Raw genomic sequence first — 119,455 nt, 5'->3', positions numbered from 1 at the left:
TCATTCACAAAATACTTAATCTTTATTAAAATAATAAAGCTAGAGTCTCTCTCATCCCACTTGTATACATTGTGATAACTAACCTGTTTGCTACTGGAATGACTCACTGCAAAGCATATCTAACAATAGAGGCCTGAGATCTATCCCTATTGTTGAGAGTGCAGCCAGAGATGTATTACGATATCATGATGCGTTTAGGAATATATAGCATTTGTTATGCTGCACTTACCGATTGGCAAAGCAGATCAAGTCCCCTGCCTCTAGCAATTGCCAGTAATACAACGTGCAATAGCCTGTGCTGGTGGGTGCTAACTCTGGAGTTCAATTTGTAGTTGCTCCTCTGCACCTCTTGTTCTAAAGCACTTCACCCTCCATAGATGCTGTCTAGCAATTATTTGACCTACCAGTGAAATGGCAGCTCTCTAACATCTCAAGAAACCCACACAACTTAGCACAGAAAAAAGAAGGGAGAATTTAGGTAGCCGAGTGTAATAATCTATCTTGCAATTTGGCCAAGAATTGTAATACCCACAAGTAGTGAGGACCTCTGTGTTACATCTCATGTAAAAGACAGCACAGTGCCTTCTAACCTCATGCAGGGCTTCAGACAGAGACAAACACTTACAAGATCTCTATCAAGCATTCTTACAACTACAATACCCACCTGCTGAAGTGAAAAAAACAGATTGACAGAGCCAGCAGGGTACCCAGAAGTCACCTACTAAAGGACAGGCCCAACAAAGAAAATAACAGAACGCCACTAGCTGTCACCTTCAGCCCCCAACTAAAACCTCTCCAGAGCATCATCAAAGATCTACAACCTATCCTGAAAAATGACCCCTCACTCTTACAGATCTTGGGAGACAGATCAGTCCTCGTGTACAGACAGCCCCCCAACCTGAAGCAAATACTCGCCAGTAACCACACACCAAAAACACTAACCCAGAAACCTATCCTTGCAACAAAGCCCGATGCCAACTCTGTCCACTTATTTATTCAAGTGACACCATCATAGGACATAATCCCATTAGCCATGCCATCAGGGGCTCATTCACCTGCACATCTACCAATGTGATATATGCCATCATATGCCAGCAATGCCCCTCTGCCATGTACGCTGGCCAAATCGGACAGTCTCTGTGCAAAAGAATAAATGGACACAAATCTGACATCAGGAATCATAACATTCAAAAACTGGTAGGAGAAAACTTCAACCTCTCTTGTCACTCAGTAACAGACTTAAAGGTGGCAATTTTGCAACAGAAAAGCTTCAAAACAGACTCCAACGAGAAACTGCTGAGCTTGAATTAATATGCAAACTAGATACCATTAACTTGGGTTTGAATAGAGACTGGGAGTGGCTGTGTCATTACACATATTGAATCTATTTCCCCATGTTAAGTATCTTCACATCTTCTTGTCAACTGTCTAAATGGGCCATCTTGATTATCACTACAAAAGTTTTTTTCTCCTGCTGATAATAGCTCATCTTAATTAATTAGCCTCTTACAGTTGGTATGGCTACTTCCAGTGTTGTCTGTATATATATATATATATATATATATAATCTTTTTACTATATGTTCCATTCTATGCATCCAATGAAGTGGGCTGTAGCCCACGAAAGCTTATGCTCTAATAAATTTGTTAGTCTCTAAGGTGCCACAAGTACTGTGAGCTCGTCCTGTTCGTGGAGGAGCAGTGTCACGGCAGCCGGTCCCATGCGCCCCGTTGCCCCATCCACTCTCCCGTTGCCCCCCCTCGTGCCCCGCTCGTGTGGCAGGACAGGGTGGAGTTTTTGGGGAACATTGCGTTGGGATCAGGAAAGCAGGTTGGCTGTGGGTGCCGGCTCCTGGGTCCCGAGGAGAGACGGGTCTGCCCTGCGTGTGATGCTCTAATAAATCTGTTAGTCTCTAAGGTGCCACAAGTACTCCTTTTCTTTTTGCGGATACAGACTAACATGGCTGCTACTCTGAAACCTGTAGTAACTCAGGGTGACAGCCACTGAATTGCCAACAGGAAGCATTTAAAGTATGGCTTGGAAAGTCACCCATCCAAGTACAGAGCAAATCCAGCCTTACTGTGTAGAGTGACAGGCAGGGGCAGTAAAACTTCTGCTGGCAGCCTGAGTGGGGCTGTGATCTCTGTGTGACCCTTTCCTCCTGTACCTGTGTACAGGCCTCTTTCAGCTCTTTTACACTCAGCCTGTGCTCCGAGACAGAGCTGGAAAAGGTGAGCGAAGTGGGTGTTGCTTGCTGGCCTGCAAAGACAGCAGCCTAAGCAGCAGAGATGAAATTGGCAAAGTGTCACCCACAGTAAGGAAAAGGAAAACGGTGTGTGTGTGTGTGTGTGTCCAGGTGCTGCCCTTTGCTCCGAGCTGAGGTGTCCTGCAAAGGAAGGGGAAGGGCCAGGGAGATGGGAGGAGATGATGCCTGTGCGAACTCGTCGGTGCTCCTGGGGCAAGACACTCTTACACCTCACACCTTCCTCCTCCTCCCCCCAGCCCACCCCAGGGCCCCCTTCCTAGGGCCCCGCCTCTCTCCTCCTCCCAGCCCAGGGCCCCCTTCCTAGCTCCTGCCCCCCAGCCCGGGGCTCCACCCCCAAGCCCTCCCGCTCCCTTGCCCACCTTGTGCCGCGCGCTCCGTCCTGGGCTGGGCGGGGCCTCTCGCGTCTCCTCCTCCTCCCGCCCGCACTGTGAGGCGGGGCGGCGCGGCCCGGCCCGGCCCCTCCCGCGGCGGAGCGCTGGCTGGCTGAAGGCGGCCGGGGGGATGTGAGTAGCTGACGCGATCCAGGCCGGCCCGGGCCTTGTTCGGCAGGCGGGGCCAGGGCCGGCCCCTCCCGGCGTGGCGCGGGCCTCGCACCCTGAGTCGGGGACAGCGGTTGTGGCGCCCCCACCGCGCTGCCGGGAGGGAGGGCGCGGGCCCGGGGCTGCCGTGCCCCAGGGCTGCCGTGCCCCAGGCCTGGCAGCCCGGCCGAGGCCCGCTGCGGGCTCCATCAGGGCCCCCCATGGTCGCGGTCTCCGCCCCGTAGGCAGGTGCGGTTGACTCAGAGCCGGTCCTGGCCGGGCTGGCGGGCACCGGCCTGCATCGCCCCGGGGGGCGGAGCCTGGCGGGGACCGTCCTTGCAGGTGACGGCAGCGGGATTTGAACCAGCCCAGGAGACGCCAAGCGCCGGCTTCCTGCCGTAGGCCCCCACTCCCAACAGCCCTCTTACCTGCCCCGCCCTAGGGAGACGCTCCCTTGCTGCTCCCCTCCCAGCTTCCTCTGCACCCGCCTTTCACCCCTGGACCACTCCAGGCATCTTGTTTCTGCAGCACCCATCGCTCCAGAGTCTCTCTCTTTCCCCTCCCAAGTCAGTTTCCTCCACTTGTCCAACATCCGCTTCTTTTCTCTGACCTGCTTCACGGTTTTATACCACAGTCTCTTGCACAGCTCCTGGGGGAACAGCCTTTTTGTGTTGCTCTGCTTTTATCCATGGGCTATCTATTATTGTAGCTCATCTGACCATCCAGCTTTCCTCCCATCTCATAATCTCTTTTTCCCTTAGCTGTTATTCTTGACATTATTTTAATAGATGTAGTCAACGTGAAATCCACTCAGTTCTAAAAATGAGTTAAAAGTAGTTTCAGATACTACAGCTGCTCCTGAGGAGCTGTTCATAAATTAAGTAATACATTTTTGGTGATTTTCAAGACCATTTATAATACTTCCTAACACTGGAAATAAACATGCAAACTTAAGGACCCACCCACTCCTAAAGCTTTAAGTAATTTATGGAGAACCCAAGAGTACCCTTACCAATTTTTGTGGTTTTACAGCAGGATGGACTGATATCAATCACCATTTTAAATTATGATTTGAAATCAAGAAACAGGAAACTTTGATTTAAATAATTGATTTTAATTCGTTTTTCCATTTGTACTTCTCGTTTTCCTGAAGAAAGGTTGAATCTCATTGGCCAATAACCCTTAAAACAAGTTGATGTGCAGCTAAATATAGCTTTTACACTAAATTTGGTGCTTCATTTTGCTAAGTAGGAGGATACACCATATCTATACACATTTATTTAAGCAATATATATAGCTTAACATATATTTATTCAGATTCTTAATTTTTACCATTTTATTATGTTAGAAAATGAGAAATGATGCATTTATTATTTACTAGATTTATTTGTGATTTGTGCCAACCTGCAATTGGATGGAAATTGGAATACAATTAAAAAAGCACAAAACCAGCATTTTAAAATTATTTTTATTAAGTAAACCAAACTGCCTTAAATGTTTTGGATACATAAGAACAAAAAGTAAGTTAGCAAAATATGTTTTGCATTGAAAATAAATAATTTATTAATTACAGGTATTATCGTAGTTAGTGAATTGAACTGATTGTTTCTGGTCACCGTGTCCTTCAAGACTTTAGAATGAGTAGATCTCATCCTCTCACAGCTTGTTTTTATTCATAGATTGGAAGAGGAAACAAGCTTTTGTTCTTTTTAAGCTCCCAATTGGTTTTTTAACTCTGTATGAATTAATCTTTGAACTAAACGAGTTGAATAAACTGAAAAGAAAAATGTATTCTCTCTACTACTGTCAAAAGCTGGTTGTAGCACTTCAACAAACTTTGGTTCCGCGTGCTTAGCTTAGTGACTTTCACCAGTTCAGGGATTTGACTTTCTTTTAAATTTTGGCAGCAAATGTATTGTTTAATATTTTCATTATTTAATGTACATGATTTTAATAGAATATAGTAAGTTTAGCCTTAACATTAGTTTTCCATAATTTCAAATTTAAATACTTTTCTTTTAAAAATAAACAGTTAATTTAAATAAAAAAATCCATTTTTTAAAAAATGATTTTTCATCCATCCTGAATTACAGCCATATTTTCTTGAGGTTTTTGTGTGTGTTTAATTTCTCTCCATTGTTATGTGAAAAATAACCCACACAGACAAAAGGGAGAACTGATTATAAAAAAGTGGTGTCCGATTCTGGAAAGAACCCTTTCCCCCAATATTTTTCCTGTTATCTCCAGGAATTGTAGATATTAATTTTAACTATAGTAGGTAAAATATTTGTAGACTGAGGTATGATTTTAAAAAAATGTTCTTTTAATTCTGTAAGAGGTATAGTTTGTATGAAAGACAATAGAACAATCACATGATTCTGTAGTCCTGACTCAGGAAGAATTTCTTACAATCTCTGTGGAAGTTTTGTGTGAATCAAGACTACAGTTTGGACCCTAAATTTCCAGTGTGTTTTGTATTTCCATAGAGTTTTAGGTTTGGTTGAGCATCTTTCCTTACTTATATGCCTAATGTGTAGGGACAGTACATTTTGATTTGTATTTAGAAACAAAACTTTGAAACTTGAGCCCAGTACATCAAAATAAACTTTAGATTATGTCAAGTGAAAAATTGGACCTACGTTTTAAAATTTAAAATGGGTTAGTGTTTAATCAACTTGGAGAACGGTGGAACAGGTAGAAATGGAACTCAGTTTTGCCAATAATTGAATTTAGTGCTGGAATGAGTTAATGTACATAATCATTTGCATCGTCTTTGTGTGTTTTGACATATTGCTTCAGTCAGGTGCTTGGACATGAGTAGGGCCCTACCAAATTCACAGTCCATTTTGGTCAATTCCATGGCCAGGGGGTTTTAAAATTAGTCAATATCACATTTTCAGATGTTTACATCTGAAATTTCACGGTGCTGTAATATGTGTGGTTGCAAGGCAGTTGTAGGAGAGTCATAGGATTGCCACCCTGACTTCTGCCCTGCTGCTGGCAGGTCTGTTGCCTTCAGAGCTGGGCAGCCAGAGAGGGAAGCCTGCTAGCCAGGCACTCAGCTCTAAAGCCAGCGTCCTGGCCAGCAGCAATGCGAAAGTGAGGGTGGCAAAGTTTGGTGGGGTGGGTTACCATATGTTTGGTTTTTCCAGCAGTCTCCCATCCGAGTGGAGGAGATGACAGCTGGAGCCGCAGCCTCCCCCACTGCTCTTTCAGGCAGAAGCGGCTCCATCCCGCTCCCTGCCCGGCTGCCAGGGACAGCAGCCAAACATGCTGGAGGGGAGGCACAGGGAGAGAAGGACAGAGCCCCCTGTCCCTCCCTGCCCCCAGCAGGCCAATTTGGGGGGCAGTTGACACCCCCCATACCCCTCTATGCATCGCCTCTGAGACAAGGTTTTGGAACTAATTAATACATTAAACAGTAATACGTCACTAGGAACAGATGGTATTCATCTGAGAGTTCTGAAGGAATTCAAATGTGAAATTGCAGAACTATTAACTGTGGTATGTGACCTATCACTTAAATCAGCTTCAGTACCAGATGACTGGAGGATAGCTAATGTGATGCCAATTTTTAATAAAGGCTCCGGAGGTGATCCTGGCAATTACAGGCCAGTAAGCCTAACTTCAGTACCAGGCAAATTGGTTGAAACTATAGTAGAGAACAGAATTATCAGACACATAGATGAACACAATTTGTTGGGGAGGAGTCAACACGGCTTTTGTAAAAGGTAATCATGGAACACCAATCTATTAGAATTCTTTGAGGGGTCAATAAACATGTAGACAAGGGTGATCCAGTGGATATAATGTACTTGGACTTTCAGAAAGCCTTTGACAAAGTCTATCATGAAAGGCTCTTAAGCAGAGTTAAGGAGCCATGAGATAAGCGGGAAGGTCCTCTCATGGATCAGTAATTCTTTAAAAGACAGGAAATAACAAGTAGGAATAAATGGTCAGTTTTTAGAATGGAGAGAGGTAAATAGTGGTGTCCTCCAGGGATCTGTACTGGGACCAGTGCGGTTCAACATATTCATAAATGATCTGGAAAAGGAGGGAAACAGTGAGGTGGCAAAGTCTGCAGATGCAAAATTACCCAAGAGAGTTAAGTCCAGAGCTGACTTCAGAGAGTTACACAGGGATCTCACAAAACTGGGTAACTGTGTGAGAAAATGGCAGGTGAAAGTCAATGTTGATAAATACAAAGTAATACATATTGGAAAACATAATTCCAACTATACATACAGAATGATGCCGTCCAAATTAGCTATTAACACTCAGAAAAAGAATCTGTGAGTCACTGTGGATAGTTCTATGAAAACATCTGCTTAATGTGCTATGACAGAAAAAACTAATGGAATGTTAGGAACCATTGGGAAAGGGATAGCTAATAAGACAGTAAATATCATAATGCTGCTATATAAGTTCATGGTATGCCCAAACCTAGAATACTGCATGCATTTCTGATCACCCCATCTCAAAAAAAGATATACTAGAAAAGGAAAACGGTATAGCAAAGGGTAACAAAAACAAGGGTATGGAACAGCTTTCATATGTGGAGAGATTAAAAAGACTGGGACTGTTCATCTTATAAAAGAGGCAATGGGGGGGATATGTTAGCCTATAAAATCATGAATGGGATGGAGAAAGTGAATAAGGAATTTTTACTCCTTCACATAACACAAGAACCAGGGGTCACCCAAAGAAATTAATAGGCAGCAGGTTTAAAACAAAAGGAAGTACTTCTTCACACAACGCAGTCAACCTGTGGAACTTGGCCAGTGATGAAGGCAAAAGCTATAACTGGATTCAAAAATGAATTAAATATGTTCCTGGAGGATAGGTCCATCAATGACTATTAGCCAAGATGGCCATGGTTGCGACCGCATGCTCTGGGTGTCCCTATGTCTCTGACTGCCAGATGTTGGGACTGGATGATGGGATGGATCAGTTGATAATTGCCCTGTTCTGTTCATTCCCTTTAAAGCATCTGGCATTGGCCACTGTTAGAATACAAGACACTGGACTAGATGGACCGTTGGTCTGACCCAGTGTGGCTATTCTTATATTCTCAACAAGCCAGACAATGGCGCCACTGCTTAACGTTGGGTGAGGTGATTAGATTTTCCTTTACCAATCATTAGGAACAGTGATGGTTCTATTTTTTTTCCCTTAAGGCCTCACAGAACTGAGCTGTATCATGAAGTCCCACCAACATGCTGGCCTATTGTATATTCTCCGGACTACAACATCACATTTATGGGATTGGAGAAGCTACATCCGTTTGATGCAGGGAAATGGGGGAAAGTAATCAATTTCTTGAAAGGTAACATAATGACAAGGTTACACTTACTATCCAACTTTTGTTTAAGTGGTGTTAAACTGACACTTGTGCAAAGAAAATGGAACAGAAGAAGTAATTGCATGCAGGCTCTGTACACATTAACTATAGTTATTGCTAATATAGACAATAGTTGATCTGCATTACTGTCTGTCTTGCTTTTACTTTCTGGGCAAACCTAGCTTTTTTCTTTTTAAATGTATCACTTTTGTAATACTTTAATGTATGTGAAACCACAAGCTTAAATCTCAGCAAGTTTAACTTACCCGTAATGTTTCTTATGTAAATTGAGGTCCAAGCACTTTATACTGCTGAGGCTCTTGCAAGTGAGAATTTAAAAACTGAGATTCTATCTGCTCTGCTTCGACATTAAAGAAACTGTAGCAGTTTTCTTTAAAGCATGGGTTTACTCCACTGTCCTTGGCACTTTCTTCCCCACCAATATTTTGCAAAGAACTTTCCACCCCAGTTGTGGCTGCATTTCTGTGGTGCTGTGTGTGTGTAGAGTGAAACTCACATAATGGTTGTCAGTTTCACTCTGCCATTTGGTTTGAAAAACAGCAGGAAAAGTAACTAGTTGGTTAATTTCATTCTGACCCACTGCTTGGCAAAACTATGAGCAACAGCAAAAGTACAGGAGCTGCCTGTATAAAGACTCATGAAGGCAGCAATGCATTAGTAGGTTATTTTCAAATTGGAAAAGCTAGAAATATCTTTAATGGTTGCTTAGCATGCAAAATTCCAATCACTGCAGAAAGTTCCCAACTTTTCAATAACAGAGGATCAAGTGAATTTTTCAAACTGCCAAAGTACTTCACAAACTGTATATGGTAGAGAAGATCCCAAATGCATACCCATAAAACATTTATAAAAACCATATAGCTATTCTGTTTGTGCTACATATTTTAAAGAGAAATTATCGTAAAATTGTTTGAGAATCTTAAACATGTTTGTCTGTTCTGTTGGACTCTAACAGGGGACTCTTGTGCTTGTGCTGATTCAGGTGTAGAAGGCAAATGCCCTATGTTTTTAGAGTACAAAGCATCCTGGGGGTACTCGGTAAATTATTTATCCTCAGAACAGGTGCAATGCAGGATGAAAAAGTGCAAGTATACCAGATCTGCTCCATCCACATTTGTTAGAGTTCAATCCGAGTACCCATTTAATTTTTAGTCTCTCTGAGACTATCATAAAGAAGGCCAAATTAATGCCAGTTGACATACATATTCTGAGAGACTCCCTTTTGACATATACTATCAAACACTTGTCAGACACAGATGACCCCTATCCACAATAGACCACTTTAGCAACAGACTCTGTTCTGTTTTTCAAATCATAATGATGTAATGAACATTTTGACATTTAATGTACTTAGTGTTCATTGTGGTTACAAATTGGTTACTAAATGTTTTCTTTCAGTACTAAATTACAAGGTGATAAGAGGGGAACATAAATTAATAAAAGGTTGTCTTTATACAATGGAAGCAGATGCTGTTTTGCAGTTCCAGTTACTATTTATTTTAAAGCTAACCCTGAAACTAAAACTGCACGATGGCTCCAATTCTACTGAAATGAATGAAAAAATCCTTCTTATGCATTGTGATCCTTGTAAACATGTAAAATACATGACTTCCAAGGGGAAGCACTGAGTATGACTAACTGTAACTGGAGCATTTTGGTTGCTTCAATCTCTCTTTGGAATGCAAAAGCAGAAGAGAGAACATTCCACCCTGACTCTTACCACTAAAAGAGTTTTAATGACTGTCTTGCTGCATTAAATTATATATGGTGTGAATCTGACTTACTCTTGAGATTGCTGATGGAACCTAATATATTACAAATTAAGTAGCAAATGACATTTCAGGAAGAAGGAGACTAGCTGTGGCTTGCATATATCCATCCCTTACTATCTCATAATATTGTTGTGATAATTAATGTTTGAAAAGTGCATTGAGACCATCTGATAGAGGCATAAAGATTAGTGTGCCGAGAAGCACTAATATTACTGTTTACACAGATGAAAAGTTCGGTGCAGAAATGCTGTTGGGAATTTCAAATATAAGAATTAAGGTCAGAGCCTGTAAAACCTCAACACCTTTTCACCTGAGGAGTGATCTTACTTGGCCAGGTCAAAAACACCTGTCAAACACACCATGCCCAAACCAGTGGCCCACCCAGAGCCAGGCCTATTCCATTGACATTGCCACATATTCACTCCTCCGTCAGTAAAGCAACTCTGTCTCTGCACATGAATTAAATTCTTCCCCTCAGGGGCACACACATGCATGCACATTAAATGCATTCTGATATTCACCCCAGTTAATGAATTCTGGGATCTTTCCCAGTCCCCCTCTTCAATCAATGAATCCTGACTTCCATCCCCTCCGTCCACCAATGAATGAACACTCGGTCCTTCTACCTTTGTTGGGCTCCTCTGAGGTGGATGCCCTTCTGGACATGCTGGTGTTTCTTTCAGCTCCTCTGCTCCATGTGGACATGTCTGCTCTTCACTTTCCAGTTCCTCAAGGAAAAACTGATGGCCCCAGACACTTTGCTCCCCTCTCCCATTTCGTAGAAGAGAAGAGGCACTCTGTTCTCTGCATCCCCTGACTGGAAAACTGCTAGAGGCATTTTGGCTACTCTATTCTTATACTTACTTCTCCCTTCTTCAGGAAAGAAGTTGTTGCCTCCTTGGCCCTGCTCATCTAGGAAAAATTTCTACATGAGCTGGGTGAATGGGCAAGGTGGGTTTTTCAAGCCTTGGTCAGTAGGAACACAAAAGTTCTACCAGTACAGACTTGTTTGTTTTATATCATGCCAGTGGAAACAAAATCAGTCAGATTGTAGTCTTTCTGCAGCTGCATTAAGAAGGCTTTTCACAAAGTGTAGCTGCTCAGCAGACATACTCTAGTACTATATAATATAAACAATTATAGAGACAAGGTGGGTGAGGTGATATCTTTTATTGGACCAACTTTTGTTGGTGAGAGAGACAAGCTTTCGAGCTTACGCAGAGTTCTTCAGGTCTGGGAAGAGCTCAGTGTAAGCTCGAAGGCTTGTCTCTCTCACCAACAAAAGTTGGTCCAATAAAAGATATTACCTCGCCCACCATGTTTCTCTAATATCCTGGGACCAACATGGCTACAGCAACACTGCATAAACAATTATGTGATGATCACTGGTGTTATACTTCTAACAGTTGATCACCATAGATAAAGTATGCATAACTGTTTTCCACCATGTGCGTTGCTTAGCCATCCCCGATGCACTGAAATGAAGTTTGGTATACCGTCCAGAAAATGTATCCACATATGTTCCTGCTTGCGTTAAAAATATCTCATTCATATATAATATATATCCATGTACAGATATCTTGGGGTGATATTTAGGAAAGCAGTAGTTTGTACTGGTAAAACTTAATTTTATGTAAGCTACCTATAGGTCACCAAATATGGAGAGCAAGTAATTGCTTCCAGGCTTCTGCAAATTAAATATCAATAGGGGTTTGACAATGTTAAATGTACCAATTAAGCCTAAATGTTCACTTCTTATCAGAACTCCCTAAGTAATTCTTCTTCGAATTTTGGCATTTCCTGCTCTGATGATTCAGTGAATTAAATGTCAGTGCTTGACTGGAATTTGCAGTAAAATATATTAAAGAATCAAGGTGAATAATTGCTGATACTAGGACCAGAGTTTTCAAATTCTATACATGTTTAAACTATCAGTGCCCTTTGGATATTTGTTTTTTTGTTTAGCCTCATCTGTCTTCTATTTTAAAACCTTCACTGCCTACCTTTCCTTTCCAGTTTAAACAAAGAAATTAGCACTTTGAAATTATAAAGTGGTCTATGAGCATTATTAAATTCTTATAATTATTTTAGTTTTGTCCATAAACAATTTTGTTATATTATTTATATGTGATTAATAACTTGTGTAGAGTGTGTGTTTGAAGCATTTACTAGCACTTTGAATTAAAAGTCCATGTAATGCAAAGTAGGAACTCCAACACCTACAAGCCAGATTCTAAAATTGTAGGGAAAAAAATTAGAAAGTTCAACAATGCTGAATAACAATTTTTCTGCCTCCTTTTTTTCCTGCTGTTTCAGAAGAAAAACTAATTGCAGATGACTTGATTGTACAGGCACGAGAAGCTACTGAAGAAGACCTGTTGGTTGTCCACACAAGACGCTACCTGAATAAATTAAAGGTGCTGTACTTACTGGTTATCTTTGAAATAAGCTTTTTGGAATTTATTTCAAGCAGTAGATGTCCTGCCACTGGCATAATGTTGCTTCCTTCTTCCTGGTCAGTGCCTGTCATTAATGAACCAGCAAATTCCAGTTCAGCAGTTTACCCGGGCTATATTCTGGATTTGCCCTCTAACTTTTTAACTCTTTTTTCAGAGTTACTGTTTCAAAGTGAAACCTCTATTTGTCATAGTACACAGCATTTAAAAGTTCAGTGATAATTGTTGAAATTGGTATTGGAAGTCAAGTCTCTACATCAGCAGAGTTGACAAGCTGTCAGTAATCTTGAGATTATGTTGGATACAGACTAGGGTTGTGCCTATACCTTGAGGTGAAGGGCAACTGAGCAATGGTATCACTAAGACTGCTATTAACTGTATCCTACAATATTTTACTTTCTTTCCTAGAAGTAAGTGACAGAATAAATGAGATCTAAACATAATCTAGACTAGAATATTTCTGTTCTGTATTTGGGGAAAAAACTGATTATATGTATAGTCTCATCATATAGTGATGATAACACTCTTTCTATTCCACTTTTAACTCTGGAGGGTGCTAAACACAATCTATTAAAGCTAGACATTTTTAAATCAGCAGGTCCAGATAATTTGCATCCAAGAGTTTTAAAAGAGTTGGCATAGGAGCTCACTGAACCATTATTGTTGACCTTCAATAAGTCTTGGAGCAATGGGGAAGTTTCAGAAGACTGGAAAAAAGCCTATCTTGTACCAGTTTTTAAAAAGGATAGTTATAGGCTTATCAACCTGACATCAATCCCTGTCTAGATAATGGAGCGGCTGATACAGGACTTGATAATAAAGGATGAAAGGAGGACCACCATGATTAGTGCAAATCAATATTAATTAGATCCTGTCAAGCTAAATTGATGTTTTTTCTGATAAGATTACACATTTGGTTGATAAAGGTAATAGTGTTGATATAATATACTTAGACTTCTCTAAGGTGTTTGACTTTGGTACTGCACAACATTTTGATTAAAAATCGAGAACAATATAAAATTAACATGGCTCACATTAAATGGATTAAAAACTGGCGAAGTCTCAAAATATAATTGCAAACAGGGAATCATCGTGAAGCAGCTCTGTTTCCACTGGGGTCCCACAGAGATTGCATTTTTTTATCATTGACCTAAAAAAACCAAAATTTGTCACTGATAAAGTTTGCAGATGATACAAAAATTGGGGGAGTGGTAAGTAATGAAGAGGACAAGACACTGATTCAGAGTGATCTGGGTCACTTGGTAAACTGGGCGCAAGCAAACTATGCGTTTTAATATGGCTAAATGTATGCATCTGAGAAGCACGGACTCTGAAAAAGATTTGGGGGTCATAGTAGATAATCAGCTGAACATGAGCTCCCAGGGTGATGCTGTGGCTAGAAGAGCTAATGCAATCATCTAGAGAAAAAAAATCAACTGAACCAGGTTATTTGAAATTTGTTAAATAATTAAGCAATATAAGCATGTTAAGGTATATACAAATATTTATATAATACTACAAATACAGATCACCAGAATGAGTACTATGTATTTTTTTTAGTTGTTCTCAGGTTCCCTTCAATATCTTTCCCAGCTGTGGTCAGTCTAAAATTGAAATATACAGAAGACAGCTATACACTGTAATTATTTATTTATATATATATCTACTAACAAAGCAAAACTTAATGAAGTTTTCCTATAACTTCTCTGTTAGGCTTATTTGAAATGTAGATAAAAGTCTTTTATAAATGCCTCTGAGACAGAAGCATCCGCTAACATAAATCCTTCCATTTAGCTTTTCTGATTCTGAAGTTATATTCTCTTCCCTCATCTCCTTTGAAAATCTGCTTTTGCTACCTGTACAATGTTGCCCATGTATTCCATTCCCTTAGCTTCATGGTTAAAATCTTCCTCTGTGCCTTCCTCCCCTCTTGCCATGAGCATAGCCTCTCCCTTTGGCTTCCCGCGAGCTCTTCAAATTCAAGCATGTCCAATATGTCGCTTCCTCCTTTCTCACTTGACCTGTCATTGTTTATTATACGACATAAAGGACTAGGAGCATGACAGGGTCCCTCTCTTCCAAAGGGTTTAGAGTAACACCACAATTGATAACAGACATAGGGGAAATAAGGGGAGGGAAGAATGATCATAGGGTTGCTTGTTTTTTTCTATGTAGTTGTCCTGTAGGATCACTCTTGTGTTTTTTAATATTTAATTGCTTGGTGGTTTTGGAATCAGAGTTGGATTTAATTTTTTAAAAATATTAAGACATGACCAACCCACCCTGTCCTTAAACAAATGCGTTAGCCCTTTGGATTCAGCTCAAAATTGCCCTTGTTTTTTAACTGCCTAATACTGCACGCATTGAAGTCTGTGGCAAAGCTTCCATTGACAACAGTGGTGCAGGATCAAGCCCTAAAACTCTCCCTGGATTTGTCCTAGCTTTACCTTGTAGACAGTATACATGTCTGCTTACCTCACTGTTCAGTGTGCTTGCTTAGCACCAGCCTGCTGTTTGTCCCATCCTATTGTCTTGCCACTGTTGGTACAAGATGTTTCTTATGCATAGTTCCTGGCATTTGGGACAGCTTTTCTTTGGCTCTGAACTTAGACTTTCCATTTATTTTTCAAAATCCACTTGCAAATGCCTTTTAAATCCCCTTATCCATCTGCTAGAATTTTTTGTTTTAACTTAGTAACTATATTTTCTCTGTAAAGCATTTTGGAATATACTTTTATGAAAGACAATGGACAAAATAGAGTTGTATTTTCAGTATATCAGAAAAATTCATAAGCCTAAAAGCAATTGGTAATCAGGCTACTACCAGCCGCATTATAGAATAATCTTGTGTAGAATGTAGACTACCCCTCAGCATGGTAAACAAATTTACCCTAGTCATGGAAAGTGTGGGAAGAGGATTAAAGGCTCTGATGAAAGACTCAAAATATAGAAGGGAAGATGAGAGAGACTGTGGTGCTACATAGACTACAGGACTTGGTTTTCCTTTACAGCCATGTCCCCCTAAAATGTACAGAATCAAAAGCAATACTTTCATGTTAGGTTTTCCAGTCACTTAAACAAAGTGAGTTTTGCCCTTGTAGTTTGATAGCAGGAGTGAAGACTTTTTGTGGGCTGCTCTCAAAGGAGAGGGCTCAAATGTAGAATTTACCATGAATACTTCTATCACTTGGAATGGACTTAATGTAACTAGTTGGTTGTGTCTTATTCTCTTCTGCAATGTACTTAACATGTTGAAGTCATCCTACTAATTGTACTCATTTTTGTTTTTTCTTTTGCTCCAGGCAAAATGACTTTTTGGCAAATTTAAGTGAGCATAAGGAAATTAGTAACATTTGAAACACAATTAATTTCCTCCATAGCTCTAGGGTTCTAGTCTTTACAAGGGTAAATTCTATTTTATTTTAAAGTGCTATAGTAGTTAGAGTAAATGTTGAATAGAGCATTAAAATAGAATATACTATACTAGATGTTCTTCTACAAATAATAATTGCTTAATGGGTTCAGGTTTTATGTAATTTTAGGAAGGCATTTGTTTAGGGATTTCTTTGTGCCAGTCTGTTGAAAAAAGAGACTTCATACTTCAAGATACGTATGTGGCACTGGAATACAAAAGAATAGAAAGACACAAGTGTGCTCAAGGGTGAGAGAGACCTTAATTACAATCTTGCTTGCCATCTGTATTTGAAGGCTTACAATGCCAGTTGATATCTCTACATATTAATACTGAATAGAGAGTGTTCACTGACTATTCTAATTGTAAAAAGGTTATTTTTGTTGACATACCTTTCTTTGAAAATGTACTAGATCAGATGCTGTGGACAGAATGAGATAGAATGTGAATTTAGAAACTCTCCAACGGTATTTGTAAGTAGAACATAATGATCTTATATGCTGTAATTCAGAAGGAGCTGCTCTGAGTTTGCCGTCATTGCTTTTGGACAATAAAAGCAGGCTTGAAATCTCATTTTTTGAGCCCTGTGTTCATCTGCCTAGTGGCTCCCTTCCTCATGTGGTGTTGGTCGCTCATGTTGCTTCCTACTGATCTTTAAACCTCTTGACTCACCTGTTATAGTTTCACTTGGGGCTTCATGCCTTATTGATTCTGTTCTTACCAGAGCTTCTCTCAATATTGAGCCTTGGTTCCATAGGACCACCCAGCATACATTTATTAAATAATTTCTTGAGGCAAGGAAGGAGGCACCACGTGCATAGCATGGTTCTAAGTGCCATAGAGGTGTTTCTAATATATATGCAGAGGACAGCTCTACAGTCATCGATCTCAGTGGACTCTGAGGTCTCAGTGGTCATAGGTAAGGATATGTTTTAGTCATGGGTATTTTTAGTAAAAGTCAGGGACAGGTCATGGGCAGTAAACAAAAATTCACAGCCCATGACCTTGACCTGTCCATAACTTTTACTATATACCCCTAACTAAAACTTGGGCTGCGGTGTTGCGGGTCCTGGGGCGGGGTGTGGCCCAGGACTTTCAGCGGTGCTTGGGGGGAGGCAGGCGGTGGCGTATAGCCTGGGACCCGTGCTGGAGGCGGGCGGCGACCCAGGACCCCCGCTGATGCTGGAGCAGGGCGGGTGGTAGCGCACGACCCGGGGCCCCTACTGGTGCTGGGAGGTGAGAGGGTTGGCAGGGCTGGCAGGCTCCCTACCCAGCTCCGACAGGCATGTCCCAGCAGCTCCTCGGGGGAGGGGCGGCCAGCGGGACTCCACGTACTGCTCACGCCACAAACATTGGCTCCACAGTTCCTACTGGCGGGGAACCACAGCCAGTGTGTGCTGCAGGAGCGGCGCATGCGAGCGTGGGCAGCACGTGGAGCCCCCTGGCCCCTCCACCTAGGAGCTGCAGGTACATGCCAGTGGGAGCTGGGGAGCTCCCCACACCAATAAGCGCTGCCCCGCACCCCAACTCCCTGCCCCAGCCCTGATCCCCCTCCCACACACCCAAACTGTTGCTGCTGGCCACTGCAGAAGTCACAGAGATCACGGGAAGTCACAGAATTCGTGACTTCCATGACCTCTGTGACAGACATGCAGCCTTAGTCATAAGCTACAGATTCTCACCTTATACATGATTAACAATTGACCTCCTTACCTCTCTGGGATGGTGGCAATCCAGGGAGAAATTGCAATTATGAATGGACTTCAAAATTGTAGTGATCAGGGTCACTCCTGTTTTGGGTCTGAAAACCTACTTGGGAGACTACACACTCAGAGTACTTTGTCTAGGAACCATAGCTACATATAAATGTTCTGAGAGAAAGTGCAGTCCTAAATATACTAAGGACATTCGGAAGCCTAGTAGCCCAAAGGGTAATTATGATGGAAATGGATAAGCAAGTCACCCTATTTACAAACAATCAGAGGGTATCAGAACATTCCTTCTGTGCTGGGAAGCCCTGCTGGTGTTGGGAGTGAGTGCTCCTTGCCCCTAACTAGCAAGAAAGGAAAAATTAGTTACAGATTAGGTAAACTGTTTGGTAGTGGAGTCAGATGAATTGTCCCTGAGCCAGGAGGTTGTGGACTGTATCTTTCTCAAGATACTAGATATCCGTACACAATGCCCCTGAACAAAAGGTAGTGGTGTTCAACACAAAGCTGTGGAAAGAGGTTACATTATTACAGAGACAGGTTCTTTATCTATTTGTGAGGGAAGGTTGCATATGAATTCCTATTAATACTTCTGATAACAATGGCCCTGACCAGGCTCAGGATAAACAAAGATTCATTTATCTTCATAGCCCCCTACTGCCTAAAACAAATATGGTTTTCAAACATGTCTTGAACAAAGAAGGCTAGTTCCATTAGGCTAATAGTCTAGTCACATCTGAATGCACAGGATAATGGCATCTCTTCCTGTCTGTATGGCTCCTGCAGCTATAGAAATCAAGAGGCGTGACTTGTGAACTATCCCGAGTTCTCTTTGTTGCTTGGAAGGAGTTTGCTAGAAGGACTTACAGTTTGAAAGTGTAAAAGTGTTAAGATCTGGTGTGAAAAGGCCCACACAAAGTCTGCTTAACTGCCTTTTAACTCAGACAAGTGAAAGACAGATCTACAAATAGCAGATCTAAGCCCATGCTCTGATGAGCAATGAGAGCTGCTTATATTTCTGGGAATGAAGAGTGGAGTGTCAGTCATGAGAATGCTGTAGCAAAATTGAAGGTGAGATAGAGAGCCCCTGGAAAATTCCCAACTGTTGTGGGGACACAGGTAGACATTCATTGTGTTAGTAGCAGCCAAAGAGGCTGACCTAAGATCTTTTGATGGGGAGAAAACAGGCTGAAGGGCAGTTGGAGGGGAGATAAGCTAGGACTGAGGAGACAGATCAGGAAGAACTCTTGTAAATTGAATTTTTAAGTGGAATAATTTATGCTTGTTAGTATCTGTATATCTTTAACTGAAAAGTTTTCCAGAGATGTATGGGTTTGCCTTCACATCCTTTAGTAAAAGCACAGTTCTAGTTGCAAAACATGACCCTGGAGATTTTCAGACGCTTCATGGAAGGCTTTCGGACCCTGAAGCAATAAATGAATTATGAAAAATGTAGCTTTGATATTTGTATCCATCTTGCTCCAATATTTGTGTTATATAAAGAAATACTTTATCCATTTACTTCAAATCAGCACTCTGAAATTTCAAAAGGAAATAAGCAACAGTAAGCCTAAGAAATATTTGGCACCCTATAAATCTTACACTTCTGGGATGCACAAAATAGAAACAATTTACTGTTTTACAATAACATGTGTGAGTGTCAAGTACCAGAGGGGTAGCCGTGTTAGTCTGGATCTGTAAATGTATGAGTGAATACTGTAATAGAAATTACCTGTACAAAATGGATCACTCTTCTGCTTGTGTGTCAGTGGAATGCAAGGTGTTGTTCTTCTGGGAGTGTTATGACACATAGACTTTTCCACACCTTAGGCTGTAAGAGCAATTGATCAATTTATATAATTACAAATTAAGTTAAGTTTATCAAAAAACTTATTAACTTTCTGTATGTAGAAACCCAAATTGGTCATTCTTAGCCAAAAAACCCCACCAAGTCCCAGAAGCTCTGATTTCTAGTTTGATGTATGTCTTTTATGAAACACATGTTATTTACAACAGGAAATGGAGAGCAATCAATTATACAATTCAGTATAAAAATTCCATTGTCTGTGTTTGTTGTACAAACACACATTGTTTTGTTGCTATGAAATTATGACAATCTTTCAGAAACTTTTCTGTGGGTAATTTGCACATGGTATATATGCATCTGATGAAGTGAGCTGTAGCTCACGAAAGCTTATGCTCAAACAAATTTGTTAGTCTCTAAGGTGCCACAAGTACTCCTTTTCTTTTTGAGTTATTTCTCTGTGGCTCCAAATTCCTACAGATTTTTGTCTGAAAATCCCTCAGATCATGCAGCTGTGTCATTATGATGCTCACACTCTCTCTTTTTAATAAGCATGGTTGATATATCATGTTTTTTTTTCTCACCTTGACTTTTTTACATTGGTTTTTGATGTTAACTGACAAACTTTTTGTAATGGGCATTGGTTATTTACTTTTCTTAACTTTTATAAAAAGTTCTTGAAATCAGTTAATTGATTTTGACTGTTACCTAGACTCTTGGGCAAATAGCTATCATATTAAGATCGGTAGGAATTCCTGCAGAAAATATCGTTTGTAGGGTAATGAAGTGTGACTATATATATATGGAAATTCAATTAAGGAAGAAGGCTCAATTATAGATAAGTAAAACATGTACACTGAAAGGTGGTAGAAGTATTCTCTCACATTTGGCATTGGCTGGGGTTGTCATTAGTTCAGTCTAGTGTGCTTTACTACTCAGGCTTTTGCTTTGTAACTTTGGGCATCTGGCATTAGTCGCTTGGATACTTGCTTTACTGATCAGTACATAAGATACCTTTGTCAAGTAACTGGCATCTGGTGCCATAAGAATCACTGAGAAAAACTGTTCTCTATCTTAAGAATATTAATAAAATTCCATTTTTAAGAAGTAAGAGAACATTAAGGGTGAATGGTTAATCACTCAAGACAAGAAATGTCAAGATTAAAGTTCTATGCACAGTTTTAACTGTCTCTTGTACATGTACATTACGGTGGTCTTATTTACACGAGCAGATACCATTTCACAAATGCAATAAATATATACATTTTTTCTCTATAACTTCAGATAAATGTGCAACATTTTATAGTGCTGGGCATTACTTTGTGTATGCCAGAATTCAAGCTGTCTACATGAAAGATGCAAGAAGGGCTTCTGGACAACCCTGTCTCATTTACTGCACACCTTAGATGAATGTAGAAAATATTGCATAAGATGACATTGTATTATGTGAGAAATGGGCTGTAATCATGCAATTAGAGCTGTGGTTCCCAAACTTGTTCCGCCGCTTGTGCAGGGAAAGCCCCTGGTGGGCCAGGCCAGTTTGTTTACCTGCTGCGTCCACAGTTTCAGCTGATCGCGGCTCCCACTGGCTGCAGTTCGCTGCTCCAGGCCAATGGGAACTGCTGGAAGTGGCATGGGCTGAGGGACATACTGGCCGCCGCTTCCTGCAGCTCCCATTGGCCTGGAGCAGCGAACCGCGGCCAGTGGGACCCGCAATTGGCCGAACCTGCGGACGCAGCAGGTAATCAAACCAGCCTGGCCCGCCAGTGGCTTTCCCTGCACAAGCAGCAGAACAAGTTTGGGAACCACTGAATTAGAGTATACTGTAAAGTAGAAGTACAAGAGGGTAGAGTTAAGCTGCTAACTTTAACTTTACCACATCTTGACTTTTGAACGCTTACATATGCTATCTTAATCTTCTCTTCACATGCTTTTTTAATGGCATTTCCTAGGTTTCGTAAATAGAAAAAAAGAAATTCCATTACCTGAAACTGCTTTATTAGACACCACCCTAACACTCGTCTTGCGCAAAGTTCATGCTGAATTAAGCTTGTTAATAACAGAGAGGAAGAATTCATAACCATTTCATATGTTCCCCCTTTTTTGTCAAAATGCCGAATGAATGAAATTTTTTGTCAAAATGTAGAATTTTGAGAAATTTTGACAAGCTCCGATGCTTATCATGGAGACCCGCTTATTGAGCTTTCTATGATTCATTGTTTACTGCACAGCAACTGTGGCAGGGGTTTTATGGCTTCATGCTGGGCCTAATCCAGTCAGGTGTTGAGAAGATATTGGGAGATTATTTGCAACCTCAGTTCCTATAGCAGGCCGTGGAAATAGAGTGCAGTACCTCGTGCCATTATGCTCTTAAGTCTTATCCTAAAAACAAGGTTTTTCGTATATTTTCATAGTGGAACATATCATAAGAGAGTGTCTCATGGACATCACCCCTCTCATTTGCGATTATTTAACAGTACTGTAGCAATGACAACAACCATCTACATAGAAAAATAATATTTGAAAAATATTTATATATTTTTATCTGTCTTTAACACTATTTAAGCAGCTGGAAATAAGGAGAGCCTGTGTCTTGTGACCAGTGACTTCTGTGTAAGCCACCAGCAAGGGCTGTGCAGCAAACCAGTTGGACCACTGTTGGGAAATCTTTACCCATTTTAATGAGAAATGGGTCGTATGGAAGAGTCTGCAGTGAACTCATGCCCAGCATAACTTTCTTTTGCATAGAATATAGGTAAAAGGTGTTTTAAAGATTAAAAAAGCTGTGTTCAAAGTATAAAAAAGCTTGCATGAATTGCCCGCATAACACACTTAAATCAAAAGCAATTTTCACTGGAAGACTCAAAAGGCATTTCACATCAATGAAGGCAATTTCACATTCAGTTTTCAAATTTGTTCTGTTTCAGTGCTAAAACTGTCCAAAAAAATCACAAGAATTGTATATAAATTTTCTCTTTATTAAGCTTATATTTGAGATGCATAGAATAACCGCTTTAAAAGGTTGAAAAATTCATATGTAAATCCCAGGAAATTTACAATATTTACCTCACAAAAAATTGAAGAATAATAGTTGAAAGAGTCAAAAATGGTATGTTATGATGGAATGAAAATGGTAATGTAATGTAAATACTTAGGCAACCTTAACTAAAACTATTGCTACCATCCTACCTATGCAGATCTCTCCTGCAGCCTAACCTGCAAAATGAGAGGTGCAACTATGAAACGGCAAGATCTGGTGGTAGGTCTGTAGCCCTTATAAAGCAAGTAGTTCTGCAGAAGTTTTTAGCTGAAGCACTTTTTCCCCCCAGAAAAAGGTATAATATTACTTTAGTGCTTGATTTTCAGAGGAGCTGAGTGCTCACACTTCTTGTTGATTTCACTTGGAATTAAAGGTTCTCAGCACTAATGAAAATAAATTGGGCCTTTAGCTGTGTCTTCACTAGGAAAAAAACTTGTCTTAAATAATGCGAGTTAGCTAACACAAAATAAAACCCTAATGAAGACAAGGCAGTTTGTAGTTGTCACACAAGGTAATATGCAAGGTAAAGACTATGGAAGCGTACGGTTAACCTCAACCTAAGTCATGACAAAAGCAAACTGCCTTATCTTCACTAGGATTTTATGATGTGTTAGTTAACTCGAGTTAAAACACAGCTTTTTTCCTCAAGTGAAGACAAGGCCTTAGTGTCTGGTTCCTAATAAGATTCTAAATGTGTGGTTGATTGGCTTCAGACCTTTGGGTGTAAAACCTTTATCTGCTGTTTCCTTGAACTTGGTACTCTCTTCAGAAATCCACTCAAGATATGAATACCATTTTATTTTTAACATCTAAGATATTATTTTAATTGGCTTATTTTAATTAATGAGCTGTTAAAAATACTGGTTTGTAGTACTTGAATGCATAACATGAAAGATGGTATACCAAAGTTTGCTTTTGATCACTCTCATGCTGTCTGCTTTAATGTAACATCTCTCCATTGAAGTTGTTTTTCTGTTTCTGTTGTTTAGATTTAACTTTGATCTCCAAAGTCTTAGGTACCGCTTGCTGTAGATGGAAATTTTGGAAATATTTTAACCTTTTCCATTATAATAAATTGGTGTTTTATATAGGTTAAGGAACTGATCCTGCTAAAGATGGACGCCTCTATGCATGTGCTTAACTTTATACACATCTCAGTGAATGAGTAAATGAGATGATTCATACTGTTTAAAGTTAAGCAAATGAATAAGTCAAGTCTTTGCAGGATCTAGGCTTAAGTGAAGAACTCTTAAAAGCTAACATCCTGAAATGGTGGTGCATACTATTTAGTGAGTCAAACTTAATACTGTCAAGTAGTTTCATTTGTGTGTCTTCGCAGCAAAAGAAAAGCTCAAATGGTGAATGGTGTACTGGGTCTGTCTAATACATGCTTTTATTTTACCTCTCTTAAACAGCAAGGGAGTGAAATATTTAAAAATAAAACATCAACTGGATTCTTACTCTCAGAAAATTACTTACTCCCACTTCTGAGCAGAATATGGTGAATCCTTTTAAAAATTCCTGTAGCATTATCAGCACAAAGAAAAATGGGTTAGGTACGCTTTGTAACCACAGAAGAGCACATAAGAGAAAAATGAAGACACATCGAGTGCAGTGTTTGCTGTCTGTAGGAAACTTGCAGTTTGTTACTCTTATGGACACAGGACCCATTTTGACTGGAGGCAAGTTCCATAGTTACATGCAACAAGTATAGTGTATAAAGGAATGGAAATAGGATTTAAAAGTTGATGATGACTGAATGAGAATAAATGTCTACCAAAGAAATAGTTACATGTATTGATTTATAATATGTTATCTAGATAAGCTTAATGCAGAAAGTACAGTGGCTTCTAAGATTACTATATAATGTCTGTCCTTTTGTTCCATATCAGAAGAAATTAATAAAGAGCGTTGTCATGAAGACAGATATTTCTGACCGGTTGACAGTTCGGAAAATTAAATTACCTCGAGTTACCATCTATTCCAAATGTTTGAATATATTTCTCTTTAATTTTTTTATACGCATACAGAACCATATCTTGGAGGGCTTTCAAGAGGTATCCAGTAAATCATTTTGCGCTTCTGCTATGCACATAAAGTACTATGAATATAAAATATTCATTATTTAGTCATTGAATTGTGATGTCTTGCTAGAGTGACTACATTGGCTACATGTTGTATGCAAATCATTATCATTATCCGTTATTACTCTGTACTTTTCCTTTGTAATTACATTTTGATTTTTTCTGTACACTTAGTGCTTTTGTTTGTAATGTTGATGTGGTACTAAGTTATTTTTATAATAGGAAGTCTCTTCGTGATAGAATTGTGGCTTCAAAGTAGTATTAGACAGCTTGCCCCATAAGTACATGGAAACAATCTAAATTAGGTTTAATTTATTGGTATTGAAAGTTTACTGTGCTTACTCCAGTGTTGATTATGGAGTTAGACTTTCAAATTGTGGCATGCTTTTGCACTTCTAAAAAGCAGGAATTATGCTTGCAAGTACATATGCAGTATGTGATGAGTATGACACTTTCAAGTTGTGTGTGTGTGTGTGTGTGTGTAAATATGCCACACTTAGAAATTGATGCCGAGTGGGTTTAACTACAAATATTGCCACACAAGTAAAGTAGCATTGTGTGATTAGCATTCATTCTAGCTGGGCCACTTTGAAATGATGAACCTTGAGCTGAAAAACGCTATGAATTGAAAATTGTGGCTCAGTAAAGTTGTATTTCATAAAGGTGTAACTTTCACTAAGAAGTCCTCTAATCTTAATATTATTTTTCAGTTTATATGGAACACATGAACAATAAATATAAGCATTTTGATAGTGCCAATTAATAGAAATGTCCACCCCTCAATAAAAGACTGAGGCCCTGAGTAAAAAGACATCTCTGTCAAGTAGAGCTGGCCAAAACATATGATTTCCAATTTGCAGGAAATTTTGCATTTTTGAAATTTGATTTAGTTCCAAATCAGAATGAATCTAATTTTTTTAAAAAATTCTGTGAACCAGCAATCCTTCCCCTCCCTGCCTAAAACCCACACGTTTTGGAAATACTAACACAGTGTTTATATAATGAAATCTGCTCCCTAGCCAGAACAGCTGCTGAGTGAAATTGACATTCTCATCAGTTTCATGGCTGCTAATAGCAGCTGCTGGGGCTCCCATGTGTAGCTGGGTGACATTTTTTGGACGAAGTAGTTTATTCACTGGAAAATGCAGTTTCGGTCAACTCAGAACTATTGCACATTTGACCCAGTAGTTTTGGCTGAGGAAAAATTTTTCAGGATCAGCGAACTGAATGCATGTCTTTCTGTTCTCTTCATAAACTTTAGCTCGCTGGCTAAGGTACTTGCCTAGGATGTGGGAGAAGCCAGGTTTAGTTTGACTGCCCACTCTGGAGCAGGGACTTGAACTCCAATCTCCCCCTTTTCTAGGTGAGGGCCCTAACCACCAAGCTATTTTCTCTTCTAAGGTGAGTGTGTCTCAGTCTCTCCTATTGAAACTGTTCTGTGCATAAATACTTAAAAATTAATTGGGCCACAGAGAGAATGTGAGAATAAAGCATTCACTTGGAAGGTAGGAGATGTGGATTCAAGTTAATCCTCTGAATCAGGCCGAGGGAACATTTGAACCCTTTGAGGGAACATTTGAATCCTTCCTCATACAGGAGTGCCTTAATCACCAGGCTCTAGAGCAATTTCCAATTTGCTGACAAATTCCTAACATTTTTTGGAACCAAACTGAATATTGCCTCTGATTTTTTTGGTTTGCTGGCTGAACTGAAAAATCAACTATTTGCCTAGCTCTGCTCCTAAAATCTGCAGTTCCAGGCTGGGGACTCCAGGGCTTTCAGACTTCTGGGCCAGCTAGAATCATAGTGAGCTGGCTGGCCTGGGAATCTGGATGCTCTCACGTTCCTGGGCTGGGGCAGCCCTTGCAGACTGCCCTTGAGCCACAGCCCTGGGAGCCTGTCCTAGGACTTCCAGGCTCCCAGTTCTACAGCAGAGAGCTTGGAATTTCTGAGGGCAGGGCTGGCCTGAAGCTGCAGACAATGATCAAATATCTCAGAATATTTTGTATCTTATATCCCAATATCCTTTGTGTTGTTTTAGTCAGCTCCTCCATTGCAGTGAAATACATAATAATTTATTTTATGAAATTAATATATTTATAAAAAGTGTTAACTATTCTGCCAATTATGACCAGAGCCAGTGCTTACATTCAGGACATGATTCATTTGATATTTTCATATATTAAAAATATTATGTATGTGTGTATGGAAAATTTCAGATTACCCAGTGATATATATTTAGTCGGCACTATAAGAGCAGCATTTACACTTGTTATATTTACAACCAGAAGTGCTCGAAACGTAATGAGAATAATTATTTTAAAACACATAAAGCTTAGCCTATAGAAAATGTGGTCCCCATATTGTCCCAAAGGTTTGTGAGAAAAGTCTACAAAAATCAGGGGGTAAAAATCTCTGTGTTGAATTTATACAAAGAATAATAGTTACTGCTCCTTTTCAGACCGTATGGAAGATCAAGGTCCAATTAAATATTTAACACGAGAACCATTTGGGTAGGATAAAATTGAAAAATAAGTTTCACAGCTCTCCTTTACCCTTAAAACAAACATATATGCCTGTGTTAGCCATTTGCTTTTAGAAGGAGGCTTATTAAACATAGTTATCTAGAATTACAGTAACAAGGGCTGTTTGCTATGAAGCAAATTCTTTTGTTAGATTTGTGCGTAGCAGCCACAAACAAGTCTGACAAGAAATCCGTCATTCTACTGCTCAGCTCCTATAGAAAGCACATAGGAAAGCAGAATTTATCTCCTTTTCATTCCTATGTGTAGTTGCAGTGGGAAGCCTTGCATGGCGGATAAACATGATAAAATACTGCCCATTCTGCGGTGGGTGGTGTACATTGAACCAATACACAGTGCTTCAAACACTTCCTGGTCACCTACTGGAGAATTAAATGTACCTAGTAGATATGAAAGACTTGGGGAACAGCTACATCAGCAGAGGTACTGGAACTGTGTGCAGACTCAGGAAGCTAACATTGCCTTGGCATGCATTCAGAAAGTCAGCTTTTTAATTACATATTGGTCTAAAAGTCTCCCCCCCCCCCCTTTTTTTTTTAATGTAAGCTTCAGTTCAGCTGAAGTTGCTGGTACAGGTACGTTCGTTCACCAGGGCAAACGTTCCACGTGCCCAAGATTAGTGGGTTTTTTGAGCCCAGCCCATACAGATATCTTCGCCTTATAATGATAAATCCTGTCATACGTGAAAACCATTTAATCCTAAACAAATGAAAATACGTTTTGTAAAAATGCCATTTTTGGCTTTACAAATAGGATTCTGCGGACAAGTCATCCAAAACAACTTACTTATTTGTTATCAGACATGTTCCTGTGAACATTTAAAGCATATCATGTATCATAAACCTTTACATTCCCATTCATCAGCATATGGACAATGTGCCCAACCGTTTGATAGCATCGTCATCAGCCAGGTGAAGAGCCTGACTTCGACTAAGTCAACGGGTGCTTGTTAAGGCTATGCGACATAGCCTGAATTTGATGGCATCTACATCATGGGTCGTTAGAAAAACCCCATTTCAAAAGAATGGCCAAACAATTACACTGTCTTGTTTGCAGCTGGTTCAGGGATGACCCACAGGTACCTTGGCAGGTCAAAACCTGGTGGGCAGATGGTTGGGTTGGTAACATTCCCATTTATACGTGTTTTATTGTTTCATATTTAGGGTTATTAACCTGATAGTCATTCAGTATGATGAACATGTACTGTAAAACACAATTATGAAGTGGTATATTCTTTTTTTCAGTTTCTATTGCACACAGCTAATAACTGTGAGAATGAGGGGTGGGTGAAGGGCAGGATAATAAATTTTGGAAGTAACAAGAAAAGCATCTGAGCATAGAATCATAGAATATCAGCGTTGGAAGGGACCTCAGGAGGTCATCTAGTCCAACCCCGAACTTCGAATGTATTTTATTCCTTTCAAATATTACTATACTCCAAAGGGTGGGGGGTGATGGGGACATTAAAATAGTAATTAAAAGTCTTGCTGTGTGTATTGGGGGTGGGGGGGGATGTGAGCAGAACTGTGTCAAAATATGATCAAGGACACTAATTTCCTGACTCTTATAATCTTTGTGAGGAACAATTTCAATAAAATGTATATTTTCCCAGTTTTAGCTGTATCTTTCAGGACTGAAGACTTTCCTCATGATTTATGTTTATCTTATGCTAAATATCTAGTCAAGTATTCTGTTAATTAGAATAAAATGAACATATATAGCATATACGAACATTGAGAGTTCTTGGGCTTTAATTACCTGAAAGCATTCTATAACTGCCCTTAACTATGAATGCAAAGCTTTGAGTCATCTGTGTAGTCATAAGAATGCCAAGATGGAATGATTACATCATGATTCCAAATTTGTTGTTGTTATATAATACATTGATATGACTCTCTTTCGGTGCCCCATTTCTTCTTTTTCTGACCCCATTTTCCCTTTTCTTTTTTAAATGTTCATGTAAATAACTGTTTGCAGTGTTGTAGCTGTGGTCTCTTTCATGCTTTTCTCCTTAGCTGGCACTGTGCAAATGAAAGGGGTGGTATAGTAAGGCTATACTTTTCCTTGGCCAAATTACATTGTGGAGGAGATTACATATTGTATTATTACACATGGGTTACAGTGTGTTTACAGAGCTGGCCAGAAAACGTCAACATAAATTAAAGGGAGGCAAACATTTTTTGTGAAATGTTCTTAACGTTTTCCAACTGTCTGTAATGCTTGACACCAGATTTTATACTTGGCCAAATTCAGCCTAGTGCAACTCTATTTAAGATGCACTATGGGTGAAATTGGCTCTTTATATTTATAGTACCAACCAGAAGTTAAAACAGTTTTTAAATAGATTTTAGCAAGTCTTGCCACATTAAAAGATGATAGTGAAGGTAATTGTATTAATGATGGACAGCAGTTATTAACAGTTTCCGACATGGTGTATGCCATATGTTATCTTTGAAATTTATTTCAATATAAAAGTATAACAGACATTTAAGTGAACTGCTGTCAAAGTAAGCAATGCTGAATCTATATGCTTTTTATGTTTTAAACACCTTAATGCATAGCCGCTCCAATAAATGATACTTACAGTCTTCCTTTAAACTGGTTTTGGCCGTAAGCGGTCATAAGTTGAATACCAAAGGAGACTAAATAAGCATATAGGTTTTATTCTTTTGTTAAAATTCACCCACCAGTTGCAATCACACAACTGGTGAAATAAGAGAATCACAGAGGTGTACAGAATCTCTTGAAATTTCATTATGCTGAAGAGTGTGGGATCCACTCAAAATCCTTGTGCAAAGGTTTCCAATTTATTGACCTGAATACCTTTATGAAATATTGAGTAATAACTTGAAATGTAGATGTTATATATTCTTAACTTCGATTTAGGTTTTGAAATATATTTAGATGTGGTATAGCTCCTCACACTGTTAGTATGGATTCTTAGAAGTAATATCAGCAAGTTCTTCAATAGAATAGATCAAGTATTATAAATATTTTGGAAATAATTCTTCAAATCATTTTCTTAATTATTTAATACAGCATTTGCCTTAAAACATATTCCAGGAGTGTTTAATATGCAAAATAAATGTTACCTGATCTTGCATGAAAATAATCAAATTATTATGGATTGTTTAAGCTAAGAAATGCATAAAATGTTCATTAATAAGTGTTGAACTTCTTAGTTCAAATCTGTTTGACGTATTCTCTTGACCCTTAGGGTTGAGCAATGTGGTAAGCACAGCTAACTATTAATACCATGAACAAATGTTGTTTTTGTAACATTTATTAGCCTATTTAAAATTTGGACATCACTGAAAAAATAATTATTTTGTCAAACTTTGGCAGAAGAATCCAAAATCTGACTTTTGAAACATTATGTTTCTCATAAATTGCAGTTTGAGACTTGCTGGTGTCTAAAAGAAAGGAAGCTGTTCAGATTCCAATATAAATCATTGCTATTATAGACATTGCTGTTTTTGTGGAAAGAAAATGTTGTATGTTAAAGCCACATGCTTTTGTTCAGTATATAGTAACTGTGACAGAACATTAAAGTAGTAGTTTGGAGATAAGGTAAATTATTCAGAAACTAATTTGTAATTATTCTTTATTTTTTTTCTGTAGTGGTCATTTGTAGTGGCTACAATTACAGAAATTCCACCAGTTCTCTTTCTTCCCAATTTCCTTGTTCAGAGAAAGGTGCTGAAGCCTCTAAGAACCCAAACAGGAGGAACAATAATGGTAAGCTATTGATGCTTTTTTCCTACTGTCTTTCATCAATTTGAATTAATGAACTATATTTTTAAAAATTTAACCATTGCCCTTTTGTCATAGATTTTATAATTCAGAGCCGTCTGTGCTTGTGTACCAATGGATCTGTGATTGGGTGGGTTTATTAATCCTACACTGGACCAGGGCAGGAGGAGGGTTAAGGATCTGACCTAGAGACAGTGGCTAAATCCAGCATGACATTGCAATACCTAGCAGCTGTATCAAGACGAGAGGGCATGAAAAGAGAAACAACCGCTAAGAAGAGAGAGATTTTTGACCCTACTCAGGATGTCATCTGCTCTCACAATTCTTTTTTTCTGGTACTATAAGAAAAAGGATGTGCTGCTTAAAATGAGTTTCTAGTCTGAAATATAACTAGTGAGGAAGTGACAGCTTCTTACAGTTCATTTTGTGTATTCAGAAATTCATACCTGCTCATTTTAATGATTAAAATAAGGTTTTACTGCTGTGAGCACTATAGTGGGTGCACAGCTAAAATGGAGTGAGCTGTATTCTGTTTAATCATAAGAGAATTGTTTTCCAAGTTCCAATTAGTTACATCTGTTCTTCCTCACTGCAGGCAGTGGAGTTGCACAGGTGTCACTGAGGGCTTAATTTGTCCTACAGAACCTTTATTACAGATGGTGATATGCTAGATGGAAAAAACCCACTTGAGACTCTGAGCTAAGGCTGAGTTTGCAGGGCTAGTAGTTGGGAAAAACCATCTTTTTCATTGAAAACTGAACACATTTTGATACTGAAATCAGAGAGGCAACAACCATCGAACTCCTATGATATTTGTCAGAGTAGAAGCACATTTCAGAAAGCAAGCCACAGTGCTTCAAGACCATAGTGGTGTTCCCTATCTCTTTTCGCAGGAACAGACTGTAGCAGCGAGTTTATAAGTTGACCATAAATGATTTTATCTAAGTTTACAGTTGATGTGGTAGCAGATTTTCACTGCATCTCCTGCATTTTCACCCTCCCCTGCCTTTCCCAAACTAGCTGTTACAATGAAGATCCACAGAATGGTACAGAATCCCACATTGCCATTCCTGAATTATGTTAGGGTTAGCTATAGAAGTGCATTGTCTTGAGGTTCAGCAGTGTACTTCTTTTTCTTTCAGCACTAGAAATTAGAATAAAAGATCTATTGCAACTCACTAGCTGATATGAAAGGTGGAGGAGGCTGGGAAGCTTTAGGGGAAGTGTAAGGCAGCAGCAGTATTTTCACAAAACTGAGAGGTTATCTATGTTAATTGTCTATCAGTGGGATAAAAGGCACTTCGCAGCAATCAGGCTGTACACTAAAAGCAAGATGCATTTTTTTTCAAATTCTTCCGTTGGTGAATCATATAAAAGATTAATTGAAGAAGCAAATAACACATAAAAGCTTAAGGAGGGGTGGAGTAACAGAGGCCCCAAGACTGGGCAGGGGGAACCTCAGTCTGCCTAGATCCCAAGGTCGTCCTTCCTCCTTACCCCAGTGGGCGCATGGTCCAAGTGTGCAATCCTGGGTCTTGTTTACAACTGAAAGCTGGCCCTTTTAGCCTTTACCCATGCTGGACACTGGCTGCAAGTCGTGATGAATCAGTAATCTTAACAGCATTATATGAACCTCAAATCCTGTCGTTTCTATCCCAACTGAGCCTCCGAGAGGCTGCAAGGAAGGCAAAAAAGTCACCAGACCCCAAGCCACTCTGGCCCAATGGGAAAAATTCCTTTCTGATCCATAAAAACAGGCAATCCGTCTGACCCGTAACATCATAAGCAGGACAACTCCTTATCTACAACTAAGTGGACAGAGGGCGGGATAACTGACCAGAGAGTAGAGGCTTTTGAAAATCCTAGTGTAGTTTAAATAGGAGGGGGCACCCAGCAGCCAATCAGCTGCCTCCATACCCATTTGCCAAGCCAACAGCTAAGCAGAGAACTGCCATTTGGGGGGTGGCAGAGCTTCTCTTCCTGCCAGGCATGCATTTTGGGCTTCTCCCATTCCCCACTATCCAGTCATGGTTCTCCCCTGCTAAAAGCGGTAAGAGGGTATTATTTAAAGCAAAATAGGAAATTAATTTCACACTTTGTTCAAGAAGTAAATAAAATTAAAAACTTTAAAATTAATTAAAATTACTAGCTTTGGAAGATGCTGTATACCCAAAAGAAGGGTTGATAGTACCATAAGAAAGGAGACTGCACTATAAAAATGGTGTGTCCGCTAAAATTTAAAATTCATAGAGTAATGTATCTTGTCCCATGTGTTTTTTGTTTATGTGGCACAATTGTCTGTCAAGGCTTACAGCAAACAGTGGGCTTGCAGTAAGCTATATTAAGTGTTTGTTCAGATTTATGCATGTTTTAAGAATAGCAGCATATTGTTGTATGTCAAGAAGCATTCCTGGTGTGAAGGAACATAACTACTAGCGCTGTGGAAAGGACTTGCTTGGTTTTCTAAAGTGTGGTGTCTTTAGACTGGACTTTTTGACGTAATATGGGACACAAGGCCAAATTCTCCCTTTACATCCCTGAAAGGCATGTACATAGTGCCAATGAACGTGAGTGGGACCTGTGCACATGTAACCTAGGGCAAAATTTGGCTCATAGCTCTAAAGAAATGTTTGTCATTAATAGATACTCAAGAAGAAATTACCACAGCTGTCGCAGGGAAAGCTCTCTTTGATGTTAATGAACCTGGTTAGGTTCCCAGAGGAGTTTGTCATTAATATTTAATTGTGAATGTATTATTAATTAATTACTGTTGAAAAAATACTTCAAATTAGCATTTGCCAGAGGGAAGAATCTGTAGTGTTCTTAGAATTCGATAACGACATAGTGTTCAGGCTGCACAGGGCACCATGTATTTTTAGAGTCTGCATTGCAAATGCAGTAACTGTAACTGAAGGAATTTCAGAAAATAATAAAATTACGTATTCTAATGATAAACAGCCTCAAGATGGGTATTTACCTTTTTTGGTTTCTAACCTGGGCTGGATTTGACCCAGCGGCCTAGAGATGGGAAACTCTATATCCCCATTACCTGTCTTTTGATCCACTCAGCCTCATCCAAGAGTTCTCACATTGAAGTCAGAATGCTTTCCCTGTCAAGTCAAGGTAGACTTTGAACTGCCTTACACTTAACTTCTTTTTTTTTAGCCAATTTAAGTTTAAAAAAAAATGTAAGCAATATTACCCATGGCACTGTTCTGCCAGTGACCTGCTGTCTGTTTGGGTAAGTCGCTTTACCTCTCTGTGCCTCTGCTTCTACTCCCATCCTTTCTTTGTCTTTCCAGTTTACTCCCAATCCTGCCAAAACGTACACACATGCTTTAACTTTATACTTGTTGAGCTCAGCAGGCCTGCTGACAGTACTTAAAGTTAAGCATGTGTGTAAATTATTGCAGGATTGGGGCCATGGATTTGTAAAATCTTCAGGTCAGGGACAGTATCTCGTTATGTTTGTAAGAGTGTCTTGCACAATGGGGCTCTGATCTTGGTTGTGGCCCCTAGATGCGACTGCAATACAAATAATATTATAATCAGAATTATTCCCGTTTTTAATTTTTAGGGTAATTGCCAGTATCCTTTTTGTAAAAATTCCATCACAGGAAGGCAGAACTAGCGACATTATAACTACCCTATTATTTAGATGAAGTATAGATGATTGGGGGGAAGCACTATAATTTTCTACACACATGCTTATTTAATAAGATAAATCTAAATAGTGTTTGAATTCTTATTTTCAGTATTGTTTAGCATTTATTCACAAAATTTTCATGTTTTTCTTCCCAGGTTAATGCTCAAAATGTTATGTCCAGTACAGGGACTAATGATAATACTATTTGGCACTTATATAACGCTATCTTTTCAAGCACTCTATAAACATGAAAAAAATTAATTGCCTTCCCTTGTTAAAATTTCTGCTCACTAGTGCTGTAAACTGTATAAATTGCTTTCCCTAATTCTGCAAATGAAATGTCACCTTTGTTTGTCAAGAATCTCCAGTTTCCTGCCAGTTGTTGGAATCAGTCATCTAGAGGTATTCAGGAAAGAAGTAGAATGGATAGCTGGTGGGTGGGCTCAGACAACAATTTAACGTGTATGATTGTCTACTGTGAACATTCAGAAATCACTTTTGACAATATGACTTAATTAATTTTAAGCACAGAATGGCATCTTAATTAATTGTCTTTGTGAAAGATTCATTTGCTTACAGTCATTGGTATTAACCATCTAAAGCATTTTGTAAAGTTTGAATCTGTTCTCTACATAATCATGCTCAAATGTGTTGCAAAAACTGTTTGATGATTTTCAAGACTTCAAGTTAAACAGCATAATTGCTTAGCCTTTCTGATGTGACTTACATTTTCATAATGACACAAAATACTCTGACCAGTTTAAAATAGGTACCTATATACGTACACATACATTTGGCAGCAGCGTTGCTAACGTGGTGGTGAAGATGAGAATTAAATAACATTAATAGATCATGAAATCAAGTAGCAAATTGGGAAATTTAGCAAAGGAGAAAGATTTTACATAAATTTCTAACAGAGGTGAAAAAGTGGCAGAAGAGGTCCTGATTCTCCTGTGGAGATTACACCCATCCTGAAAATAAAGGTCCCATTTCCCTCTGCTCTCTGCTGTGGGTTGTGGAATAGGATGGACAGCTTCTACTACCAAGTCACCTAGGCAGTGCTGGGGCCAGTGGTACTCTCCACACTTTTGTACTGCTACAAGTTGTTGGGTTTTGATTAGGGCTGTCAAGCTATTAAAAAAATTAATCGCAATTAATTACATGATTAATCGTGCTGTTAAACAATAATAGAATACCATTTATTTAAATGTTTTTGGATGTTTTCTCATTTTCAAATATATTAATTTCAGTTACAACCCAGAATACAAAGTGTATAGTGCTCACTTTATATATATTTGCACTGTAAAAAGAAAAAAAATAGTATTTTTCAAATCACCTAATGCAAGTACTGTAGTGAAATCTCTTTATCATGAAAGTTGAACTTACAAATGTAGAATTATGTACAAAAAAATAAAACAATGTAAAACTTTAGAGCCTACAAGTCCACTCAGTCCTACTTCAGCCAGTCACTCAGGCAAACAAGTTGGTTACAGTGTGCGGGAGATAAAACTGCCCGTTTCTTGTTTTCAGTGTCACCTGAAAGTGAGAACAGGCGTTCGCATGGCACTGTTGTAGCTGGTGTCACAAGTTATTTACGTGCCAGATGGGCTAAAGATTCATATGTCCCTTCATGCTTCAACCACCATTCCAGAGAACATATGTCCTACTAATGATGGGTTCTGCTTGATAACTATCAGATTTTGGAAGGCACTTCAGATTCTTAAACCTTGGGTCGAGCGCTGTAGTTATTTGTAGAAATATCACATTGGTACCTTCTTTGTGTTTTGTCAAATCTGCTGTGAAAGTGTTCTTAAAATGAACATGTGCTGGGTCATCATTCGAGTCTGCTATAACATGAAATATATGGCAGAATGCGGGTAAAACAGAACAGGAGACATGCAATTCTCCCCCAAGGAGTTCAGTCACAAATTTAATTAACACATTATTTTTTTAACGAGCATCATCAGCGTGGAAGCATGTCCTCTGGAATGGTGGCCGAAGCATGAAGGGGCATATGAATGTTTAACATATCTGGCACGTAAATACCTTGCAACTCCGGCTACAAATGTGCCATGTGAACGCCTATTCTCACTTTCAGGTGACATTGTAAATAAGAAGCAGGCAGCAGTATCTCCTGTAAATGTAATCAAAGTTGTTTGTCTTAGCGATTGGCTGAACAAGAAGTAGGACTGAGTGACTTGTTAGGTGCTAAAGTTTTACATTGTTTTGTTTTTGAGTGTAGTATGTAACAAAAAAAAAATCTACATTTCTAAGTTACGCTTTCACGATAAAGAGATTGCATTACAGTACTTGTATTAGTTGAACTAGAAAATACTATTTCTTTATCATTTTACAGTGCTAATATTTGTAATAAAAATAATATAAAATGATCACTGTACCTTTGTATTCAGTGTTGTAATAGAAATCAATATATTTGAAAATGTAGAAAAACATCTAAAAATATTTAATACATTTCAATTGGTATTCTATGGTTTAACAGTGCGATTAATTGCAATTAATTTTTTTGATTTAATCGTGTGAGTTAACTGCGATTAATCAGCAGCCCTAGTTTTGATATCATAGGGTGTGAGGTCTGCCTTTCTTTTTAACATCAAAAAATATCTTGACCTTTTTTGACCGTGTTCTCCCAATAACTTTCCTTCTCCTCTCTGGTCTTCAACTTCTATTTCCTTTTTCCATTACACTTTAACTATATCCTGCTTTCACTGTGTTTTTCTTAAAGATTGAAGAAGAATAAATTTGAGCTTAAATGTATTGGTGTAACAGTTTCTAATGCTGTTGGACAGCCCAAAGCTGCCTTGAAAAGTGGAAAAAGTAGGCATACTATCTGGAATATTATCCTTACTTACATTATTCATAAAAGATTGCTTAACAAGGAGTGCAGAGGGAAAGTGATAAAGTCATTGTCCAAATTTTGGGATCCTGATGAGATGTGTCCTTTTATTAATATGGATAAAAGCAGCTGAGGTAGAAACAAGTGTAACTTCTTTAGTATTTATTTCCAGTGCCCAAAGTGGAAAAGGCAAATGTAGACCAGTGTGTGAAAGTGAAGACTTAACTGTATGTGAACTTTAGTTTCCTCTTTATACGATGCCATTCAAGTCTAAAATAAGCAACTTGAATATAGTGACCTGCAAATTGGTCAGTGACAAATAGGGTGAAATTCTGCCTCAGGTACATCCATGCAACCTTGTTGGTTACAATGGGAAGGCATAGGGATAGTTGAGGATAGAATTTGACCTGTAGTTTTTCAGCATTTGTGTTACAGTGGGGAGGAGGGAAAGAAAAATAATTATCTTGGCCCAGGAGTGTCAGAGGGCCCTTGCCATGCTGCTTAAAACTCTTTTTATTTCCCTAGTAATGGGTTTCCTCTGAGTGCTATACTGGCTCTCTGTCACTGCCTCTGGCTAGTCCTGCAGCACTACCTGGGAGCCTTGCACTGATCTCTGCTGTGTGATGTGAATCACGATAGACAGTTCTGATGTCATTTCATAAATGGTCTATTCGGTATTCATAAATATGGCTATCTGGAAGAGCTTTGCTCTCTTTGCAAGCTCTTGGGGCTGGGACTGTTGTGTTTGTATAATGCCTAGCATAGTGGGGCTCTTACTGCTACTGTAATACAAATAATAAATAACAATAGTGGCCATTTTTTGGTCATGATTTCCATTACACTATGTTCCAAGCCTTCTCTAGCTCTCATCATAGAAATATCATTCCAATTCTAAAAAGCATAGTGTCTGCCTGCGTCGAGCACTAAATAAAGGCCTCAACTGTCCATGTGCTCTGTCCATGCATCTGTCGAAGTGGGTATTCACCCATGAAAGCTTATGCTCCAATGCGTCTGTTAGTCTATAAGATGCCACAGAACTCTTTGCCACTTTTACAGATTCAGACTAACACGGATACCCCTGTGATACATATGCTCTTAAGAATTCAGAAATAGAAAATATGTGCCTTCTGTTGCTACCAGTGCTGTCACTAGTGTTATCATCAGGGTTACTACTCCTTCATTAGTCCTTCTTGCAGTCTGTGATGGTTTTTGACTTTGTAGGGATCTTTTTTTTTTCTTGAGAAATACCTGGGAAATGCACTGAATGAGGAGGTAGTGGAGAAGCACTGTGACTTGTGGGTCCTTCCCTTCAGTAATTCCTCCTCAAGATCTAATCTGGATAAATTGGCAGTGTTTGGGTAGTAAAATGGCCCCCCCGCCCACTGATTTCTTAAATATTAAGTAATTTTCTGGAGGTATCCAAGGACCAATTTTACTGATGGAAGAGTTCCTTGTCTCACTTTGAAGCTTTCCAGTTCCCCTTGCAAATGCAATTTTCATTCCATCATTTTGGGGAAATAATTTTATTTTATTAGAAATTGTAATATGCCCTTTAAAAATATTTGACACTTGAAGTACCTATAATTTATCACTCATCAGTGTAGTGAAAGAAAATAATGTCTGCCTTCAGAAGCAGAAATGCTCCTTTAAGACTGTCTGCTCCTTGCTCATAATATTTCACATTTTTCTTTTAAAAGTTCAAGTTTCCTAATTCCAGCATAGTGTGCCCTTTCTTTGTTGATTCTTCCCCTTCTTTGAATGACATTTGGGTACGCAAAAGAGCAATGGTCACCATTTCCCAGGTATCTGAGGAAAAGGATTGATGACGCTCAACATTGTAAATGTTACTTTGTAAAAAATCCCAGGACGCTTTGCATATTGCAGGTTTTCTCACTGGAAACCTTAAGTGTATCAATATGTTTGTAGTTATTTAGAGCTTCTACATGTGTTGTTGGGAGGATTGTTATATAAACTGGAATGATACAAAAAGGATTGAACACTATTTATTCTTACTCCTACTGTTACGTTGGAAGTTTTACCAATTTGAACAATTTTTTCTGCACTTTTTCAGTTTGGCTACTAGTGGTCCGTGTTCATCTCTGCATAGCAAAGTTAATTTTAGATGCACAATCTCAAGAAAATGAAATATAGACGTCATGTTAAAGGGTCTCTTCCAGCATGCCTTGCTCTGGTAAAACTTCCATTGACTTTAATGAACATCTCTAGAGACCTTAGAAATGCCTAAGGGGGGGGGGTACAGGATCAAAACCTAAATGCCATAGTTTACACATTCCTGAAATTCGTATTGCTTTTTTCTTAAAGGCAGGAAAGCTTGCTGTTGACAGAGGCTGGGCAATCAATGTGGGTAAGTACAAATGTAATTAAGCAAATGAAGTTTTACCAACTACTCTAAAAATAATTTATTTCCTCTCAACGTGACCTGTATACTGTTTATAACAGCCAAACCTACCTCAAATGTAAATGTCCAAAGTTAATTTTAGAGAGGTTATGTTAATTTTAGAATTTCAGAGAAGAGAAGAATAACTTTTAGAGATGAATTTGAGAAGAAAATTAATTTTAGAGAAGAGAATCTTAGTTTCGTAGTCTACTATAATCCATATTGCTGTTTTGTGATTAAACAAAACAATCAGATTCTTCTAAGAAAAGAGAACAAACAATGGAACGCTAATTTGTGGGCATAAATCCTAATCGTTTTGTTATTAACTAAATAAAGGTAGACAATATCAGTAAGTTTTCAACTCTAGGATACAGTGATTGAAGCAACAGAAGCTCTTGGAATGAGACATCTAGGAAATTAGGGAGGAAAAAATGGGATTTGGAAGAAAAATTACATGATTTATTGCAATCGGTTTTTAAATTTTCATTAAATCGTATTTTTAAAATATCAGACATGTAACATCAAATACGGCCTCAATAGCAATATACAATGAAATATAGTATGTTTTATGTATATGTTATCAACTGAAATCATAACAAAATTCAAAACCTAAAGAAAATCCATATTTATTACCAGAATAATATTTCAAATGCCATATAATAATCAAATCTCTAATTACCTTGAATTTGGTTTTATATCATTCACTGTCATCATTATCCTGTGTTAAGCGCACCATGGAAGTTTTACAGTTGCTTATTAAATAAACACCTAGTGTGAAATTCACTCCAAGGTCAACACATGGCCTGTGCACCTCTTAAGTCACTATTTTGGAGAGGAAGGATGGTCCAGTAATATTAGTACTGACTGGGGTCATAGAAGACCTTGGGCCACTGATGACATTGTATAAAACCTTGGGCACTTAGTTTCTCTGTGCCTCCATTTCCCCTCTGCAAATGGAGATAATAGCATTCTCCAACCTCACAGGGGTTTTGTGAGGAGATAACCTTATTAAAGACTGTAAGGCATTCAGATACTACAGTAATGGGGGACATATAAGTACCTAAGATAGGTAGATAGGGACTTAAGTCATGCATAGGCAATCTGGCCCTCTGCACATAGGCAAATTCCATCCCTAGTTTACAGACAAAGATGACTGTGATTTTAAAAAGATATGTTCAGGTAATAAAATTTTAATAGAAGTTTCACAAATGATTTGTTGTTAATTACTTAAATTATATATTAATTTTCCCCAAAAAAGTAAGATTTAAAAGATACGGTACTTTTTGTGAGAAAATAAAATTGTTTGAAACTTACTCAGATGAAATATTTGCTGGGAACATAGAGGATCTTAATTATGGGCATAAACGCTATGAATAAGAAAATGTTATTTGCTTCTAGTGCTCTGTTCCTCATCCTATATTGCAAGATAATCATTGTGGACATAGTTTGTATCCATACTTGCCAAATTAAGAACAACAATACAATATGGCACTTCTGAATAACCAAGTTAGCAATTTCACTGTACCCTTGTTGTACAACTAATGTACAGTATCTGTAAATTTTAGAGGAACATAGAGACCACTGACAGTCTAGTTTGGCATCCTGCCTCCAGCAGTAGCCAGTAAAGAAGGCTTCAGAAGAAGACAAAAATAAAGTGGAAAAACATTTAAAACTTAATCTCTTGAAGAATAAATTCAGAGTTTTCACTTTACCTTAATGTTTCTTCCCATCTCATTTGGAGAACACAGGTTTTTTGGAGGAATCTTACTGGGCTGTAGGAAAATTCCTTTTACTCACATATAGAGATTCCTGTACAGAAGTTCAGTGTTCCAACCTATAAATTATTGACATTTAATATACACTTAAATGATGCTAGATTAGAATTGTTGAGAGATTCGTTCTGACTGTAGCATGATTCAAAGTTCTTTTATTTCCATAACTTGCCGCAATGCAGTTTCCCTTCAGCATCCCAAATAAACAGAGACCATATCGCATTTAACTCAACTGCAGGACTTCATTGTTCTGTTTTGTCAATGTCCATTTCTGTTTCACTACAAAACTGAAATATTTAATGCAGTTGGTGAATCTACAATGTGAAAAAATAAAAGTTAATGATTTGAGAAATGCAACATGTTTTTTATGGGCACATACATTACATTGCTAACCATCAATTATCAGCACATTTGCATGCAAATCCTATCATGAGGTAAATAAATAGCAAGGGTACCCTAACTACACTATTTTGCTAAATAGATGTGCAATAATTTTGCCACAGAAGAAAAAAGAGCACTCCAGAAAGAGATGCACTACACTGAAGTCAGAAATATCCATTTCTTTAATCAAAGAATCTTTGGTCTCTCCCAGCCACAGAAATCTTTGAAACGTATCATGTTGTAGTGAGAGCTTAGTTACAGTAGGTTTGAATTTGTTGTATTTTTAACCATTTGTTTGGTGTTTTCTAGTAGGTCAAGTGGAATGACTGAGATTACTTCATTTAAAAAGAGACTTAATTGTAGTAATAATAAATTATAAAGGGTATAGTGGAAATAAATCTGGCCTTCTTTCTAACCTTTCCCAATAATAGGGCAAAAGGAGGAAGGTCAGTGACTGTAGAAGGAATAGTCAGGGTTATAATTAGCTTTTGGATTTCACAGGGGTCACAGATGTTAGATTTTTCCCCACCTTTTTTTACATTTCTGTGACATTTCTAAAAATGGTGACTCCCACGTAGTGAGTGTTTGGGCAGCCATCATGTCATATAAAAAGAAGAATCTGAGCAAATTTATACTTCCAGAGAGAGAGAGAAAAAAAAACAAATTTGTTATGTGCAAATATAAAATATTACCTCTTTCATTCTTCTGGACACATCTTTCTATTGTTTCTTAGTATAATCCTCTAGTCTACAGAGTAAACATCCAGTATGAAAAAAACAAAGGCAGACATGCTCTGTGGAAATTCAAATGAAATTATGTTTGTCAGTTATATGGGTCAGATATATGTAGCATGTTTATCAGTAAAGTGTTAAGGATTTTTACATAAAATGCATTGTATTTGTGATTAAAAATAATTAGTGCTATATGGTGAATGTTTGGTATATATGATTTTAAAGAGTAACTCTTAAGATCCATTCCTGATCTTAGTGTTGATTCAACACAACATTTTGTATCTATCCTACAATTTAATGTCCCATGGATGAAGGAAGGTCTTGGGTACATTGGCTGCGCTGACTGACAGTCAGTGACCGTTCTTGTTTTAGGCTGTTGCTGACCCATGACTTTCAGATTGAGAAGGACTTGCCCATCCCATCCCATCGCACAACCGCACAAGTTAATTGGGTACATTGTGGGGGTTTTCATTTCCCCTCCCCCCCCGTAGATAATTCATTAGGTTATTACTGTGGTAGAAGAAGGTAGTATTCTAGCATGCCTGTTGCCCTGGTTGCTGCTTCAAGTAGGTTTACCCTTTGCAATTTGATGAGTTGAATTGGCCTCCTGCTTTACTCTAAACTAGAGCACATGGCTCCGGGTGGGTGGGCCATGGATGCAAAGTGCCTTACCACAAAGTCATGGGTTCTAATGTAGTGTATAATCTCCTTTGAGCCTAGTTCTTCATATGGTTGCAAGATTTCCAGGTTCTCGGGCCAGATCACTTCAGATTGGGACACATAGTGCTTCTTTCTCTTGGGACCTGATAGGCCAAATATATAAAACATGAAGGGGTGACACTGAATGTGATATGCTACCAGGACAATGGGTTAGGGGTTTTCGATGCTTTTTTCAATTTAAAAACGTGATGGTCATTGCTTAAGTAAACAAACACTGACCTTACATTTTGCAGTGACAGTGTTTTCCATAGTATCTAGCTTTTTAGCCTAGTATTTCTTTAAAGTTACATTTTTACATTTAGGTGGTGGCTTCCATCACTGTTCAAGTGATAAAGGTGGAGGATTTTGTGCATATGCTGATATCACACTGGCTATTAAGGTAGAACATTTAAAAATAATTTTCTCTTACTGTTTGTACAAATGAAAATATTATCAACATAAATTTCTTAAATCAGTAGTCTAACTTACATCTTAATAAACAGGAGTAAACAAAACAGTCTATAGACAGGGATCAGTATTAAAGTAGTCTAGGGACTGATGCTGCAGCATTTATGCATGCATAACTGTCACTGATGGGGGCAATAATTGTGTGGAGAAGGCTGCAGAATCAGATTACTGCAGGTAAATATGACTTAATACCATTTTGTTACAATTCTTTCTTTAAAATAAAAATACTTTTAAAAGTATCATAGATTAATTGTCTTTAAATGTTCAGTGGGAACTGTCCTGGTTCTGCAGTTGGCAAACTTGACACCCACGTGGTGCTCCACTGATTTCTACCTAAGTTTGCACGGGCACAGGTATCCGCCCTCAGGATCTTACCCTTAATGCATTTTGTCTTCCTAGATAAAAAATGTTAAGTCTTCGAAAATGATCTTACAAGGGAGGGGAAAGAGTTTGAAATACTTGATTATATTTAGTATGGTATGTTCTATAAACAAAGTATATCACAATATATTTGATAGCATGCTATAAAATACTACCCGAAATAATTAAAATGTTAAGATATAAACAAATATAGTACACTATATGGTGAAGTGCCCTAACTTTTTTTTGTATGTTAGTTTACTGATTTGCAAAATCCCTTAATCTGCCCTGGGGCTCCCAACTATTCCAATGCAAATTGGAAATTATCACTCTTCCATAATTTGTACAAGTACTAAAGACATTTTTTACTATCCAGTAGTTAACAGTAGTTACTATTATGACTCAAAGAATTTTTTAAAAACGTTAATGTGCTTTCTCAGCCATATGGAATAGCAATTAATGAATTCCACTACTAGTATATAAAGTGACTTTGTAAAATAAAGTTGGATCCCTACTACAACGTTCTCCAACTTTTTAGAAAGAGAGAGGAATGCTCTTTATGCACATTCAGTCTGCATCATTATCACAAACCAGGTAATATATTTATCCTACACAATCCTTTAGAAATGTAAGCCATTGATGATGTGATAACCTGCACCACCTCTTTCAGCTCTGAACACAAGTAGAGGGAACTTTGTTTTTTTCAATTATAAGATTTGAATCTGAAAGCTAGCCTATAAATGTAAAAGAGGCAAAGGGTCCTGTGGCCCCTTAAAGACTAACAGACGTATTGGAGCATAAGCTTTCATGGGTGAATACCCACTACAAATGTAGTTCATGTATATAATGTGATGCAAATGCATGGATTCTCTTTGTGTATTGAGTCCATAAGCTTCTCAAGATAATGGTTTTCAAACCATAAAAAAACCTCTGTGTGTTTTATGTAATTATTCCTTTACATATTGTTAAGTTTCCATAATAAAGTGTTTTAAAAATATCTAGCCCTTAATTTTTATCAAATAAGAAATAGAATCATAGAATATCAGGTTTGGAAGGGACCTCAGGAGGTCATCTAGTCCAACCCCCTGCTCAGAGCAGGACCAATCTCCAGTTTTTGCCCCGATCCCTGAATGGTCCCCTCAAGGATTGAACTCACAATCCTGGGTTTAGCAGGCCAATGCTCAAACCACTGAGCTATCCCTTCCCCCAAAATCTTTCAAGGGGGCATTCGGATTTGAATACAAATATATACACTACATTCTGTTCAAAAATAAAATGTACCATGCAAGTATCAAGCTTCCATTCTAATCTCTCATCTACATTCCTAACTGTAGTTTTTTTTCTCTTTCCTCTGTACTTACCCATGATTCCAGTTTTTATTTGAAAGAGTAGAAGGAGTGTCTAAGGCCACTATTATAGATCTGGATGCTCATCAGGTGAGTGATTCACATGTTCGAAGCTGTTAAAAAAAAAAAAAAAAAGTTTTACCAAAAAGCAGAAATCCTCAAAAATACAATTTTTCTAACAACTGTATTATGGTGAAAATGTAAGTTACAGAATGCAAAGGTAACCTCTATTGGAAAGGATTTAGGAAATAAATGTGTAGCATAGTAGGCGCAAAGCACCCCACCATAACTCAATTAATTACCTGACCTTTAATTTCTTAAGTTGATATTATTATATAATTACAGAAAAAGTTTCTAAGTTCACTGACACATAAATATAGTCCCAATTTTTTTAGTAAGTTATTGGAGAGCCTGCTCTTATCTATTCATTTGTCTGCTAATCAATAGGGTGCTGGTTTCTGACAAAGTGCCATTGGGATTCAGGTTTGGTTGATGATTCCTTCAGTGCTGATTACTGTGCATCTTCTCTAGGTTATATTTAGTAATTAAATCAGTCGGGTTTTCTGATTGTTTTATAGCTTTTTCTTCATGCATAAACTATTTTTAATCCTCATCTATCTAGTTTTAAAAATTTGTTTACCTAAATATGTTCCTCTGTGATTAGCGTCTAAGATTTTTTATTTTTCTTTTTGCTCCTCAAGCTTCATGTATCATTTAGCTTTCTTGTATTACAGTGCATTAAATCAAAACTTTAATAAGAAATCCTTTTGAGCCCATTGAGTTAAGATCCATAGTAGGGGTTCTTTTTGTTGCACCCCAAGCTAAGTGTCCTGCTGCAGCCACCAACATATCAGGTTTCTTCAGACCATAATTATTGATTAACTCAGGATTTGGCTTTGGAGGATCAGTTTAGCAGTACATACTAAACCTTAGGACTGGGAAACCAGAGAGTTGTATTTTTGTACAGTGAGTAGGATTCAGAAAATTATACCAGTGTTGCCATTGCCAGGAGTTTGAAAAACATGAGTCCGGCCTCAAAATATCATTAGGGGCCTTTAAGAAAAACACCAAATATCACAAGACTTTCAATAAAATCATGAGAGTTGGCAATACTGAAAATCTAACTCTGTCACTTTCCCTGTATGTGGTAACTTAAATGGAATTTTCACTGCAAATCAGTTGTATTTTAAACAATTTTTCTAGAATTATTATTTCAGGTAAGCCAGGGAGTGGTTCCATGCTCTTTGAGGCCAAATTCAGCAGTCCATCCCTAGTCATTAATGCTCTTGAGTATGTGCTTAAGGCCCTTGACTGCAATTGGACTTAAAACTAGGGGTGTCAAGCGATTTAAAAAAAATAATCCCGATTAATGGCATCTCTCCCCTTTCCCATTTTCCTGGCCCCCAAATACTCAGTAAACCTTCATCATCTTCTCACTTGCTTCACCTATTTGGATAAAGATAAGTTTTCATTTTATGTGGAAAAATAAAGCCTCACTTTTTAAAGCAGGCACTCTTGGCCCTGGAATGCAGTGTAATCTAAAAATACTGTACTGTGAACTCAGAATGAAGCTGACAACACAGACCTGGCCAAAAAAATAAGAAATCTGACAAGCCAAATTAAAAAGGATGAATGAAGAAAACCATTGCCTACTCTATCAGTCAGCAGCCAGGGTAACCCTCCAGAGGTAATTAACTTACTCTTTAGAAAGATACCTCAATAAAGCAGTGCCATGTATTGCTACTAATTTACCTCCCCACAGATTTAGTCAGTAAAAATTAAGATAGATGTGGTCCGAATAACTGGTTATAGAAAATCATGGGATCATCACTTACTGTGTTTGATTATTAATTACTCTACACAACCCTGGTGTTTGATTATATTTTATGCTCCTTAACTGTGGTGATAAAGGTGTCTTAATAAAATGTTCGCTGTTGCAAATTTAAGCTGAGTTGTAGCTCCATCATGTGGCTAGAATGTAGAAATATTTTCTCGTCTACCTACGGTGATGCAGCCTAACAATCGTTGAGAATTGTTCAGCATCCCATAAGAAACAAGAGACTCTTAAAGATAATTATAATTAATTCAGCATTCATAATCATTGCAGCAACTTTTACAGGAGATGAGTTTGACCTTCAGTGCTTGTAATAGGAAGACTGACTTCAGGATAATGGAGTACACTATATACACACACACATACACCCCTTCTATAGAAGGAATGATTTACTGTGTGTACTGAGAGCAGCTCTCATCTCTGGTAGTAGGATTTTCAGCAAAATCCTAATAAGGGCTAAAAAGTTTTTTGTGTGGATTTGTTTTATAAACCTGATTAGTCCATACTGTAGATTGATTACCTTTACTGTTCAGCAATAAAAATTATTTATTTTAGAAAAGCTGGTAATGTACTAAAACTGCTTTTAATCAGAAATGTATACCGTATTTTAATGTGGTGTTAATCCACTTTTGAGGCAGTTTCATTGCTATGATGAAACGTAATGATCTAGAAGAATGTTATCTTCCATCATGTCTCTTATCTGCATGCTAAAATTGGCCATGAAACAAGACCAAAGATTATGTAATGTAGTTACTTTGTATTTCTGAAGGGATCTTTGAAAGGGTATCAAGGCTCCTTGTTAAAATGCTTCTCAAGAAATCTCTGACCTTATAGCTGTTGTGCCAGTGATCTGTAGATTATAGGCTACATCAGTCCCTCCCACAGTTTTCCTTTCTTTAGCAGAAGAAGTATGTGAGGTAGCAGACTAGACAAGAGTCCTCTAACTGTGCAGATCTGCCAGTGTCACGAGGAAGTTCCATAGATCTCAGGGAACCCACTGAGCCCATCAGCCTTGGGAACTTGACTCACTCCAGCACATTACTGTCATTAGTGCCCCATCTTTGTACTACCCTCTTCTTTGGGGCCTGGGAGTAGCAAAGTAGTGAGTAAGAGTTCATGCTCAGCCACCTCTAACAGGCCATATTGGTGGCACAAAAACATGCAGTGGAGCATTCGTGTACTCCCCACCACCCTTTCACATGTACTAGCCAGTTTTAGCATTGTAATGGCTTTTTTTCTCTTGGGTGTCTTCAGGACTGGGAACCACAGCAGAGATACAACTTTGCAACTGAATTTTATCAAGTTAACGTTAAATTACACAACAAAAATACTGAAAATATTATTTTCATGGATTTACTCCTATACTTTGAAATCAAATAATTCTGATTACCGTCTTGCTTTCATTCCTTACATAGACTCTGAGAAAATTTAACCTATTTTATCTTGAGAACCACTAATTAGAGATTGTTTTATGCTGTCTGATAGGAGTGCAGATGAATTCAAGGGTGTGGAAAAAGGAGGAGATGATCAGAATCTGATTTTCCCTTTAACCATTCCTCTCCCCTACCCCAAAGTCCAATATTTCAAGAGAGATTCCTGGCTTTACAATGGTAGAAGGTAGAATGTAATATGTTTCTCATTACATTTTATTGATATTTTACTTTTGCAATCTTTCGTGAAGGTTAATTAACTTTTTCAACATTTCATTGATTATCAAAAAAACCTCTGGTCTCATTTTACATATTCTCAGTAGCTGACAAGCTTCTGGAATATAGTGTGGTTAAAGCCTAGAGCTTGGTCTGATTTCTATTCTTGGCTTGGGTACAGACTTCCTTGTGACACTGAGCAAATTGGCTGCTCCGTTCCTTAGTTTTCTTGTCTGCACAGTGGAGATGAAAATACTTCTGTATCTGCAAAGGAGTATTGTAATGCTAATTTCAGTAATATTTGTGAAGCACTTGGGGAGCCTCAGATAAAGATGCAAGTATTATTATTCACAACATCAGAATAACCTTTAAGGATATAAACAAGAAAAAGTACCTAAGACATTAAACACTGTATCATTGTATTCTTAATTTCCTTAATGCTCATAGATTCTTTAATACTGTGTTTGCTTGCTAAGATCAACCTATTGAAATTTTCTTATAGGGAAATGGCCATGAGAGAGACTTCATGGATGATCATAGGGTTTATATTATGGATGTGTACAATAGATATATTTATCCAGGGGATGGATTTGCTAAACGTAAGTACTTTTCAAACTGACATGATCTTAAAGTATTTAAAATGTATTTACCACAGAACAGTTGCTCCATTCACCACTGAAATGCTGCTCACTCTGATGTGAAATACAGCAACACAAAAATATTCATGAACTTAATGTAAGAAAATTCCCTTTGAGGATGTTTGCAAAAACTTGCAGCAAGTATTTGAACTTCAATCTATCATGGTTCTGATTAGCCATGAGTCACATGTTATTGGTTCTGGTTCATTGGCTGGCTGAGATTGGACCCCTAGTGGTCAAGACGGAGGGTTAGAAGTCATTTAAGGTATGTCTACACTACGAAATAAGGTCAATTTTATAGAAGTCGATCTTTAGAAAGCTATTTTATACAGTCGATTGTGTATGTCCCACAAAGTGCATTAAGTCGGCAGAGTGCATCCTCAATACTGTGGCTAGCATCAACTCACGGAGCGGTGCACTGTGGGTAGCTATCCCACAGTCCCCGCAGTCTCCACTGCCCATTGGAATTCTGGGTTAAGCTCCCAATGCCTGATGGGGGCAAAAACATTGTTGCGGGTGGTTTTGTTGTCGTCAGTCTCCCCTCCCTCCTCCCTCAGTGAAAGCAACGGCAGACAATCGTTTTGCGCCTTTTTTCCTGGGTTACCTGTGCAGATGCCATAGCATGGCAAGCATGGAGCCCGCTCAGCTCACCGCTGCTGTTGTGAGCATTGTAAACACCTCGCACATTATCCTGCAGTATGTGCAGAACCTGGTTAGGAGATGCCAGCACGAGGATGATTGTGAGGAGGACGTGGACACAGACATTCCTGAAAGCATGGGATGTGGCAATTGGGACGTCATGGCGGGATTGGGGCAGGTTAATACAGTGGAACGCCGATTCTGGGCCCGGCAAACAAGCACAGACTGGTGGGACCGCATAATATTACAGGTATGGGATGATTCCCAGTGGCTGCAAAACTTTTGCATGCATAAGGCTACTTTCCTGGAACTTTGTGAGTTGCTTTCCCCCAGCCCTGAAGCGCAGGAATACCAGGATGAGAGCTGCCCTGACAGTTGAGAACCAAGTGGCGGTAGCCTGTGGAAGCTTGCAATGTCTGACTGCTACTGGTCAGTCAGGAATCAATTTGGAGTGGGCAAATCTACTATGGGGGCTGCTGTGATCCAAGTAGCCAATGCAATCACTGACGTTCTGTTATCAAGGGTAGTGACTCTGGGAAATGTACAGGTCATAGTGGATGGCTTTGCTGCAATGGGGTTCCCTAACTGTGGTGGGGCAATAGACGGAACACATATCCCTATCTTGGCACCGGACCACCGTGCCAACCAGTACATAAATCGCAAGGGGTACTTCTCAATGGTCCTGCAGGCACTGGTGGATCACAAGGGACGTTTCACCGACATCAATGTGGGATGGCCAGGAAAGGTGCAGGACGCTCGCATCTTTAGGAACTCTGGGCTGTTCGAACAGCTGCAAGAAGGGACTTTATTCCCAGACCATAAAATTACCATTGAGGATGTTGAAATGCCAATAGTTATCCTTGGGGACCCAGCCTACCCTTTGCTCCCATGGCTCATGAAGCCATACACAGGCAGCCTGGACAGCAGTAAGGAGCAGTTCAACTATAGGCTGAGCAAGTTCAGAATGGTGGCAGAATGTGCCTTTGGATGTTTAAAAGCTCACTGGCGGTGTTTGCTGATTAGGTTAGACCTCAGTGCAACCAATATTCCCATTGTTAGTACTGCTTGCTGTGTGCTCCATAATATCTGTAAGGGTAAGGGGGAGACGTTTATGGCGGGGTGGGAGGTTGAGGCAAATCGCCTGGTGGCTGATTTTGAGCAGCCAGACACCATGGCGATTAGAAGAGCACAGCTAGGCGTGCTGCACATCACAGAGGCATTGAAAACCAGTTTCATGACAGGCCAGGCTACGGTGTGACAGTTGTGTGTTTCTCTCCTTGATGCAAACCTGCCTCCTTTGTTGACTTTAATTCCCTGTAAGCCAACCACCTTCCCCCCTTTATTTCCTTTGCCAGCTGTGATCAAAGTCATTATTGTTTTGAAACCATGCATTCTTTCTTTCTTTCTTAATTAAAAAAAAAAAGTGAGATAACTGACAAGGTAGCCCGGGTGGGGTGTGGGAGGAGGGAAGGACAAGGCCACATTGCTCATTGTAGCCACACTGCAAATCAAAGCTGTTTGAATGACAGCCTTCTGTTGCTTGGGCCATCCTCTGGAGTGGAGTTGCTGGGTGCCTGGAGCCTCCCCCCGCACATTCTTGGGCATCTGGGTGAGGAGGATATGGAACTTGGGGAGGAGGTCAGGTGGCCATAGAATGGATACAGTGGCGGTCTGTGCTCTGTTGCCTTTCCTGCAGCTCCACCAGACGCCTGAGCATGTCCATTTGCTCCCGCATTAGCCTCAGCATTGCCTCTTGCCTCTTCTCATCACGCTCACCTAATGCTTTCCTGGCCTCTGACACTGAGTGCCTCCATGCATTCAGCTGTGCCCTATCAGTGCAGGAGGACTGCATGAGCTCGGAAAACATGTTATCGTGAGTGTGTTTTTTTTCGCCTTCTAAACTGCGATAACCTCAGGGACGGAGATGATAGGGGGAGCAAAGAAACATTTCCACCTGCAGGGGAGATAAAAAGGGAGAGTAAAATTTAAGATGATACGTTTCTGAGAAAAAAAGCGTGATTCACTGTGAAAGAATCTATCAATTCACAGCAGAGAGCATGTGTGCTTTAGGTACAGGGTCGCATTTTGCCTTTTATATTGAGTGCCTTCCGGTATGGTGACGCATCACACATAGCTGGGCAACAGAATTCAGTTTCCAGGCAGCCATGGTAGGCCAAAGGGTACGCAGGGTTGGCTTCTTCCGCTTTCATAACGTGTGGGAATGGTTTCAAGCTGCAGCACCCTCCTTTCCCATAGCAAACAATGCTGGTTGGGTTTGCCATTTAAAAGGAGGGGCTGTGGTTTTCGGGTGGATGTGCAGCACACCCTCCCCCAACTCCAGCGCATGGCTATTCTCTGGGATGATCCCTTCACTCCTCCCCCCACCGCGTGGCTATTCTCAGGGATGATCCCTTTTAGCCAAGCACAAACAGCCCAGCATGAATGGGGTCCTTTTACTGTTGCCTGACAAAAATTCACCTATTTCAACCAGGTGACCATGAATGATATCACTCTCCTGAGGCTAACACAGAAAGATAAAGTCGGACTGTCGCTTGAATGCGACCAAAACCCAGGACCATTCGCTGTCATGCTTTGTGTTGCAATGGTTCCAGACTACTTGCTACTGGCTTGGCGTGGTAAAGTGTCCTACCGTGGAGGATGTAATAAGGCAGCCCTCCCCAGAAACCTTCTGCAAAGGCTTTGAGTACCTCCAGGAGAGCTTCATGGAGATGTCCCTGGAGGATTCCCGCTCCATCCCCAGACACGTTAACAGACTTTTCCAGTAGCTGTGCTGGCCGCAAATGCATCCCAAGTCTTCAAGGCAAATCAAACATTAAACAAAATTGCTTTTAAACCCTGTACTGTAGTTACAAATGTGCACTCTCCAGAGGTGCCTTCTCTGGCTTCAGAGTCCGGGAACCTGCCCTGGGAGGGTATTGGCTCCAGGGTGATGAAAAGGTCCTGGCTGCCAAGGAGCACGGATTCACCACTTGCCTGCTGTGCATTCTCCTCCTCCTCATCCACAAAATCCTCCTCCCTGTTGTGTGAGACTCCCCACTTGCAGGTGTCCATGGACAGTGGTGGGGTAGTGGTAGGGTCCCCCCTAGAATGCCATGCAGCTGATCATAGAAGCGGCATGTCTGGGCCTCTGACCCGAAGAGACTGTTTTACTCCTTTGTCTTTTGGTAGGCTTGCCTGAGCTCCTTAATTTTCACACGGCACTGCTGTGTGTCCCTGTTGTAGCCTCTCTCCACCATGCCCTGTGCGATTTTGGCATATATATTAGCATTTCTTCTTTTTGATCGGAGTTCGGCCTGCATAGATTCTTCTCCCCATACAGCAATCACATCCAGTGTCTCCCATTCGCTCCATGCTGGAGCTCATTTCCAATTCTGGGACTGCAGGGTTACCTGTGGTGCTGAGCTCGCCACGCTGACCAAACAGGAAATGAAATTCAAAATTTCCTGGGGCTTTGCCTGTGTACCTCGCTAGTGCATTGGAGTTGAAAGTGCTGTCCAGAGCAGTCACATTGGAGCCCTGTGGAATAGCTCCCAGAGGCCAATACCATCAAACTGTGTCCGCACTACCCCAAATTCGACCCAGCATGGTCGATTTTAGCACTACTACCCTCGTCAGGGAGGAGTACAGCAGTCGATTTTAAGAGCCCTTTAGGTCGACAGAATGGGGTTGGTTGTGTAGATGCATTGCTTATAAAATCAACCTAACATGGCTAAATTCGACCTAACTCCATAGTGTAGACCAGGGCTTAGTTTGTTTTATGTTTTTTTAAAGGAGAAGTTGTAGTTACACTTCTTTCTTTTGGCCAGTCTGTGCTAAAAATGATTTATGGGTCTAGCTATACCAGCAAATCCTTCTAGTGTAGATGCAGTTTATATTGGCAAAAGTGCCTTTGCTGATACAGCTTTTACTAGTTCCATGAGCATAATAATCTGTACCGGCAAAAGCACTCGTAGCAGAATAACTATGTCTGCACTAGTGCTTTTGCTGGTAAAATCACACCCCTAAGCAACATTACTATATTGGCAAAAGTTTCGAGTGTAGACTTGGCTGTTGAGGTACATTTTATTTTTTCAAAATTTGGCTGCTTTTTAGAGTTAAAACAGTAACAGGAACAGTTTGATTTGTTCCATGTATTTTTCCCATCACATATACATAGTGCGCTATTTTTGTGTGTTCCTTCCTACATTATCACTGCTGGCCTTCTGGCCTTTCTTGTGTGAGGCTTACCTCAAAGTAATAAGTTTAGGTCAGTGTGCCTATCTTAGATGCCTACATCTGCAGACTTTATTTTTCATCCTATTTACCAAGTATACTATCCATGGGTGTGTTCTTGTCTTAAGGGCATCTGCCCTAATTTCAGTCTGAAAGGAAGTACGTTGTACTGCCACTGATTTGAGATTTCTTCTGCCTGGGTCATTATTCAGTGTCCTAAGGGCATCTGCTTTTTGACATATGTTCCACTGGATTGAGGCATGTGCATACACTGAAGAGAAACAATAACAATAATCATTAGACATTGGCAAAACAGAGTGATATTTCAGCCATACTTGTAAAGTGGCAGCAACTAGATGTGAAGAGACAGGTTTACCATTAGCATCATGGGTTTGTTACCACAGAAAGCTGCTGCAGAGGTATTTAATTAAAATATATAATTTAACCTAAACATGTAGGCACTAGGCACACGTCTTTTGAGGCCATAGGTGAGGCACCTGTCCAAATAGGCTTCGGCTGCTGCTGATGCTAGATGCTGTAGAATCTAGGGATAAAACATTATTTCATGGTTGTTCTAACATAGATGATGCCACCCTGGCATTTGTCTATGAAATCTCACAAGGGCAAACATTTTGCAGATGAGAAGTTTCATGCCATGCCAGCAGTCTAATATACAGGAAAAGCTGGATGGGCAACATATTGAGGGCACAAAAATGCACAAAACCAATTGGGAGAAATAAGTGAAATTATTCATGTTACTTTTTGTTAACTCTACTTAACAGGTCTATGTGACATAGGTTTGGACCTATCATAAGGCAGATACACCCTGTCAGCCCCTAAGAGTGGTATGGCCCCAGGACCTGAGTCACTGAGGCAGACCTGGGCTCACAAACCGGGTAGAATTCGTGGGGGAAGCAAAAGTGGATGGGAATCTGGGAGGCAGTGACCATGAGTTGGTTGAGTTCAGGATCCTGACGCAGGGAAGAAAGGTAAGCAGCAGGATACGGACCCTGGACTTCAGGAAAGCAGACTTCGACTCCCTCAGGGAACGGATGGCCAGGATCCCCTGGGGGACTAACTTGAAGGGGAAAGGAGTCCAGGAGAGCTGGCTGTATTTCAAGGAATCCCTGTTGAGGTTACAGGGACAAACCATCCCAATGAGTCGAAAGAATAGTAAATATGGCAGGCGACCAGCTTGGCTTAATGGTGAAATCCTAGTGGATCTTAAACATAAAAAAGAAGCTTACAAGAAGTGGAAGGTTGGACATATGACCAGGGAAGAGTATAAAAATATTGCTCGGGCATGTAGGAATGATATCAGGAGGGCCAAATTGCACCTGGAGCTGCAGCTAGCCAGAGATGTCAAGAGTAACAAGAAGGGTTTCTTCAGGTATGTTGGCAACAAGAAGAAAGCCAAGGAATGTGTGGGCCCCTTACTGAATGAGGGAGGCAACCTAGTGACAGAGGATGTGGAAAAAGCTAATGTACTCAATGCTTTTTTTGCCTCTGTTTTCACTAACAAGGTCAGCTCCCAGACTGCTGCACTGGGCATCACAAAATGGGGAAGAGATGGCCAGCCCTCTGTGGAGATAGAGGTGGTTCGGGACTATTTAGAAAAGCTGGACGTGCACAAATCCATGGGGCCGGACGAGTTGCATCCGAGAGTGCTGAAGGAATTGGCAGCTGTGATTGCAGAGCCATTGGCCATTATCTTTGAAAACTCGTGGCGAACCGGGGAAGTCCCGGATGACTGGAAAAAGGCTAATGTAGTGCCAATCTTTAAAAAAGGGAAGAAGGAGGATCCTGGGAACTACAGGCCAGTCAGCCTCACCTCAGTCCCTGGAAAAATCATGGAGCAGGTCCTCAAAGAATCAATCCTGAAGCACTTGCATGAGAGGAAAGTGATCAGGAACAGCCAGCATGGATTCACCAAGGGAAGGTCATGCCTGACTAATCTAATCGCCTTTTATGATGAGATTACTGGTTCTGTGGATGAAGGGAAAGCAGTGGATGTATTGTTTCTTGACTTTAGCAAAGCTTTTGACACGGTCTCCCACAGTATTCTTGTCAGCAAGTTAAGGAAGTATGGGGCTGGATGAATGCACTATAAGGTGGGTAGAAAGCTGGCTAGATTGTCGGGCTCAACGGGTAGTGATCAATGGCTCCATGTCTAGTTGGCAGCCGGTATCAAGTGGAGTGCCCCAAGGGTCGACCGGTCCTGGGGCCGGTTTTGTTCAATATCTTCATAAATGATCTGGTGGATGGTGTGGATTGCACTCTCAGCAAATTTTCGGATGATACTAAACTGGGAGGAGTGGTAGATACGCTGGAGGGGAGGGATAGGATACAGAAGGACCAAGACAAATTGGAGGATTGGGCCAAAAGAAATCTGATGAGGTTCAATAAGGATAAGTGCAGGGTCCTGCACTTAGGACGGAAGAACCCAATGCACAGCTACAGACTAGGGACCGAATGGCTAGGCAGCAGTTCTGCGGAAAAGGACCTAGGGGTGACAGTGGACGAGAAGCTGGATATGAGTCAGCAGTGTGCCCTTGTTGCCAAGAAGGCCAATGGCATTTTGGGATGTATAAGTAGGGGCATAGCGAGCAGATCGAGGGACGTGATCGTTCCCCTCTATTCGACATTGGTGAGGCCTCATCTGGAGTACTGTGTCCAGTTTTGGGCCCCACACTTCAAGAAGGATGTGGATAAATTGGAGAGAGTCCAGCGAAGGGCAACAAAAATGATTAGGGGACTGGAACACATGAGTTATGAGGAGAGGCTGAGGGAGCTGGGATTGTTTAGCCTGCAGAAGAGAAGAATGAGGGGGGATTTGATAGCTGCTTTCAACTACCTGAAAGGGGGTTCCAAAGAGGATGGCTCTAGACTGTTCTCAATGGTAGCAGATGACAGAACGAGGAGTAATGGTCTCAAATTGCAGTGCGGGAGGTTTAGATTGGATATTAGGAAAAACTTTTTCACTAAGAGGGTGGTGAAACACTGGAATGCGTTGCCTAGGGAGGTGGTAGAATCTCCTTCCTCAGAGGTTTTTAAGGTCAGGCTTGACAAAGCCCTGGCTGGGATGATTTAACTGGGAATTGGTCCTGCTTCGAGCAGGGGGTTGGACTAGATGACCTTCTGGGGTCCCTTCCAACCCTGATATTCTATGATTCAGGACTGTTAAGGCCCAGTGTTCAAAGTCAAGGTAGCTGCCCTTCTTCCCAGGGCAGTATGGTCCAATGGCCAGAGTCAATAGGGCTGTCCAGCAGTTCAGGAAAGTAAGGCCTAGTGGCCAAAGTCTATGTAGTGGCCTCCGGTGGCCCAATTCACCTCCCCACATATTGGCAGTGTCCATGGTGGGTCGAATGGGGTAGGGGCCCACCAGGTCCTGATCCAAGGCCCCAGGGAACTGACATCTAGCTGCTCAGTCTTGGTCAACAGTCACTACTGTACCATTCCCAGGTTCACTTCCTACACCTTCTTCCAACGCAGGGAGTCCCTCGGCAATCTCTGCCTTGTCTCCGTTGGCCTGAGGTTCGGTAGAGGCACAGTCCTGGCTGGCCTCTGGTGGCTCCGGCACTCTCCCAGCTGGATCCTGCAGCACACATCTGCTCTCATCAAAGGTCAGCCCAGACTGACCTGAGCTGCTTCCGCTATACTGTGGTTCCAGTCGGAGCATGCCCAGCTGGTGTGAGGGGCCGTGGCTTCCTCAGCCCATAGCGTCGGGTTAACCCCTTCCGGCCCAGTGTGGGTCAGGCATACCCCATAACAGAACCATTCAGATGAGGCAGTTGAAGCACTAGTTGAAACTCCTATGAAGAACAGCGTATCATGACCTCTAATGAGAAGTAATGTTTCTTCCAGATGTTATTAGAGGAATTCAACTATATATAACTCGCTGTGCAAAGCAGTGGTTTTGTTTTGGTTTTATTGAGAATTTCACTACATTTATAATTAACTGACACGTTGATTTTTAAAATGACAAGTTCACCAAAAAGCAATAGAGTCCTTCCTCTAATGGTACCTGAAAATTCATTAAGAGTTCATTGATCATCAAGAAAAAAATCTTTAGCTGTATTTTAGGTATTCTCAGTAGTGGATGAACCTCTGAAATGTAAGGTGCCAACATTAGCTGGTCTTGTTAGTAAGCCATTCAAGAGACCATGCAAAACATCAGAATAGGCTGGACGTGCTATTGATTTAAGGACAACTGTCACTACTTAGAATTTTATGTATGTTTTTGTTAGACTAAACATTTTTTAACAAATGGTTCATTCAGGATTAGCTAACTCTAACTAGGGATCATGTTGCCTGCAGAATTGTTATTTATATAACCTTTAGAAAATGAGAAACCTCTGAATACCCTGTAAGCATTGTGAAAAGAAATAGAATACTCTCACAATTCTTAGACACTGGGTATTTGGTGTTTCACCATGGTGTATCCCTTAGGTATAGTGGCCTCTCATAATTAATTAATTGGCTTTTTAAATTAAAAGGAAAAAGCCTAAATTTGGATTGATCTTTTGATTCAGTTTGATAAGATGCAAATGTCTGTGGCAGGCTTGATTTGTTTACAGTGTCAGAGTGCAGTGTGTAATTTTTTCTTTCTGCTTACTTTTTTTTAATATAACTGTCATTCTGATAAATAGCATACTTGCTTAATTTGGATGATTGACAAGGAACACATGCAATGCAGTACATCTTTCTTTATTTTTCAAATACTTAACTCCAGTGTTTACACAATAGCATACTCATTTCAAAGTATTACATCAAAAATGTTTGTCAAGGGTACATCATGTCTACCAACAGAAAAATTACTAACAGATGAAGTTAAAACAAAATTGGTCAGTGCATTCCTATACTTATTTATCAAATAACAATGTTTTTTAAGATATGGAGTGTAATTCATTTATAACTTTTCCAAAAAAATGGAGCACGTGTGTTGATTTTAAATGGCAACTCTTCTGTAGCTGTATTTAGAAAAAATGGTGTGAATTGTTGTTTGCTACTCTACATTTCCTGCTGTGTGGTCCTTTGTTCAATTCATGCTGCCTCTTCAATTTATTAACTAAGCATATCAAATTTATGTTAGTATCCTGTTAACATTTTGCATGTTGCTTAATTGTAAGACTTTTATTAAATAAGTGTGTACAGTACCTAAAAGGTGACATTCGTCCTAGTATAGATGGTCCATTTAATCATCTACATACAAGTTCAGTTATTTTTAGGCCATGAATATATGCCTTAAACCATTTGGAAGGCATAGGCTCTCTCTGCACTGGGGTGAGTTTCACCCCAAAGCCTCTGAAAATAAAGACAATTGCTAAAGTTGTCACAGTTCTGTTTCCAACAGACTTGGTATTTTCTTGCTAAGATGGAAAACACAAAGACTCCTAGTCATACCAGCCATACATATCCAATCAGATGCTTTCCCCCTGCGTGTAGCACTCTCACTCATGCCAATTGAAATGTGACTCATAATCAAGATGAGCGAAGTTTCCCCTTCAGCTCCTCTTCTTCACTACTAGAAACTACTCCTGGGGCTTCTGAGCAGTCAGCTAAGTTTTCCTCCTCTATCTATCATTACTCCTGAGGGAATTTTGTACCAAAAAAATTAAAATTCTGCACCACAATATTATGCACATGATATTTTAAAATTCTGCAAATTTTATTTGTCAATAAATAACTGTGGCTCCAGCATGACAGTGGGGAGGACAGGCCGCTGGCGGCATTGAAGTAGGAGATCACCCTGAAGCCCCGACCTCCCCCGGTACAGGGACTCGGCAGTGAAGCTGCACCTGACCCTGATAACAGTGCAAGGGCTGGGCCTGCCCCAGAAAAACCCCGGGGCCCTGCCCCTCTGCAACAGCTGCAGCAGTTGTGGGTGGGCAGGCTCAGTCCAGCAGGATACAAGTGTGGAGGGGCTTAATGTGGGGGGATCCAGGTGTGGGGTGAGAGGTTTCTGTGTGGGACAATCTGGGTGCGGGAGGCTCAGTGGGAGATCTGGGTGCACGAAGGCTCGTTGTGGGGTTCTTGGTGCAGGGGCAATGGGATTCTGCAGGAGATCTAGGTAAAGGTGGTTGGGGCTCGTGGGTGGGGGGCTTCTGGGTGTGGGGAGATGGGCGTTGGCGGGGGGGTGTCTGGGTGTGGGCTGTTCATTGGGGGGGCCTGGGTGCTGGGGGAGTGGGGCTTGATGGGGTGAGGGTTCCAGTGCAGCTGGTTGGGGCTCAGTGGGGTGGGGGTCAGGTGTGGGGGGCTCGTTGGCAGGGTCCATGTGTAGGGGAGTAGGGCTTCTCATGGTGAGGATTTGATGGGCTTGCTTAATGGGGGAGCCCCAGCTGCTGCCAAGGGGATGCCGCATGCCAGGTTTCTGCTTCCCCTCACGATTCCCCTATCCCCTTTTCTTCTCCATCCCCCTCCCCTAACTCCCCCATTCCCCTTTCCCTTCCCCACTGCCTCTTCACCCCCACCTCCTCACCCCCCTTTCCCTCATTTCCCCCATTCCACCTTACCCAGCCTCATCATGGGCACTCAGTATTGCACAGAAAACAGGAAGGCTCCTAGCACACAGAGGGGGAGCACGACTGGCACTAGGACCCAGGAGGAGGCATTCAGCTACAGAAACAGCAGAGCCGAGACACAGCCTCCATCAGTGGGCAGCTCTGTGCTGGCAGAATGCGGGGGGGCAGTGGTATGTAACCCTATGTGCCCCCCTGCCTTGCTTCTGTTTGGAGGGGGGCAATCCCCGCCAAAAGACTTTACTCATGGTTGCCCCCTATGCTTGTGCGGCTTCCCTGCCGTTTTCTGCAGGGAAACGCAGGAAATCGGGGCGGGGGAATTTTCTGTGGGCGCACAGTCATGCAGCATCCCCCCAGAAATATATCATACTTGTATGGTTCCTGTTATTGTAGTATCTGAGTGCCTTAAAGTCTTGATTGTATTTATCTTCACAACACCCCTATGAGGCTGGAAAGAGCTATTATCCCAGTTGTACAGTTGGGGAACCAAGTCACCAAGATGCTAAGTGATTTGCCCAAGGTCACACAAGAAGCCTATGGAGGAACAGGGACTTGAACCTGGCTCCTCCAAGCTCTAGACCAGAGGTGGGCAAACTACGGCCCGTGGGCCACATCGAGCCCTCAAGACCGTCCTGCCCAGCCCCTGAGCTCCTGGCCCGGGAGGCTCACCCCGGCCCCTCCCCCGCTGTCATGCCCCCCCATGCAGCTATGCCACTGTGCGGGCAGCGGGGCTGCAAGCTCCTGCCACTCCGAGTGGCATGGGAAGTGGGCGGTGGAGGGTTTGGGTAGGGGGTCCTGGTGGGCAGTCAGGGGACAGGGAGCAGGGGGCGGTTGGATGGAGCAGAGGTTCTGGGGCTGTCAGGGGTCGGGGAACAGGGAGGATTGGATAGGGCGTGGGAGTCCCAGGGGGCCAGTCAGGGGGTGGGGGTGTGGATACGTTTGGGCAGTCAGGGGACAGGGAGCAGGGGGGGTTGGATAGGTTGGGGGTTCTGAGGGGGACAATCAGGGGGTGGGAAGTGAGAGGGGGCAGATAGGGGGCAGGGGCCAGGCTGTTTGGGGGGCACAGCCTTCCCTACCTGGCCCTCCATACAGTTTTGCACCCCGCTGTGTCCCTTGGGCCAAAAAGTTTGTTCACCCCTGCCCTAGACTCATGCCCTGACCATCCTTCTTTGTCCTGGTGACTCCTCCCTCTTTTACTCACTGATCTCTTTGCAAGCTCCCTAACATCACTGTGATTCTGGTGTGGTCAAGTGGGTAGGAATAGGAGGTCAGAACTGCTACTACTTTGCTCTAAGCAGCAACACATCCCAAGGGAGCAGCCATGATATGAGGAAACCAGGATCAGTGAAATTACTAACAAATTTGGGAGAGAAAGTGTTGAGGGAAAGGAGTGGGGAGGAATTGGATTGTTGTGAGAAGAGGGCCAGTGTGAAAGATTGAGGGAGGAAAGTCAGAGAGAGACAGTGAGGAAGGGACAGGGGAGAGAGAAAGCAGGTGTGAGAGAGAAAAGAGGGAAAGGAAACACTTCAGGGACAGATAAGGAAAAGATAGTCTTGTGCTGATGCAGAAGACTCTAGGTCAGGACCACTGGGTTAATTGGCACTGGAACTAAGGATGCTGGGGGTTGCTGCCGCTCTCCCTGGCTTGAAGTGGTTTCTATCATGTACAAAGTTTACAGTTTGGTTCAATGGCTCTCCGCACTACCACTATACAAATTGTTCCAGCATGCCTGACTGGGTTCCATTCTCAATTCTGGTATTAAGTCAATGTGTGACTTCAAAACAGTCATGCCACCTCTTTTTGCCTCCATTTCCCTTTTGTAAAATGGGAATATTGATAGCAGCCTTCCTTAATATCCACAGAAGTATTAGCATTAATTTCTTTTTAGAGAGAGAGAGAGAGAGAGAGTCTGAACCAGAAAAATCTTGTGTGTTCACACTCCCAAAAATGTCACTTGAGCTACTTTGAACTTGGCAACAATACATAGTAAGCAATTAAACATTGTAATCTTAGGTTGTGTTTGCTGAAGATGAGGACATGGTACCTGAGAGCTGTGGGATATCGGTCCATGATTGTCAGAACTGACATTTAATGGTTTAATCAGAACAACACTTACCTTTCTTTCTCTACTAATTGTTTCCCTCCTCTTTTTAAACTCCATCCAGCTATCACATTGTTTCCCCTGAACGTGCTAAGTATTGTCCATAGTTGTTGTGATGGGTTGGATCACAGAAACCCCCTGGGAACTGCCACCTGATGTGCCAAGACTATTTCTACCCCTGCTTTCCCTGCCAGCTTAGGACGCTAGCACCCGGGGTCTGAACCACGTACCCCAAATCTGCAGATTTAACTGAAAGCAAGTTAAGAAGTGTTCCTGCCTTTAACACTCAGATGCCCAATTCCCAATGGGGTCCAAACCCTAAATAAATCTGTTTTACCCTGTATAAAGCTTATACAGGGTAAAGTCATAAATTGTTCACCCTCTATAACACTGACAGAGAGATATGCACAGCTGTTTGCCCCCTAAGTATTAATACATACTCTGGGTTAATTAATAAATAAAAATAAAAAAAATTATTTATTAATAAATAAAACTTGGAACCACTTAAATCCTACTTTCTGTATTTAATAAAATCACAAGTAGTAACAGACAGAACAAAGTGAATTACCAAGCAAAATAAAATAAAACACACAAGTCTATGTCTAATCAAACTGGATACAGATAAAACCTCACCAGTTCCAGTAAGCTTTCCTTTACAGACTAGTCTCCTTCTAGTCTGCGTCCAGCAGTCACTCACACCCCTGTAGTTACTGTCCTTTGTTCCAGTTTCTTTCAGGTGTCTTTGGGGGTGGAAAGGATCTCTCTTTAGCCAGCTGAAGACAAAATGGAGAGGTCTCCCTGGGGTTTAAATAGACTTTCTCTTATGGGTGGAGACCCCTCCTCTCTCCTATGCAAAGTCCAGCTACAAAATGGAGTTTTGGAGTCACCTGGGCAAGTCACACGTCCATGCATGACTGAGTTCCTTACCAGCCAAGCCACATCTCTGGGAAAGCTCAGATGTGGATTGGCGTCTCCAAGTTCATTGTTGGGTTAAGGGCTTCTTGATTGGGCACTTACTGAGAATAGTCTTTTCTCAGGAAGCTGACCAACTGCTTCACTAAAACCTACTTAGAATCAGACAAGTATACAGCCAATATTCATAACTTCAAATACAAAAATGATACATGCATACAAATAGGATTAAGAGATTCAGTATATCATAACCTCTACAGAGATATGTTACATGGCATATGTATCATAAAACATATTCCAGTTATGACATATATATATATATACACACATTCATAAGCATATTTCCAAAAAGCCTTATGGGGGATACTGTCACAGTTGTATGCAGGAGTACAGCTGTGCATAATTTTATGAATATTCATGTAACAACAAGCACAGAAATCATGAAAAATAATATCAAACAAAGGAAGCAGAGTATGAAAGGAATAAAAGAAAGATGGAAGGACAGAACAACTGCAAAGCTGGATGAGGACTGGAATACAACAATGAGCCTCATAAAGATTATTAGGACAAATTATTATCGATCATTATAATTTTTGTTTATATTCAGTGGATCTAGAGCACCAGTTTGTTTTGTACAGCACCTACAGGATAATGAGCCACAGTCCCTACCTTGAAGAAAGTCTGAAATGGATTTGATTTGTCAATTTGTATTTTAATGTATTTGTAAGTTTTTCAAAATTCTCTGTGCACATAGCTAGGCTATAGAATCTTGTGTGTCCTTTCTCTTACCCTTATCCACCATCCACCATCCGATGTCTCTCTTCACCCATTTGTAGTTATTTAACTTAAATTAGGCCCCACTTCCACAATCAGTTCTGTGGGGGCAGATTCATACAGAACCCTGCTGACATCAAAATAATCAATTAGCATGAATTAGTGTTTGCCAACACACCTGATAAGGATATTTGATGGTAAGCAGTTTTGGGCATCCATACAGCACTTTGCACAGAGGGACTCTTGATTCTGATTGTAGCCTCTGGGTGCTGCTGTAATATAAATGAATATTAATAATTTATCTTAATGGTCTTTGTTTTACCAGCCTTTCATGCCAGCATTTGTCCTGCGCTGCAATTAAATTTTCTTTACATCTTTATTTTACTACTTTCAGGCCTTTGTGTCTTTTGTCAGTTTGATGATATTCTTACTGATTTCCTTCCCAGTTGTTGAATATTTATGGGATAAATATAAATGGAGATTACTTTTATTCAATAATAGTCCCTCTGTATTATGATTTCTTTTATTCATTATGCTTGTTTTTTTTCTTTTAAATGTAAAATGTTCCCAGGTTGTAGTGTTTAATTTAGCTGCAGCTTTTTGGGGGGCGGGGAGGGGAGAGGGAGAAAGGTTGCTAGAATGTTTTTAAGTTAAAATCTTATGAAATTCTGTATATTTTCAAAATGTTCATAAATTGTAATCTTTATGCTTTTCATCTTGCTTCTCTCTGAATCTTGCTTTTTCCTTCACAGCATGTTCTTTTGTTTCTTTGATTCAGTATCATTAAACCAATATTTTTTTAGGAGCCATAAAGCGGAAGGTTGAATTGGACTGGGGTACAGAGGACACAGAATATCTTCAGAAGGTACAAACACATGTGGAAGGGGCATTAAATGAATTGAGGCCAGACATCATCATTTATAACGCTGGAACTGATATCTTGGATGGTGATCCACTGGGAGGTCTTGCTATTTCACCTCAGGTTTGTATAACAATACAATATCTACAGACTTTACTGGGGGCGGTTTTCCCCAGTGAATACCGGTATCAATGGCTGGATTCACCACAACTTTGCCCCCTTAGCTCTGAAGCTTTGGAACCTCCCCAGAATCTAGTCGCATCCTTCCAGTTGATGGTTCTTTTCTGCTGAAACTTATCACCCTATTCCCAGATCTTGAGCTTCCCCTCCCTCTTGTCTTGTCTTTCCTCTCTTAGTCCCCAGGAAAGGACAGACATAGCAACTGCAGTTTTGTAAGTTATCATTTTCTAGCATTTAATTCATTAGCTGTCCTTGTTCTTGGCCCAGAGCTTGCAAAACCTTAAGTGCAGGCACCAGGGAAGGAAAAAAGAATAAGTTGATATGTGAATCAGTCCTTCCTGCTGAATGTTTTCAAATTTCATAGAAATGTAGGGCTGGATGGGACCTTGAGAAGTCATCAAGTTCAGCCCCCTACTTTGAGTCAGCACTAAGCAAACGTAGGCCATCCCTGACAGGTGTTTGTCCAACCTGTTCATAAAAACCTCCAATGCTGGGGATTCCTCAGCCTTCCTTGGAAGCCTATTCCAGAGCTTAACTACCTTTAGAACTGGCAAGCTTTTCCTAATATTTAACCTAAACCTCCCTTGCTGCAAATTAAGCCAATTACTACTTGTCCTAGCCTCAGGGGACATGGAGAACAGTTGATCACAGGCCACTTTGTAACAGCCCATAGCAGTCTTCATCCCTCTCTGCCAGGGCTGCCACAGTCGGCAAGTAAAGAGCGTGCAGAAGCTGGTGGAAGAAGATGGGGCCGGGCAATCAACTAAGTGCTACTAGCAATGCTGTGGCTTAGCTTCTGGCACAGTTCCCCTTTGGATTCAGGGATCCACGCTTTGTCCTGTGTGGGCTGAGGCAGTTCTAAGTGTCCGTAGATCTGCTCTCAATACATGCTTGCTGATAACATGCAACAAATACTGCTTTATATACATGTTTGTCTTAGGAAATTTTCTAATGAATCCGATCCTGAGCTCTGAGAAATCAGCTAAAATATTTTGGGATACAGACATTTCAGAAGAAGCTTTAATAATGACTTTGCATGCGATGGGATTGGTGTTTAGTGTCTGAGTGATGATGCTCATTTTCCATTGTCATTGATGATAGAAGAGAAGCTCAGTATTTAATGCTGAATTTGTAAATTGCAAAGTGTTAAGCAAGCAAAGAGTCATCAGAATAGTTCTTATTATTAAGTATTCTCTGATGTAAATATTTAAGCAGGCTGAAAAGAACCTATTGAGAAATTAGTTGCACTGTTGGTATTTTTTTTAATGGTCTTGGAATGCAACTTCTGCTCTGTCAGGATATACTATGTGCTGTACTGAAATATATATATTTCATTTAAAACTATTCTTCTTGAAATGGGAACCAAGATTAGCAAAGGACTATTTTAGCTCAAAGTGTTTGGACTCCCGTACAAATATTTTCTACTCTCAGAATGTTTGAATTAAACTCCCAGTTGTAAACAAAATAAAGATAATATTATGCACATAAATGAGTATCTGGAGATCTAGGTTATATTTTTGGCTCTCTAAATTGTGTGATACTGGACAAGTTATTGAATTGTCTTTCTGTGCCTCAGTTTCCCCGTATTTAAGATACGGATTATTCCTTTGTGTGAGAACATAAGAACGGCCATACTGGGTCAGACCAAAGGTCTATCTAGCCCAGTATCCTGTCTTCCGACAGTGGCCAATGCCAGGTGCCCCAGAGGGAATGAACAGAACAGGTAATCATCAAGTGCTCCATCCCCTGTCGCCCATTCCCAACTTCTGGCAAACAGAGGCTAGGGACACCATCTCTGCCCATCCTGGCTAATAGCCCTTGATGGACCTATCCTCCATGAATTTATCTAGTTCTTTTTTGAACCCTGTTATACTCTTGGCCTTCACAACATCCTCTGGCAAGGAGTTCCACAGACTGACTGTGCATTGTGTGAAAAAATACTTCCTTTTGTTTGTTTGAAATCTGCTGTCTGTTAATTTCATTTGGTGGCCCCTAGTTCTTGTGTTCTGAGAAGGAGAAAATAACACTTATTTACTTTTTCCACACCAGTCATGATTTTATAGACCTCTAGCATATCCCCCCTTAGTTGTCTCTTTTCCAAGCTGAAAAGTCCAGTCTTATTAATCTCTCCTCATATGGCAGCCGTTCCATACCCCTAATCGATTAGGTTTAATTCATTCATGTTAGTAAAGCACTTTGACATCCTTGGATAGAAAGTGCTCTAGCCATGCAATGATTGTTGTCCCTTTTTAGATTTCTGTGAATCACAGAATCATAGCTACTGGGTTATCTAGCTTATCCTTCTGCAAGTTCAGAATTTTTCCTTATAGTATATTTTTCTACATCTGAGTCTAGTCTGTTCTAAAATGTACCATTTGCTGAAGCTTCTAATATTTCACTTAAGAATCTGCTACACCGGAGTTGTTGCTGATGTTCAGCCTAAATTTTTAATCTTAATTTCATCTCGCTATTCCTAGTTAAACCCTTTGTCCTTGTACAGTACATTTAAACAAACAAAAAATCTTTAGATAGATTTTAAAAAACAGTTAAAATAGCCAAATTTAAATATTCATTTTCACCCTTTTTTCATTTTTCTAATTTTGTTCCAGTATTTTTCCCTGATGCATTTATAAGGGATGATCTTATTTTTCTTAAGCCCTTTGTCTAGCACAGACTCATTTTATACCTGTTTTGGCCGCTTCTTTCCCCACAGTTGTGATTTTCAATATTCTTGTTTAGTTCCTTTCCCCCTTCTCTATTTATAGTAATTTTTTAACCTTTTGATTTCTGAACAGTCCATTGTGAAGCAACATTTCTTACTTTTATTATTGTCTTGGAGAGGAGTTGTAGTAGGTTGGTTGCACCTTTTATTATGCGTCTTTTAGGATTATCCTTACTTTGTCCATACTTGTGGATTTTAATATGTTTTCTCATTAAGTAATTCTGAATTTCCCTTTTCCTCAAAGGTGGTTTCTTGAACCTAGTAAACTTTGCTTCTCTGTTGCATGCAGTAAAGAATGAGTTCAGTGACAGTATAGAAGCTCTTGATCCCTAGTCTGTCCTATTATTCTCATGTTTTAGAATGTTCCCCTCTGTTAGTAAGAAATAGATTGGGATTGGTGCTCTTGTTGGATTCTCTACTGTCAGGATCATGAAGGACCCCATTCAACTGTACAGTACGTAGATAGGTTCTTATAGTAGTCATATTGTACCCTTTTTGAAGGGTGAGGAAAGATGATCTTGTGATTAAGACACAGGACTTGGACTGGAGATCCGGGTTGAGTTCCTGGTTCTGCTAGGAATGTCTTATATGATCATGGGCAAGTCGCTTGATCCTAAGCATGCGAGTAGTCCTCCTGTGGTTAAGTATGTGCTTGTATGCCTTTCTGAATCAGGGCTATGATGTCTTATAGTTCTCTATCTGTAAAATGGGGATAATGCTTCATTTTCCCACCCCTTTTCTGTGGTGTCTAGGTTTTCTGTGCAAGAACTATCTTACTATGAGTCTGTACAGTACCTAGCACAATGGGGCCCCAATCTGTTGTGACCTCTACTCACCACTGTAATACAAATAATAAATAGTCTTTGAAAAGTTCATGTATAGAAAGCCAAAGCATACTGTTTGATACACTACTAGAGGGATATTTAAATAATTTAAATAATTGTTTAACAGATTTTCATTGTATTCCTGTTTAGAAAATCAAGCATGTAGATCACATAATGGTAATTTCTCATGTATATAAAGCCATAAAAGCATAAGCTACAAGCTACAAATCCATACCAGTAAAAATATAAAGTAAGTGACATTCATATAATTTCACTTTGTTTTTCATTTTTGTAAATATGCAGGGAATTGTTAAAAGAGATGAAGCGGTATTCAGGGCTGCCAGAAGCCACAGAATTCCTATCTTGATGGTGACATCTGGAGGCTATCAGAAGAGGACAGCACGGATAATTGCTGATTCTATTCTTAATTTGCACAACCTGGGGCTTATTGACAAGGAGCTAGCAACCAGTGAAGCTAAAAACCCCAAGGTAGAACTGATGATTAGAGAATCCATTTTAGATTTAACTAACCTGTCATTACAGTGAGACAGTACTATGTTTTAGAAAGAAAATTCACTAATTGTATAGTGTTTATACATAGGAACAAAAAGTCTCCCCTGCTCTGTCAGAGTTAATATAATATAACATGAGAGAGAGAGATTTATTTGCTTATAAAACATTAACAAAGTAGAGATACTAGCTAGTCCCAGAATGATTGCAAGTGTCTAACTTGCTTCTGATGCACTCTGGAGTAGCTATGGTATGAAAGGCGGCAGATCTTTGAGAATTAATTTAGAGATATACTCAAGGGCAGTGTATTTCTGTTTGTAATATATAGTATAACTAGCTTTAATTGTTTCTCTTATTTTTATGGAAAGTCTACTGTGTTCTTGAAAGGATTCTAGGGGTAGGCTCTGAAGATGGTCCCAGGCCACTTAGTAATGGTGCAGTTCTTTCAGTAGATGGGAGGAGGGAAATTTTAAGCCCTGAGCAGAACCATTTGAATGAGAGGGCTTTTCAATAATTGCAAGGACAATAAAAATGCAAATTGAATTGTTTTTGTGCTGTACCTACATTTTCTTGATTTTGATAGTACATTTTGGAAATGTACATAAGTAGATGAGATAAAGACTAGCAGAAAAAGGAGTGGTGTTGAGAAATCAAGAGACAGAGAGGAACAGACAAGAGAGGTGTGAAGGGTAATGTGACAGTTGTGACAATGTGCATGTAGTTTTGGCGGAATTTTCCACAATACTCTAGTACCACTAATTGTGCACTTTGGCATATTTTATTGTAACATTAGAGAACCATGTTGATCCAAACAATTGTCGGAAATCCTTCCCCCATTCTCTGTATATTTATTATTCCTGTAATAATAATGAGGATTGTGCATCACTATTTGGTAAATGTTCTGCTCTAAATTCAGCACCTCTGGTTAATCCGACGACAGCACATCATTCAAAATGTTAAAGAATCACAACCTCTCACATTTACATGCACTGGAAATCTTTCCAAAAAATAAGTGAATTTAGAATTCAGTACACTAGTGATCAAGAATTTATTATCCAAAAATAAAAATTACCGAGTGATCATCTGAAAAGCAGGGGTGATCATTTGAATTAATTATAAACTATTGAGTTTCCTCTCTAACTGTAGATATTAGAGTCCAATTTTATTAATAAATTGTTTAGCTACATTCTTTGCAATTATTATGGACACTGCTGTCAACTTTTCCTGTCAAGAAAAGATAAAAATAATTCTGCATTATATTTTATCATTTTCTAGCCCATGTTTAAGTTTGGTACTGGGAAGTGGTTAACAAAAATATATCTATTCGTATGTCCATTAAACCATTCCTAATGCATTTGTAAAAACAGAGATGCAAATTAGATGAAACATTACTGGATGTTCCAAATTATTGGAAATAAAGGAATGATATTTTACTTTTTAAAATGAAGATAGTTGTGCAATTCACCTCTAGTTATCGATTCAGTGCTAATGTTTGTATAAACGTTCTTATGTGTAATACTGAGAAAAATGGTCAATTGTTTCACTTCTTAAACCATACCATCTTACAGAGTAAATGAATTAGTTTATATTTTATTCCCTTTTCTCATACTGACTAAAATCTTCCTCTCTAAACAAACTAAAAATTTGGGTAAGAAATGTTCAGGTCCTATAATATGCAAATGAGGGCCAAGGGATTGGTTCTTAAACTAAGTTTCTTGTCCCTTTAAAAATAAGGGCTTTAACAATAGAGTGGTGAATATTCAACATTTTTGCATCCTTAGACAGTCAATAAAGAACTTTAATTTTAAAAAGTGATGTAATTTGAAAAGGTAACCTCTGAGGCACCTCTAAGTTACACCATGGTTTTCAGAAGTATAGTGGCCCTCTTACCATTATTATTGTATAGTGTAACAGCAGGCAGTGGGTTTTTGTTCTATTACAGTTTTGCACTTTTCACTTGCTCAAAGATTTGGCAGTAGACATAGCAGTAAGATGCTGTCACTGATAGTAAACAAAATCACATACTAATTCAGACATAAATATACTGTGAAATATCTAAATAAGGCTTACTTAATTACTGAGATATATTAACTACAAAATCTTGAAATCAGGCTTTCTTGGAATGCCATGAATTGTCAACAAAATAATTTATTCAGTGGAGAATTAGGTGCACCTATTAAATGTAAAGAATTTGATTTTTGTATTAAATACTGTCTGTGGCATAGGATCATAGTTTTCTAAGTAGTATAAATATTTTGGAGAAGCCATTTTTCTTTGCCTTCTTAATGTTCTCTTTATACAGTGCTGGTTTCATGACATGAGTAGGGTTTCTGTCTTCATATGAAGGATATCAACTTTTTTCTCTTAGTGATAGAATCAGCATGTAAAGTACTTAAGTAATGTTTAGTTGTAATCGAAATACTTACCTCAATTAACACTACTTCTCAGACTCTTGAGTCTACTAGTTTTAGAAAATTGTACAACTCGCTATAAATATTTGCTTTAAAATCTATTTGGCACACTGCACTAATGCTGAGTTACAACACTGTTATTAAAAAGCACTTTTAAAATTCTTACTGTAAGAATATTCAAAGTACTATTAAAATGTTGAGATTTATTTTTACTGATGTCAAGTATCAGGGGGTAGCCGTGTTAGTCTGAATCCACAAAAACAAAAACCTTAAAGGTGCCACCGGACTCCTTGTTGTTTTTACTGATATATTACTTAAAAATGTTCCTATACTTTTTTATAATTTTTATAAAATTACATTTGTATCAAGCTAAAACACTGTAATAGTGCCATATGGTCTTTTCAAAAACGTGTTCTGTTTGTGTTTAATATGTTTATATTACTCTCTTGGTGGAAATTAAAATGATGTTGGATAATGTTGACTGACTTTTCCTCCTGTATTCGTCTTTCTTTTCCCTTCCCCTTTTCACATTTAGTATATAACGGAAATCTCAGCAAAATACACTCAGTATCAGCTTTAAGGAAGTTTGGAAGTTAATTTCATCACGTTGCTTTAAAAATGAAAAGGAAATAGTTTAGGGTGAGACTTTCAAAACAGTTACAGGTGAGCCTGCAGGGAATCCATACCCATTTTGATGTAGGATCACAAGTCCCATTCAGTGCACCTAAATCACTTAGATCTTAGACACATTGAACACTCTTAATCTATCCAAATCTTCGGGTACTTACCTTTCATGTAAACAACTTTTTCAAACATTTCAAATAACCTTTTTCCCCATAAGCAGTCCCTTTGATCACAGTGGAACTACTGACAAGCGTAACATTCTCACATGCATAAATATTGACTTCTGAAATAGAGTATTCTAGTCCGAGAATCATATACCTGATCCTGCAAACACTAACGCTTGTGCTTCACTTTACATAAGTGACACATCCCATTATACTCTGCCCAAGTGTTTGCAGGATTGGTCCCATAGTTAGCCCACAGCAAACACTGTACATGCACTCATTGGCATTTTGGCATTTTTACTACTAGCTTTCAAAAATGAAAGCAGTATGTTTTCTCTCTCATGTCTTAGAAAACCCCCAATGGAACGTATTTGGTAGAACCACCGAACTGCTGTGACTGATGTCAAGATTTAAAGGCATTTTTTCATTAATGTGGAAGGAAATTATGTTAAATGGTCTTGTGACTAAGCCACAGGATGAAATTTAGTTGGTTCTGGGGCACAGTCCACCACTGACTTTCTGTGTGACCTAAACAAACTTAATTGTTATGACCCAGAGGTATTTAGGCACATAACTCCCATTGATTTCAGTGGTAGTTAGGAATCTAAATATCTTTTGAGGATCTGAGCCTATGTATCTGTTTTCCTGTCCACAAAGTGGACATTTTATTTACATCAAAGGTGTGCGGGGAGGGTAAAAGAACTGGCTCATAACTTTTCTATATCTGTGCTGGAAGGATGGTCTCCCTCAGCTTGTGCAAAATGGGGAACTGAAGTTAGCTTCATGGGTCCAACAGCCACACAGTAGGAGGGGGAGAAAACGGGGCAAGCTGGAGGATTGTCACACAACTATTCCTCTGTTTGGTACTTTGGAGTTGAGTCATTAAAGATGATACAGCCCAAGATTCTGTTATCCTTTATCGTGTGCCCCTTCCCCCAGGGGTCTACTACATCCTGGGGGAGTCTGGTTCTGCAGCTCCAACAGAGTCATCATGCTGTCAGGGACCAGAAGGGTGGGTCTCTGGGGGCAGAGCCAGAGATACAGAGCCTCAGTAAGGTTGGTGCTGCTGGCTTTTGGAGGATCTGCTGGGTTTGTGAGAGGCCCTGCAACATACATGATTAGGATCAGGGGAACCCATGCCTCTCCCAGTGGAATAATATGGAGAAAACTTCACAAGCAGGATATCATGGAGATTCCCTCCCCTATTGGTTTTACTGCAGGAGGTGGTGATCTGGACTCTAAACATACATAAAGCACTTGGAGATTCCCTCCTGGCAGGCACTGTAGAAGTGCACTCTTAGGTTTAGATTATTAACCTTAGAGAAATAGATGAATTCTGAATTTAAACTATAACTCTTGAATTCTCAGCTGCATGTATTATTATTGTAGGAATCTCCAGATAATACAGATTACTTATAAAATAAATTGGGTGTAAGAGATGAGCTGACTGGTTCATGTACTCATTGCCAAAAGAATACATTCAGCAGGACAGTAGCCTCCTGGATTACTTAGTCACTGGTGTGTTTTAGAAAGATTTATGTGAAATGAAATCCTGTGATTAATATATTAAAATATAAATTAGTAATTAACCTTTAAACCATTTAAAAGTTTATTAACTGGACTTCTGTTGCAAGCTCAAATTAATTGAGGTATCACCTCAGCCTCTTAAAGTAAATTTGCAATCTGGATTTTCTCATTATCATACTTTGCAAATATAAAGAAACTTGATTCCCTGTATAAATTTGGCCCAACATTACTGGAAATATTAGTTTAAAACATTAGGGAACAAATTTTTTAGCATTATAAACCATCTCCAAATCCTGTTTAAGTCTGTATCTTATGGAGATCCCAAATTTTCTTCTAATTTCTAAATTATATTCTTAGTTCATACCATAACTCCTGTGTTAAACTGTGATAGCAGTATAGGTATTTAATTGCAAACCAATGTTTTACTCAAATTACAGAGATCTCCATTACAGCTTTTCTGTTAGAATTATCCTTCCAAACTGATAACTCAACACTTGCCAAAATGATTCTCCAAATGTTCCCAAGACTATCTGTCTTGTAGAATTTATATGAGCACATATATCACCCTGGCAAGTTGCCACTTTAAGCAATCTGTCATGACATGTATTTCCTCTTAATTATTTTCAGTTTCATTATTTACAGTTTTCTACACATTTTATTATCTTTGGTTTTCCCAGTTTAGTTTTTGTGGAAAATTCACCAGTTCTGTGACATGTTACATAGATACAGATAATAAGCAATATTTGTTTTAAATTCCATTCAGATTTTCTGGTGCCAGGCTAGATTAGTTAGTAATGTCTTCATTTTTTATGTCTTCTTTATTAATTGTAACATTAATTTTATATGAACACTCCCCCACACACACATACACCCCTGAATATCCTCCCTACTTGTTTCAGTATTTAACATTCAGTTTTTAGTGTTTTCTTTTGTATTTTACAACTCATATTCCCTGTAGATTGTACCACTATTGTCTTTAGGTGATGAGTTACTGGGCTACTTTCTTGTAAAACTTCCAGTGATTCTCTGAAATTTATTAGTCAAATATTAATCTACTTAATTTTGGCTGTAACTTTATAATATTTAATTATAACTTCCCCACCATAAGAACTTAAAATATTTCCCACCAATCAGAATATTGATCACCAGAAATCTGTAGATTATTACTATAAGAGGGATTGGTAATGTTATATAAAAACATTTAACTTCTATGATGATTCAGATCCAGTCTGGAAGCCCAATTCTGCAATAATTCCATGCTCCATGTCCCAGATCTGAGTGCTTACAGGATCAGCCCCTTGATAGTAACCAAAAGAAACATTTAATGGCTGTTCAGCCTGTGTCAAATGTACAGGTCTCAGGTCACTTCCAAGGAGCGTTTCCACATCACACAAAACCACCACCATAGTTGTAGAACTGTGCAAATAACCAACTTTTTGGTTCAACTGGCAGTTCTGAAAAATCAGAATAAAAAGTTGCTTGGGGTAGATCTGAAATGAATTTTTTTTTCAATATTTCAGGCACAAAAAAGTTTTTAAAGAATTCATTTAGAATTGAATGAAACATTTTGTTTAGATTGTCAGAAATTTTAACAGTTTTTAATTTTTAATAAAATTGAAGGAAATTTTGTAATTACAAGTTTTTTTAATCAAAAAGCAAACACTTTTGTTTTGAAAATGTCAAAACCAAACCTTAATTTTTTTCACATTTTTTGCCTTTTTCCCTACATTAACATTTAGATGAAACTGACATGAATTCTCAAAACATTTAATCATCACCAAATCTGCACTTTTTGATGAAAAATTTTGGCTGAAAAATTTTCTTAGTTTTACGTAATGGCAGCCATTGGCACCTTCATTAGCATTCAAGAGAAGTCAGAGAAGCCAAGGTTTGAATGGACATGAAAAATGAGCTATTCTTTTTGCTCCTAAATGTATTTTATCCAAATCAAGGTTGAAGCTCAGTGGCAGGGCTGCATCAGGGGAGTTAGAATTGTTTGTATGCTGTACCTTCTTTGCAGAGAGAGGACTTCACTGTTCAGAGATTGAGATTCCAGGGCCAGACAGGACCACTGTGATAATCTGGTCTGACCTGTGTGATCCAGGTCACAGAACTTCCCCAAAATCATTCCTAGAGCAGATCTTTTAGAACAATATCCAGTTTTGATTTTAAAATGGCCAGTGATGGAGAATTCATCACAACCCTTAGTATGTTGTTCCAATAGTTAATTACCCTCACTGTCAAAGATGTATGCCATATTTCCAGTCTGAATTTGTCTAGCTTCAACTTCCAGCCATTGGATCATGTTATACCTTTTTTCCGCTAGCTTGAAGAACCCATTATCAAATATTCATTCACAATGTAGATACTTATAGATTGTAATCAAGGTACCTCTTAACCTTCTCTTTGTTAGATTCGAGCTCAACCTATTTAGTTTATCACTATAAGGAGGCCTATTTTCTAATAATTTAAGCATTCTCGTGGCTCTTCTCTGAACCCTCTCCAACTTATCAATATCCTTCTAGACCTGTGGACACCAGAACTGGACACACTATTCCAGCAGTTGTCACACCAGTGCCAAATATATAGGTATAATAACTTCTCTTTGCCTACTCGAGAGTCTTCTGCTTATGTTTCCAAGGCTCACATTAGCTCTTTTGGCCACAGCATTGCACTGGGAGCTCATGTTCAGCTGATTATCCACCTGCACCTGCAAATCTTTTTCAAAGTCACTGCTTCCCAGGGTAGAGTCCCCCATCTGGTAATTATGGCCTACATACGAGATGTCAAGCTGGCACTTTTCATAAGCACTGGAAAAATCAAAGTTCATGTATTTATTGGAATTTAGTCCTCACTTTCTCCCTGCAGATGTATTGGGAGATTATACGAATCTCAATAATGTATATAGCAATGAGTTCTATCCTGATTAATATCTGAAGTATTCATTAAAATAGACCCGTTTCTTGTGGTACTAACTACTAACAACCAGGTATGACAGGAAGATTTTAGGCCACTTTCCCACTTGTCTAAGCCATTAGAGGTTTAATTTAGTTGGTCTTATGCTGGGGTTCAAATTTAGTTATAATTGAATTTCACTCTGTCAACTACCCAGTCACAGCCCAATGCTACCCAATAATTGTAGTCTGGGGCCAGGACTAGAATTCTTCTTGGTGTATTAAAGTATGTATCTCTGGTCAGTTGCCCAAAATTATTGATTAGTACTCATATGAGGACATAATACTATATATAACCTTTCAGATCCAAGAAGTGTCCATGTCAAGAACAGTTAACATATATAGGACCTGTTCTCTTATCCATTCCTATGGAACTAGCTAGTCTTTTGTGTCTGCTGTGCAGCTGGAAGCTGCTGTTTGGTATGTAGATGTCAATTTTGCATTATGTGTTGAACTTTGTAAATTTCATTACATGCTGCACCAGTTCAAGCTTAACTGATGATAGCAGTGGCAGGAAGTATGTAGAATACTTCCATAGTGTAGAATAACAGTGTGCGGTCATACAGGCAACTTTCCTCTGAAGTACCTCTCATGCTGCATGAAAGGACTTTTTTTATGCAACAGTGTGTATCTGTCTAAGTACACAGGGACAAACTTAGATTTGAGGTTGGCCCAAAAAGTCAACCTGGAGCAATTAATATTGCCATTTCTGTCCTATTTTTCTTGGTTGGTTGGTTGGTTTCTTCCCATACAGTAAGTACCAATGTTCTTTTACTGAAAAGAAAAAAGTTTAAAGTTTTGAAATTTAACAGTGATTCACACAGAGACATCACCTGCAAAGTGTGAAAAATGGTTCATTATCAACAAAAATCAATTTTTCATTTAAAAAGATGAATTAAGGTCTATTGATCTTTCTGTAGTACCCTAAAGTGGCTCCATGTATGGGGAGCAGTTTGTGCCGTACACGCATGCTGCTCCCTTAAATTTATACTTGCCTTCCAGTGCTGCTCGTGTAATTACTAAAAAAAAAGCCAAAATACCTTTTATAATGAAGAATGTATTACAAGGAAATGAAACTAATGTGATGGGACAAAAATATTGTTTGGCGTAGATGCATCTTCTCAATATTCTTGTACTCACCTAATTTTTCCAGTGATGACCGCCAATGATCAGTTGCCTATCTGGCCCTAATTATTTTTTAAACTTTGCCTTGGTAGTTCCCATAATTCTACATTCTGGACCATTGAAGTTAAGATGCAAGGGGATCACCTCCCATTCCCATACCCTCTCCGAGGCAATTATAATGTCTGGTTACATGAAAAAGTAAAAGTAAGACAGTATTCAGGAAAGACGAGAAGAATATATTTTCTTTAATGTGGCAATTGTTGTTGCTTCTTTACATCCCATACGTTTTATCTCTGCTTTTTATTTTCTCTTCCTAAAGGTGTGGAATTTAGAGATTTATTTGTAGCAAATTCCATCCCACCTTCCAGCCCCCATGAGCAGTCCCTGCTGCTCTAAGTTTTTTGTAGTTCGGTTTTCTCCCCCTGTGTGTTCACTATTCCTCCAGTTTGGATGATGTCCTCATTTTGATCACTGTTAAATTTATGTAATAGAAACAACCACACTGGAGCAGACCAATGGTCCAGCTAGCTCAGATTCCTGTTTCCCTAGCAAATAACACTTCAGAGGAAAGAGCAGGAAACCTTCCACATAGGTCCCAAAGCATCTTTTTTCCCAATTCTTGGGGGGTTTTAGGCCAGGTTTAAAGTTAGGTTGACCCAGCTATGTCACGCTGAGGTGTGAAAAATCCACACCCCCTGAGCGATGTAGTTAAGGTGACCTAACCCACAGTCTCCACAGCGCTTGGTCAATGGAAGAATTCTTCCATCGACCTAGCTACCACCTCTTGGGGAGGTGGATTAAGTACAGCAACAGAAGAACCCCTCCCATCATTGTAGTGAGTATCTGCACTGAAGCACTGCAGCAGCTCAGCTCCAGTGTTTCTAATGATAACATAAAGCCTTAATCCAGGAATCGGCAACCTTTGGCACATGGCCCACCAGGGTAAGCTCCCTGGCGGGCCGGGCCAGTTTGTTTACCTGCAACATCCGCAGGTTCAGCCGATCACAGCTTCCACTGGCTGCGGTTCATCGCTCCAGGCCAATGGGGGCTGTGGGAAGCGGCGGCCAGCACGTCCCTCACCCGGCACCGCTTCCCACAGCCCCCTTTGGCCTGGAGCGGCAAACTGCAGTCAGTGGGAGCAGCGATCGGCCGAACCTGCAGACGCGGCAGATAAACAAACCAGCCTGGCCCACCAGGGGGCTTACCCTGGAGGGTCGTGTGCCAAAGGTTGCCAATCCCTGCCTTAATCTTTACTATTATCTGTGGATATTCTTGTTCTCTTTAAAAATATTAAAATAATGCTATAAAGCAAGTATGTAGGATCCAAAAAGGTGCTGTCTGATTAAAAAAAACAACCTTCTGGAAATCCTGAACAACCTGAACCAGCCTGCAATTCACAGGAAGACTGACAGATGTTTCACTGTTCTTACTACAGAAACAGACTATGGGCTACCTAGAAGTTCTCCTTTTTGTGCCAACAAACACAAAAAAGCATTAATCCTGTCCTACCTTTCCCAGTTCTCATCATTTCCCTTAGAGTTCATTTCACTGTAATTACGTTCAGTTTGGATTGAACATTCAATATTGACCATAATTTTGAAATACGGACTTGTTTACACATGAAAGGTAGGGTGCAAATTTAAAGTAGATTAACTATTCCTGATTAACTCCATGTGTGGATCAACCACAAAGTAAATCAGGAATAGCTATTTGGGAATAACGCTATAAAACAACAGTTTTGTAGAAAACAACAACTCCTGCTCAAAATGTTCAGAATTTTTAATGTAAATTAATATTTGAGCCAGTCTCATTTAAAAACAACTCCTCTCCCCACCTCAAATAAAGCCTAACCACCTGAATCAAAATGGTGGCTACCTAAAGTTTTCCTAAACTTCTGCTGATTTTCATCATCCTTCATATGCAAAGAAATCCTTTGACCTATCAGGCCAAGTATCTCTGGTAGTTTCATGTGATCATCTGATCTCAGTAAGAGACATGTAAGTTGATGGTTTGTTCTCTGTCATTGCTGGTAAGTATTAATTAAACCGCTGCTAAACTTGCTGGTTTTAAATTAGCATGGGTTTCACTGAACTTTTTTTGTTCCTTTATTTTTGCATTGTCTTGCACCCCTTGTGTTTAGCTTTGGTTTTGGCTCATTTGAATGGCAAAGGTGAAATGCAAAATTAACTGATAAATTGAGTTTAAACTCCTGGCATTATAGGGCTCATAATTTGTGAAGTTTCACTTATCCAGAAGGCCCAACTCTGTGATCAAGGGTTAGAAGTTTAATTTCCAAGCCATAAAACTGCATCTCAAAAAATCTTGTACCTAGCTAGAAGCATCACAAAGTTTTGCTTTGACAAAAGGTTTGTGGGACTCATAGGGTATGTCTACAGTGCAATGTAAGCCTAGGATTAGTAGAACTCAAGTTACCAGTCCCTGGGTTTGTTAACCTAGGGCTTGACTATCTACCCTCACTTGTAATCCCAGGTTAGGAATTGTTGAACCTTGGGGTTCCGGTATATATGCTGCATTATGCAGACAGGAGTCCAACCACCCATATCCCAGACTTCCTAGCGCCCTCCAAAAATGTGGCCACTTTAGTCGTTTGTTTGTGGTGTAGTGTGGGAAAACTTGACAGTCCACCAAACTTGACTGTCCAGAGGACAAAGAAAGTCCGCCCATAGGATTGTGGGATACTTTTGGTGGACTCCCAGAGCACAAGTTCAGTGGGGCTGCATCTACACTGCAAAGCAATAGGGCTTGAACCCTGGGTCGCAGCTTGACTCAGGCTCAGACCCTGCACCCCCGTGGGACCCTGGGTACAAGTCCTGGGTTAGTGTGATTTTACACTGCAGTTTAGACATATCCATAAAGAGCTACATACGTCTGAATTCTGATCCATGTTAGAAGACAGAGCTAGCAGGATGCCACCTGGTTACAGATTTTGTTGTGAAAGGTTTGCATTGCACTAGTAACAGAATTCCTTATCTCATTATGCATATCATTGTAGGATTGGGCCCATAAGGTAGAACAGAAGAAAAGAGCAATACAAAATATTTAATAGAACTTTTATTTCAGAATAAAGGATGTTTGATTTTATAGGCTGAGAGTATTCTATTGAAAACATATTTTTCATAGGGTATAAGAATGTGGATACTTCGATGGCTTTGTTAGCTACAACACAAACATAAGTTTGTTGCTAGCAATCTACACACACAATGTTTCAAATTATATGTCAATAGGAGATTTCATATTTTGATATTTTATGGATTGTATAACAGTTGTAACCCATTAGGTTTGTTCCATTTCTAGTCTACAGCTGGAAATGAATTCAGCTAAGAATTATCTAAAGCCTGTGGTTCATGAAAATACCCTCATACTGGCCAAATTTCACTGGTTTCAAGTTCTTACACAATCCATTTTTGAACTTCAGGGTTTAACTCGTAAAAGATATCCACAAAGCAGAGTCTCAGGTTTATAGCAGAACTGATTATAAGAAACACCCCACAAAGAAATTTGAAAATTGCTACAGCTGGATTTTTGCCATCTGAAAATTGATTAAAATCTGGAGCTTAAGCAAAGGAATTGATAGCAAGATGAATATGCATGGGGAAGACAGGCCATGTATATAATTGTACAGTCAGTATATGATTGTATAGTCAGTATCATATGAGAGTGGCAGCCTATTGCAAGCCCCATCCAAACACAGCTCTGGAAACTATTTTATAGCATCATTGGTACATATGGACCTTTACAGACACACGCAAGACAAAGAACCAATTTTTGATCTGTTACACTATTATAAAATCTGATTAAAGTAACATCCTTGAAGTCAGTGGAATTGCATTCACACTGACATAAATGAGAGCAGACTGACCCAAAGGCCCTCCTCTGAAGAACTTATTATACAAGGACCTGATTGTGGAAATACTAATGGACATAGTGCTTACTACCCCGTGTAGCGCTATATCTGGTAATGATTACAGGCTCAGGTTCTAGGGACTCTTTATTGTCTTCACTGGGGCTAGTTTAATGGGTAAAGGATGTGTGGTTAGGTCCTAAGTTAGACAATGTACAGACAGAAGGTGGCGAGGCAGGAGATGCAACAAGCTCATGTGATTTGGATTGCTTATGTTTGACACGCATTTTATAGTTACAGGAGAGTGGGAAGGAATTAGTTTGGTTGCGTTGTAATTTTTATGATGTTTTATATTGTAGGCAAGAGAGTCTGGTTAAAGGTGGAAAGTTAACTGAACAAAGTGAATTGTCAGGAGGAGCTTGCAAGGAAGAGCATATGTACGTCTTTGTGGAAAGGAAAAATGTAGTACATGAAAATACAGTATTGTGCAGAGGCTTGAGATACTGATATTAGCCAGATATTGATCTTAGTTATGCTAAAGTAACGTCCGATCAGAATTTGTGTCACCATACCAAAGATGCAAGATAGAAGCAAGATACTAGATAAAAGGATAGGTTTCAGAGTAACAGCCATGTTAGTCTGTATTCGCAAAAAGAAAAGGAGTACTTGTGGCACCTTAGAGACTAACCAATTTATTTGAGCATGAGCTTTCGTGAGCTACAGCTCACTTCATCGGATGCATACCGTGTTTCCATGGTATGCATCCGATAAAGTGAGCTGTAGCTCACGAAAGCTCATGCTCAAATAAATTGGTTAGTCTCTAAGGTGCCACAAGTACTCCTTTTCTTTTTTAGATAAAAGGAACAAAAGATACTAGATAGAAATATTGTGGAAATAATATGACAGATCTCTGGTATGCTTTATTGCTTTGGATTATAGGAAAATACATTGTAAGGCAGATTGTTGATTTACTGCAAATTACTACAGACAACCAGGACATAGTTCAACAATCCTCCCTGTACATTTTTGAAAGTGTTGGTGGAAGGACACTAGAAGTTTGCTGTATTTTACATATTTGCAAAGAAAAGGATTCATTTGACCAAAATGTTTTTCAACGTGAAGTTTCCCACAGTAAACTTCCACCATAATGCCAGGTGTGCCATTATTTCACCAAATTGTCCCGACATTTTAGTTGTTTTAACGTTCCAAAGAGTCCAGTGAAAGGAATTCTAGTAAAGTGAAATAGCAATAAATTTGACTGTTGGCAAGTCAACACACTGGCTAGATGCCAGCTGTGGGACTTGCCCCAATACAAACTTCTTAGTAGTAAAGTCACTAAGTTAGTTAAACTACTAAAATCATAATTACTCAAACTTTTATTTTAGCACAGAGGCAAATAATTGCAGTAACTAACAAACTGGCACATTCCACAGAACAAAGTGTTCTGTCCACTGTCTTCCTTGGTATTCCTCCCCATTTGCCAAACCTATCAGCCTACATAATTTTTTCCCACTTGGGTATGAGGATGTTTTAGTTCTTAGGCCCTGTCTGTTCTTAATTTAGAAATCATGTTAACTGAAGCAGGGCTTGTGTTAGAAAAAAGCTAATGTGCTTTGCCTGCCCAGTGCCTCATAACATTATGAGTGTCATCTGTATCGACTAAGGATGAAAGTGGCAAACAAGTCAAATGTTCACTTTTTAAGAAGCTCTTTGTCAGACTTAGTTTTGTTCCATTGCTGCTTTCACAATGTTATAGGTTCCCTTCCTGCCCCTCCCCGCCCGCCCACAATTGCTTAGTTTGCAGGTGGTGCAGGAGGTGACATACCAGTAACCAGCATATTCCAGTTATCTCTTCTATCACCGCCTCTTTTCCCCAACCTCCTTTTCCCCTTAGTTGCCAAATGTAATTGCAACACTTGTTTGCCTGAGATATGTCAGATGTTGCTTAGCAAAGAGAGGCTACAAGAGAAGTGGTGTGGGCCATGTCTTCTTCCATTCTTTGGGAGATGAAATCCAGACTGAAGCCTGTACATTGTACTTCATTTTAAGACTCTTCTTTTTACTACTCCCCGCACAGGTTCCTGGATCTTGGAGTTCTGAAGTCACTTTTGAATCTTTTGCCATGGCCAGCTATTTATTCTTTCTTTCTTTCTTTCTTTCTTTCTTTCTTTCTTTCTTTCTTTCTTTCTTTCTTTCTTTCTTTCTTTCTTTTCTTTTCTTTTTCTCACACACACAGACAGCCAGCTATTTATTCTCTCTCACATGCAACTCTATCTTGTTTTAATCACTAGCCCCACACATTGTAGCTTAGGTCATCTTCCCCTAGTCAGTGAAATGACCCCAGTACAATGTGCCAAGTGAGAGAAATTTACTCTGGTTGCCCTCTCTTGAAGCAGCTACCTTGGGGATAACTTTCCTCTTCTTGCTGTGATCCAGAAACTAATAAAATGATAATTCTGGATTCAATCTTTGACCAGTCTGGTACTGCTGCCAGGAACTGACGGCATTTGCTGAGTTCAGATAGATCTAAGATTTAGGAGCTTGCTGCTGATGTGTTATGCCAGTTATTGTTGTATAATTGCAAACATATTCTTTCTTCTTTTGATATTTTTCTCCTAAGGATGATAATTTTCTTTAACATCAACTAGATGGCTCTGCAGGGCCCAGCAGATCAGAAGCAGTAACAGAGGGGCTGATCCTGAGAGGTGCTGGACACTTGTAACTTGCATTGAACTCAGTGGGAGTTGCAGGTGCTCAGCAACCCTCACAATCAGGCCCAGAGCTTGCAAACTGTGTCGTCCCAGACTCACACCCTCCAGAATGTCCAGTGCTTTCAATGTATGTGACATAGTTCAGCTCATGCTGCTAGTCCTGTGGGGCTTTGAGGGGGCAAGTTGTTTTTTTGAAGGCCTACTGGATTTCCTCTTCCATACCCCTACTTCCCTCCTCCTCCCCCGCCCCTTTCTTTATTCAGACCATACTCTCTACTCATAGGGATGGAGGAGGCTCCCTCCAGAGCCTGCTAATGATCTTGGAGAGCTACATGAAGTATTAGTTTCTATTGGAAACTGAGCATATTGGGCCTGGTTCTCATTAAGGCCCCTTTACACCAGAGCAAGGGGCAAAACTGGAAATCAAGTGGTGGGCTGAGTGACAATCTGATTCCTTCCTGCTCCCAGATCACTGCAGCAATGCTGCTGTCCTTTGCATGGGGCTTGTAGCAAAGCCACAATTTAGCCCTTATTTTAATACAGCACTTTGTACATATACAATCTGAGTGTGCTGAGTATAATACTGTAATTTTTTTCTGAAACCAAATTCAAAATATTGTGGGAAAAGGCAAAGCTCCTTTCATGGGAAAAATTGAATAGGCATAGGAAATAAATGTGGTGGGGCTGTGGATCTGAATGGGCATGATGGGTCCAATTCCGATTCTCATTGCATTGGTTTTACCCGAGACCATCATTTTGCCTGGAGTTGAATTAGGTACAGCAGTCGCGGAAAGACAGCCCGTTGGAGGAGATATTGAACACGTTACAAATACAACACTTACGTTTTGCCAACTCAATGGTATGTGGAACCACAACACTCTTCATCTGTTACTTTTTCCTTCCACACAGAATCCTAGTGTTACAGATAATTTGTTAAATTGCATATTCTAAGATATAAAGGTAGTTAATTTTTTCCACCAATAAGAGCCAATCTTTGGATCAATTCTGTATATCTTTCCAATTCTGATGTAATTCTTTTTACTGAAACCTCAAGAGATTTGACTGTTTTAGGTGAGTAATGAATATATAGTCATTTTTTCAAGTTTACAAGTCTTTCTGTGACATAAACCAAATACGGCATTTTTAAAACATATGGTGGAAATTTCTGCCTTCTTTTTAACGTCTTATAATTAAGCATTAAATATATCAAATCATGTGCAGATACAGTACACTGTAAGTGCTGAGGAATCTGTCCATTTTCTGTCTATTTTGAGATCTAAAGAAGTTTGCAACAAAACCTATAACCAAAAGGTGAAACCCTCAGTGATAAAAATTTGCCAGTTGTTCCATGACTTTGCCTTGATTTGCATCGCAGGCAGAGGAGAGAGAGCAATTTGAATTGAAGAAAAAGTAATTGCTGGGTCATTAAAATAGAGGGCGATGAAAAGCTCATTACAAATAAAAGGCTGCAGCTTGCCCTCTACTGCCGTAGTGCACAGGGATGAGTGCAGATGGTGCAGGAAGCCTTTCTTTGCCCCCAGGAAAGAAATAAGGCAGGATCTCTCCATAGCATTCACACTATGCTCACTCCCCCAGCTGCCAAGACATGAGTCCATAGCCTAGTTAATTCATGTGATGACTATTCTTCCCTGGCCTCCCTCTTTCCCACCTTTCACCACCACAGTCCATCAGAGGATATCGCCACCAAAATAATTTTCCTTTTCTGTGGTTGTGACCTTAACTTCTTCCCTTCTCTAACTTCCTGTCTCCTTCTGCATACAGCTAATGGGTAAGGTTTTTAAGAATGGGGGCTTAAAGCCAGGATCTTCAATCCGTACTTAGGTGCTTAAAAAGTTGGCCTGATTTTACCTGAGAGCACCCAGCCGCTCGTGGTGGCTCTTCTTTATGTTTGTACAAGGCCCAGCACCATGGGTTCCCAATCCAGATGGGGCCTTTGGGCACTGCTTTGATATAATGTTTAGCAACAATAACCATGTTTTTAAACTGCTTAGATTTTAAGTTGGTGTTCCTTTCAAATAAAAATCAACTTCAACAAATTATCTGAAGCAGACAGAGCTATTTTTGTGGGTGTTTTGGAAACTAGTATATTTGACAGTTCTTGGCTTGAAAATGTTATACTTGTCTCAGACTGTTACCATAAATTATGCCAGAGTCACTTTACAAGTCTCTTTGCTGAGACCATATCCTGTGGTAAACATGGAAGTGCAGACGAATAAAAACCAGGTTTAACGAAGTGTTACTACAGGTGACATGACTACCATAGTTCTTATTTTTCTGTGATATTCTAGCTTCATTTTGGCTGCTTTTAAGAAATGATGATGTAAAAAGATGCAGAGCTGCTCCCTTCTACATGGGGATAAGTGAAAGAGAAAGGTTCAGAAGCAAATACTATAATAGGTTCTAAAACACTGGATAGTATCAGTTAGAATTGTTGTCTTTTTTCAAAGCAGCCATAGTTAGTTAATTATTTGAACATCATGAGATTTGAGCGATAATGTATTTCAAATATTAGTTGCTGATTCCAACGATTTCTAGTATAAAGTTTACAAGATAGTGCTTAAACTGACTGTCAGCTGCAGTCTTAACTCAGGCCCCAAAGCAGCAAAACACTTAAGCCTTAGCTTAAGTTGAAGCATGGGAGTAGTCTTATTGAATGTGTCCTGACTTTAGAGGAGCTGTGAACCCACAATTCCAAGTGAAGTCAATAGGAGAGGCAGGTGGCCAGCTCCTCTGAGATTCAGGCACCTGATATTCTGATCTCATCAGTATAAATCAGGAGTTAACAATGATAAAGTCAGTGAAGTTATTGTGGTGAAAAACTGAAAAGTTATTGTGGTGAAAAAGACATCAAGAGCCTGATTTTCATCTATGTACATCAGCCGTCATCATCCCTATCTTTAAATGTTATCTGTAACAAGTTCCTAATGTAATATTTGGGGGAGGTGCTATTGGAAGTTGCTAAATGAAATGTGGATGAAATTGAGCCTCTCTTGGACAAATTATGTTAGCTTCAGGGAACACCATCTCTGAAATTCTCTCCGAGGCTTATTTTCTTAATTTTGATCATTTCCTGAGTCCCTCTTTCATCAGATAGATTTGTTGTGTTAAATTGTTGATTGTTTGTTTTAGCAATACTAAATATAGTTTAGAGATTACGGAGAAATGCTTTGGGAAAGGAGAGGGAATTTAAACTGTAGATAACCTGGTGGGAGCAGAGGATGAAGTCCTGCAAACAAATGTGCATGATGGTATTCTCAGCTGTAAGAACTATATCAGTGCCGTGAAGATCATGTTGAGGTACATAAAACCAGAAAAAAAATTCATGTCTAATCCTTTTTAAATTAAGATTGGATGATTTTCTAAAAGATCTGCTCTAGGAATTATTTTGGGGAGTGGCCTGTGCTATACTGAAGGCCAGCTTAGATGATCCAGTGGTCCCTTCTGACCGTAGAATCTGCAAATATAAATCTATTGAATGGCGTTGACAGCTATAAATACTGAAAGTCAAAAGAATGTTTTAAAATGGTAGAAAAGTAAACGAAGCAACAAGTTTTAGCTGTTCTTATACTAAAAGGAGAAAAACCAAATTTTTGGCATTCATTCTACTTCCCTTACCCAGTCCCATGCATGCTCTCTGTACCTTGTAAATAAATATATTGGATTATAATAATCTTATGACCCTTATTTTTTATTTTTTTCTAGATTTAAACATTAAGTTGGAGGCTTACAGTTTTCAAGTTATGATGCCATAGGGAGAACACAGCCTTGTTCTGATTATTGGAGAGGTAGCTATACATCCCACAAGTTTGGTTCACAATTAATTCCTTACCACACAACCTTTGCATAAAACTACTTATTTATTGATGTATATGTGCATCAAGTAGATTATTAGCTAATAAAAACATTTCTCCCTATGCGTTGTAAAGGTGATAGACACGCAAAAGATAAATAAAGCAATGCATTTCCTCCACTGGACTTTTATTATGAGTAATTTTAAATTTCCTTGCTATTGATACATTTTTTAATTCTTTACTTAGAAAGTTATTGATGCTGCAAGAATTAGAAGAGTTCTTAATATTAAAACTTGCTTGTTAAGGACACTTTATTGACAAAATGGAAAACAGCAGAAGTAGGGTTGCCAATTTTGGTTGGACTTATTCCTGGAGTTTTCATCACATGATATGATCTTTAATTAAAAATTAATCTTTAGTTCCTGGAGACTCCAGGACAATCCTGGAGGGCTGGTAACCCTGAACAGAAATTAACTTAGTCTCCTGGAGGGCTGGTAACCCTGAACAGAAATTAACTTAGTCTAGTTTATTTGTCTGTAGAACTGATATATAATCTACTCAAACCAATCTTAATTAACAGCCGGAACAGGTATTAATAGTATTTAGTAACAAACTCTATGATAAAAAAAGAATATACTAAAATGTGCAATGTATATGATAAAAGACAAGAATCTTCTTTATATTTTTTCTGGCCTATATTCACTTCCTCTTTAGGGAGCAGAATATTAAAATAGGAGTTGATTAATGATAACATTATGAGAAGATATTACACAGTTTTCTCAGTCCATCAAGAAGATTTCATGTAGCTTATTGTGATTATCAACTTGTGGTCTTGTATCTAGATACTGGAATTAGAGTTTTTCAGATTAACCATATCATCACTGTGACCATGACCACAAAACACCATTTAATTGACCAGATTTATATGCTGTCGTGTAATGCTTTGTGTTTATCTATATATACATCCATGAAGCAACTGTTTTCTATATAGATTTCCCATGTTGCTTTGCTCATTTCTTGCTTGATTTATTTAAAAGAAATAAAACTGTGTGACCATCACTGGTTAAGTACAAACAAGATAAGTGGTTATCATAGAAAGGTCTCCTGGTTTTCTGAATTTATCATTCATTAAATGGCAAAGTTGAAATAATTAGGAAAGTGTGATTTAGTGCCATCTAAGGGTTTTATTCTTATTTGATGGTGTTCTGACATATGCACTTTGGTTTGTAAGTGTTGGGAATAAGTACATATACATGCAGAGATTTGCTGTTTGTTAGAAGTTCATAGTAACTGAATTAGTGTTATGAAAGATGCCTTTTATTATAGCTTTCCAAGGCAATATGGAGGGCCCAGTTCTTCTCAGTAATACTTATGTAGCTCCATTGATTTAAGTGAAGATGGTCTAAATTATTACGCACAAATTCAACAAGGTAATTGAGCTCATACCTAACTTTAGGAATGTGACTAATCCCATTGATCAGCCTGTGCTCTTTTAACTCATTCCCAAAAGTGTCTAACATAAGCCAGTAATAAGTCATGGGTAACATTTTCAAAGCACCTAAGTGATATAGGTGCCTAAGCCCTATTAAAATCAGTGGGATTTAGACTCCTAAATCACATAGGCACTTTGGACCATTTTACCCTACAAGTATTTATGCCCTATTAACAAAAATATTTGTTGTTCTCTGCTTGGACTTACAGTAGCAAAAGGAAGCTAATTCGAAAGGAAGGCTGAGTTTCTGCCCTCAGTTTATCCTGTTCTGCCTTGGAACTGCACATGTCACACTATGCATGGTATTGGACTGCTTGTAATATCTGTTTGAATACAGTAGTTAAGGTTGGAGTGTCAGCCTTAACTATGAATCTCCTTGCTTGTATTGGCTTCTCACAACTATGTAATTACTTACCGTAAATGTGGGGGTTTTCCTATTAATTTAATTTCTCACGGGGTTTGTAGACAAAGAAAAATTGCTCATACAACAGTGTGAGAGCTGCGACTATCATTTTGAAATGTTGTGGTTCCTTGTCTCTTGGGGCTACTGAACAGACTCAATAAAGGGTGCAATCTCATTGTACCTAAAAGTTACAAAGGGAATACAGATCGGTCTCTGTCTTAAAAATCCTTATGAAATATTTGGGGGGAAAGGTGCTGCACATACACACTGCTATAACTGTGCTTTTAGAAATGAAGTGACCTGCTCAGGTTTTTCATTAAAAGGTTTTACTGGATTTTCAAATAGATAATATGCATGTCCAATTTTTCTGAAATTGTTGCTTTACAGGGGAACAGCTAATGGGAAATAAAAGGTTGCCAAGCCTCTAATTTGGGTGCATATTACTTTATACGTGCACATTTTTGTTTGCTTTGTTTGCTCACGCAAATGTTGTTTGTACAGGCAAAAGGTATGCGCAAAATAAGCATGTTCAAAGGTAGAGGTTGCATTTTACACACAACCTACTGAGCCAAGAGGCTCTGATTACAGGGATTAGTATTGCATGGCTACGCTGATGATGGATTATAGAAATATTTGCAGGCAAATCTGATAGTAAGTGATTTAAAAAAAAAACAATTCACCATCATAGTCTGACTCCATTAAACTATGTAAGTGTCTAAATCAGGTATCAGGCCACAATAGATGTCAGCCCTTCACAAATATGGTTATATTAGCTCTGTCTTACTTTTAAATACTCGAGGCCCTTGCCTACTGGTCTGAAAAAATGATTAGCTTGGAAAACAAAGCTGAGTCACTGGATAAGGAGTGCAGAAAAAAGCACCTGAAATAATTACCACCTCCATTTCTTGTACTCTTATCAATTAAAAATTGAGAAGCTGCATTCTGTAATGTAAGAAAAGTCAAGGTTTTTTAGGCTTCAATGAAGCAATTTGCAGGTTGTTCACAAATAGAGAGCTATGCATACAGTATCCTTTCTAGGCTTAATTTCCTCATACTCTTTATTGAAATTTTTCAGATACCAGGTAAAATCAAGATGCCAACCCTTTGGCCTTCCCCAAGGATTACCATTCACTACTCTTCAGGCCCATTTAATGTACGATAATACAAAGAAGAATCTTTCACATCTTGTTAGGCTTGTGTTTGCAGTGCATCTTTAGTAGCCCCTATCGTCTTATGCTATTTTGATATACCTGCACTACCTGGGAGCAAACAGGCAGATATGACTACATGTGATTCTGTTCTACACTATCTGAATCATTAGCTGATTCAGTGCGGCTCAGTTAAAAAAAAGGGTTGAGAGATCATAATCCATTATCACTGGGGTGCTTTGTCAGAAGGCTTAGTTTAAATGAAAGTCCTTTCTTTCTCAGATCAGGGCAGGGAAAACTTCAGCCTAGGTATGGACAATATAAATCTATGAAGTAGTGCTAAGGACGATGTCAGCGGTGTTGGGCTTGATTTATTATATATTTCCCTCACAAGGATGATGTTCAGAAGGTTGGATTTGATTTCATTTTCACCACTGAGAGATTTCTAGTAAAAAATAAAAATTACCATACCATGGACATGACAAAACAATAGTAGATATGGCAATGGCTACACTTCTTGGAGTTTTTATTCATGGTATTTATTGACTATAGGCAGTGCAGTCTTTCAGCATGCGTTTCGGTAAACAAATTATCTTCAAGAGGCACTGATCCTGGGAAATATGATTGTCCCTCCAAATTGTACGTTGCCACACAGTTCTATTCATGTTGTAACACACAGTGTTAGGAAGCTCATCTACATGGGTTTCAGACCCAGAACGAGGTCTCATAAGGCATCCAGGATACATTTCAACCACCCTGTAAGAGGGAAATTGTCAATGTTTGGGAGACCTTCCCTTCAGAAACGTGCAGTTCCACAATGTTTTAGTGCAAGTAATCAGACAGTGATGTTTTAAATCAACAGACGAGGGAAGATGGGGTCATTCTTCTCATAGCAGCTAAATTTCTAAGTTTGAAATTGGAGTAATATCCACTTAGACTTTTATTTTCTTCTGCAGTTCATCTTGGAGAGATGAATGCTGTCATTATAGCATTATAGACAGACTAAATCATTCTGAGATAGAATCCTCTGAGTCCTTGACCTGGAAACTGTAAATCCGTTCTTTCTATAGATGGAAAACAAATGTTTGTCTTTTACCACAGATATGACCAGGAACCTGCCAGTCTTCTGCACAAGAAAAGAGAAAATCCACTGACTTGTGGGGAATAAAGGCTAACAAAGGTTTTAGTGAGGCTTGGGAGAAACAATTCAGCTGTTTGAGTGGCCTTCTATTGGCTGATTATAACTTTTAAGATTTTTTCATGTTTCTGATGACCGAGGTTAGAGGGAGAGCCTGAAAAGACTGGCAGATTCAAAGAGCTGGCTCTGTTCCTCTCATTGCTTAGAAAAAATCCATTAGACAAAAAAAAATCAAAAACAAAATTTGCTACTTTGCATGATATCAATTGAGTACTGCTTCCTATGCTCCCACAACAGTAGTTTGATTTTCTTCTGCACTTGTCCATGGCATTGTTCAGACTGCTTTGCTGGGAGACAATATGCTTAATGTTTCTCATGATCCTGCAGAAGGTCAAATCATTTCTGCTTAGTAGCCAGATGAATAAGTGAGCATTGCATCTAAAATGGCTTGTTAAAAGCTCCCTCCTGCCATAAGATAGCAACATGGTGTTCTGTTTTACTCTGTTTAGGTTCCTACACTGCACCCATCATCATGGAATCTTCTGAAACAATCTCTTTTCCTTTTAAAAAATATAATTATTAAAGAAGTAACCATGTGGAAATACAGTGGAAATACTATTAGAAGCTAAGCATATCAACAACAAAATATGGAGCTGCAGTAGCTGAGGTTTCAGAACATGAAGGCTGGAAGGATTTTCCCTTTGGGTAGTAGTAACTTGTATCCCTGGGATCAGAGTTTGCTGCAAGCTCTGTTTTTAAATAAATATGTACAAAATTATTCAAAATTATTATTAAAAAATTCCACCTGCAAACCATTTCTGAATGTCCTCTCAAGTACCCCATCTGAGCTCATTACGCCATCTTAAAGGAGCAAGAATCTTTTATCACAATTGTATTAATATGCCATCTTAGCCATAGGCCATAGCGCACAAGTTTTTTACATAGCTTTTCCTACTACCCAGCACAGGCTACAGGCTTCTGGTCCACTCTTGCACTGAAATCAATGGCAATTTTACCTTTGGCATATAGTATTTGGCATTTGAGCTGTTTTCATTGGCTACACAAGACACCTCTTATGTTTTTATTTGCTTATTGGCTGAGTATAGTTCTTTGACTCATGTTCCCAATGTGAAGGTAGAATTCATAAATGTACAAACTCTAAAGTAACACCGGATGCCAATGGCCCCAGCTAGCTGCTGTAGCAGTCAGGGAACACTTGGGCAGGTAAGTCCTAGCCAGGCCTTTTTTTCTCTCCCATGTAAGCCCTTTTGCCAGCTACAAGGAAGGAGGTTGGTGTAGGAGCCATTATGCTGGCTCTTTGCCATCAAAGCATTCTCCTATACTGGAATTATCCTTCCATGGCCTGCTGCACCACTCTTAGGACTGCTTTATGTTGTTGGCGTGGAACAAAGCACCTGGAATATAGAGAAGAATATGGGCCATTATCATCTCTAGATTTCAAGAGCACTCGTTTAATCCCTGACCACATTGTTTCCTGCCAGTTTACAATACTTAAGATGAAGAGTTAGTCACATTATGAAGCAGAGAAATAGAGTTCTATGTATGTGATATGAAGGGATCCCTAATTAAGCATGAGATGGTTGAGTTGTAGGCTAATTATCTTTCCCATCTGCCATCTAATAGGATTTTGTAACTCTTGGGGTTTAAGGTTTGTCTGTTTTCGCTGTCCTTCATTGTGAAACCTGGACATCTATGCCAAAGCCAGCAATGAAACTAAGCACGTTAAGATAATAAATCTCTAATTAAAAGACAGTTATTTATTTTGGATGAACAAGTCTGCATTGTTCAACAGGGGTGTGCTTGGGATAATTGGTTATTTGGAAGGGTAATGCCCTAAGAACATGAATTCCTTCTTAATAAACTTTAGTTGTGGGAAGAGTTGAGACTGAAATGTAAAAAAACACAAGCCTTTCAAAATATTGTCTGTGAGAAAAATGTATGATTTAGTGTTTCCATTTGCACAGAGGAAATAGCAATACTTTGCTTGACCCATATAATAAATTCCCTTTAAACTTTGTCATATGATTTACTCCTCCAGGATGCGAAGCAGTTGAGGGAAAAATCAAATGTATTAAAATAACCTGCTCAGTTAGGCATAGAATCAGATTTTATTTTATTCCTTCTTTAGAGACTTAACTGTTTGATAAAAAAAAATTCCTTAAAAAAAGGAAAGTCTAACAGAATTTGAAAACACATTTGCACTATACTATTGAATCAACAGTTAGCATTCTGTATCCTTATGCAAAGATACACCTGCAACTTTGAGACTTACAGGAAGTTAGCAAGCAGAATGCCTTTAGTGCTTGACTAATGTCTTGCTGCCCGTTAACAACATATTGTCTTTGAAGTGTATGCTCTCCAGCCTGTTATACAGCAGTTGCTTCCCCATCTCTGTATCATACTGAAAATTCTGGTAATTTTATTTTAGCAAAATGTATCTGTGGTTTGTTCTGATAGATTAAAATATGGATATGAACAAGACCTATGTATATAACTGGGAAGCACTAAGAGCCACAAGAACTAGATCTGATAATGATTTATAATATATAAGTGTAAACATGTGGTAAGCAATCAGTGTTGGTTAACCTTTATAGTTCTTTGATTGGTATTCTACTGGTCATGCCCAGAAAATGGAGAATTACAAATTTTTATTACAGGTAGCCTCACTTTCCTTTTTTGCTTAGTAAATATTTGTGATGAATATTTGTAAATGGAAATCTTAATGTATGTAGAGAAATTTTAGGCTGTCTTTTCAAAAGTGCTCTATGTCAGTCTTGCTCTCCTCCCACTGATGTCAATGGAAGATTTCCCATTAACTTAAGCCAATGCTGAGCCCTTATGAAACTGCTATTCCTAACCTTTAGACCTGAGGTCTGAGTGAGATTGGGTCCAAAGACTAACTGAATTCTGGACTATCATCCTTAAAGTATGACAGCCTATTTGGTGTGTCACTTGAAGGATAAACTTATGGTTTCACAACCTTCTAAAATAAATCCCAAAAAATAAAAGGACTACAAGAAATTTTAGCTCAAACCTAATCTTGGAGAGATTTTTCTCTGTAGATTCCTATGATAGATTCATTCACTACCATGCATTCATTTATAGATACAGGCAGAAGAATTCTGAATGTGTTAAAATCAGAGACAATCAAGATGCTTTTAGAACATTTGTCTAAGATGAAAATATTTGTAAGCTGCTAAATTGTTTCCCTGATTCTTGAGTTGTAGGATATCAGGCAGTAGCAACATCTGTTATATTGGTGTCTTTTAAATGGAAGGCAGTGAATTCTCAATCCATCCCTAGAGTAATTCTGCAGGGGGTGAATTTGGCCAGTTGTAAGATGGCTCCTATGTCCTTACGTCAGGAAGAAATTTGGCCCTGTTTTAATTCTGAGCACAGAAGCATTCCAAGCTCAATTACTTGCATCAACTAGGAGCCAATGTACCACTTTCAATTGCCTGGGCATATCATCCCAAGACACTTTGGATTTAAAAAATAAAGGTGTTGAAGCCAATAACTAGATGAAAATATTCTTCCTGGAAAAAAAAATACTCTCAATCCTGAAGTCAGTGGGACTACTCATGGGCTTAAAGTTAAGCAAGTGCTTTGTTGGATCTGGGACAGCATGCTCATCATGTCACAGGACAGAGCCCTGTGTGGGTTTGTTAGTTTGTTAGTATAATTTCACAATAGATTGCTCAGCCAGGCTGTGTTAGGTATCAGATAAAGTCAAGCGACTCACTATTTAATGTATATTTACACTTTTATTATATTTATAACAAGCTAAGTACACTGCAATTTCTAAAAGAGTAGAGTTTAACAAGCTACAATCACCTGAAAACATTCTTGGGATGAGCATAATCTCCTTCACAGCATAGGCCTCATTATGGATCATAATTGCATAGCCCATCTTGCTTCCTGTAAATCATCTCTATGGCCCCATTGCAATCTCACCTCCATTTTTTAGCTAATCATTTCCCCACAGGAAAAGCCTGACAAACCAGTTGACTGGGGAAAATGACCAACTTTCCCAATGAGCCAGTGATGAACCCAACCAATTTAAATGGGTTTGTATTTTTTTGTGGGGGACCTACGATGTCAGAAAGATAAAATATTGCATTGTTCCTTTTCAGGATACCCCTGTCAGAAGATATGTTTTCATTCTGGCACACCGTCATCCTTAAATCCTCAAGGCTGTCCTTTCTGAATTAGTCACTTGTCAGAGGAGGGCCCAATGTTTTTAGATTTTAACCAGAGGAAATATATCTTGAATCTGTGTTGAATTTGGAAGTCTGATTTGGCTCAATTAAAATGTGATTAGGCCTTCTGTCTCCATTGTAGGCGCTCTGGAGAAACATTTCATGTTGAAGGCTGGCCTGCTGATTTTGGCTGAAATAAAGATGGAGAGAAATGTGCTTTGGTATGAGAAATTCCAGCACTCCCACTAGGTCAAAAAAAATTCTCTAGACTGTAGCATTTCATCAAGTGCCCCATTAATATGTCTCAGTGCATCACAATCGTTAGAATTTGGAAGGCCACCAACTTTACAATGAGCTAGGATATTTATTATATACGCTATGTGGTATTCTTTTTGTGGAGATATTTGTTTAGAAGTATATCACCCTCTCTAGTTATAGGCTGTGAACCTCTTACAGATTGGATGTCAGTGATTTTACTCTATGCAGTGTTGTTGTAGCCATATTGGTTCCAGGATATTAAAGACACAACGTGGGTGAGGCAGACCAATAAAAGTTATTACCGCACCCACCTTGTCTTTTTAATGTTTTTACTGTACATTAAGTACTGAATTTTCTTAAACCAGAGTAAATCTAGTGTAACATCTTTAACTAGAATAGATGATTTCAGAATTACACTGGTGTAATCAAATAAGGATCCAGCCATTTAAATCTGGGCCAAAAAGGGAAACTTTTCTTTGAGCTATAGAGCTGACCCAATACAAAACAAAAACTTCATTTACAGAGGAGCATAGAAACCTTTAGCTTCTCAGAGGTTTCTAGCTGATACAATTGTGGGCTTTGTGATTTATGTCACCTCCAGTATATCTGACCTTTACAGGAACTCTTTCTTGCTGGTCTTTTTATGTTATGAATGTTATTTTTCCAGATGGAAATATTTAAAAATTGACGTTTCATTTAATCAAATGCAGGCTCTGGAGTGCACCTGTTAGAGATAGGTTCTCTGATCTAAAGGTGGACGAACCTTTCCACAGGAACTTGGGATAATGGAAGTGATACAGCAATGATTTAGAAACTAGACCCTGTGAACTGGCTTTTTTTTTTTATTCTGAGACTATTTTGCGGGTATTTATTCCTGTTCTACTTGCTGTTCCTTGGAAAAACTAACAGGATTTGGATAGAGAATTTAACTTCTGCTGTCTAATGTATTCTCCTGAAAAATATGTATCAAAATATGATGACATAGATTTCCACTGGGTTGAATACTGACCTCACGATATACAAGAGAAATGGGATGGGGGGCGACACAGACACCTTATCCTAGCATATGGCAGCTTCACATTGGCCTGCCTAATCTTTATAGCAGGTGGTCTGACTCCTGTTTTTGTTTATGCGAAGTTTCATGATCATGATTTGTAGATGAGGATGAAGATGGAAATCTTGGGCTGACATGAGAGGAGACACAGTGTTTCTCAGAGGCCCTCCCCAGCAACTCCACTGTGTGGTCCCACAGACCTGCAGAAGTATTAATGCTATGCCCCCTCCAGTGTGTCCCCCTGTATTCTGCCCTTCTAGATGTGATGTGCATCCACAAGTCCATCTAATGTACGTCCATGGGATGTATAAGTAGGGGCATAGCGAGCAGATCGAGGGACGTGATCGTCCCCCTCTATTCGACATTGGTGAGGCCTCATCTGGAGTACTGTGTCCAGTTTTGGGCCCCACACTACAAGAAGGATGTGGATAAATTGGAAAGAGTCCAGCGAAGGGCAACAAAAATGATTCGGGGTCTGGAACACATGACTTATGAGGAGAGGCTGAGGGAACTGGGATTGTTTAGTCTGCGGAAGAGAAGAATGAGGGGGGATTTGATAGCTGCTTTCAACTACCTGAGAGGTGGTTCCAGAGAGGATGGTTCTAGACTATTCTCAGTGGTAGAAGAGGACAGGACAAGGAGTAATGGTCTCAAGTTGCAGTGGGGGAGGTTTAGGTTGGATATTAGGAAAAACTTTTTCACTAGGAGGGTGGTGAAACACTGGAATGTGTTACCTAGGGAGGTGGTAGAATCTCCTTCCTTAGAAGTTTTTAAGGTCAGACTTGACAAAGCCCTGGCTGGGATGATTTAATTGGGGATTGGTCCTGCTTTTGAGCAGGGGGTTGGACTAGATGACCTCCTGAGGTCCCTTCCAACCCTGATATTCTATGATTCTATGATTCTAAAGTTGATGGGGAGCTGTTGGGACTCAACACCTCTGAAAAAATATCTGGTCTTTGATGTTGCAAGTTAGGCACCCAGAATCTGAGACACTCAAAATTAGTAAACACTTTAACATTTAGGGCTAAGTGATTTGCCCAAGATCAGACAGCAAGTTAGTTGCAGAGCTGACAATAGCACTCAGGGCTCCTAGCTCCCAATCCAAAACTTTAGCTTGTAGAGAATATTGCCTCATTACTCTTTGGAAAACAAATAATAATTTTACTAGAGGTGGGTTGATCTACCCAGCACTCTTAATTTAGACCTGCCAAATCAAGTGGGCTTTTCTGTTCATTTAATTTGTTCTTAGATAAGTTGGCTTTTACTTCTCACTGTATATATCCAGCGTATACTGTCATATGTTTAGAGTCTACTAAGGAGATGAGTGCTTTATAAATGCCTAAAGAAAGATAGCTGAGCTGTGTTTCTCTTAAATGAAAGTAGGTCCTAGATCTTATTGTGCAATGTTTTAAAGAAAACAGAGCAGCACTAAAAACAGCCTGCAATATTAAGTGCAGCAGTTAGGTTGGATGTCAGGCTCATCTATGAGCAATCACTCAATAGGACTCACACAATGTTACAAGTTCTCAGGCTGCATATGCTTTTCCCTTTGCTTTTACGCATCCATAAAAAGAAGTGTCTGAGAAGATGGATCCATTTTTTATTCATCCACAGGCACACAATGAGCTGTTCCTTTTATTTTTCTGAGAATGGAGGTGGAAGTTGCTGAGCAACAGGTCTATCGGATGCAGGACATGGGGAAAAAAACATCAAACTTGAGGTCAGAAAGCCCAGAAAGGGGGCAGAGGGACTGTCATCCAGCAACGTAAAGCAGGACTAGTACCCGCTTCATAGGCCCGGGGTTCCATTGTGTGAGAGGCAGTCGGTGGGCTGAGGGGGCAGTGGATAGGCCAGGAGTGGTGCTGGGGAAAGATCCTTATCTTTCTCTTCCCCTGGCTCCAAGCAGGGATGCCTCCACACACATAACGCAGACAGAAGACAGTATTCTGGCAGCGTCTGTACACATTTCCGTGCTCCACCACCCCATGATGGGTACATAGTTAGTGCTGCTGTGGAGGCACAAAGCTTCCACAAGGATGGTTCTATGCTTTGGGGGAAGCCTGAGATCTGCAGGTTTGTATGCCAGACCCTCACTTTCCTGCTTGGGGTGGTCAACCCTACAGAAGAATACAGAGGTGAGTCAGGGTAACTTCATGGCCATCTGATGCCCCTCCTATTGATGACGCTATACAGAGTTACAGTCTGCCCTATTGTTAATAACAGGAACAGAGTTAACATGTAAATATCACATGTACCTTGACATATCAGACACACCTGAACAACTGAATGTTTTCAGCTAAATCCTAAAACTTATTTATATTCTGCCATGAGCTTACTCCAGAAGCATTTGGAAGCCTTTCTTTGTGAATCAGTTAAATGTATCTCCTCCAAGCTATGGAAATTCTCCTGTATACTGAGCACCAAAATACCTCGTTGATTGGAAAGAGGGAATTTGCTGGCGTGAGTTACAGAGCTGGCTTTGTTCAGTTCGTATAAGTTGTTGAGAGCTGTCTACGCTTGAATCTAGTCCTGATAAAGTGATATGATAACCCTTCGGAAATATGATACGTTAGAATGCGCAATCAGTTCATATGCAGTGGTGACATTTGGATACCCAATAGATTGCATAAATTAGTGTACTTTGGTGTTTATCTATAACACACTTCACATTGCTGATATGCAGCAGCTTCCTCTATGAATACCTATTCTTCATAAATATATGCTGTCTGAATAAAAAACATTCTATATGGAAAATCTGGTATTGTTATATTAATATACAGCCAAATAACCTCATGGAGATTAAATGAACACGGAAAAATAATAAAATAATCCTGAAGTGGATGTATAGTGCTGAGGTATGATCTCTATGGAAAATGGTGAAGAGGAACTATGTCTTGAAGGTACATTTTTTCCATTTTATTAGAAGCATCTTCATGTATACCTCAGAAAGCTTCCATCTATGTTTCCTCTGCTTAATGCTGAAAGTAACACCATTTCAATTACAGCTACATGTTAATTTTACCAATTTCCATTGCTGCAATAGTAGTCAAATCTGTTCCTACATCGACTGAAGAAGTTTTACTGTTGATTGAGAATCATTTTGGTGCAAAAGCCTCTTGAGGTTTTCATTTGACTGAAAGGCATCCAGATGGGAAACATATTTTTGACAGACAGATGCCTGAGATTTGCAGCCCTAAAGCATCTGAGGTCAAAACAATGGAAGAAAAACACAATCTTGTTTGGAAAAAATGAATTTCTAATATGAGAAAAACCACCAAGGTTCTGTCAAGGGACATGATCAAAGGCTTATTTTTAAAAATACTGATTCAGTGACTGATTAATGAAGACTGTGTTTTCTTAAAGTCACAGCCAATGTCTAGAGAAGTGTGGTGAAGATTTTAACAGAAAAGTTTTCTTCATGTTTTGTAAAGACATTTTACAGGTTTTCTGTAGTATTATTTATTAGTCCATAAACTTTTCAGATTGATGGAGTTTAACTATCTCTGAATTTCTTTTAAAGGAATGAGGCAACAAAAGAAAGTAGTGATACCATGATATTAGTCCAGTTAGCCAATCATTTTTCAGAAATGAAAACAAGTACTTATGAAATGATCATGTTAATGCAACTAGAGACTGAAACTCATTACATACGTAGTAACAAATGTACATTGTTTAAGTGTTCTTTTTTTTTACAAGAACATTTGTATGTTTAAAATTTAGTGTAACATTTTGTTAAACTCTCTTCTGTGTCCAGTCCCAATAGTGACAATTTTTGCTGGATTTATATTAACTGCAGAGTTAACTAAATTCCCATCCATACACAAACACTCTTCATTGTGCTTTTGACTCAAGTTGGCTGGCCTGGTGGGGTTGGAGAGTGGGGGTATAGGGTACAGCTGGAGTTAGCACAAGTCATCAGCTGCTAATCCAATCACATTGTGAAGTTTGAGTGTTATTTAGCAGCATAGCTGCTCTCAAACTAAATTCACTCAAGAGGATTTAACTTGAGTGTAGATAACTTGAACGTGAGTTAACACTGCCTTATGCTCAATAAATTCTGTGAACCTTGACAAAAAATGACTAAAAACAATCATTAATGGGCAAGTTACCAAATCAGCACAATTTCATGAGTTGTAAGACACTGAAATGCAACCTCTAAGGTAGAAAATTTAATAAGGGATATCATCTCTCAACTACTCCCCTGGCTAAATTAAGGAAGCACAGCTAGCCATTACCTCACCAACTAGGGGGAGTGGGCCTACTAGCTATAAATATGGAACATCAGTAAGTGCACCTTGCCTGCATTTCTTCCATCCCCCAGCTGCTACCCTCTCTAGAGACAATGCAGTTCTGATGAGATATGGAAGAGAATACGCTGTAAGTTTTATTAAACATCTTTTCCTTTGTAGCTATGTTTCCTGCCTGCACTGCCAAAACATTTTTGCTTGTTTGCAGTAATGTATGTATAATTTACGTTATTATGTTCATGTTCCCTCTGAATCTTCGGCATTGTAAAATGTGTGAATAAGTGTTAGATCAATAATTCTTTATGACTGCACTGGGAGTGCTCTTCTGGTTATCCAAGGCACATTACCAAAGAAATGTCTACTATAGGCAGATTGGTTTGGTCTTCATTTATGGAGCGGAGTTGGGTGAACAGCTCATAATTTATTGAGTAAATGAATGGCCTTTTTGCCTACAAATAATTTTCTGAATGAACTCACTGTTCAGAATTGTTTAATGAACGTTTTGTGCAAACTAAATTTCAAGCTCTGGATCAGTTGTGACTAGTTCACTAAGTGCTAGATTTTTGTAATTTGATATTTGAGCATTATTGGTCACACCAATCACATGGTATTGTTTCCTGTTCCCTGAATAGATGTCATGTGTAATCTTTATGAACATTTGCTTCCACTCGAAATGAATTCCATGTCTTCAGGGCCGGCTCCAGGCAGAAGCATTCCAAGCAGGTGCTTGGGGCGGCAATCTGCAAGGGGCAGCAGTCCGTGTGCCATGAGGGTGTTTCCACGGCGGCAGCAAATCGGTGGCAGCTTCTATCTCTTCAGCCGCTCGCGGCGGCGGCAATTCGGCGTGCTGCTTGGGGTGGCAAAAAGGGTAGAGCCGGCCCTGCATGTCTTGATTAAACAGATTTTAGCTAAGGGCAAACTATTTGCCCATTCACCAAGCTAATGCCTAAGCACTGCTCTTCATCCTCTGAACAAAAAGTATCCTCGTGAGTTTTTCCAAAAAAGCTAGTACAAATGGGTATACATATTAGTGTCTGAAATGTTCAGGAATAGTTTTGTCTCGCTAGTTGTGTAGTTCTAGCTAGGACAATGAGAGGAATGTTTCCCTTACTCCCCCAGGGCCTCACCTGTCCTGTTGTATTAAGTTCAAGTCAAGTCTAAGGGTTTTTTTTTCAGTGCAGTGGTATAACCGTGACTTTCCTTTAAGGTCTGAGGCTGTGTCATATGGGAGAGTGCTAGCCAGACGAGAGGCTTTGAGGTATGTGGCAGAGGACTCCATTACAATGGTACTGTCAAATGCCTTTTAAAAATCTGAATATCCACTACTGACCCCCTCTGTATGTTCATTTATTTCCCCCAGATTGAGCCAACAAAGGGCCAGATGCTGATCTCTGTTAACAGATGGAAAAACTGGCTTAACAGGAGGCATTGACTCACTGGAGTTACTCTGGATTTACACTGGTGCAAATAGATCAGAATCTGGCCCAAAGTGTTTATATACTTCTGTTTTTCCAGATGTTTTATTTCATCTCCTATTAATATTTTAGGAACGTGCCTCATGGACTCCTTTTCTTGGAGATTACAGTTACATTTTCTTCGCTCTAGTTCTTCACTACCTCTCATCTCCCTCTGGACCCATTAAATTTTGTTGACAGGCTAAACACTATGACATTGCTTAACTCTGACCCATTTCCTTAGAGTTCATTCTCCTGAACTGCATCAACAACAAAGTGGCAGCATATTGAGTATAGGAATGGGGTGGAAGGCATAAGAGAGAAATGAAGGTTTGTGTATGCAATTGACTATGGGACTCCGCAAGAACAGCAACGTTTCTCTGGCAAATCAAATTGGAGTGCGCCAGTGGTAAAATGCCAGTACCCTACCTTCTCAGCCTCTGCCTGCTGCCCTGCCATTTGGACAAGTGTCAGTCCTAGATGAGTCAACACCATTTTATTGACAAAGCAGCCAGTACTGAAACCTCATGTGCTGAAATACTGTGTATTAGGAAGTGATGTGCCACTATTCCAACGGCCAACTTGTCCATACACTTTTAAGCAGATGGAGCAAGAGGAACTTTTCCCTCAAACCCTTTGTTAATTATATTCCAATATTGCCTAGAGGCCCCAGCTACATCAGGCCCCATTGTGTGAGACACTAGATGTTCTACTTCCCACGCATGCGCTATGGGCTAGTGGTGAGCGCTCTGGACTGGGGCTCAGGACACATTATTTCTATTCCCAGCTCTGCTCCTGGGGAAGTCACTTCCCCCTCTCTGCCTTTGTTTCCCCATCTGTATAATGGTGGTAATGATACTAAACAGCTTTGAGATGCACTGAGGAAATTGCCACATGCGAGTTAGGGATTATTATTAATTGCAGTCCCTGTATTCAGGGCAGAGCAATTTTTACAACTAGACCACAAGCACCCAGCTATGTTTTTAAAACAATAAATACACATAGATTTTATCCGTTATTGCTACATTTTAAATCACTTTGTAAGCCCCTTTGCTATGCTCCAAGTGCTATCAGCATTGCTCCACTGGTTTACGACATGATGTCTGACATGGACAAGCAGCATTGACCAGCAGGCATGCTGTATTTGTGGTGGAGAGTGTGGTAATTTGCAAGATTGTGGTCAGGATTATAGGCATGAAGTGGATCAGAGTATGACACACTAAGGTTTGTGTTGCTGCTCCACAGTGGTTTGACGATTTAGGAAGGGAAATAAGTGAGCAGCAAACCCAAAATTGGCCACTTTACCCCAAGGAGCTGCAAGGAAGGGAGAACAGCTGCCAGCACTGTTTGTGAGAGAGAAAATGCTTGAATTAAAGCTTGTGTTGAAACCAGACCTAGTAATTCTTTCTAATGTGCAGGCCTGTCAAGGCTCTTACAGAGCTTGGGCCACGCAGGCTCAGGGGCAATATGCACCAAATTCCACTGCTCCCTACTCCCTCCCTACTGCTTGTTTGTACCCTTTTGAAAATATTTGTTCTGTTTTGCTATCAGTAAAATGATCACAAAACAGAACCTCCGGTCAAACACTTTCAGTTTCAGAGTGGGGTGGATTGGTGGTTTCAGATTCAAGTCTCCAGATTTGAACCAAAAAGCTCTCAGGCCAGCTGACCTACCAGGACTCCCACCCTACAGTACTTGGGGATTACAGGGGTGAGTACTATCCTGACATTGGGCCTTTTTGTCCAGAACTGTCATGAGAATAGCAGGAGTGTGTTGCTGTTGGCTTCGGAGCTGAACCCAAACTCCAGCGCTGCTTTAGCCTTGATCCTGAAACATAGTGTAAACATAATATGAATCATCTTCTGTGTACCACTTCCTTGGTCCTCTTTTAGTGGGATCTTGGGGCTCGTGGAGGCCAATGCATTGCCTCAACTTGTCTGGCTGCAGTGACCATAAGGGACCATTCATGCAGTCAGGGAAACCAAAGAATATTCCAGCCTTGCCTTTTACCCAGGCTACACACCCAAGATGTCCCCATGGTAGGTACTGTGAGGGGAAATCCTACAGACTGTATGCGCTCCATGCCACCCAGAGATTCTCCTGCATTAAGAGTGTGACTGGTTCGGTCACAGAGACCGCCTTGGGACTGTCACCTGATGTGCTGAAATTGCCTCTGAGCCCATTTTCCCTGCCAGCTTGGGACTCCAGAACCCTGCCTTGTTGAGCCACACATGCTAGCCTGCTGCAACACAGACCCAGGGTCTGGGCCATGCCCCCAAAGCTGCAGACTTTAACCAAAAACAGCTCAGCTGGTTACCTCTTCAGCACCCAGACACCCAGCTCCCAATGGGGTCCAAATCCCAAATAAATCCATTTTACTCTGTATAAAGCTTACACAGGGTAAACTCATAAATTGTTGGCCCTCTATGACACTGATAGAGAGATATGCACAGTTATTTGCTCCCCCAGGTATTAATCACTTACTCTGGGTTCATTAATAAACAAAAGTGGTTGTATTAAGTATAAAAAGTAGGATTTAAGTGGTTTCAAGTAATAACAGACAGAACAAAGTAAGTCACCAAGCAAAATAAAGCAAAAACACGGAAGTCTAAGCCTAATACATTAAGAAACTGATTACAGGTAATATCTTACCCTCAGACTAGACTCCTTCCTAGTCTGGGCCCAATCCTTTCCCCTGGTACAGTCCTTGTTAGTTCCAGCAGAAATCTTAGGTGGTAAGCAGGGGCTTTCTCATGAGTGGCAGCCCCTTTTTATAGCTTTTGCACAAGGTGGGAGTCCTTTGTCTGTGCTTGGCCCCCACCCATCCTTCTGAATGGAAAAGTACAAGGATTAAGATGGAGTCCAGTATGAGGTGACATGAGGTGACCCCAGCCTCTATTCTTCCTGGGCTGGCTCACAGGTACACAGGAAGGTTTGCAATTAACCAGAGCCATTTACAGTTCATTGATTCTGAAGTACCCTTAATGGTTTCCACTGTTTACATCAGTAATACAAGTTTATATCTCAGGGTATGTCTACACTACAAAATTAGGTCAAATTTATAGAAGTCAGTTTTTTAGAAATCATTTTTATATATTCGCGTGTGTGTGTCCACACACAAAATGCTCTAAGTGCATTAACTCGGCGAAGTGCTTCCACAGTACTGAGGCTAGCGTTGACTTCTGGAGTGTTGCACTGTGGGTGGCTATCCCACAGTTCCCGCAGTCTCCACTGCCCATTGGAATTCTGGGTTGAGATCCCAGTGCCTGATGGGGCAAAAAACATTGTCGTGGGTGGTTCTCGGTACATGTCGTCAGGCCCTCCCTCCGTGAAAGCAACAGCAGACAATCATTTTGCACCTTTTTTCCTGAGTTACCTGTGCAGATGCCATACCATGGCAAGCATGGAGCCCGCTCAGCTCACTGTCACCGTATGTCTCCTGGGTGCTGGCAGATGCAGTACTGCATTGCTACACAGCAGCAGCAACCCATTGCCTTGTGGCAGCAGATGGTGTAATAGGCCTGAAAACCATTGTCATCATGTCCGAGGTGCTCCTGACCGCCTCGGTAAGGTTGGTCAGGAGTGCATAGGCAGACATGGGCGCAGGGACTAAATTAGGAGTGACTCAACCAGGTCATTCTCTTTAGTCCTTCAGGCAGTCCTATTGTACCATCTTATGGTGAGCAGGCAGGAGACAAGGATGGCAAGCAGTCCTATTGCACTATCTTCTGCCGGGTAGGCAGGAGATGTGGATAGCTTGCAGTCCTACTGCACCATCTGCTGCCAGCCAAAGATGTAAAAGATAGATGGAGTGGATCAAAAGAAGAAATAGACCAGATTTGTTTTGTATTAATTTGCTCCCCCCTCCCTCTCTCCCTCCCTCCATGAAATCAACAGCCGACAATTGTTTTGGTGGAGTCTGTCAGGGGCACCTTGAAAACTTTAATGGAGATCAAAGATTTTCCTGCCTGAAATAGCAGAGGGAGGGATAGCTTAGTGGGTTGAGCATTGGCCTGCTAAACCCACGGTTTTGAGTTCAATCCTTGAGGGGGCCATTCTGTGTGACAGTTGTTTTTGTTTCTCCTTGATGTAAAGCCATCCCCTTTGTTGATTTTAATTCCCTGTAAGCCAACCCGATAAGCCATGTCGTCAGTCACCCCTCCCTCCGTCAGAGCAATGGCAGACAATCGTTCTGCACCTTTTTTCTGTGCAGACGCCATACCACGGCAAGCATGGAGCCTGCTCAGATCATTTTGGTAATTAGGAGCACATTAAACACCACATGCATTATCCAGCAGTATATGCAGCACCAGAACCTGGCAAAGCAAAACCAGACAAGTAGGTGACGTCAGTGCGATGACGAGAGTGATGAGGACATGGACACAGACTTCTCTCAAAGCACGGCCCTTGGCAATGTGGTGCTCATGAGGCAGGTTCATGCGATGGAATACCGATTCTGAGCCTAGGAAACAAGCACAGACTGGTTGGACCGCATAGTGTTGCAGGTCTGGGACAATTCCCAGTGGCTGCGAAACTTTCACATGCGTAAGGGCACTTTCATGGAACTTTGTGACTTGCTTTCCCCTGCCCTGAGGCACAAGATAAGAGCAGCCCTCACAGTTGAGAAGCAAGTGGCAATAGCCCTCTGGAAGCTTGCAACGCCAGACAGGTACTGGTCAGTTGGGAATCAATTTGGAGTGGGCAAATCTAGTGTGGGGGCTGCTGTGATGCAAGTAGCCAACGCAATCAAAGATCTGCTGATATCAAGGGTAGTGACCCTGGGAAATGTGCAGGTCATAATGGATGGCTTTGCTGCAATGGGATTCCCTGACTGTGGTGGGGCCATAGATGGAACCCATATCCCTATCTTGGCACCGGAGCACCAAGCCGGCGAGTACATAAACCGCAAGGGGTACTTTTCAATAGTACTGCAAGCTCTGGTGGATCACAAGGGATGTTTCACCAACATCAACGTGGGATGGCCAGGAAAGGTACATGACGCTCGCGTCTTCAGGAACTCTGGTCTGTTTCAAAAGCTGCAGGAAGGGACTTTATTCCCAGACCAGAAAATAACCATTGGGGATGTTGAAATGCCTCTAGTTATCCTTGGGGACCCAGCCTACCCCTTAATGCCATGGCTCATGAAGCCATACACAGGCAGCCTGGACAGTAGTCAGAAGCTGTTCAAATACAGGCTGAGCAAGTGCAGAATGATGGTAGAATGTACATTTGTATGTTTAAAAGCGCACTGGCACAGTTTACTGACTCGGTTAGACCTCAGCGAAATCAATATTCCCACTGTTATTACTGCTTGCTGTGCGCTCCACAATCTCTGTGAGAGTAAGGGGGAGAAGTTTATGGCGGGGTGGGAGGTTGAGGCAAATTGCCTGGCCGCTGGTTATGCGCAACCAGACACCAGGGTGGTTAAAAGAGCACAGGAGGGCACGGTGCGCATCAGAGAAGCTTTGAAAACCAGTTTCATGACTGGCCAGGCTACGGTGTGAAAGTTCTGTTTGTTTCTCTTTGATGAAACCCCCCGCCCCTTGGTTCACTCTACTTCCCTGTAAGCTAACCACCCTCCCCTCCTCCCTTCAGTCACCGCTTGCAGAGGCAATAAAGTCATTGTTGCTTCACATTCATGCATTCTTTATTAATTCATCGCACAAATAGGGGGATAACTGCCAAGGTAGCCCGGGAGGGGTGGTGGAGGAGAAAAAGCACCAGGAGGGTTGGTGGAGGAGGGAAGGACAAGGCCACACAGCACTTTAAAAGTTTAAAACTTTAAAACTTATTGAATGCCAGCCTTCTGTTGCTTGGGCAATCCTCTGGGGTGGAGTGGCTGGGTGGCCGGAGGCCCCCCACCCTGTTCTTGGGCATCTGGGTGAGGAGGCTATGGAACTTGGGGAGGAGGGCGGTTGGTTACACAGGGGCTGTAGCGGTGGTCTGTGCTCCAGCTGCCTTTCCTGCAGCAAAACCATACACTGGAGCGTATTAGTTTGATCCCCCAGTAGCCTCGGCATTGAATCCTGCCTCCTCTCATCATGCTGCAGCCACCTTTCAGCTTCAGCCCTCTCTTCAGCCCGCCACTTACTCTCCTCAGCCCGCCACCTCCCCTCCTGGTCATTTTGTGCTTTCCTGCACTCTGACATTGTCTGCCTCCACACATTCGTCTGTGCTCTGTCAGTGTGGGAGGACAGCATGAGCTCAGAGAACATTTCATCGTGAGTGTGGTTTTTTTGCCTTCTAATCTTCACTAGCCTCTGGGAAGGAGAAGATCCTGTGATCCTTGAAACACATGCAGCTGGTGGAGAAAAAAAAAGGGACAGTGGTACTTAAAAAGACACATTTTATAGAACAATGGGTACACTCTTTCATGGTAAACCTTGCTGTTAACATTACATACATAGCACATGTGCTTTCGTTCCAAGGTCGCATTTTGCCTCCCCCCACCGTGTGGCTAGCCCCTCCCCCTCCCCCCTCCCTGTGGCTAACAGCGGGGAACAGCGGGCAAACAGCCCAGCAGGAACGGGCACCTCTGAGTTGTGTCCCCTTAAGAAAAGCACCCTATTTCAACCAGGTGACCATGAATGATATCACTCTCCTGAGGATAACACAGAGAGATAAAGAACGGACATTGTTTGAACGCCAGCAAACATACACTGCAATGCTTTGTTCTACAATGATCCTTGAGTACATGCTACTGGCCTGGAGTGGTAAAATGTCCTACCAGGGTGGATGGAATAAGGCTGCCCTCCCCAGAAACCTTTTGCAAAGGCTTTGGGAGTACATCCAGGAGAGCTGCAAATGCCAGAGCAAATTAATCATTAAACATGCTTGCTTTTAAACCATGTATACTATTTTAAAAGATATACTCACCAGAGGTCCCTTCTCTGCATGGCGGGTCCGGGAAGCAGCCTTGGGTGGGTTCGGGAGGTACTGGCTCCAGGTCCAGGGTGAGAAACAGTTCCTGGTTATTGGGAAAACCAGTTTCTCCTCTTGCTTGCTGTGAGCTAGCTACAACTTCATCATTATCATCTTCCTCATCCCCAAAACCTGCTTCCGTGTTGCCTTCCATTGAAGGAGTCAAAAAACACGGTTGGGGTAGTGGTGGCTGAACCCCCTAAAATGGCATGCAGCTCATCATAGAAGCAGCATGTTTTGGGCTCTGACCCAGAGCGGCTGTTCGCCTCTCTGGTTTTCTGGTAGGCTTGCCTCAGCTCCTTAAGTTTCACACAGCACTGCTTCAGGTCCCTGTTATGGCCTCTGTCCTTCATGCCCTGGGAGATTTTGACAAATGTTTTGGCATTTCGAAAACTGGAATGTAGTTCTGATAGCACGGATTCCTCTCCCCGTACAGCGATCAGATCCCGTACCTCCCGTTTGGTTCATGCTGGAGCTCTTTTGCGATTCTGGGACTCCATCATGATCACCTCTGCTGATGAGCTCTGCACTCACATGCAGCTTGCCACGCTGGCCAAACAGGAAATGAAATTCAAAAGTTTGCGGGCCTTTTCCTGTCTATCTGGCCAGTGCATCTGAGTTGAGAGTGCTGTCCAGAGCGGTCACAATGGAGCACTCTGGGATAGCTCCTGGAGACCAATACCGTCTAATTGCATCCACAGTACCCCAAAGTTGACCCGGCAAGGCTGATTTCAGCGCTAATCCCCTCGTCGGGGGTGGAGTAAGGAAATCGATTTTAAGAGCCCTTTAAGTCAAAAAAAAAAAAGGCTTTGTCGTGTGGACGGGTGCAGGGTTAAATCGATTTAACGCTGCTAAATTCGACCTCAACTCACTGAAATTTTCCATCATTTTAATATCTATCTGCATAGCAGACATCCTTACTTTGACTCATATGCATATGTGCAGCAAAAACTTCTACAGGCATTACAAACTGAGTATTAAATAGTACACTAATAAAGTGAGTAAAAGGTAGGGATCTAGTTCTAAATCACAGTCATGTTGTATCAGACACTGAAGAAAAGCAATCCCACAGTTATCTATTGGGTAGTTTTAAAACTAAGGCTTTTTTTAGGCATGCCCTATTAGTATGCCTGACATGAACTTTTGAGTGATTTATCAATATACATGTGGATTTTTTTTTAAGCTTGGAATACTTTAAATACAGAAGAAGTTGGCATTTGCTATTAAGATCTTCCTAACTGTTCTTGGAATTTTTCTTTGGATGAAGATTTTGGCACTGACAATAATTTATTTGAAATTATCCTGTATCTGGAGCTCACTCATCAAGGACATTCAAGAAAAATATTCATTTAATCTTTTGGAGGTTGTGATGGATTTTTTAATAAAATTAAACCTATAAGGAATATGCACATTATATAACCTTAAATAAAACATACAAAAATCTTATAATATCAGATTTACATGCCTTTTTTACTGAAAAGTGTTAATTTGAATGTATTAAAGACACTGTAGCATGTACCTCTGCTTTACATTTGATTGGGTTTATACAAGACAGTCACTGAATAAAGTCAAAGTTTTTGGTTTCCTTGGCTCAGTGGTTCTCAACCAGGGGTATATGTACCCCTGGGGGTATGCAGAGGTCTTCCAGGGGGTACAGCTCATCTAGATATTTGCCTAGTTTTACAACAGGCTACATAAAAAGCACTAGCAAAATCAGTACAAACTAAAATTCCATACAGACATTGGCTTATTTATACTGCTCTATATACTATACACTGAAATGTAAGTACAATATTTATATTCCAATGGATTTATTTTATAATTATATGGTAAAATGTGAAAATAAGCAATTTTTCAGCAATAGTGTGTTGTAACACCATTTGTATTTTTATATCTGATTTTGTAAGCAAGTTGTTTTCAAGTGAAGTGAAATTTGGGGGTAGGCAAGACAAATCAGACTCCTGAAAGGGGTACAGTAGTCCAGAAAGGTTGAAAGCCACTGCCTTGGATTATTTCTCCCCATCTTCAAAGTTCATGAATAGCAGGCAATGTCTTTTCAGGATACAGTAGTCAGATTTTTGTCATCTTACATGTGTTTTCCCCACAGTGTTTGACATTTATTATTTGTATTATAGAAGCTCCAAGGAGCCTTAGTCAGGGACCGTGGCCCCACTGCGTTAGGCACTGTACAAATGTCTAACAAAAAGCCAATCCCTGCTCCAAAAATCTTACACTCAACTTGAAAAGGCACTAGAATAAGAATATACGCTGTAAGGAATAATCCTGCACTGGCAGGGAATAGATAAAGAGAAAATATCTAGTAGATCAATCTCTAATGTCTATGACTCCCAGTCCTGCAAAGACTTAGGCACAGACCTAACTTTATGAACTGTGACTTGTCTCCTTTGGCTACAATGCAGCAATTTACAGTGTGTAAAGTTAATCAGTTGCATACATCTATGCAGAACTGGGGCCTGTGACTAACTGGATACAAGCTTATATATTAGAGCTACTAGTTTTTCTCTAGGTTGATGCTGTTGTAGATAGTTGATGTTATGGTGGATGGTAAGTGGTTGGATAGTTAGCTCACACCCTTTTATTTTAAATACACTACCTCATATTGAAAAATCCCGGCAATGTTATCATGGAGCCCTGAGTGTTTTTTGGATTTATGTATGCTTTTGCCTCAGGCCTGACCTGGAGGTAAACATGTCACGATAAGAGGAGGGCTAAGCCTCCTCGCCATACATACTAAGTCCTTGGCTTCTGCTGAGAATTCCAACAAGAGAGCCAGAAGTGATGATCTATCTTTTGAGAGACTATGTTAAGTTATGTTTATTAATGACAGATCATAACAGTTGAGCCAAATCGTTATCAGCTCTCCTGCCAGACTCCAGACAAAAAGTTGACCATACTTCTGGCCTCTAGTAAAAGTTTTATGTGAAATGTGAATTTAATTTTGCAGTGAAATGCGTATTTAAACTACGTTGAGCTACAGAAAACTGGCAGCACTCCGTTGATAAAGTCAATGGAGCAACATTGATTTATATCAGCTCAGGACATGGCATTGTTTTCTTAAGGAGCATTAGTGGCAAGAGCTTTACCCCCCACTCTGGTCCTTTTACACGACATAAAAGGACCTACCCTTTGTTCTGACTGGGACAGGATTCTCCCCAGCCAGGAACTATGGAAGGAAGCCATAAGGCTGCCTTCTGAGGTTCCCTTCCCAAGCCCTGCCATAGGGAGACTGCCAGGGGTGAGGCTGGAGGGACACATGGGGTGGAGTCACAGCCAGAGGTGAAAGTAAGCCAGTACGCCCCGGTACAGCGTACCGGCAAGAGCCCATGTGCCATACCGGGGTGGATCAGCTTCCCCAGGTGGCAATTTAAAGGGCCTGGGGCTCCCAGCAGTGCCCTGGGCCCTTTAAATTGCTGCCAGAGCCCTGGGGAAGCAGCGGGGGGCTCAGACGGCGATTTAAAGGGCCCTGGTCTCCTGCCGCAGCTACCGACCCAGGCCCTTTAAATAGCCGCCGGAGCGGCAGCAGGGCTCCCGGGATGATTTAAAGAGTCCGGGGCTCCGGTAGCCGCTACTACCCCGGGTCCTTCGCATTGTCCCCAGAGCCTGCCAGAGGCCAGGGGTAGCAGCGGCGGGGCTCTGGCGGCTATTTAAAGGGCCCGGGGCGGTAACCATGGCCTGAGCCCCGGGTCCTTTAAATCACCCCTCGAGCCCCACCACTGCCTCCGCAGGGCTCTGGCAGCAGGGCTCTGGGGATGATTTAAAGGGCCCGGGGCTCCAGCCACCATTACCACCCTAGGCCCTTTAAATAGCCACCAGAGCCCCTCCACCACTACCCCAGAGCTCCAGCAGGCTCCGGGGATAATTTAAAGGACCCGCGGTGGTAGCGGCAACCGGAGCCCCAGACCCTTTAAATCGCCGCCTGAGCCCTGCTGCTGGAGCCCTGGGGTAGCAGTGGCAATTTAAAGGGCCCAGGGCTCCAGCCCCGGGGGTAGTGGCGGCTGGGAGCCCAGGGCCCTTTAAATCACTGCTGGAGCCCCCAGCTGCCACTGCTACCCCAGGGCTCCGGCAGCGGGGCTCGGGTGGCGATTTAGAGGGCCCGGGGCTCCCACTGCTGCTCCCCTCCGGAGCCCTTTAAATCACCACGCGAGCCCTGCTGCTGGAGCCCTGGGGTAGCGGCAGAGGGGCTCCGGTGGCGATTTAAAGGGCCAGGGGGCTCCTGGCTGCTGCTACTGCAGCGGAGCCCCAGGCCCTTTAAAGCTCCACCAGAGCCCGAGGCCCCGGGGTAGCAGTGGCAGCCAGGAGCCCCTGGGGCTCCGATGGTGATTTAAAGGGCCTGGGGCTCAGCTGCCGTAGTGGCAGTTGGAGGCCCGGACCCTTTAAATAACCCCCGAGCCCTGGGGCTCCCAGCCGCCTCTGCAGCTGGTAGCTCCGGGGTGATTTAAAGGGCCCAGGGCTCCCAGCTGCTGCTACCAGAGTCCCATCCCGGGGCCCTTTAAACCTTGATTTAAAGGGCCCAGGGCTGTAAAGGTCCTGCCTCTTCCAGTAGAGGCCACGCCTCTTCTGGTTGAGGCCCCTCCCCCTCCCAAGGACTCTGGAGTACTGGTAAATCCTTTAAGTTACTTTCACCCCTGGTCACAGCACAGTCCTGTAGGACATTCCAGGCAATGCTGTGCCTGACAGGGCTCCCCAGGAGACTGCCTGAGCAGTACCTATCTCCAGAAGGGCTCAAGATAGAGAGGGTGGACAGGTACCTTAAAGCTGCCTTTCCCCACCACCACCCTGGGCTGCAAGTTTCACCCTTTCTGTTTATCTTTCTAAAGACAAGATTCACATCACAGCTGACTTTTAATTTCCTCTCAAGAAGGCCATGCTTTATATTGTTAGGGGCACGAAAAGGAATTCCCTAAGATTCTGAAAAGTCTAACCCTTCCTGACGTGCACACGATACAAAAGAGGTAAGTTTATACGTATGTTGTACAGGCCTTAACTCCTAGGGGCCTTGCGCTTAACTTAACCCAAAGTGCCAACACATGTAGCAGGAAGTGTTTGTAACTGATACTATGGCAACTCAGACAAAGTTATGGAGTGTGGCATGTATGCTATTTTGCTATCTTTAAAAAAAGTCTTTTGAAATACACTTTGCCATCTGCTCTTCATTACACAACAATATAGCTGTCTTTTTAGCAAGGGAGACGTTTTTCATGACTCATTTCAAAGTTACGTTTATTTTAAATGCCCACAGAAACTGTAGTGGATTAATTTTCAAGTAATTGTGGTCATGCCAACTACAATAGAAACCTAACAATGTTCCATTTCTCCTTTTAGCTCTATCAGAAGTGAAATTGGCCTTTTATCAGCGTGTTTTTGTTTTTGTTTTTGTAGGGGTATATCATAATGTTTATTATATTTCTCTCTTTGAGTCCAGAAACTAAACCCCAGCCTGGGTCAGAAAGCACTTCACTGTGGCGGGGGGAAATTATGGTTTTCATCACAACAAGGTTGCAGTAACTGCTGCCGGATCCCCAAACTCCTGTGCTGAGCAATTATCACTTCAACCCCTTCATTTTTGTGTCTGTTACGACCCTCATATTTACACCACCTTCTTGGTTTTGTCTCACTCATGTCTATGCTATGACTTGTGTGGGAATGCAAACAAAGTACCTGGGAGTCAGAGACACAACCCTGAGAAAAGAGAATAGGTTTTGGGCCTGCTGCAAAGCACAATGAAGCCAACAGGAGTTTTTTCCATTGACTCCAATGAGTTTTGCATCAGGCCCTCTATCCCTAAGGGTCTGACTACACTGCAGTTAAAAATCCACAGCAGGCCTGCAACTGACTTTGGCTGTTTAATTGCAGTGTAGACATTTGGGTGTGGGCTGGTTGCTCAGCTCTAGGACCCTGAGGTGGGAGGGTCCCAGCACTAAGACTGCAGCCGAAGCCCAAATGTCTACACTGCAATTAAAATGCACCTTAGCCAGAGCCCCATGAACCCAAGTCAGCTGGCCTGTGCCAGCCACGGGTGTCTAATTACAATGTAGACTTACAGTAAGAGAAGTGGTTTCTTACGGAGAACAGTCATACACAGTATACAATGGTGCAGGAGTGAGAGGGAGAGGGAAAGAGAGCCTGAAAGTACTTTCCTCACATACCTCAATGGTTAACCTCGTATTTTTAAATTTTCTTTTCCTTTCTTCATCTTTTCTTTCCAACTGAAAAAGAAAATTTCTTCAGCTTTTGGAAGTTTGGAGAAGATTTTAACTTATTTTAAGGGATGAGGCTCCCTTTTGCTGATTTTTACAGGTACATTTTTCAAAATATCATAAACTGAACTTTCAGTGGGCCTCAAAGCAGCTGCCTAAGAGACATACTCATCCCAATTTGGATAAACAGCGACTTGAACTGTGCATTCCAGATGAGTGCACCCACAATTTGGAAGGTTCCAGTGCTTTTATATGCATCATTATAAGGGCAAGATTGTAGGTTTCTGCTGAAGATTTGAGCCCTTATGACTTTACAGATATTTAAACTTAACTGTGTATAATATAAATGGAATGCAGAGCCTGAATAGGTATGTTCAAGCATCTAATTACAACATTCATTAAATTGTAGCATATGAAGCAGCCTCTGCCCGTCACTTTTTCCAACCCTTACTACTCCATTGTTTTGGAAAGAAAGAAATCAAAGGAACAAGAAAGAGGAGTAAGAAAGTGGAGGGTTCACTGCAAGAATACACAGACAATGTTACTGAGAATACAAAAAAAAAAAAACCAACCAAAGAAAACAATCCAGCACCTCAGGCAAAAATATCACTCTTAGATTTGCAGTGTAGATCTCTATTCCACTATTCTGTTGGATATTCATCTAGAAAGTTCACACCTAATTCTGCATCCTGGATCCCAAAACAGAGTGGTATACTTTATAATGTATCCATAATGCATCTGTTCTGTTTCTCAGCTTTAATAGCATCCAAAAGTATAGCAGCCAGAGAGGTGGGTAAAGGTACCTTACCCACCACAGAAGTGGTGAAACTTGAGAACAGAAAATAAGCAGTGTCTTAAAGGTTAGAGCATTTGTTCTACCAACAGACACAATAACTTACACATAGTTCACTTCCCCCGCAAATCTTTTTATTATATAGTTAAGAGCCTTTCAAGCAGGAGCATTTCAGTTAGTGTATCCAGCCTTCAAGGTAGAAGGTACTCTCAGAGGTACAACAGGCTGCATCATAAAGGGTCTCAGTCTCCTCCCCTTCCCAGCATGCTTTGCTTAAAGGAGTTTGAGAGGCAGGCCTTCCTTGACGCCATGACCCAAACTGCTTTATAGGCAGTGCTTTGGGTTTATAATTCAGGTAAGGAGAAATGTTTGGAGACCAGCTTCCTCGTTTGTTTTTGTTTTGCTGGAATTGGACTACTGTACTCTGGTAAAACTGACTCACTTCTCAGGTTCCAGTTGCTTGGCCCCAACAAATATGAGTAGAATACACACAGCTTGTTATGAAATGTAATTTTTTTTCTATCCTTCCTCTGTCACATTTAATAAAAAGACAAGTTCTCTGGCCCAAAGAGTTTTAAGTGTGACTAGATGAGCAGGAGTAGTACAGTAGGGAGAGGATGGGAGAAGGCAGGACCTTGGCTTTAGCAATAAGAGATTACATGGTAGCTCAAGTTGGCCTGTTCTAAATGGTTGAATTACAAGTTTGTTTGTTTATTAATTATAATTGACTCTCTGCTACAGATTTCAATATCTCTGTCAGCTCTTGGAGCAAACTGAATCTCTGTATTCATTAAAAAACAGAGCAGCTTCCAAGTGTGGGGGACTCAGAAGAGATCCAGCCAGTCATTCTGGGTGGACCCTCTGATTTGAACTCTGCCCTAATACACTTGTGTGGAGGGAGGGACCTCCTAATTCAGCTTGAATGTGGACTCCTGGGATCTCTGTTGCCTTGTTTCCGTCTTCATAATAATATAGTCTTATTCCTGGCCAGAGTCCAAACCCAGTTCCATCTGTCAATTACCTGCAGTAATCTCTATGCTATGTTCTTCTCCTTCCCTGAAACAGTTGACTCTATCAGGTCTCCTGTGTTCTGACACTAGCATGCTCCGAATGTGGGTCAGATGAATGTATATGTTTAGCACTGGACAACATTAT

At 40.3% G+C, this 119,455-nt stretch overlaps 1 protein-coding gene across 2 annotated transcripts; it reads left to right on the top strand.

Moving 5' to 3' along the window:
* Positions 1–2,653: 2,653 nt before the first annotated feature.
* Positions 2,654–72,640, top strand: HDAC11 (histone deacetylase 11). Of its 2 annotated transcripts, none has more exons than XM_084633064.1 (10): positions 2,654–2,769; positions 7,962–8,110; positions 12,235–12,335; positions 30,588–30,704; positions 39,542–39,584; positions 43,524–43,600; positions 45,402–45,464; positions 49,357–49,453; positions 65,473–65,651; positions 69,558–72,640. In XM_084633064.1, coding segments are annotated over exons 1-10 (1,071 nt in total). In that variant the 5' UTR covers positions 2,654–2,767; the 3' UTR covers positions 69,801–72,640. The 2 variants fall into 2 exon arrangements, with proteins under 2 accessions (XP_084489190.1, XP_084489191.1); XM_084633065.1 differs by lacking the exon at positions 2,654–2,769 and adding an exon at positions 2,861–3,126.
* The last annotated feature ends 46,815 nt before the right edge of the window (positions 72,641–119,455 follow it).

This window comes from Lepidochelys olivacea (assembly GCF_965140295.1).
Source record: "Lepidochelys olivacea isolate rLepOli2 genome assembly, chromosome: 7".
NCBI lineage: Eukaryota > Metazoa > Chordata > Testudines > Cheloniidae > Lepidochelys > Lepidochelys olivacea.
This window is presented reverse-complemented; position numbering and strand designations above follow the sequence as displayed.

Coding starts and splice junctions, on each gene's coding strand:
- HDAC11 (XM_084633064.1), top strand. Junction 30,705..39,541: donor AAACAGGAGGAACAATAATG/GTAAGCTATTGA, acceptor TTTTTCTTAAAG/GCAGGAAAGCTTGCTGTTGA. Junction 45,465..49,356: donor TAGATCTGGATGCTCATCAG/GTGAGTGATTCA, acceptor ATTTTCTTATAG/GGAAATGGCCATGAGAGAGA.